At 45.4% G+C, this 144,179-nt stretch overlaps 1 protein-coding gene across 2 annotated transcripts; it reads right to left on the bottom strand.

The window, feature by feature from the left end:
- Positions 1-48,418: 48,418 nt before the first annotated feature.
- On the bottom strand, positions 48,419-118,220 carry RUNX2 (RUNX family transcription factor 2). 2 transcript variants are annotated; one of them, XM_083178689.1, is made up of 6 exons: positions 115,668-118,220; positions 102,460-102,616; positions 91,790-91,894; positions 71,802-71,975; positions 62,092-62,253; positions 48,419-52,829 (listed from the first exon to the last, which is right to left on the bottom strand). In XM_083178689.1, exons 1-6 carry the CDS (start codon positions 115,959-115,961, stop codon positions 52,354-52,356), a joined length of 1,368 nt encoding a protein of 455 aa, XP_083034815.1. In that variant the 5' UTR covers positions 115,962-118,220; the 3' UTR covers positions 48,419-52,353. The 2 variants fall into 2 exon arrangements, with proteins under 2 accessions (XP_083034815.1, XP_083034816.1); XM_083178690.1 differs by lacking the exon at positions 71,802-71,975 and having other exon boundaries at positions 48,420-52,829.
- Between the last annotated feature and the right edge of the window lie 25,959 nt (positions 118,221-144,179).

Raw genomic sequence — 144,179 nt, forward strand, 5'->3', positions numbered from 1 at the left:
CTCAAACTCACCCCCCATGGACGACAAACATATACAGTAAGTATGGACTGTAGCCATCCAGAAAGGGGGGGGGGGGGGGAGTTAAAAAAGCAGTATAAAGACATAAATGGGCATTTCTGTAGCAAATGCCATTTATAATTAACTGTACATTTATGTAACAATGAGATGAATTATGAACAAATTTCCCACAATGCACTATTCTCAATCAGTCAACGGTCTGAATTTGCACATGTTCCAGATTGCTAATCCAACGATGCTAAAAATAATTATAAAGTGCTCAATAAAAAATAAACCAACATCCTAAACTGTGAAGCACATAGCACACATAATGAGAGCCAGATCATTAGCCTTATGAGAAAACAAATACACTTGTTTAGATGCCAACAAAACAAAGAGAAAACAGCTTTTTTCCAAAGCGTCAGAACGAGGGTGGTATTGTTACATAATACTCTGAAATATTAACCACATCTAATATCCCAAATATCAGTTCCACATTAAGACTGATGCCTGGATAGGCAACTGAGAACTCAAATGAAATACTTCTAGCACTTCAGAGACTCCCCGACTTCTTACAGCCATTGAACTATTTAAAATGTCGTTTAGTTCTGACTGATGTGTTCTCCTTGATCTAAGGCTTTGGTATTAAAAGTAAAATGGAATGAGGCTCTCATCTCTCGGAGCAGTATCTTGGCAAACTATCTAGTCATCGGTCTCTAGAAAGTAAGGCAGCAGTCACTTCCATCTTAAAGGAGAATACGCGGGAGCTCTAGGGGTAAAAGAAAAAAAAACAGATATATAACGGGGTTGCTGTAGCAAAGAGAGGCAGGGGGTGTTCTGTAGTGTAGCGTGTGCTCTGGTATATAATAACAATACAGCTCTTTTGATTAATACAAATACACAGATTTGACTCTTTCAGTTTGCTTGCTATTTCATGCAATACTTGGGATGATATAAGTGATATAAGTGTACACTTGAAGGCAGAGACTACTTTAGCTTGGACTAGCACCTCTCCCACCTGCCCTTGGTGGCACCTCTCCCACTTGCCCTTGGAGGCCTCTTCACAGCTTGTCTCTCTACATATCCAGGAAGTTTGAAGCAGATCATTCTGTTAAGGAGTTATTTGGTCTATCGAGTGGCCTCTAGTGCTCACTGGCTGAGTATTCAGCCTTTTATATAAATGTCAGTATTAGGCACTGGTTTGGGTTTGTGGGGCCCCCGGGTTGATGTGGCCGGGTTGCTTTGAGGTATTGTAACAATTAATCTAAAGCCCCCCACACACTAGTCGATCGATTTTGGTGGCGGGGACCCGGCAGAAGGTGCATCATCGGCAACTGTATGCACACTTAGGAGATGCCGCGGGGGGAAAGGAAGCAACGGCAAGAGGGAGCAACGGTTATGTTGCAGCTGTAGCATGACCATTGGTAACGAGGACCTCCTTCCCCTGAACATGAAGGAGGAGTCATTAACAATGCGTGGTAGCGTGCATCATTAACGATATGGAGTGTACACACTAGGCTATAGTGTCCCCCACTCCGAGTCTGCAAGCTCAACCTGTGACCAGGAGACCTGGTAGTGACATCAACAGGACACAAAAATACACGTCCTAACACTGTGGGAAGATTGTTTGCCTAATCAACTCTTTAAATAAAGTATCCTGGAGCAGGAGCACCGGTAGTTGCCAGGCCGCTGGATCTCCAGTCATGGACTCTGCCGCTTCTACGAGATTGAAGGGGGAGATTTAATTCCTTTAATCTACTGCAACAACACAAACCAACACTCATTGCTGGATTATCATGGATGGATGTTTTTGACATCCAAAACATTTGTTGGGAAGACACGTATGAAAAACAATAGGTTGCCATCCATTTATATCACTAACGGGGAAGATATAGTAAAAAATATATATTTTTTAAGGTAATAATTCTACTATCAGTTACAACTTTAAGAGTAATATAGGAAGAAGAATTAGGCCTGTCCATATTATTAAGCTATATATAGCACAACAGTGTACACGGGTCTTCTAACACTGGGCCCAATTTACGTTTGTACACTAATGTTATTGCATGTTTTTGCACATACCAGCTCACATCCGCCAGCAGATACACAACCAGACACACTTGCTCTTCCCCAACCACTTCCCCTAAAAAAAAGTTTCTCCTGTCAGGAGCGGATTGGGATGGAAAACCAGCCCATGAAAGTTCTGGAAGCAGCCCTCGTGGAGGCGGGGTCTGTTGAGTGGATGCGGCCTGTTGAAGGAGCGGGATCCCTCCTCATAGGGATTTATTCTGAGTTGATCATAGTTGCATCCGTCCTTGTGTCTCTTCCTGCAGTGGTGTCTACGACTTTATGCAATTACCCTACAATGCCATTTCCGGGCATGCATCGACTGAACAATTAGTGCCCCTTGAAAAAGTTCCAAAAGTTGACCCCCTTACACGCCCACATCACCAGCCAGAGACCTACCCCTTAACACATCCACACCACCAATCTGCCACCTTCTACCCTCACCTGGCCACAGGTGGCTTGGCCCACTGGGAAATTTCCCTACGGGCCAGATTTCCAATCTGCCCCTTCTTCCTGTCAATCGTTTTCCATTTAATCCTCATTGTGAATGAGATCACAGAGGCCTTTAACGTGTGCGTATTGAGATCACAGTCTGCCGATAATTGCCTATGGCCCCTTGTGCGGGGGCAGCACTGCGATTTAAGTTGGGCCACATTAGGACAAATGATAAAGGTTACTGGGCAGACTTGCTCACTGAGTTGTTAGCCAGATGGCGTCAGGCTGGGGATCTCTCCATATGATTGGCGCTTCCTCGAGAGACTTAATAGGGATAAGCATCTCCCTTATTGCAACCTTCCCTGCCAATCATCTCATTCCTCCGTCTCATGCACCGCGGCATCCTGAGACCCCTTTGCCCGCCCTTACGCATTCTTCCTTAAGTCTATGTCTTTATTTTTCCAGCACTAAAATAATAATGATGTTATCTGTTGAGTTTTTAATACGCCCAATATATATTTACCAACCCCCTCCCCCTCCTCCGCTGGACTCCCAAGTGCACCAGGAAACTGTTGAGCAAACGGTGAAGGTCGGGTAATTCTGCGTCCTTGGGAAAAGCATGTATTAAAACATTTTGGAAGGAACAGGGATTAAACTAATAGCACATCAAGACTGTGCTCATGTGTAGGTTTTATTTTCTCAGCGTTGCCAGAGGATTTACTCAAATCAAGTACACGCTCTCCATTTGTACCTCGTTTGTGCTGAAATTACATCGTTTCCAAAATATTAAAGGAAGAAATTGAGATGATGACATTTCAGAATAAGAGACCTGGGAGGGAAAACAGACAATTTTCTATCAATAATGGCAAGAAACATATGAATTTAAGGGAAAGATCTATAGCATGTTGGAGTATCTATCCTACATCTATGGGCATCAAGAGGAATCCAACAGTCTGGGTGGGTTTATGTCCAATAGTAGTGGTGTTACAACAAATTTTGCACCCTTCCCACCGCCCCTCCTGGCTCCTTACGAAAAATTTCCCTCACAAAATTTTGCATCTTATTCGTAGACCCAACAAAATACCACTCATAGGGGGTTATTCTGGTTCATTCGCAAGGCTGCAAATCCGCAGCCCTGCGAGTCCACCAAAGCCCGCCCGGCGAACGACCGCCCGACACCCCCCCCCCCGCTGCCCCCTCAAAGTGCGGCTTCGCCAGAACAGCTGTGAATGGATGTTTTGCATAAACATCCATTCGCATGGCTCGGGTAACCGCCCACATCTTTCGATGGTCACCGACCATCGAATGATGTTTAGCATACAGGCATATATAAGTGACTTTTCAGTCACTTACATTTGCGTGCACACTGGTGTGGATATGGGCGATGTCATATATATCTGGGGTGATGTCAGCTACTCGCCCCCCACACCCGCGTCACTGCCTCATTACCATGAGAATGCCCAGCATTCTCATGGCAACGCCCATGGAATGCTGGGTGTTCCCATATGGTAATGGGGCATCCCGGCACCCCCCGCCCATCTCCGCCCCCCCCCCCCCACGCCGCCATGGGTGAAAGGTCGCTGTGGGTGCACGCACCATACGCCTGCACACCGCAGATCTGAATAAGGCCCATAGTTTGCTGGAGATACTGAGGAGTGGCGTCACTAGGGGGGTGTGGGCCACACCTGGGTGCCACCCTCCAAGAGGTGACACCAAAATGTCAGCTCCTCAGTGACCGGCCGTTGGGGTTCCTGGGATCCATATCAGCTCTTCCCATGGCCGCCACAAGGCAATCTATTGGTTGCTAGATTTCACTGTAGGAAAAGGAGATGGCACCAGTAACCAATCACAGCTTTAGTTGCTTAAATCAACTCTATCATAATTGGGCTCTATAGTAATTTTAGATCTTCCTGCCCATTGGTTATGAGATAGCATGAGTACCTCAACTTGGTTATGGAGGGTGATGGACAATTGCAGATGGTCAGCAAATTATAGGGCATATTGATTATCAGGTTTAGACCCAATAATTAATTTTAACAGGAAATTATGTTCCGTCTGGATATATTAGCTACCTAGGCAAATTACGGTAGTGCCTATACAAATCTATGGAGACTGGTTTTGCCAAAATTGGGGAACTGGAGCCATAATCTTCTAGAGGATGCTTATATTTTGTGGGTATTCCCTGGAAATGTCAGTTTACCAGAAACTGAGTGTAATAAACATGCCCCTATAGCCGTTAATGGCCACATCATTTGAAATAGGGGCACTCCTCTCTATCCCCTCGTGTCCATGTACCATTATGGAAGTGTAAGGACTAGTGATACGTAATGTGATGTCATTGGGTATCAGTACCATTGCCGGTGGTAAGCAGGGGCATTGTAAGAGAGGACCAATCCTCTCCGACAGTGAGTAGACCCAGGTTTCATGCCAGAGTCTACCTAGCTCTGTTGCAGGGACGTGCAGTCAGAGGAGGCATATAATGATGAAAATAATAAAAAGAAGATATTTATATATCTTCTTTTATTATTTTCATCATTTCTACCTCTCCGGCTGCCTCCCACCTTCTTACACTGCTGCATGTGAGGGTGGGAGGCAGCGGGAGAGGTGCCTCCCGCTGTTAACATTAAAACTCCAGGCAGCGGGGGGCGGGTAGGGGTGGGCAGGGGGCAGGGGGCAGGGTGCAGCAATGGGCTGTAAAAGCCCATTGAAAATGAATGGGGAAGCGGCACTTATACTGATGCCGCAATGACAGGGGCACCAGTATAAACGCACGCCCCCAGATGTGATTGGGCCAGCAGATCCAGTGCTGGATCCGCTGTCCAATCACATACATGCAGGGCCCTGGAGAGGATGCAGCAGTGCAGGCAGCGGGGAGTTCGGCGCCTGCAGGGAGAAAGCAGATGTCACTCACCCGTCTCACCGCCGAGAGGACTGGCCACCGCCACCGCCGAGGACAGGTGAGTCCGCCGGGTGGTGGGAGGGGAGGGGGGGCGCATGTACCGGCGGCCGCTGCATATGTAGCACCGCCATGTCCGGGGGGGGGGGGGGGTGGTGAGGTCAGTGCCTCCCCAGGCAATGACCTCACCGCACGTCACTGCTCTGTTGAGCCACAATGCCTACTGTATGTTCCCAGTGATGTCTGTATCTTCAGCATCGGCTGCCAAGGGGTAAATATACTTAAATGGATGCAGTGTGTGTGCTGGGAGCCCCCTGGGACCTACAGTATTATAGATTCTTGTGGATGGTAAGGTTTTTTACCTATTTATGTGCGGACATTTCGCCTGATTCATTGATGTACTGTACAGATATCACACAGTCGCTGTGTCTTTGTATGCAGCAGCTGTACAATAATATGCTAATCCAGGAGGAGGAGTCTTGTTAAATAGACACCTCCTGCTGGATTTTCTGATCCGCTGCTGTATCCCAGGACTCAGCATCAGACCATCTGCGTCAACATCGGATGGCTGAGAAATTCACGCTGATTAATCCACTGAAGTTTCATCCACCGGATACAGTCCGCATGGAAAATGAGGCTGACCTGACCCCCATTTCCTGTAACCCTGCATTCTGCTGTCCCCAATCCACCACCAAACGACCATAGCCTGTCAGGCTGTGGAGTCCAGGGCACTGCGAGCGATCTTGCAGTGTGATAGATGCACATGCGCAGTGTAACATCTGCACAGATCTCGCATCATCAAAGCGGTGTACGTAAAACTGAGACCTCGTGGGTGGGACTTGCTTTGATAGTGATTAACAACCAGCCAATCAGCTACTACTTGTCATTTTTCAAACCCAGCCTGTAACATTACAGGTCTGAGCTGATTGTCTGGCTGTTTTTCCCTCTCCACTTTATCACTTTTGAATCTTGATACATCTGGCTTTTTATTTTCCCACTGGATCGGGTCTTATATTGCATTTAAAATGTAAAAAAAAAAAATTCTAAGAATAACAAATTCTGTAAAAGGGAAAATGATCCTCTCTGATTTCGCAAGCCATACAATTCCGAGGGCCTTTCCAAACAGCCTAGTAAATAAGCCTTCCCAATTATCCCTCGCCTCTCCTAAGCGCTACCGTCAATAAACGGATTACGGTTCACGGCAAAGTTAACGTCTTCCTTACGCCGCGTGGAGTTTCTATCATGCGGTCGACTCTAGAACGCTGTTTAGGTTTGACAGCTCTTAAAACACTGAGATGTTACGATGTTTGACACCCGTCCGTTGTACAACACGTCCGACGGCACCGGTGGCTTTCACCTGACGGGATATCTATATCACATGTGACAGAACATGTTTATCTCATAAAGACAGCTCAGCGAGAAAGTATTAAGTTTATTAGATGGCATAAAATATTACTACGCCGTATACAGTTAGTAAAATAGATTCATATGACAGGGCTTCCAGTAACCCAGAGCTTGGTTTCGATGTGCAAACCACATGTTTTTCATTGGGTAATATTTACTGTGACACGCTCGTCTCTGTAGTCACTTAGAGAGCCAGAATCCCTGCCGTATCCTTTTAATAAAGCCCGATCCCTCATTTCTTATGGCTTTCATAGCCGCGAATAAAACTCTTTCAAAGGAGAAGTAGTAATGATAGATTCTTCCATAAAGTTTTTTTTTTTCTTTTATAATCGTTTTCTGGCGCTGAAACTTCTCTCTTCTATTTTGAAGCTCGGTGGGGTTCAGAGAACTGTAAATCCCGCAAGATATATTTCCCATCTGAAGTTGATCATCGGTGCTTTGCAATGTTACAGTCAGCCTAATTGGAAGGGACGCAGATGACAGATTGATGGGGAGAGCGACATGTGCAGGTAGCAGGAAATAATTGGGGGGGTTTTGCCTTTGTCGCCGAGAATGGATTTTGTTGTCGATAAAAGTTACTTACAGTGTGAATTGTAAATGTGCGGGAGTACAGGTCAAGTGGGATGTTGCGCACCTAGGTTGTGTGCAGGTGCGACTGGTGTTGCCATGGATACAGTGGTCAAGGCAGTAGCCTGTGCGGGGGGGGGATGTTGGGTAAATCATCAGTATTCATTGCCGAATGCGGATAAATATATGAACATAAGTCGGCTGTTGTTACATAAGTCGGCTGTAGCATGAGGTCGCACACAGCGTTTCCTGGGCATCCCCATGGGAACGCAGGCGTGTTGAAGCCTTCACGGGGCGGGCGGTTGGCGTCAAGTGACGTCATCGCTCCTCCCGATTTCTGCATATATCTGAGGCAAATAAAAGTCAGCCTGAACTGAATTTTACTTGCAAACGGGTAGAAAATCATTCGATGGTTGGCACCATCGAATTATTTTTTGCCTGTACACCAGCATGCAAATGCATATGCCATAGCACACACCCATTAGCATGCAGGTGTGGACATTCGCTCGGCTGGGTGGCGGGCATTTTTGCGTGCCCGGTGGACGTTTACCCACTCGCTAAGCATTGAAAGAACGCTGTTTAGAGAGCAGGTCTGAATAAGGCCCATGGTGTCTGATTCAGCTTTCTTAGCAAAGCAAAAAAAAGTGTGCAAACAAGCAAAACCATGCTGCGCTGCAGATGGGGCAGATGTGATTTCCGCGCAGAATGATATTACAGATGAAATGCTCCACAGACAATGGGGCACAATAAAAGCAGGGACCAGCGCATTTTGCCGCTGCACTGCATGTTTGACAATAGATGAGGACCCGAAACATGTTGACGTGTCTAAGACCTGCCCCCATTACGACAAATGCTGGGATTTGTAGGTCTATGAGGAGGGGTCGAAAAAAGGCACAGGCGCAGTTTGCGTCATGTTAGCACTGCCCCGTCCCTGAAGGGCCACAAATTGCATTTGTATTTAACTAGCAGAGGGGTTGAGGGGGGAATGTGTGGGGTCCAGGGGCCTGCTGGGGGCTTTCACACCTTTCTGGGGGGCCAGACCGGGCCATTAGATTTTCAGGAGTGCCCCAGCCATCCCGGGAGGGTGCACAAGTATGCCCCGAAAGCTCAATCCAGCCCTGTGATATGAAATAAGTAAGGTGTTTTATGCTCCGTAAAGGACCGTTCCTTGGCAATGGTTCAGTTTTTCACCTCATGCGTCGCAGGGGACAGATGCTTTACGGAGCAGCTGTTCCTGTACCAAAGCTATACTGATTTGCACTTGTTATTAAGTGTTCACAGCAGCAACTTGGATACGCTGGCATAATTGGTGCAAGGTGGGCCCCTGGTCCAGAGGTGCCCACACACTGTACACTCTGCAACCATTTAACTATACTCACTTCTCCGCCCACCTCTCTGTGTCGGCAGCGCAGTGGCAATAAAAACTGGGGAAATTATCTGTGCATACACAATAGAAGTCCCCGGGAAGTGGGAACGTGGTGCTGGCACTATGTTCCCTGAAACGTGCGAATGTGCAGTCGATTCTGGCACAATGTCAGGGTCTACTGCACCGCCGAAGCGCGGGTGGGGCAATCAGAGCCTGCATACTGAGCCCCTTCTCTCTTAAAGTGCCTCTGGTTGGATACTTAGTTATTGGGGGATGGATGGTCCCCCAAAGATGAGTAAGCCTCTAGGCCCATGCATATTACAACGTACCCATATGATTTGCTGAATATTTGTGCAAAGTAGGGATGGCCATTGGTGCTATCGCCATCAATGGCGATAGTGCAAGCGGTCGTAGATGATTGCATACTATGTGATGTATGACCATTGATGGTTTTACCTATCGATGGCCGTCCTTTTTTTTTTACTGACTGGCTTGTGGCCCAATCAAAACCTAAGGGTGTGGCCTCATGCGTGTGGGGGGTGGAGCTATTTTCCATGTCCCGGCACCTTGTGGAAAATTTAAATAAAGCTATTCAGTTATGCTGAGTCATCGATGGCGGGAAACCATCTGGCGGGAAATCTGATTCTCCACCATCAATGGCATAACTATTCTACATCGCTCATAAACCATCGATGAATATGAATCACCGTTGGTCGATGGCCATCCCTAGTGCAAAGCACAAATAGGTATTAGCAATAATTCGTGCTCAGGCTTGCGCCTGTGTTACTGTTAGAAAATGCGTCTCCTCCAAACTAATATACAAGAACTCTGTCTTCTGTTTCTTCACCGCAGGCCTGGAAATCGACATCCATATTTAGAATGCGAGGAGCTGAATTCAGTGGAAAGTATGATGCAGCATCGCCCGGGGACAGGAATTTTTGAATGAAGATCCACTAAGTCTGTTTACTTTATATCACTTATAATTCCTTGTGTCATCTTTGGCCGGTGTCCCCTGTGAAAGTGCGAGGTGGTCTCCTCAGCAGCATTACTGGTAATTCAACCAGGCGGCGCTGATGTCATCACCTGCTTTCCATATTCAATGAGCCGGGGCTGAACACTAGAGTGTGAATGAGAGTTATTACCAGGCTGAGTGGGGGATTTTCCTGGACTTTCCACTCCAGCCAAAGTGTCTCCAACAAATATATTGCCTGACTGTGCGCAAACCATAGATGTACAGTAGCTATAGTGTGTCAGTGTGTGCAGATGGGCCCGCACTACACCCACATTTAATAACACACCTCTCCGGAGTCACGTGTCAGCGCTGCTGCAGAGATCACTTGAAAAATGGTGGACATTTTCTTGGAGATCTGCGCATGTACACATTGGAGTAGATGGCAGGCGCCATGTTTCCAGGCACCTGGCATATGTAGTAGAGATTTGGGTACTCTTTACCTAGAAGGGCGCCCATCGCGGCCATCGCATGCGATGCGACCGACGTGATGCCCGCGATTTCTCATAGGGAACAATGTTAAATGTCCCAATTGACCCGATTTTCCTGTTCAATGTCTCAATTGACCCGATTTTTCCATAGGAAACAATGTTAAATGGCCCACAGAGGCCAAATAGGCACCCTGAAGTGTGAAATGGCCCCCACTATCCACGTCGGCGTGGAGTTGAGAATAGAAAGTGTGGCGAGCCCGAAGGGGACGCGGACACCTTCACAGGTATACGCGTCCCTCGCGGGCTTCACAGCTGTCCGTGTCCCCTCGCGGGGCTCGCTTCGCTCGCCACACTTTCTATTCTCAACTCCACGCCGACGTGGATAGTGGGGGTATGAAAAGGTCGTAGGACGCGTACCGCCGCCCCCCTGTGGGCTCGCTGCGCTCGCCACGCTTCGGGTTCACGTTGATCGTGGGGTGGCGTTAACAATTGTGGGGGCCATTTCACACTTCAGGGTGCCTATTTGGCCTCTGTGGCCCATTTAACATTGTTTCCTATGGAAAATCGGGTCAATTGAGACATTGAACAGGAAAATCGGGTCAATTGGGACATTTAACCCCTTCACGACATTGCCTTTTAAGGTAATTTTTTTTTTTTTCCTCCTTGCGTTCAAATAAGCGTAACTTTTTTAATTTTCCGGCTATATAGACACATGAGGGCTTTTTTTTTGCGGGACAAGTTGTACTTTTTAATGGTACCATTTACTATACCGTATAATATTCTGGGGAATCAGGAAATAATTCAATGTGGGGTAAAAAGAAAAAAAAACGCAATTCCACAATTTTGCGCTGGTTACGGTTTTTTTGGAGTTCATAGTTCGTTTAAAATGATGGGTTATCTTTATTCTATGGGTCGTTACGATTCCGGTGATACCAAACTTATATAGTTTTCGTTACGTTTTACGACTAAAAAAAAAATAGAATATGTTACGGTTTTTCGAATTTGCGTCGCGTCGCCATGTTCTGCGGCTTATAACTTTTTTATTTTTCCACCTACGGACCTGGGTGAGGGCTCATTTTTTGCGGGCTGAAGTGTACTTTTTAATTAATACCATTATGGGATATGGGCCACTTTCTGATCTCTTTTAGCTATTTTTTTTTGGGTAGGCGATGCGACCAAAAAACGTAGTTTTGGCGTTGGGGATTATTTTCCGTTTACGCCTTTAACCGTGCGGGATAACTAATGTTATATTTTAATAGATCGGACTTTTAGGAACGCGGCGATACCAAATATGTTTATTTTTTTTATTTTTTATTTATTTTTATTTGGGAAATGGGGAAAGGGGGGTGATTTGAACTTTTAATATTTTTTTATTTTTTTTTTATTTTTAAACTTTATTTTTTTTTTTTTTTTACTTTTACTACAAGGCCCCCTAGTGTACTTGACCACTAGGGGGCGCGATCGCCTGTACTAGGTTCAGCCATAGAGCTCTATGGCTGAACGTAGTGATTTTATGCACTTCCTATTACATCCTGCCTGAGGCAGGATGTAATAGGTATGCATACACGGCCAGCACAGGGGTCTACATTAGACCCCTGGCTACCATGGCAACCGATCGGCACCCTCCGATCTCGCTGCGGGGGGCCCCGATCGGCGCCGGAGGGGGGCGCCCCCCCTCCGATCAGCTATTTAAGCACTGCGGGCGCTTTGCCCGCGGTGCTTAAAGGGTTAAACGGCCACGATCGGCGAACTCGCCGCTCGTGGCCGTGAGAGCAGGGACCTGGCTGTAATATACAGCCATTACCTGCTCTCTTTCAAGCCAGCTCACTCCGTGAGCTGGCTTGATTCCCCCGCAACCGACATATGACGTATATATACGTCATATGTCGTGAAGGGGTTAACATTGTTCCCTATGGGAAATCACGGGCATCGCGTCGGTCGCATCGCATGCGATTTTTTGGTCGCATGCGATGCGACCGACGCAATTTTTTTTTACTAACGATGCCCACGCCCTTCTAGGTAAAGAGTACCGAGATTTGTCACTGGGAACATGGCTGGATGTTGATAATAGATCGTTCTGCACCGATCCGCTTCTTTGTAAGAAGCGGCTGGTCATTATAATGCCGCTGACAGGCGCCTTGATACAAATCCAAAGCTGCCGCAACATTTGCGTAGCGTCGCACATAAACCACGTTGCGAATTTTCAAGCTGCAAATAAATTTGCTTATATCTCTGAATCAGGCACATACTGTGTGTTCGTAGAGTCTTATTGCATGTTAACAGGATATTATCTAAGATTACATGAAGACACGGGACTGCGCTGAATACCAAATAGGTATTTTGGATTCTGGCTGAACTTGAGTTTCTTTAATAAATATTCCAGTTGTTTTTAATTTTCAATTTTCTTTTTGGCAGGAGCCCCCATTTGGGCCTACGCTGTCTGCCAGCGTTTTGTATGTACTATATAACAGACATACCTGCCGGTCCCAACTGCCCGGCTAACGGACACTTTGTGGTTACAGCTCACTCATTCCTGTTATCCTACTCCTATATTATCGATCACCTGTGACATTACCCCACAACCTCCCCATGATGTTTATTATATAGATTGTGTGTTGATAGGGCTAAGGAGAAACTACGGATAAATGTAGAAAAGTTATAGATACACCATGCCACACTGTGCGTTGGACCTCCCAAGGCGCACGGATACAGGATCGCCCCCGGACACCCAGGAGCGGTATATCTATCTTATACAATGGCGAGTGGAGGATTTAGTAACAGGTGGAAGCAGTGCAGTCATGCAGTAATGCTGGGAGGTGGGCGGCCATTGGGAAATAATGCACGGTCATGTGATGTAATGTGTCCAATCGTGTTACAGGGATTTCAGTAACATTTTTTAACACACCATTTTATTTTTTTTATATATATAGTATCCTAATAATATAAAAAAATATGGTAAATATTAACTATATGAAGAGCACTCCGCTCATTGGAGTAATTTTTCGCAGCGATACATTGCACGTTCTAGATGTTCTAGATCTATAAAAGATCTAGTGGATCCCATCTCAGTTCAGCTGCTGGACCTCATTCAGAGTTGGACATACAGTAAACACAAGTTGCAGATTTTTGTGACACATGTTGCTGCGTTTATTAGGGGTTCAGTATGATTTACCGACAGTCAAAATACAGACGTCAAAATACCGGCCACTATTGCCCGATAGTCAGAATACTGACCCGTTCAAAATGTCAACATGCATTATGCTGACATGGCCAAAATGCTGACACAATCAAAATGACGACATGTACATTGTCGAGGTGTCAAAACGTCTACATGACTTTATCTAGTTTTTGGTGTGTTGATGTCGACATAGGTCGACATGGACACGCTGTGCAGTGCTCGGCACACTATTATAATCTAAAGGCCCATATACGATATGTGATTTTGAGCTCGAAATCACATATCCCACATCATCGCTGGCCACCGCCATCCCTCGCCAGGCCGAGTAACACCCCCCCTCCCCCATGAAAATCGCTGGTCCAGGTGAAAGTATCACGCTGGTACACCTGTGCAGAGGTGGGCAGCGGCGGGGTCCGGGATGCGCTGAGCGCCCTGGGGGTGTGGGTGACCATGCAGGGTTGCAGCGGGACAGGCAGTCCGCAATGTCCGGCAAGCGGTGAGCGGACCTGCGGACAGCAGCACAGACAAATTCAAAAGACAGGCCTCGTCACTGATTGGCTGAGAGAGAGCACTCTCAGCCAATCAACAGCAGGCCTGTCTTTTTATTTTTTATTTTTTTTCTGCCGCCGCTGGCCGCAGGTCCGCTCACAGACACTGCGGACTCAGAGGAAATTGCGACTGATTTGTCCTCAGGCCAAGTCGGACTAGTCTATGGGGCCTTTGGGGTGAAAGCCGCCTTATCCAGAGGGGAATCTAGAAATTGTATCCCTATTCCGTTCTGTGATTCTGTGTATAGCATCCTCTGTGTATAGAATGTTTTGCAATTCTATTTTGATCACATCAAGCGATTATGTTGGGTAGATTTTTACGTGGTCCCTAGTTTCTAGTATCGGGAGTTTCTTTTGAATATAAAAAGAGTTTCTCTTTTTTTTTTACAGTAGTGCCCATTTATATTATTAAGACAAGATGTTCCTTGGTGTCTTTTCGAGATCGTATATCCGTATGTTATTGAGGGGTAAAAAAAGAAAACAGTAAAAGCTCAGCCTGGACCAACCTGTTCCCTCAACCTCGGTCGTCCTGGCAAAGCCTTCTCCCAGCTGTGAGCCGTGAAGCCCATACGTCCGTATTAGAGGATCCTGAAACATGCTCATTTTCATGTGGGGGTTCAGAGGCTCGAACGACTGCGTTAAAGCCCCAGCAATATTTTGTCGCTTTTTACAGTACAGCAATCCTCCTGTATTCCTTTGAGGCTCCTGGTTTCAAACCACATCTCTGTTCCCCTGCCAACTCCTTAGAAGTGTTTAGTGACTGGGAGACTGCTGCCTGCTCTCTTCAGAATCTCACACTTCATTTTTCTAGATCCTTTGCGAGCAGCAGCAAATATTTCACCAGCCGAGCTTGCCGGCTACCGCCATAAATCAGACTTAGGACCCAAAATAATATCCAGGCCTGTCAAGGTATTAAGCTTTTATTCTCGGACTGGATCCACTGGTAAATGAGGGCTTGTATTATTCCTTAAGAAGCGTAAGGAGAGTAGAAGGATTATGTTTGGCCCTTGGCCAGAAGGAGAAAGATAAAATGCCGAATGTATAGTCACTGGTTTGAAGGGATTTGAAAAGGACTTAAGCATGAAAAGTGGCTTTCCTTATAGAGGTTTCAATGAAATATGAAGCCGGTATGAATCTCATAAAGGGGTTGACATGGACCGTTCACGACAAAAAAAGCATTAGAAAAATGAGAGAGGAGGGGGCGGCGGGAGGGTGGGGCCGAGATGCATGAAGGACGGCAGCCTTGCTGGAAATAACCATTGTAGAGATCGTTAGAATTGGGGCTGGAGAAATGCACAAAAGATGAGCGTGCAGAAAAAGTGTTTGAGATGTTGGAGTGGAGGGATAATACAATAGGGACGCCTGCTTGCTGAATTGCGAACAGCCAAAAGCTGTGAAAAACTGCAGTCTCCTTCAAACAATGGTGACACCCCCCCCCCCCATGTCCAATTTATTAACGGGTTAAGGCCTGATGAAATCAGTGGTCTTGCTGGCCTTAACCCAGGCAGGACTACCATTGGTGCAGCAGGGGAAGTGCGAACTAAGGGGCCCTTGTCACCCTCTCCCTGTCACACTGACTCTCCCTGTCACCCTCTGCCTCCCCCTTCCTCTCCCTGTCACCCTATGACTCTCCCTGTCACCCTCTGACTCTCCCTGTCACCCTCTGCCTCCCCCTTCCTCTCCCTGTCACCCTCTGACGCTCCCTGTCACCCTCTAACCCTCCCTGTCACCCTCTGCCTCCCCCTTCCACTCCCTGTCACCCTCTGACTCTCCATGTCACCCTCTGACTCTCCCTGTCACCCTCGGCCTCCCCCTTCCTCTCCCTGTCACCCTCTGACTCTCCCTGTCACCTTCTGCCTCCCCCTTCCTCTCCCTGTCATCCCCTTCCTCTCCTTGTCACCCTCTGACTCTTCCCGTCACCCTCTGACCCGTCCGCCTGACCTTTTCATACCCCCACTATCCACGTCGGAGTATATAGTGTGGCGAGTGCAGCGAGCCACCGAGACCGAAGCGTGGTGAGGGGACGCGCAATACATGTAACATAATACGCGTCCACTCGCCACGCTTCTGGCTCGGTGGCTCGCTGTGCTCGCCACACGCATAAAATCAACTCCACGCCGACGTGGATAGTGGGGGTATGAAAAGGTCGGCCGGACACGTTCCACCACCCCTCGCGGGTTCGCTGCGCTCCCCACGCTTGGGGATGACGTGGATAGTGGGGGGGGGGGCCTAAATAAATGACATCATTTAATTGTATAGTACATTAAATGACATTATTATATGTAATATCAGATCCGATATCTGATCGCATCGCATGCCATACAATAATGGCATGCGATGCGATGTGATGCGATTTTTTATCGGACCTGATTTTTGTAATGTATTCACTGACAGAGAGCAGTAAATGCATTACATAGGAAAATCGCATCACATCCCATACAATAATGGCATGCAATGCAATTTCTCTACCCTGAATAGCCCACTACACAAATGCCATAGTGGGCACCGTGCTAGGAAACAAGTACCTTTAATTCTGTGTACCCTGTATTGTTGTAATGTGTGCTCTATGTTCGGCACTGTAAAAAACTTGTGGTGTATTATAAATAATATTTATGGCTAACCTTAATCTCTATGAGGGGAAGTACCGCCACAGACCACTAGAGGCCACTCGAAGGACCAAATGACGCCTTTGTGTGCTAAAAGATGTCATAACAGAAAGTGAAAGCAATTTTTTGCAGGCACACTAGTCTATTACACATTTGCTGCATATGGATAGTGTTACCGCTAGGCTGTTTTAGCGGGGCGCTGCGCCCTGCCCAATTTTTAAAGGGCAAAATGCGCCCTGCCCCTCTCGCAGCGCCCCGCTAAAACAGCCTCACGGGGAAGCCCAGCGTCGCCATAGACGGCGATGCCTGGTGCTTCCCCGGCAGCACAGTGGCTTCAGACGGGCCAGGCCCGCCCCCTTTGATGACGGTGGCGGCCGGGCCCGCCCCCTTTGATGACAATAGCGGCCCAAGCACGCCTCTTTCATGATGGCGGCGGCCCGGGCACGCCCCCTTTCATGACGTCGGTGGCCAGGGCACGCCCCTTTCATGACGTCGGCGGCCCGGGCACGCCCCCAGCTGTGACGTCGGCGTGCCCGGTCCGCCCCCCAGTGCCCTGCCCGCTGTCACTCCTAGAGTGAACACTATATGGAGGGAGGGAGCTGTGAAGAAAGAGATTGAAGTTAGGAACAAATAGGGACTGGGGGGAAGGGTGGAGAGTTTGTGGGCTAAAAACTGTCACGGCTCAAAAAGAAAGTAAAAACGGTCACAGCTGAAAGTGAAAGTAAATTGCAGAATCCGTCATTTTGAATTGCTTTTAACTAGTGTAATAATAACAAGATAATAAATACAAAATGTGACCAGTGGCTGGCAATGTGATATCTTCCATGACATGTACGCCTTGAGGTGTATATTTATTATGCTAATTATCTAAAATCTGCCTCGTAGTGGGTACCACAGCAGAAAACAAGGCTGACGTCCCCCCATTTGCGATCCACCATCTGTGGTAGATCTAGCCGTCAGTAGCAAACGGGCTAACGATAACAAAATTTAGCAGGAGCGGGATCCGTACTTGCTGGTCACGCATGTGCAATATCTTACCACGATTTAAAGCAGATCACCTCATCCACTTGCCCTAAATGATTTTAACTAGAAAAAGAAGCAGAACAATCTTGGGCGCTAGCAAGCAGCTGATAGCCTATCTGATCATTGGAAGTATTCACCAAACTTCATAAACATAATGTACAAGGTAGACAACAAGCGCTGGAAGTGGAAATGTACACAGGGTTTCAATCAGATCCTCTTGATGGTATTACAGAAGGGTAAGACATGTAAAACAATGGTAAAACAGGAAAAAAAACAATGTGTAGTCAATTCTGTAGCATTATGATATTTAGAAAGTCCCCAAGTGGTTTATTTTAAGAAGGGAGTGAATCAGGTGATGCATGAGAACCTCCACCACTAGGGATCAATAGATGAATGTTTGAGTCACATTTCTCAGAAGAATTAGGATGTCTTACATACCCAAACTCACAATTAGATAGACTGAATTAATCACATCAAGGTTTCTTTTAAAATGGTATCCAGTAATGCGTACCCACACTCACAGGGAAAGATATGAAAATACACACAAGGGTTTCTTTGACTTTCACCACTTAGCAAGGAAGTGAATGTACTGTACTTTGATAGGAGGAAGGCGTACCACTACTCACGGTCTACAATCACATCATGGTGTCTTTTCCTCAAGAATAGGATGACTGCACAATCTCACAGTAAAAAAAACTATTTTAAACCAAAGTTATCAAAATACATATAAAAATGGAAACGTTATGGGGGGTATTCAATGTTGGGTCACGACTGTCGGGCTGGCCCGAGAGCCGTGACCCTGTCCCGTTCTCTGTCTGCTCATCCGAGAATTTGCAGGCGGGATTCAATGTCCCGCCTGCCGCGGGTTGAAAAGGGGGCGTGGCCGTAAAAAGTGTCCGGGAATAGGCAAGTTGTGGCCGGGAGCTTGTCAATTCCCGGGCGTTCTCGGCAGAACGAGACTGACTGCTTGTGAAGTCGGGCTCGTTCTGCCGAGATCCCCGAGACAGCATTGAATAGGGCCCCACAGCCATCTTCCCCGTCGGGAATGGCTGCGGGAGATTGAATATCTCCCTACGTGTCCAAAAAGTTACAACAAAAATAACAATAAAAATTACATTGTGGCATTGAAATAAAAAATGGAGGGAGCACAATTAAGGCCAGAGTTGGATGAAATAGAGAATGGGGAAAAAAAGATAAGTAAGGTCCGGAACTCCTTAATCAGTCCCTTTGGTGGTCAGTCTAGGTTTTCCAAAAACTGGTTTCTTGTATTTACAGACTCCATATGAAAATTAAAGGCACAATGAGGGTAATGGAGCCCACACACGCACCAATCCCGGCGTGCGTTGTGGGCTTAACTAGCACACATAGCATCGCATCGTATGCCTTGTGCATACGATGTGCATGCGATGCGATGCTATGCTAGAAAAAGCTAGTACAAAAAGTAAGTGCAGCACATACTTTTTGTACTGTACGATGAGGTGCCGCGGGAGCGCGCACCCCATCGTACAGCATCGCACCGCCGGCAACGGTGCGTGTGTGGGCTCCTTTAGTCCTACAAATTTGTACAATTTTTCTGTTTTAGGGATGGGTTTGGTTTGGTACGCCGGTTCCCCCTGGGTTGGTGTGGCTGGATTGCCTTGGGTTGAAACACTATATTTTTTAAGCATTTTTTAACTCGAAAAAATAATTTTTCTATTAATAATTTGAGTGCTAACATCTCTGTAAGCAATGTGCAAAATATCTACTTAAAATGCTCACATGTATTAAATAAATTCAAATAAAAAATGTTGGGTACTTGTGAGTTATCTGGACTGCCGATTTTTTGATTGTATGCCTTAAGTTAAGGCATACAATCAGATGCGATGCGATGCGATATCGCATCGCATCGCATCGCATGCGATCATCGGATGCGATGACCCGATTTTTCCATAGGAATCAATGTTAAAATGGACTGAGTCCATTTTAACATGGAATTCAATGGGAAAAAGGGGTCCTTTTCATACCCCTACTATCCAAGTGGGCATGGAGTTGGATATAAACCTGTGGCGAGCGTAGCGAGCCACCGAGCCCGAAGCGTGGCGAGCGAAGCGAGCCCCGCGAGGGGACGGTATTCTGTGTCCCCTCGCGGGGCTCGCTACGCTCGCCACGCTTCGGGCTCGGTGGCTCGCTACGCTCGCCACAGGTTTATATCCAACTCCATGCCCACTTGGATAGTAGGGGTATGAAAAGGACCCCTTTTTCCCATTGAATTCCATGTTAAAATGGACTCAGTCCATTTTAACATTGATTCCTATGGAAAAATCGGGTCATCGCATCGCATCCGATGGTCGCATGCGATGCGATGCGATGCGCCCGATCCGATTTAGAAATCGGCAGCCCGGATAACTCACAAGTACCAAATGTTGTGTAAAAAAAAGATTATATTTCTTATATACGTTAAACATTACAGGTCGTGATGATGAATATACATTTTTATTTGTCAATTATCACATCTATTTTGACAAATTCACTTGGCACTCAGGCAGGAGCTGATTGGTTGGTTGTTTGCCACTCTCCATTTTATCACTTTTGAAGCTTAGTGTATCTGTCCCTGAATCATTTAATTAACACCCGTCATCTGTTTAACACTTTTAAACCCGTAACTTTTGCTTCTCTTTTATTAACTCACCAACACTATAGGTTTTCACTAATGTGATGCCCTGGGTTGACTGGCTTTCTATGGCTTTTTTGGGGTTCAGCTCCATTCAATCTTAGTATTAAGGACCCACCCAAGGCCGGCGCCACCACTAGGCAGGACTAGGCATTTGCCTAGGGCGCCGGCCACTGGAGGGCGGTACTGAGCCGCCGAGGCACCATAGAGAGGTACCAGAAAGCAGGGAGCAGGTGAGTCTGTAATCCTCCCTCTCCCCGCCCCCCATCCCTCCCGTTAATCAACGCTGCCACCCCGCACCCTCCCCCCCCGTGCCGCATCGCACCCCCGCCCCCCCCCCTACAGCATTACCGTCCGCACCCCCCCCCCCCCCGGACGGGCGGTGTGGGGGGCTTTTGCCTGGGGCGGGGAGCTTGCACCGGCCCTGGACCCACCAAAGACGAGGTCTCCTAGATGCTGGTTGGTGGGCCAGTATTTTTTGGCCAATAAAAACACCAAAAACCTCAATATTGCTCTATCTGCAAATCCATACGCAACTTGCTCACTGTTAATATATAAAATTTTGTACAAACAGATATAAGTCAGAAAATGCCAGGAACAGCACAAATATTTTAAGTTGAATTATGTTTTACAATGGGTGTTGTCAATCATGATTAATTGTTCCTTACTGCAAGGGTGTAGTGAGCAATCCATATAGACAGGAGGCCAAATGCTTAATACATTATACATGAAGCTGATCCAGTGGCGGAACTTGTGAGTGGCGGGCCCAGGTGCAAAATAACAATTTAGGCCCCACACCAGTGGGTGACAGGGGTACAAGCTGCTGGCCTAGACAGCAATGGGCCCCTTAGTCCTCAGGGGCCCCGGTGCAATGCACCTGCTGCACCAATGGTATTTCTGCCTCTGAGCTGATCAATCCCATGTTTTATTAATTGAGTAAGCAAAATCATATAGACACCATGGGCCTGACTCCAGCACCTAGATAGCCACTTGGTCACCAATATTGCTTCATACCTAGAGGATGTCAGATAGCTGATTTATCATCCAAGTTATATTGCAGGACAGGACACAACTGTGTATGTTGACACAGTAGGAAGAATAGACTGGGTACACAGGAAAAGCCCATTAACAGAAATGCGGAATAAGCAGGAAACCCCGGCCCCATTGGCATTGGGAAATTCAATATTCTCATGGGAACAGACAACTTCAATCCGTGTATTTGTGATATAAGGAGAGAGATAGAGTAGACATTCACTCACAGACACACACAGACAGTCAGCAAGAAACCCATTCAGTGAGTCAGGAGCAGAGATGTGAGCCACGAGCAGGAGAGAGAACGGAACCACAGTAACAAGCAATGGGCTGGAGTGAGAGGCTGTCAGTAAACATGGTAGATATGAATGTTCAATTGTTGGTATAGTTATGGAATACTTAAGTCTACAATTTATGTTAGTTTTGTAGCAGTCTAAGTCTGTCAATTGTTTAATGTCGTTTTATGTAATATAAGCAAGGAGGCGTATATAAATATATATATATATAATAGCATATACATCAATTACTGTGTTAAAATTATTCTGTAATGGTTTGTTTTGCCTATAAATAAAATCCTCCAATTGGAGCTAAAATTACAAGTCTTGAACTCTTATATTTTGGGAATCAAATTATGACAAGTACTCTGCTTATTGTATTGTAGTCTATTAGAATATAACTGCAGATGTCAAATATATATGTTATTATATCAATACAAGATATAATAAATATATTTTATATAATATTTCAATCTCAATAACTATTATTGGGATAAGAGAGATATATGATTCCTAAAACTCCACATCACCATCAAATTATTTTCCTAGTCTGTGCAAGTTATGTAACTCTGACCCTTCCACATCTCTGCGACAGAGGTAGCAAGGCCTCCCTGAAAAAGCTTAGGCACTCCTGATGTTTTTCTGACACACCCAGAAAATGGCCGATTTTCATCCAGAAACGCCGACTTCCTGTCAGTCAAATTTTGAGAGGATTACGATTAGATCTATTCACTATTTTTGTCAATATTTGGGCTCACGCATGTGTGATATCATCCATACTCATGCACATTTTTTCGACAATTGAACGGATTGCAAGTCATACAACATCGATCGGGTCTGAATAATCCCCATTGTGTGAAAACTCCACCCATGGAAACCGATCCATCTAGTCATAATGTCATGAGGGCATGTATAGCTGGAGAATGGTCTCCAGATCCTGCTTTACCCTTTCTGTCTGTCTATTGGACTGTAGATTAAAAAGTTCATCTTGACTTAAAGGGATTGGCAGAGAGATCCCTAGCTTAGCAATGAATTTCATTCCTCCGTCCAAAACAATCCTCTGGGCAACCATAAAATTTTAAGATCTCCCGAACAAATACTGTAGTTAAGCCAAAACTGGAGCTGAGCAGTATAAACCCTTTGAGAAAGATAAAGGGGTCTATTTACAAATCCATAGAGAGTGAGAGAGAAAGTGGAAAGATAAAGTACTGGCCAATCACCTCCTAACTGCTATGTCCATGTCATGTCATGCTGTGTCCAAGTGATGTCACAATGTAACGTGGCAGTCGCGCAATGCTCCTCTGGGATCATTTTGGACAGCTTCATTGAACCTTCTGGCAAGCACCTAGCTTGCCTAACAGAAAATCCGTCTCTGGTTGGTTGGTATTTTATCTCCACCCATGTCGTTTCTCCAAGGCTTATTAAATAGACCTCAAAGTGGAAAAGCTGGTCTTAGCAAGAGAAGTAAGCAAGTGGAGAATTTGCCCATAACATCCAATAAGGTTTGATGTAGCATTTCTCAAGTACATTTTATAAAATAACAGTTGGAAGCTAATTGGATGCTGTGGGACAATACTCCATTCTATTTCTTTTAAAGGTTTGATATATCTCCCTTGTGAGAGTTACGATGAAATGCCACACCTATTCTTCATTCTAGCACCCTGCTCCTTGAAAAATCCATGCAGTTCCTCCTCACTGCCTGGGGTGTCGCTGTCTGCTGTGGCGTTTGTACAACAGTCTGGTTTGTAGCTCAACATTGAGATAGAAACCAAACTGTTCTTGAAGTGCCACAGCAGACAGCGACACCCCAGGCAGGGAGGAGGAACTGCACACCTGAAATATTAATGCGACTACCGAACCTTTTAAAGTGATATAATCTATTTATAGCTCCAAGAAAAAAAAAAGCTTTATTTGATTTTTCCCGTGGTGCTTTTACTGTATTACAGGATTTACACATTTTATTACTATTGCTATATTTTCCGCACATGTAAGTAATATTCACAGTAAGACAAATCTACTTAGGTTTTGTTTTTATAAAAGTTTATTCAAACTATACGAGGAAAAAAAACAACCTAAGAGTGACTTTTGGGAACTCGCTCCCAAGACAGAACAGAGGAATTAAGATTCTATCTCCAATACACAAAAACTGTTATTTCAGGAGTTATTTACATGTTGATGAGATTCCTCTGTACATGCAGTTGACAAGACCTTGATCTACATCCATCAATTTACTGGCAGCCAATATAAACCCTGCAGCGTCGTTCTGGCTGGCCCATTCCAGCTAATTCTCATTCACAGTATGTTATCCAAGCAGGCAGCTTAAAATGGGCTTTCAAAAGAGGCTCTATCTGTACGGAGCATTACCATAATCTAGTCTCTCGTCTCAACGATGACTGCATACTACTTTGGAAACGAGTCGGCTGAAGTGTCCACTTAGCTATGAAGAGTCCCACGTCAGTGGTAAAATGGAGAGTGACAAACAGCCAGCCATTCAGCTGCCATTTTTCAGTTTGAAAAAATAACAGGTAGGAGCTGATTGGCTGTTTTTTTATCACTCTCCACTTTACCATAGTGTTCATTCTAGCACCCGCCATATTTGAAAACCCATGCAGTTCCTCTTCCCTGCCTGGGGTGTCGCTGTCTGCTGTAGTGCTTCTAGCACAGTGGTCTGTATATCAGCACTGATATGCAAACCAGACCTGTGCTAGAAACACCAGAGCAGACAGTGACACCCCAGGCAGGGAAGAGGAACTGCATGGGTTTTCAAATATAGCGGGTGCTAGAATGAACACTACTTTATCGTTTTTTGAAGCTTGATACATCTGACTCAGTATGAGACAGAGGTTTCCATGGCAGACATGTTCCCATTTCCAATGGCAAATGGCTTTATCCCACTTTACCTAAATTCAATATTTGGCAAATATTTAGATATTAATTCTGAATTTTGGAAGTTGGCTTTGTGTGAACAGCTAGTCCATACACCTATGTCGACAGTCTCATTCTGAAGCAGGTTTCTTTGAAACTCAGGGCACAAGATCCCTGGAGGCTAGATGGAAAATAGGAGACTATGGGGTCTGTTTACTGAGTCTTGGGGAGAGAAAGAAGTAGATGCAGTCAATGAGCATCTGACAATCTTTCAAACATTGCCGCTAGGAGCTGATTGGCTGGTCTACTTTACCTATGTCCACTTTATTGTTGTCTTAGCCTTTTAGTGATTTCATGTTGAATCAAAAGCACTTAACTCTTTTTTTTTTATATATATATACAATACAAAATAATGTGAATATATGAATTTTTCGGTAATGTTTTGAGTTTTAGGATTATTCTAAGAGCCCTTGGACCATTTACAGTTCTGTTGGTTGTGGTTAAGGAACTGTTAAAAAGGATTAGGGAAGAGACCAAGGAAGTAAAAGAAAAATGTGGGAGATAATAATAATAATAATAATAATGATAATAATGTTATTTATATTGCACGTTTCTCCTAATAGGACGCAAAGCGATATATTACCAACATCTCTATGAGAGATTTTCAAAAAATGCCGGCGTTGCTCACATTTGTTATATAAATTCAAATAAAAAATGTTGTGTAAAAAAAAGTTTATATTTCCTATATAAGGTAAACATTACAGGTCATTATGATTAATAACACTGTTTGCTGGCCTATCTTTACACATATTTTGACAAATTCACTTGGCACTCAAAGGGGTAATAAAAATTAATTTTGAGTCTATTAAAAAACGACCAGAATAGAACCAGCATCCCGATAAAATCGACTATAGCGTTTCTATAAAAGCTTTCCTATTGGCCAAGGTTACGCGCACTGTATTATTTACAAACACCTTCATTTTAGGTCAAATTTGCATATCCCCAATTTGTTACTCCCATTGCTGTGCCTTTATAAGCCATGATTTATGCAGCCAGAGCGCCCCACATGGTTCTCTCTCATGTGTCTTCCATCATATTGAAATTTCGGACAATTCCACATAAATAAACATCAAACAGAACTGCTTCTGAAGGTTCTATTGAAAATGGTGATTTTTGGTCGCTTTTTGGTACTATTGAAGTTCTGTTTTCAAATCGACTGTTAGTAAATGAAATGTTCATATTGATGTCTATGGGGACGTACCAATGGTCTATTTCAGGGGACCTGTGATCTATTTGAAGTCTTATTTGTTTATAAAGTCAAATTTCTGGTGATTTCGAGGAGTTTTGAAGTCGGATTTGCCTTTATCTAATTGCCAAATGCATCACCAATTCACCTTAAAAAAATCACCTCAGAATAGACTAAAACTGAAAATCAATCTTTAGTAAATATACCCCAAAGGGCTTTACATTTACCTCTACAAATCAAAATGCAAAACAAGCGTAACAGTGGATATTACTAAATGCTACAAGATGGGGACCCAGGGGACCTCTCGCACTCTGCGGGGAAAACAGTTCCATAGAATCGGAGCCACAAAGCTGAAAGCGGGGCCTTCTGATGCATTCAGGTAGACTTTAGGCGGGAAATTTACCAAGATGGGAGTTCTACTTCACGTGGGCAACCAATAAGAATCTACTTGATACTTATTTAGCACCTTCTACAAGATAATAGATAGCATCTGATTGGTTGCCCATAGCGACATCCCATACTCATAAAAACTTCCATCTTAGGAAATTTCCCCCTATGGGTTTATTTATTAAGATGGGAGTTCTACTGAAGATGGAATGTTGCCCATTGCAAAGATGAAAATCGACTTATTTATTTAGAACCTTCTAGAAGAGAATAGAAAGTTTATGATTGTTGCCCATAGAAACATCCTATCGTCAATAGAACACCTATCTTAGTAAATAAACCCTTAGGTACTGCTAACAGTCCTTCATCTACAGATTGCAGTAATGGAGGACAATAGGAATCAGAAGCTGCGTCACGTACCTTTGGCTGCGGTCATGTAGGGCTTTGAAAGTGAGCAAGCCAATCTTGACAATGATTCGCCATCTTCTAGGCAGCCAGTGGAGGGAGTAGAGAATGGGAGTTATGTGACTGGAATGGGGCTGGTTGGGTAACAGCCTGGCAGCTGTGTTTTGCACCAGCTGCAAGTGGTACAATTGTTTTGCTGGGAGATCAAGGTTGTGGGCATTGTAGTAGTCTAGGCTTGATGATCAAATGCATGTAAGACAGTAAGCAGATCTTCTGGGGGAATAACGTGCATGGTTCCAGGTCTGTTCCTCAGATGAAAGAATGAGGATTTGATTGTGGCTAGTACCTGATGATTAAATGTCAAGCCACCATCCAGGACAACACCAAGATTCCGCACATGTTCCGTATTTTGAAGTTCTTCACCCCCAAGCGGAAGTCCTGTTGGTTGGCTCTTCTGCAGTCTTCTCCTGTGATCTATCATAAGCACCTCTGTTTTATCATGGTTCAGTCACAGTCAACTGGCACTCATCCACTCCTGGAGCTCAGCTAGACAGCCATTTAGGGTTGTTATTGGGTTCTCAGTGTCCGGAGCAAAGGACAAGTACAGTTGTGTATCATCTGCATAGCAGTGGTAGACCAGGTCATGGTGTCTGATTATTTCACCCAGTGGTAGCATATATACTGCAAAAAGCATGGGAGATAGTATAGAACCCCGTGGGACACCAGGGAGCAGTTGCCTTGGTGATGATGAGTAAATTCCAGAAAAAAACTCTCCATGACCTGCCAATGATAAATGATATTAAACAGCTAAGGAATGTGCCACCGAAACTCTTCACATGCTCAATTAGGATCCCATGGTCCATGGTGTCAAACACTGCTGAGAGATCCAAAAGGAAGATTACATTTGAACAGTCACCTCTGTCTGTTGCCATTAGAACATCACTATGTCTTCTGCTGAATCTTGACTGGGATGGATTATAAATATCTCGGGTTGACAAGGGGGTTCCTAGTTGAGTTGTAACGTGAAAGAAATTACATTATGTGATCAGGTAATGAGGTGGAACAAGTCAGAGGGGGGCAGTAAAATCAGGGGTATACCATCCCTAGGGTTGCAGACATAAAAAGGGCCATCTCTTACGTGGCTAGGCAAGAATTATTTTCTAATCTGACTTCAGTTTGACAACAATTAGTGATCTGATGTGCTGGGATAAAGATCTCTATTACAAGCATATTCAGGAGACCCTCTATTGCAGGGGTAGCCAACTCCAGTCCTCGATCATTTTATAATGGTACCGGAACCTTTTTATGTGGAATGAATTGCACTGTATATAGGAGAATGTAACAAGATCCTACGTGCAGTCCTATGTGTATATACTAATGGCTCCATCTAAAAATAAACCAAAAAAATCAAGGTGTATGGTTTTTACGACGACAGGCATCAGCCAAAATGCATCATGTCAAATGGTAGCAATGTCTTCGCAGCATGTCAACATTAATCATGCCTACATGGGTGCAATGCCATCATAGTAGAATGTCATCCTACTGTTTCTAGTAGTTATTTTACAGTACCCGGTCCCGGTGGCTGCAACAGCTCCAAAGACTTCTTTCAGGTCCCGGTGGCCACATGACCATCACTACCAGTGGCAACCTGTAAAGCTGCAGTTCAGGTGAGTTTATTTTCCCCTTTCCTAACCCTAATTCTTCCCCCTAGTGCCTAACCCCAAGTCGTGTCTCCACAACCCCCTGCATACTGACGACAAATCTCCCATCCGTGCTTAACTTTAACCAACGCCATTCTAAGCATGTTGATAAAATCGCTTGGCACCCGCTATACATCCTTGCCTGGTGCACAGGTGGCCCCTGAGGAACCAAGACCAGAGACCTGAGGTAGTAGCTGCTGGAGGAGAAATAGAAGGAGCAGAAAAAGTTAGGCCACAGAGAGAAGCTAGCTGGGTCTAGTGTGCATGAACATCTCCCCCAGGCACCCCATTGGAAGAGCCCCACCTCCAGATCCCCTGGTAGCTTGAGATTCCAGGACAGGTGTTCAAGCCCCAAACACAGACCCAGCAACCACCCCCTGATCCAAAAGGGCCACAGGTACAGCAGCAGGAGCACCTTATATGCCAGCCGCAGCATGACCACTCTCCACCAAAGCCCTGGTTGCTCAGGTATGGTGGTGGTGGCACAAGTGATATGATCAGGATGACCTCCAATGCAGCAAACCCCTCAGCCACCCTCCATGATATGCCCATTCAGCCTCAATTCTTAAAATGGATCCAGCATTCTAGCACGACTGGATAACCCTTCCAAGTCCACGGCGGTCTGGACAGCCCTCAAGCATCTTCCGAGCCTGTGGTTGATGAAACCTACCTTTGGCTGCCACCAGAGCGGTCATGACCTCAAGGCCCACTGAGTAGACACAAAAACTGGGCTCATTAATGCAGGGACGATCAGGCTTTCCAATGGCAATGGAAGGTCACCATTGACTGCAGCAATCCCGAAGGACACATGGTCATTTCATCACACAGCCCCAGCCAATCTCCCCCCCCCCCACCCCATGTTTCGCACAATGCCTTCCTTCAAAATCCTATGTAGAACATTACACACCCGTTCTCTTAGACTGTGGTAAATGCCACCTGCTAGATATCACAGATTTTTGCCACGTAAAGGCCACTCGTATAACAAATCGAAGACAACTCTACAAAGTTAGGTTGCCTAAGCAGTAACTAGAGAAGGCCTTATACAGACTCCATGTACACTCAGAGCATTCCCACAAAGTCCCTCATGTTAATATTCCTCGGTATTCTGTGTGAGGTTAAGTGGCTAACGAGTGCTGTTTACACTACGCTGGAATAGTGGTGACCATAGGACTTAGTGTGGAGACACCGAAGACTTCCCATTGTCCGCGCCAATCTGCATGCAGACAGGCTAATGAGTAGTTTGTGCGTCCTCTGGGCTGCTGGTAAATATTTACACATTCCATCGTCATTGAGCATGACCTAGTGCTTGGGAACTCACCACTTGTAATCTTATAAATCCCATTATACTCTACATCCCCCGCAAACAGTATAGAAGATGCTCCGATGTAAGGACAGCAACCCCCACACTGAGGGCATTCACAATACATATATACACACAGGGCACAGTCATCCCTGGCAAAGTATCTGCTAAACAAAGGCAACATCACTCACATTTGTTATATAAATTCAAATAAAAAATGTTGTGTAAAAAAAAGATTATATGGTACTTGTGAGTTATCCGGGCGTCCGATTTTTTGATTGTATGCCTTAAGTTAAGGCATACAATCAGATGCGATGCGATGCGATATCGCATCGCATCGCATCGCATCGCATGCGACCATCGGATGCGATGACCCGATTTTTCCATAGGAATCAATGTTAAAATGATTCCTATGGAAAAAGGGGTCCTTTTCATACCCCTACTATCCAAGTGGGCATGGAGTTGGATATAAACCTGTGGCGAGCGTAGCGAGCCACCGAGCCCGAAGCGTGGCGAGCGAAGCGAGCCCCGCGAGGGGACGGTATTCCGTGTCCCCTCGCGGGGCTCGCTACGCTCGCCACGCTTCGGGCTCGGTGGCTCGCTACGCTCGCCACAGGTTTATATCCAACTCCATGCCCACTTGGATAGTAGGGGTATGAAAAGGACCCCTTTTTCCCATTGAATTCCATGTTAAAATGGACTCAGTCCATTTTAACATTGATTCCTATGGAAAAATCGGGTCATCGCATCGCATCGCATCGCATCGCATCCGATGGTCGCATGCGATGCGATGCGATGTCCCGATCCGACCCGATTTAAAAATCGGACGCCCGGATAACTCACAAGTACCGATTATATTTCCTATTACAGGTCATTATGATGGAAAAATTGTTTTCTTGGAAATTTTCACACTTTTTTGTCAAAGGCACCCAAAGGGTTAACCAGGGCTTATGATGTCCACATAAAAATGTAAACGGGTAATAAGGTCGACGTGTTTATGTTAATTGAATTAAATAATTTGTGAAAGAAGTAGTGAGAGGCCGATGCCAACAGAAAGTGTGACGCTGCCATCCAAACTAAATATGAATGATAAATAAAATGTGTTACACAAAGGTGATTAAATCCCAAAATCGGAATATCCCTCCCAAAACACAAACAAATCATGTAGCATCCATGGAGTATTGGGATTTACAAGTGTATCCCAAATGTAATGATGCACAGACACAACTTAAAAACCATTAGTTAAATGGGGATAGAGCCTGGTAAGTGACATGGATGAAGGTTGTCCTGGCTATTCGCAAAGCTAGAAAAGGGGAGAGGGGTCTAAGGACATCACTCAGGTCCGGTCGTTCGGACCTCTTCGTTTGCAAGGGGTCCGATGGTGTGTGTCTGCACATGCGCAGACGCATTTCTGCGAATGTGCAGATGCACGGCGCGTGCGGCAATGGCAAACAGATTGTTCGCCGGGAGCACTGACCCAACATTATGGGCTGTAGGTGCGGGGGGGGTGGCGGCTTGGGGGTGGCGGTCCGGGGCACTTGCCCATCGGGTCCGGGTACTTGCCCAATGCTGGGCGTCCCCATGGAAGTCACCAGGTGATGCGGGTGCCGGGAGCGGGCAGGTGACATCTTCGGGTGTCAACTGCCCGCCCAGTTCCTCCAGAATGTGCACTCATATATAAGTGGATTGGGAGGCACTGGGAGGTCGAAAGATGTGGGAGGTTTCCCCTGGCCTGGGAATGGATGTTTATGTAAAACATCCATTCGCATGCCTTGCACACAAACCCACGGTGCGATGGGGGGCGGGCAGAATAACCCCCTAATTGTGGCAAGTGGTGGATTGGCAAGACCAGCATGTAAAGAAGCACACCACCCCACCTCCTTCAAAATTAAGGTGACCAACTGTTTTACAATAAAAATGACACAAATAAATAGAAGAAAAAAAATATCATAAATAAAAGAAACACTTTGCAAAAATAACGTGCTATAATATGATAAATGCATAATAAAAAACATTTGTAACATTTTAGATTGTAATTATGCTTACATGCCTATCAATTATCATTTTAATGAGTACTTTTCCATTGAATGAATATTTTTTGTCAATGTATCATCTTCTAACAATATATTGGAAAATTTTGAACAAGAAATATCCTTCATATTGAATTTTACGGCAAGTGCTGCAGATAGAGTATCAACATTCAATGTCGATTTCTCACTTGTCCAAAAATCATGAGATGAGTACCCAGCAGTAGGGATGGCCATCAGTGCCTAAGCTATCGATGGTTGCCATCAATGGCAAAAGTGCAACTGGCCATTGTTTTATATATTGATGGTCCTCTATTGGCCCAGGTCTGTGGGCCAATCAAAACATGTGGGCGGGGCTTCATGGATTTTGGGGGCAGTGCTGTGCTCCGTGTCCCGGCACTTAAAAAAAAAAAAAAAAAGGAAAACATTGGTTTGCTGTGCCATCGATGTAGGGGAACCGTCTAGTTCACCCCCATCGATGGCAAAAGTATTCAACATCGGCCATAAACCATCGATGATTTTGAAACATCAATGGTCGATGGCCATCCCTACCCAGCAGCTGACAGGCAGGGAGGAAGGAGGGGGAAATGAGCACCCAGTGGCAGGGTGGGATGGAGGTGTGTGAGTATAGGGAAAGGTATGTGGGAGGTGGCACATAACAGGCAGGGCCGGTGCAAGGTCTCTCAGCACCCTAGCAAGTGGGTACCCTTCTCGTCCCGAATACGTCTTGACCCATGCACTTTTCACCCCTTGTCCTTCTCCCTCACAATTCCCACCTTGTTTGTGCACACTGGTATCCCGTATCTGTATGGGTCCAAGTCCTTTCTCCTGCCAACACCTTGCGCAGCTCCTCCTCTTCTCATTTACACAACCAGCGGCACTTGAAGGCAGGAATGAGGGGAATTTTAATATGCATTGCTCACAGCGGGAGCAGATGGGTGCGGCAACGCTATATATACAGATTTTGGCGGCTGGGCTGTTCCAAACTGGAATTGCGATCACTTTAACAATTTTGCCGCTTCATGGTCCCTGCATGGAGCGGAAGATGTAATGTGTGGTATTTTACCTGACCGCACATGGCTCCTCCTCTCCTGTACAGCAGCAACCTTCTTTCATTTTGGGGTGGGGGCAGGTGAGCTGCTCTCTTGACAATTCTGACCCGTTGCCTCAGGCCCTGTTTCTGTGTCAGAAGGACCTGCTCAGCTCCTGCTGCTGCTGGACTTCTGCACCATGGCGCCCCTTCCTTTCTGCTGTAATGTATCTGTACAGTCCGGTGCTGAAGGCTGAACAACTAACCTGCATGCCACAATCCCGGAGTGGAGAGACTGACCTTGCACTGTCTTCCTTGGTGGGGAAGGGACGGTCAAGAAAATTACATTCTTCATTTTTTCACCAGGTCCCGGCGCCCATAGGCAGCTGCCTAAAGCTGCCTAATGGAAGCTCCGGCCCTGATAACAGGTGAAATATAAAAGCCAATCCCATGTACATCCCCATTTATTAGATTTTTACACATATATCAGCACTGACATCTCTCTCCCCCTCCCCCATTCTCTGCTACCCCCATCTCGAATATATGTTTACTGAGCCCTGAGCTGTCTCCTACCTCCTCCTCCGAGGCCTGGGCTGGGTGTGCTGTGCAGCTAGCTGGAGTCGGGAAGCCCGAGAAAGGAACAGCACAGCGCGATCAGAGAGGTCAGATCATGGACGCCACCACTGCAGCAATGTTATTAAGGGCAAAAAAGAGGACATAAAGGAGGTCACTTTTCGAGGGAGGACAGAACTTACAAAAAAAGGACTGTCCTCCCTAAAGGAGGACTGTTGGTCACTTTCCCATAATACCATATTCCACTCTCTCTATAACAACTGGGTATAGCGTCTACAGACTGTATCCCAACACCGGGACACCCAAGTCATATGCTAACATTGTCACAGTCAGCCACCTCATTTTCTTGCAGGCCTACTTAAGGCTAATATGAAGAAGCAGCAATTAGTAGGCCGTGGCTATACACAGTCATACCTCCCAACTTCTTTGTTGGGGAAATAGGGACACTCGCACGGTGAAGCCGCGCGAGCGCCCAAAAAGGGGGCGGGCGTATGCAAATGAGGGTGCGGCTTATGCTAATTAGCCGAAACCTCATTTTCATACGAGAATAGACGCTGGGCGCATGCGCCCAGCGTCTATTCTATTAGATCGGGGGGTCTCCCAACTGCCACCCCCCGCAGCGGGACAATGCCTGTCGCGGGTGGGACAGCGGGACAGGACCCGAAAATCGGGACTGTCCCGCTGTAATCGTGACAGTTGGGAGGTATGCACAGTTAAAGGCAATGGCGGCTCGTACCTTTTGGCAGGAGGGGGGCTGCTGCTGGCCATGATGGAGGCCCCCCATGCAGCCCTGCAGCCCATAGGTAAAAACCGCCACTGGTTAAAAGGGTGAAGCAGACACTGCTTAAAAAATATGTTGGGGAGTAGCGACAGGTTGTGACTTGGGACTGGGAGCAGCTGATTTACTTTAAAAAGGAGGAGGGACTGTAAGAAGACGATAAATGCGCATTTATAAATATGCAGGGCCATTTTTCAGGGCAGGGCGAGCTGTGTAACCGCAGGGAATATTGCTGGATAAATGTTTACTGTGACCAATACATGTAATACTTCCTAACATGGAAGCTTCACCAGACAATAGACAAAAGTACACTTTCACATAAAGAAAGACTAAACCATGATAACTTATGACACAGCGCCACCTACTGGCTCATCAATGTAGTCAGTCTTTTACATTTCCGGGTCAATCCTATTAGGTCTGAAGGGTGCAAGGTGCCATTCAGATGCTGCTTTCATGTGTTTAAACTCTGAAATCAGCAACCAAATGAAGCCGATCTTGCACCCTTCGCTGGGCCGATTTTCCTTCAAATTCCTCGCACCCCTATGGAGGGGCGAACGCTTTTAAGTGAATTCAGCCCGCCGTAAAGTGCGCCCGGTGCTGTGAAGATTCGCACTGGCAAATCATCCGCATGGAATAGGATCGACACCTTAGCATGTAAGCTATACTCCAGCATGTTTAACATATACAGTAAGTATATAAGTATAGAATCTGATGGCAGAGAAAAACCACTTGGCCCATCTAGTTTGCACATGTAAACGCACAAAATGACACACTAGGTTTAATTTTTTGAGGGAGCTAATTAACCTACCAGTATATTTTTGAAGTGTACCCACAAGTATGATGAGAATATACAAACTCCACACAGTTAGAGCCATGGGGGGAACCGAACACTGAAAGCTACATAGTGCCACGCCCCTGTTCTCTCCAAAAGTAGCTCAGGTGCAGAACCAGACCGGTCATCTGACACTTCTGGTAAATGACGATGACGATGGCCTGATGGGACGGGCAGACACACAGAGAGATTGGAAAATAGTGATGTGGGAAAGGTAGTCCAGTATGGTGCCTGAGGCAGTGCAGGCGTAGCTGGACCTCTTACCAGGCTCCACACCCTCTCACCATCAGGCATTGGCAAACCACATGTCCTGGTAACTCGCCTGCACCAACACACGAGGATCTAGGAGGAAGTACATTCCTTCCTAAGTGCAGGCCAATGCGCCCTCCATCCCACGATGTACCTTCAATTGGATCTTCAGGCATAAGTGATCATCCTTGGCACTCTTGTCCTCAGAGCCGAAATTACCACCTATTGGCACTTACGCACTACTCATTGTGCAAAGGTCCATGGTCGGATCTGAAGGAAGGGAGATAGTCAGAGACAGATTGTGTCCGAACGCCTGCCCTTACGCTCTGGCTACGCCCTTCTGGTCCTCAGATAGTGGTTCCTGGTCTCACGCGACCTGACCAATAGGGGATTCCCTGTTACCGCCAGTAACCTGCCTGTTACTGACTCCGCCCACTACGCAGTGGGCGGAGATATCGCTGCCACCACCAGACTCCTCCTACGTGGCGCCTGGAACCTCGAATACCTCCTCAGGCCCAAACACTGGCACCTGAATACTACCTTACTGGAGTGTGTGCGTCAACCCGCTGCTGACACCCCCCCGACTGGCGTCGGTTGGTTCCCCACTGGTCACGGACCTCTGCTTCGGTAGCTGGCAGAGCGGAACTTCGAAGGACACTGGGCAATATACTCAATTATTGCAGTAATTCTGTTGGTCGCAAGATGGAGAGGGTCGTGGCAGAAAGGTGTTTTTTTTCCAATAAATCTTGAAAGATCTCTTCTCCTGTCATAGGAGGCACAGCATACAGATAATGTTACAGCGTTCAGATCAGGTAGATGTACAAAAACCAGGGCTCACAGGCCCTTTTTTTATGCTACTCCAATACACGTTACCACAGGGGATAAGCCCACCCTGTGGTCTTCAACCAATCAGCTTAAGTGCATGAGACATGCATGGGCTGGGCACATGCACATTCAGCATTGTCCTTATGGACAGAGGGGAGTGGTTACTCCCCTGAGTCACAGCCCACAGCCCTGCAGCCCAGGAAAGCCATCCTGGCTGCAGGGGAAAAAGCTGCTGTCTGCAGCGAAACGCGTTGGCCCAGGCTGCAATTTGGCCCCTGGAATACGCTGCTCCTCACCACCACAATCCACTATCCACCACCAACTGGAGATCCTAAAGCTGCGAAAACATCATCGGCATACCTGACCTGGAGTGAGGCACTCTCCTTCTGAAGGCAAGCCGCCTATCTAATACCCACCCAGTGTCACCCAGCGGACGTCTCGACCTAACTTTCCAATTGGGAGGCTCGCTACCCCCACACTACATCTGGATAAAGTTTTACAGAGCACCGCTGTGGCCAAGCACTACAGGATCGAACCAGCATTTGGTTCCCATCGAACTGTGGACTTACAAAAAGGTGATATAAACCATTCAGTGGATGCAGCTTATTCCATTTCTCCCCCCCCCCCCTTCCCCTTTTCATTTTATTGTGAATTTATATTGTATTTTATACATGCTATCGTAGTATTAAAATATACTCTGTTTTAAATATCCTCATTCTGTCATCAATGAGCGCAGTCTATCTTCCTTTTTTCTATTTTCTATAGGGACTGACAATCCCTTTTTTGACAGCTGCTGGTAGAGACCACTCATACAGGCGCCCCTCCAGTTACTTCGGTAACTGACCCCCTCTCTTTTTCTTGGCTGCAGGGGATCCTCGACAATCCTCCCCAGTGCCCAGAGGCAGCGTGGCACCACTGCCGTCTCCTGCCCCCCGACACGCCAGGGGTTAACTCTGCTGCTTCGCTGCAGCCGCAGGGGCTGCAGCTCAACAGTCTCCCTGCTCTCCCCACTGGTGCCACATGCCAGGAGCCGGAGGATCCGGACTCCCAGCCTCCTGCACCTGGGGGTGAGCACACAGGGTGGCCATGGCTGCTGGATGGGGACCGGAGCCGTGGTGCCCACAACAAATACAACAGACAGGATTATGTTTTACACCATCGGCGCCTAGCATTTGAAGATCTAAAATTGGGACCTGCCGTGCCGAAGATGAGCCCAGGCCAAAAAAGGGGGTGGAGCTACTGGATGTGTGGGTGTGGCTTCGAGAAAAGGGCCACAACCCCCCTTTACTTTATTTTCGGGGGCGTGCCCAGCACTGCCCTAGAAGCTTGACAGCTCGGCTCTCTCCCTGCCCTCACTCCTTCCTCCCTTCCTCTTCTTGCAAAACAGACCCATAGACGACACAACTAGTCTAAAGCCACTGCGACAATTTCCTATATTTGAGATTCCCTGACAGTCTCTGTAACAAAGTGCAAAACGATCACAAAAAGAAAATTGCATTTCGGAGACAGATGTTTGTTTCCATAACAGACTCATTTAATAAAATCTGCGGCGTCAGTGCCGTTGGCGTATAATGAATTCATGCTTCTGCACATTCTCTTACATATTGCTGCTTTCATGTTGGCCAGAAGCGATTGCCGTTCTCCCTCTATGCTAGATACTGAGATCCTAGGCCGCACTCCCACCCAGCCATGAATAGAAAATCAAACAGCGAAACAACAATAACGTTTATGAGGTGAGGAAATGTCTATACCTCAGGAATCCGCGTGCTTGGAAGTCCCTGGGGGGCTATTAGTGTGTTTGTGGGGGATTTATGAGTTACAATACAACCCTATGGAAATGCAGGCCCCCCCACTGCTTTTTTGTAGGCTGCTCCTTGTTTAATTAGTAAGAAGTGCTGGGTCAAATTTTGGGTAGATTTGTCTGAGTTAAAAATAGTTTAAGCCATGTAGCCTAGAACGGGCATAATGGTGACATTAATACCGATTTCTGGACACAGAAGCATGGTGACATTTAGGGGGGGTGGGGGTTGTTTTTAAGTGCACGGGTTAGTATGAAGTATTCGGAGAATATACTTTAACACTGTGACCTGCTGAGACAATGGGGCAATTCAGGCCTGATTGATTCTGAGCGAATTAGCAGCGGACAGCGATGGGGTAGAGGCCGCCTTGATGAAGTGAAATCTTGCGTTGTGAATTCATGTGCCCGCCATGCGAATATGTCCAAATCCCATTCTAACAGACTCACCCTCTAAAAAACAGCCAATCAGCTTCCAACTGTCAAGTTTCAGGCTGGGTTTGAAAAATGGCAATTGAAAGCTGATTGGCTGGTTGCTTATCACTCTTCACTTTATCCCTTTTTGAAGCTTGATACATCTGGCCCTAGATATGGAAATCTATACCCCTTTCCTTTAATATGTTGTTTGTCTAATATCAGTCCTCTTCCTGGAAATATAGCTCTGTCTGGTGGGTTTTATTCCAGCACAGGGCCCTTCATCATATCCTCCCAGGGTACGTACTACCACTGCCCTCATTTACATATGATCTAAGCCCCCACAATTGATCAGCTCGGACTGGATTAATGACAGACACTCTCCCAGAGTCCCGTTCTTTTCATTTCATGATCTGCCAGCATTCGTCCTGGGCCCTGATTATTCACCAGAGCGGGCGTTGTTGGATGAGGCCCACGTCGTACGGCCTCACCACAGTCTTTATTTTGACTCTACACCGACATCGCTGTCTAAAACTCAAGGGTATGGAATCCATCGCTATCATTAACTTAATGGGCTGTATGGATCAGGGTGGAAACAGAGCGTGTTTTTCCACACTTTGTGGTGGCACGATCATGTTGTTTTCATTCTCTTAGGTTACCGTACGCTGAGCGGCACCTTTAGATGCTCCGATGATAGGGCACACGTCCGTCTGAGGTTCTCTGTGAGACCAGCCACTGACAGCGAGAGACTCAGCTGCCATAACAATTGTTGTTTTAGTGAAACATTAAACCCTCTTATGATTTCTGAAGGAGAAATCTTCTGCAGGGAACCTGGCTTCTTGTGTATTAGATGGATATTAGGCGAAATGTCTTATGGAAGCAATAAGTGTCTTAGATCTGGAATGAATCTCGAAGCCTGATCAAGGCCGTGGCTGGAAGGGAACTGGCATGTAGGTTATGGCTTTACACCACCAGACAAGGCGCTTATTGTCTATTCATATGTACTGTATGTACAGTGGCTGACAGGACTCAGGCAATAACAATTGTCATAAGGATACATTAGGGAGGAGAAGTGATGATCATTAAATTGTTCATTTGCTCGTTTGTAAACAGAAACCACTCTGTATCTCTGTATTACCGGGATACTTATGAAGAACCGGTAGTTAGGATGCCGCCGGTCAGATTACCGATGCCGGCATTACAAAGGAGGGAATTAATATAGGGGTCAGGTAAGCATAATTACCTCTCCTTGCCCCCCCTATCCCTCCCCACATCGTGACCCTAATGATCCTCCCGCAGCCTAACCTAACCCCCATACCCCACTACCTAAACATAATCCCCCTGCAGTCCAATGGAATGTGGTCGGCAGGTCGACAGTAATACGTTCAACAGTCAATAGGTCGACCACTGTTGGTCGACAGGCCATAGTTTGTCACATAGAAAAGGTCGACTTAGCAGGTCGATACTTACGTCGACTGTCAGCAGGTTGACACAAGCAAAAGGTTGACATGGAAAAGGTTAACATGAAAAAACATGAGTTTTTCACGTTTTATTTAAAAAAAAAAAAACAGGTGTTTTTTTTTTTTTTTATACTATCCAAGTGGTATGAAAGAGTTAGATCATAATAGTGTGCCAAGCGTAGCGAGACTCCGCCCAAAGCATGGCGAGTGCAGCGAGCCATACCAGGGGACGCCATGGTGTCTATGTCAACCTATGTCAACACAGACACCCAAACAAATTTAAAAACTTATGTCAACCTATTGCTTTGTCGACCTTTTGACCTAAGGTATGTCATCCTTTTTCATGTGACGGGCTGCTGCGCTATATAAGACGCTGTAACGCAATCTGCTGCGCTATATAAGACGCTGTAACGGAATCTGCTGCGCTATATAAGACATTGTAACGGAATCTGCTGCGCTATATAAGAAACTGTAACGGAATCTGCTGCGCTATATAAGACACTGTAATGGAATCTGCTGCGCTATATAAGACACTGTAACGAAACCTGCTGTGCTATATAAGACACTGTAACGGAATCTGCTGCGCTTTATAAGACGCTGTAACGGAATCTGCTGCGCTATATAAGACACTGTAACGGAATCTGCTGCGCTTTATAAGACACTGTAACGGACTCTGCTGCGCTATATAAGTCACTGTAACAGAATCTGCTGCGCTATATAAGACACTGTAACGGAATCTGCTGCGCTATATAAAACATTGTAATGGAATCTGCTGCTCTATATAAGACACTGTAACGGAATCTGCTGCGCTATATAAGACACTGTAACGGAATCTGCTGCGCTATATAAGACACTGTAACGAATCTGCTGTGCTATATAAGACACTGTAACGGAATCTGCTGCGCTATATAAGACACTGTAATGGAATCTGCTGCGCTATATAAGACACTGTAACAGAATCTGCTGCACTATATAAGACACTGTAACGGAATCTGCTGCGCTATATAAGACGCTGTAACAGAATCTGCTGCACTATATAAGACACTGTAACGGAATCTGCTGCGCAATATAAGACACTGTAACGGAATCTGCTGCGCTATATAAGACACTGTAACAGAATCTGCTGCACTATATAAGACACTGTAACGGAATCTGCTGCGCTATATAAGACACTGTAACAGAATCTGCTGCACTATATAAGACACTGTAACGGAATCTGCTGCGCTATATAAGACACTGTAACGGAATCTGCTGCGCTATATAAGACACTGTAACGGAATCTGCTGCGCTATATAAGACACTGTAACGGAATCTGCTGCGCTATATAAGACACTGTAACGGAATCTGCTGCGCTATATAAGACACTGTAACGGAATCTGCTGCGCTATATAAAAAACTGTAACGGAATCTGCTGCGCTATCTAAGACACTGTAACGGAATCTGCTGCGCTATATAAGACGTTGTAACGGAATCTGCTGCGCTATATAAGACGCTGTAACGGAATCTGCTGCGCTATATAAGACACTGTAACGGAATCTGCTGCGCTATATAAGACACTGTAACAGAATCTGCTGCGCTATATAAGACACTGTAACGGAATCTGCTGCGATATATAAGACGCTGTAACGGAATCTGCTGCGCTATATAAGACACTGTAACGGAATCTGCTGCGCTATATAAGACACTGTAACAGAATCTGCTGCGCTATATAAGACCCTGTAACGGAATCTGCTGCGCTATAAATGACACTGTAAATAAAATAAATAAGAAGGTGTTCACTAGGGGGAGCGAATTTGGACCACACCAAGCAGGGCCTCATTTGTCTACTTTACCATTGTCATCACAGGAAACCTGCATTGGACCCGGTGAATTTTGTGCCGAGAGGTTGGTCTAACATTTGAGATGCCCAATATTTGTCTCCCCAGGTTTGCAGCTCTGTTGTGTCCACGCAGTTCCCATATTGTAGGCAGCAAAGAATAAAAACGCGGGGGCCCGCGGCATCACTGAAGTCCGGTTTCATCTCTGTCTACATGTAATTGCTTGTTTTTATTTGTAAGGTCTTATTTATTTATTTCTCAGCAGACTGCGCCTCTCCTTGATGTCAGAGAAATACGCCGTTAAACACAGAGACATTGAGTGCCGTTGTATGTCGCAATAGGTTAATAGCTCTGGGAAAAGGAACTACATAAACAATATAAGCGTACTCCAATTGTACGAGAGGCCAAAAATAACTCCTGATGCTGGAGATGAGATGATAAACCCAAGTCAGGCTGAAGCCATTCTAGTGTTTGGGGGTCACGCCATCAGACGCACCTAGGAGGCTTTAATACAAAGCCTAGGGTTCCCGTTTTCTACATATTTTTACGGTGTAACTGAGAGTTCTGAATTTCTGACATTTCCAGAGAAATTTTAAGACCTGAAAATGCTGCACTCTGCGTTGTGGCTATTGCTACACACCCACCTGGACCTGTAGATACTTGTCTGCGGGCCTAACAAGCCTGCCCCCATTGAAAATGTCCCTCCCTAAATGGCGGTGGCCTCCTTCTAGCATCCTTAAAAACTGTCTGCAGTATGGGGGCAGCCATTTTCTAAGTGTCACTTTTCATTATAGCAGCAGGAGCCGGCGCCGGGAGAGACGAGACCGTGACCGCAGACAGCTGCGGCAGGCCAGGTACGGGCATAATGTGCGGGGGGGGGGGGGGGCATAGGCAAAACATTTGCCACTGTATCTATCTATCTGTATTGGTATTAAAATATATTAAAGCTGTGCTAGAAAAAAAATGACAGGAGCTGATTGGCTGGTGCTGTATCTCTCTTCAAGATTTGAGAATTCTCCCCCATAGTAAACTATGAGGCCGAGTCAGACCCACCCATACGAAGCCGATTATAGTCCTGGCCTTGATGGTCGGGATTTGGGTATGGGCAAATATGCGCAACGGCAAACATTTTTGGCAAGTTTCACATTCGCCCGGCGGTTCGTTCCAGGAGGGCTGGGCAGGGGGCAGAAAGGGGGTGGGTGCAGCGGTACACCCAGTGTTTCAGGGGCGTGCCAACAAAAACGATGGGTGCACCCATGAAAATGCCAGGTGTACCCCTGCAAACGCAGGTGGTGGTGCGGGCGGGCGATCGTCGGGGCAGTGTTTATCTGTTCGCTAGGTGAACAGGTCTCAATGATGCACCATGCTCTTGTGGAAGCACTTTTGGTGTGAATGACCCATCACTCTGTGGCTGTGGGGACAGAGTACGGGGTCTTGTCTTATGTGTAGGACCCCCCCTTGGTGTGTCTGGTACGTTGCTGGAAAAACAAAGTGTTGGTAGTTGGATAAATTTCCCTTTTAATAAGGTGCAGTCCCAGTTCCAGCGGAGGATAAACACACGGCTTAGCATAGGATTTCGCTCTGTGACCAGCGTGAGACATTCTGTTAGCAAATAGTCATAACATATTAGTCACCTAATACGATGACTGGAACCAGCTCGGGAAGACATCTCCGCACATTACAGCCACTTATATCATTAACCTCCCAGCGCTGTAAACAAGAGCAAGTACAACTGAAATGTCACCGGCGGCCACCGCTCCATCCTACAGGCTGCATCAGATGCCACCGCTGCCATTGTCTGATACACCAGGCCCAATGTAAACAGAGATCGCTCCCTCTTTCCCTACTCAAAATGCCCTTTGATGTGTTGTGAGGACAACTCAACGTAGAATGTGGTGACACCACCGCCGGATGATCTTCATCAGGGTCAGGTCTGGCTAGAAGCAGCCTGAACAGACGGCCTGAATTATTTTACCTTTTTTTTTTAATCCAGTTGCTAAAAACGTGAGTGACGGCAAAAAGCAGGAAAACCATCAGAATGGAAAATGATTGTTTATGTAAAGTGCTATTAGAGACAAAACACAGGCGCTGCTACTTCTGGGCTTTGCCACTGAAACAAGAGCCGAATTGTTTTAGGAAGCTGCCTTCGATTAAAGCAGAACACTGGCTTTTGATATGTTGTCCAAAAGAGTTAACTTGCTAATGCGTCAATGTCATAACAGCCCTGTTTGCTTAGAAACCTAAGGACAGGTTGCTCACTGCGCGTTGCAATATTGGCGTGAGTGTCTGTCCACTATCCGGAGCTTCTCACCTGTGGGAGAGATAGAGAGGGATAATGTGGGGAGGTTGCCCGTTTCAATGGGCAACCTATCAGCTATCAGCTTCTGACTCTCATTTCAAAGGATGTGCCAGATACATGACAGAAGTTCATTGGATATTTGGGGCAACGTCTCCACATTATCACCGTCCAAGGCTTCATAACTGTGCATCAGAAAATGACTGGATGTTCCTGGTAAATGTTCAATGCCAGGCCCCATAGAGAAACGAGGGTAGGGGCATGACTTCTTGGAATGGTGGGATTCACAGAGGAGCCTGGTTATTGCCAAAGGTAGTCGCATGGTCAATTGTTAAAAATCAAGGGGGGATTTCTCCAAGCTTGGGAGCGATTATGTCTAAAGGTGCATACACACTGTTCCATTTTTTTTGGCCAATTTCGTTGAAAGACATTGATGACCAATTTCCCTTGAACCCATTGTCCTGGATGAAAGATGTTGACAAAAGACGAAAGATCTGGATACAGTGTAAAGGCTCTTTTTGAAAGATATCCAAAATTGAGCTGCATGCACAGTTGACGAAAACGTTTGATGAACAACTGGCGGGTATGCGCATCATCATTCGTCGTTCGTTGCATACACACCGAAAGATATTTTGACCAATTTCATTCAGAATGGCCAAAATGAAGGAAATTGTACAAAAAAAATTGTACAGTGTGTATGCACCTTAAGACTAAAATACTAACCAACCTTCCATTCAGGTGCATGACACACGCCTGCAGTTGTTATACAGAACTATCATAAGTCGCATTTCATGTGTGTCAGGTTCACCCAACGCGTTTGAGGGCCAGGGAGTCATTATCTGCCCAATCGGTTGATTACAACTACAAAACTGAACTCAGTGCAAGAAACTACACAGCTAAGCCGGGGGCCTGGGTGTTTGTGGTGGGAATTAGCTCTACATATACATTACTGAAGGGTGGTGGTTTCTTCTTCCTGGTGAACCTTTTATATGGGAGCATGGCTTAGGGGGTCAGTATAATTATAGCAAAGAACAAAATTAGGAAGGATAATCATAATAAATAGAAGTCAATCACCATCTGTGTTATTCTACGGCACCTATTCACTATTCATGCATGAAATCCCCCTTTAGTGGATAACATGGGAAGTGGAGACATGGTTCTGTCTGGAAATAAGTCTCTAATGTATCAATGTTTAGAAAAAATCTCCAATATATTACAAAACTCGCCTGTTAAAAGGGAAACTGAGGTTTTAGACACTGAATATATTACTTATTTTTTTTTTTCCAGAGGACTATTCTTCGTCTGAGACTGTGGAACTACTAGTACCAGCAGGAAAAAAAGGCTTTCAATGTTACATTACAAACAGCATCTAAAGACATTCATAAATTAGATGCTGGAGGCCTAAATTATAAATATAAAGGATGAGTTTGCAACCCAGCTAACAAGTTGTTATTTCAGGGTTGCCTACCCTCCAGGAATGGCAGGGAGGGTCCCGAAAATTCTGGGGAACCCCCCCGTTTGTGGCTTCCTCCACCCCCTTGACCGCAGCGTTTAGATATCCTAATTTGCCGATCTCCGGAGAGGGGCGGGGCAATAGTGTCAATCGCGTCATTTAGCCCCACCCCCTCCACGGAGATAGGCAAACCAGGTAATTTCCCAATGTGGTGCCGGGGCTTAATGATGTCACACTCAAGTAACGCCCCCCCGAACGCTTGCTGAAGGTCGGCAACCCTGTGTTATTTACCCCTGAGTAAACACTAGGCCATATTGTGAGCAATATAGCCAAGCGACCTGCATGTTTAGCGGGTCCTGATGATGTCACTAAACGATATCGGCGACTGATGTCATTCAGTGTGTACAAGCAATATCAACTGCCCGTGGCTTATATGGTTAACTATTTCGGCCGTGGCCCCCATTGGCTAATGTGTATGGGGCTTAAGCAGCGACGGACTGGGCTCCCGAATCGGCCCTGGCATTTGTGCATGTGTGTGACCGTTGATGCGCGCGTGCACACGCCAGACATGTGCATGTGCACGCATGCATGCACTGCACATGTGTGAGCTGCCTCTCCCAGCTTGCAGGAGAGAGGAGAACAGTAACAGGACCCGTGTGACGCACAGAGAGAGTCGCCAGACCCACCACAAGTCCAGCGGCTCTCTCTGTGTGCGCCGATCTGGAGGTGGAGCCTCCACCTTGCAGAAATAAATCAGCCCACTTGGCAGTCGGCCCCTCTGGCATTTGCCAGAAGTGCCAGATGGCCAGTCCGGCCCTGGGCTTAAGTCACACAGATGGATAGATAGATAGATAGATCTCTTATGAATAAATACTTCAAAGAAGACTTATCAAAAAGAAGTTTATTGGAAATAAAATTCAAACATCCACTTATTATAATAATAATAATAATAACAATAATAATAATATAAATCAGGTGCGGAGCAACAAAATTAAATTTACAGACGCCAAATAAAATAAAAAAAGTCCCTTTCAAATGATAGTAAACATTTACATTGCGGAATAAAGCAGATATCTGGGGAAACAACAAGTTGTGCATATTAAGCCAATACAGTAATTCTCTGTAACAGAAGCTTCTATTTACAAAACAATGATAGGAGTATTTGGTTAGGAAAATAATCGGCGTATAAATCTTTCTTACAAAACGATGGTCACTTCAGTACCTCACTCATTTCAAAAAAAAATTATAAATCTAAAAATTTTTTCAAAAAATTGGTAATTTTTGGACTGTTACTGCACGGACTGATGTACAATTTTCGAAAAACAAAACAGACCTTTGTAAACAGGACATATTACCAAACTTGTGCATAGATAGAGTGCAAGATGTACCATATTATAGGTTATGTACCTCATAACAGTTTTATCATTTTTTATTGAGTTTTTTATTGCAAATATGTCATGGCTTGTTTTGGAGTTTTTGGTGGTTAACCTGTGAATAAATATCGTTTCAGGTCACGCTACCATTTTTGGAATGTTATGTTGACACAGTGCTAAAGGCTGTATTATTCCTGGTTTCCTGAGAACTGGTACAGTAAGAGCAATGCCACAAACAAACATTAAGCCTTGGCACTAGGATATTTTAGATCCTTTTTCTGTGGTAAAAAAAATATGTGGGCAATGATGAAAATGGACAAATTTAACATAGAAAACATGACATCGTAAAGCAAAACAAATGGCAGTCAAAGACGTTTTCAAAGTGCACCTGCCACCTGGGATTGGAGGCGGCCATTTTGTGAGCTGTGTGACCCAATTTGGGGGATGCAACCTATCAAGTCGCTAGGAACCATTTTGTGCCAATGTCACTAGGGGTTTCATAATCCGTATATCCGTATGAATATTGATAGACTGTATGTAGATATTTTCTCTAAGACTGTTCTTCAAAAAAATAAAAAATGTGGTTGTTATGGCGTAGCAGACATATTTCAAAGTTATGCCACGTTACTAAAGAGCCCTGAGCACAGAGCTGGCAGCCATTTTGTGGGTGAAGTCAATATAACAGACTTGCTGAGTCACAAGGAATCATTTGTACTCATGAAAAGAGCCCATGCCTCATAAATGTGGTCATAAAGTGCCTCAGTGACATTACTGATCCCTAATGAGTTTCGAGCCTGTATTCTTATTCAAAAGTGATCCGATCCACAAAATGGCTGCCAGCGGTAGTGCATAGGCGGCATTTTTCTGAAAAATGCAGCTGGCCATCGTGCCCTGCATGCAAAGAAAACCGCCCCTCCCCTCAAAATTTAGCATTTGCCCAATTTGCATTGTAAACGGCATAGCCCACCTGTAAGACCTGCTTCTAAATCAACCAAAAATCTAAAAAAAAAAAAATAACAGTATAATCTGAAGCAGGTCTGTTTAACTTCTCAAACTTAAACCATTGGCTCAAACCTCATTATTATGCCAATAAAAATGGACACAACCATGTGGTACAGTCTAGATAAGGTGATCATGGCAATTCAATGCTCGGCAATGCTGTGCACTTTCCTGTGGTATGCAAATCAACCCCTGGATGAAAGGCGGTTGTAGGTCTTAATGTGCATGTAACATGTATTGGCCAATAGGAGAGCAGCAGGAAACCGTCGATTTGAGTCAGTCTCTAACGTTTGCTTAACAAAAAAACGACTACATTTAGAATTTTAAAACCACTTCACAACTGATCTTTAAAATGAACAAAAAAAACCCTGACTTCTAGTAGATACCCACAGTAAATCACGGGTGAAAAATAATGCGATTTAGATCGGCTTTAAAGTAGATGAAAAAAATGACATTTAGTAAATTTCCCCCCAAGTGCATAACAAATTGCTTTGTTTTAGGTCACAATTGGCTGCTGCTTATTGTGAGTAGGTGATGATCAGATCGGATCCAGAGGTGGGGCTGCAACGCTGTTCAAAATTCAAACATGGGAGCCACACCAACTGCCAGTGAGTCAGTTTGGAACGGAAAGTTAGTGGCAGTTGGTGTGCGCCCCTACTTGAATTTTGGACTGTGCTGAGCCCCCCCCCTCTGGAGCCGCCAATGTAGATGGGTACTAAGAAGTGCTGTTAACAATGAAAATAAAAACAGTCAACGAATGGAATGCTTACAGCTACCAGGAAAAGAAGTCTAAATCACCACAAATCTAACTGCCTCCACAGATTATATATATATATATATAAAACCAATCTTGTCCCCGGCAATCTGTATCCCCAGAATGGGGTGTCTTGCCCTGGTGCCCTCCGGATGTGGTGGCTGCCACTGTATATGCTCTTGGATGCTGGCGGCACTCAGGGACCCATAACACCAGTTTAGTATAGGTGAAACATATTATTCAACGTTTCAGGGTACATAACCCCTTCATCAGGATGATCCTGACGAAGGGGTTACGTACCCTGAAACGTTGAATAAAATGTTTCACCTATACTAAACTGGTTTTATGGGTCCCTGAGTGCCGCCAGCATCCAAGAGTATATAAGTATATATATATATATATATATATATATATATATATATATATATATGTATGTAAGACAGACGGTACCAGAGGGTGCACAATGAGTAACTTGTATCACTTTCAGCTGTGTAGTTTTACTTCTGCTAACCGGCTGCAGAACGGTTGATGTATCAGCTGCACCTGCCTAATAATGATAAAGTACGTGGCTTTCATATACTGGAATGGACATTAGTGCATAGTACACGTAGAATACCAGGGACAAATGCAGGATATCTGGATGGAGGTTTCCCAGTTGCCTGCCAGCCCCTACACACAGCAGACTTGGTAGGAAATTCTGCTGACACTGAGTACCTCAGATCTCTAATCCCACACTCTAACTGATGTGCTGAGGGCGCGACTGTCTCTTACTTGCCAGACAAAGACTACGGGCCAGATGCACTAAGCTTCAAAAGTGATCAAATGGAGAGTGATAAACCACCAGCCAATCAGCTGCTACCTGCCATGTCACAGACTGTGTTTTGAAAAATGTCAGGCAGGATCTGATTGGCTGGCTGTATATCACTCTCCATTTGATCACTTTTAAAGCTTAATGCATCTGGCCCTACATGAGGGAGTAGTCACTATTGTTACCTCTTCAGATGCCTGCAATGGCTTAATAGGCTGACTAGAAGAGGTTATTAAACATGAGTGAATGTAATTAGCACTGGCAATAGTAAATTAAGCGAGAAGATTAGAGGGAGAGAAAATATATCATAAAATGCAACCACTGGAGCTGATACCGGTTTGCATGTCCCGTGAACACAACTTTTATATAGAGATGCTAATTATAGGCCTGTATTCTTCTCTGGGTAGGTGGACTTTAAGGTTCTGAAATATTATCCGTTATTTTCCTGAATACTTTTGCTGGATCTCCCAACAGGGGCCCGTGCACTGAGGGGGTGTGGTCAAACCTGGGAGGCGTGGCAATGGCACTTTTGGAAAAAAAAATCATGCAAAACACTACGCACACTGCAAATTGGTACATTTGCCCTCTAAAGCAACTGCCTCCAAACATTCAGGATTTACTGAACCAGGCCAAAATAAGCCCCACCCTGTTCTTCTCCACTTGCCCAAATTGTTTGTTCATCCTGATCTGTCCAATCTGATCAGTCCATATGAGAACCACGGCCATTTTGAGGATGTAAATCTGTACTTATACTGTGGTTGAGATACCCCAGTAACCGTGGCAACCAGAAAATGTCTGCTGACCTCATGTTGCTAGGGTCATCAAAACATAATCAGTTGCTCAAAAACACAACATACATAAGAATTAGCAATGTTTTTTCATAAATAAGAATACATTTAAGAGCGAGCAATCTGCAGCCGCACACACAGGAGGGTATTAAGGCAAAGTTCCGGAGTAATTCTGTTAAATACTATTTTGCGGCAGCAGTTACTATTCCGCACAGGAGAGGAACAATTATAATTGCAGTATCAGTACTGGAAAAGGGGCTTCCACTTGCAAAAACGAACCAGGGCATTTGCAAAAATAACATATTCCACTTTATTGCTAAAAATTATGGTCTTATGGTCCAAGGGCAAGTAACTCATTAGACTACAAAAAAAAATGGTGGAAGGCAAGAAAATGACAGAGCCCGCTCCGCCATCTCAGTCCCCTGAGGGCAGGACGGTAAGTACTGTTGTTAACCCCAGCCGCAGTTGGTTGTGTTACCTTAATATGGTTCGGACTGGAGACCCCTATGCTGCTCGTACGCTAGGCAGCTGTCTAATACTAAAGGGGAAATGTATCAAATGGAGCCATAGACCAAAATACTCAAGCTGTAACTTGGCAGTTAGGAGCTGCTTGGCTAACGCACAGGGGAACGATTTTTCAGGCATGCGTGTAGTCAGTTATGCGCATTGGCAGCCACTGTGTGCGAGCAGCCACGACGAATAGATTATTTGCGGGGCGCTTGCACACAACAGTGCGGGTGGGGGCATTCCCATGAAATTGCTGGGCGTTCCCATGGTAATTCCCCCAATGGCGTGGGAGCGGCGGGGGGGCAGTTGACCTCAGCGGATGTCAGTTGCCCGCCTGCTTCCCGCACAGGGCACCCGCAGATCTGAGACAACAGAGAGGTGTCTCAGATCTCCGAGAGCTTGCAAAATCATTCGATGGTCGTGACCATCAAATGATTTTGTCCCCGCACGCAAGGCTGCAAATGGATGTTTATGCAAATCAACCAGAATAAGGACCTAAATCTTCTAGGCCAAAAAATAGCCATATGTTGCTGCATCAGTGCTAACACATACTAACATTAAGTGCATATAGGTTTTATTTGGAGCTGCCCCATCAACATGTTAGTTCAATTCCATATATCTCAGCTTACAAGAGAAGGACTATTCAGAACAGAGAAGTGCAAGGCTAAAGTCGTAGCAATTGACGGCAGTGCATTTAAAACAAAAATTAAATTAAAAAAATGAATATATGACTAAGAAAACAATAGTGCTTATGGCTTTAAAGTTGCATTAACAAAAGAAAAACAAAAAAAACTTTATCTAATTTAATTGCATATCTCTACATAACCTTTTGTTTTTACATCCAAAGTTAAAACATTTACATGTACCCTGTCATTTGATGACGTTCCAGCACATTATATAGGATATCTCAAGCAAGAGAATATTATAGTGTCCTACAGTAATAACCATAGGATCTATCAAGGCACAAATAAACAAGGCACATTATAATACTACAGTTCTTGGAACACAAGCATTATTAGGTGACACCAGTTACCTACACCTGATGGAGGCGGCCATTTTGCGGTCTGAACCAACATGACTGAGATAGCAGTATATTAACGTCATGCTTTACTTATATGGTGCCACTAAGGGTCCCCATCGCTGTATAGATCAATTACAAAGTCTTATTGGTGACTCTTCTGCCCTGAAAACTGATTGGCTGGCCCGTCAAGATGGCCACCTCCGTTGCATGCAAGCAATAAGTGCATTCTCAGTTTCTTAACCTTTGTGGATGAGATTATAGATATAGGACATTAAGAAGAAAAAATAAAACATATTTAGGGACCTGTCAGCACATTTTTTTGACATAAACAAACACTTAAGGGTCCAAATATTATTAAATAATTATAAATTAAAATCGTTAAGATAAATCCCCACCCAAAAAATGGATCAAAAAAAAATATTATAAAACGACAAAAAAGCAAACTCCCCTCCACAACACAAAGTCTATACATAATGATAATTTAAAAAAATGGACACAAAAACATAAAATTCATACCTTTTTGAGCTAATATTATTACGTTTGTGTTGGCATAGGCAATGTTTTAGTCATATTATGTATGTTTTTGAAATTTTTTATGTTTAAAGGCATAAAACTGCAAAACAGAGAAAGAAGCTATTGAGAGAAGTGCATGTTGCATTGTTCCGAGTCCGTACCATAATGATAAAAAAAGTTTGAATAAAAGTAGGGACGTTATTTGTGCAGTTTTCTGTTGCGTTTGAGGTCATCCCTTTTTTTTCCTGTAAATAAGGCACTTTTTGTTTCGTTTTTTTACACCACTTTTTTGGTATTGGAATGAATAAGTCTCTTTAAATTCCTACAATTATCTGCGTTCTCTTTTCCCATTCAGTCACAATTATATCTGACAGAGCGTAAACTAGGAAAAGCCATAATTCTCTTTGGAATAACTTTAGTTCAATATAAATATATAGTTTAAGGCAAATGTGTGCTTTCAGATTTGTATCACAACGGCATAATTATTGATCAGTAAGTCTATTGCATTTGTTTTTTCAACGTCTTTTTGAGTCGCACTCAGGATATGACATCATATATATAAAAAGGCATTTTCTTGTTTTTGTTTTTTAAAAGGCACTTCCATATTTTTCTGAATAAAGTCTCACAAACTAGACGGCATCAGCGAAGGAGCTATGATCAATATGGCCTCCACACAGACTCATCCATTCGGCCACTAGAATTTAACACCGTTGGGGAGCTACTGTGACTTCCGTCTGCATCCACGACATCGTTCTGGCTGCCCAGGTTTGGGTTTAGCAATGTGGTGCCGTTGGCTGTTGTACAGGGCGGAAGCATTCTGGAAGGAGAACGGTCACCTCCCGGTACCATGGGGAACTGGTAGGATCCAGATGACGTACCATAGTAAAGGTAAGGAGTACTGCTGGTTTGGAAGGGTCCACTTTGGTTCTGAGAGGAGCCAGGGTAAGGGGGTGGCAGATAAGTGTGATAGTGAGTGGTTGCGGACATACCCAAAGACATCCCTGAGGTCACTGGAGGAGTGTAAGTAAAAGTTGCAGGGTAGTGCATTCGCGGGTTAGAGAAGCGACTCTCCGTCAGGGAGGAAATACTCGTAAACTGCCTGGGATCAGGAAACGGGCCCAACTCTGAGGTACCTGAGAAAACACAAAGAAAATAATATATAATACATCATGTTGGATTTATGTTACTTATAATCCTTAGAATTTTGCAAATTTGCTAAAAAAATAAGAACTGGCGGACTTTATGAACTTGTTTTCTTATGTTGATGTTGGTGCACATTTCAGCCGGCCACAAACGTTTCAGGGGGTGAGAGTGTGACACCCCACACTGATCACTGCTTCAATTATGATATGTGCAGTTAGTCATACTCAGACTATTGCCAGTAATTTGAGTCATTTACATCAATGCGATCAAACTGAACCACTCATCTGTTCACATGAGCAGCTGTCCCCACTTTACACCTACCCTGTTTGGGTGCAGCAGAGCCGTCAGAATGTGCATTCACACTCAGAACATCAAATAGCACACCTCCATACTCCCTCAAAGGGTTTCTTATGTGCATGGTCGCACCCGCTCAATTGCCACCAAGCAATGCCTACTAAGCAGCTGCAGAGCTTCACGCACCCTCAGTAAAAAAAAAAAAACATTTTCCATGAACATCGGTTTTCCCGCAGCTGGCAATAAGGCCCTAAGGGGGAGTTTTATTGAAAATGGGATGTTGCCCAAAGCAACCAATAAGATTCTATCTACTAACTTCTAGAACTGGGCTGGCCAAAAGCTCATCAATGTCTACCAACATTTCACGGTTTACAGGTGCAGTCATTACTTAATGTCACATTTCTCAAACCACCTAGCTGGTGCACAGGTGCAGTCATTACTAACTGTCACATTTCTCAAACCACTTAGCTTGTGCCCAGCTGTAGTCATTACTAACTGTCACATTTCCCAGACCACCTAGCTGGTGCACAGGTGCAGTCATTACTAACTGTCACATTTCTTAAACGACCTAGCTGGTGCCCAGCTGTAGTCATTACTAACTGTCACATTTCCAAGACCACCTAGCTGGTGCACAGGTGCAGTCATTACTAATGGTCACATTTCTCAAAACACCTAGCTGCTGCACAGGTGCAGTCATTCCTAACTGTCACATTTCCCAGACCACCTAGCTCCTGCACAGGTGCAGTCGTTACTAACTGTCACATTTTCAAACATGTGCTGCATTCATTCCTAACTGACACATTGGGAGTCATTCAGACCTGCACGCTGGGCTGCAAATTTTTAGCCCAAGCGATCAGACTAGCCTTCGCTTGCTGCTCGCAGGGTGATTGACAGCCTGCGGGCATTTCGGGCGTGGCGCTGGCATTTTCTGGGTGGCCTCCTCCCCGCAGCCTCCGCAGCACTGAGTGAGTTCTGTTTCTGTCAGATGGTGTTTGGCAGGGTGGCCTACCTGCTCACTAGGCTTTTAAATGGTGTTAAATAAATAAACAGTAGAATCTGATTGGTTGCTATGGGCAACAGTCCACCTTCAATAGAACTCCCATCTTAGTACATTTACCCCTTACTATGTCCTTTTCATGGTTTATAAGAGGCGACTGGGAGCTGTCTCCCTCTTAAATCCCTCCGATAAATGGCCCAGGTGGAATTATTTTGTGCCAGCCTGCGGGGGGGGGGGGGGGGGGGGGGGGGGCGGAGTACGACACAATAAGGGAATCCCTGGGACCAATCTGTAAACAGTAAATTGCACATATTTACATTTTCCATGCTCACTTGTAACCGAAAAAAAAAAAATCAATTGAAAAAGCCGTAAATAAGTAAATTAAAAACCGAAGTCTTCAAGCCGCAGCTAAAACACCTCTCTACAAAATATATTGCGCTGCTAGGTAACTAGGAACAATTAAATGCCATGTGTTTCCAGTTATATTGTTGCAGAAGTCTCATTAAAAAGTTCAGGTTTGGCTTCGCTCCAGCCAGGGGCTGTCTGCTTCTCAATGGCCTAATTCTTCTCATGCCCCCCCTCCCCCCCCCCCCCTTTACCTGCTGTAGTCTAGAGAGCGGCGCGGCCCAAGCCCCGTGTCATGACCGCTTTCCTCACATGCTTGCTCGCGCCAGCTAATGTCACTTGCCATTCATGTAATAATTACTAGCCCAAAGATGTGGTTTGCGAGGAGTAATGAACAGCAAATTTTTCCCTGCCCAGCAAAGCTTTGGTCTTTCATTCTCAATTACAATAGCTGCAGTGAAGCCGCCTCCTCGTCAGCATGTCACCCTAATTGCCTAATAATGGTTACAATAATTTCAGGACTTGTGCACGGACATTAATACATCAGGCTGCATTACATTATATATCGGCGGAGCGGTGTATTCCTATAGGGCACCGTGTCTGCATGGAGACAGGCAAATGCATTTGTGTGCGGTAATGGTTTTATTTAAGGCAGCGGAGACGGAACAACTAAAAGAATATTAGGAATCGCTCGACGATACTATTATTTATTTGGCTTAACCGGTGCTGGCTTTTTTCGTAGCAGGGTCATTACATTCAACCTCCCTGTCCCTGCCGGATAGGCAGTAAGTCTAATAAAGGGCCTAATTCAGACCTAGGCAGCGTATGTTCTCTGCCTAGTATATTCTATGCCCACCATCAACCAGAGTAGTGAATTCGGCCTGAACCATAGACTACAACATCTAAGACATGAGCGAGGTCTCGCTGCATGGTTTCCTTGCACATGACGCTGGAAGCCATTTTGTAAGAATTGTTACTTAGCTGCTTCCGCGGCCCACTGGATGGGAGCATTTATAGACTGTAGGATGGGTTGGTGGGGGGGGAGCTGGGTGGCTGAGTATTGCTGAATCTCCCCTATCACTAGTATTAACCAGGGCTGATATCTCTACTAGCCAACGTATTCGCTCATTCGGTTGACACTGTCTAGGTTCCAGGCGCACTAAGCTTGAAAAGTGTTAAAATGGAGAGTGATAAACCACCAGCCAATCAGCGCCTACCTGCCATGTCACAGACTGTGTTTGAAAAATGACAGGTAGGCGCTGATTGGCTTTTCAAGCTTAGAACATCTCATCCAGAGGGAGAATAAAATAGTGTGCCGTACACAGCGAGGCACCGTGGCCGAAGCATGGCGATTCCCGCGTGGAGGAGCGGTACACTTATTCGGTATATCCATGTTGATCTATAGACACCCAAAAATGTGAAAAACCCACATTGACCTAATGCATGTCGAGCTTTTTCATGTGTCAACGCTGTTAATGACTGTAGACCAACAGTGGTTGAAGTAATGACTGCCGACCTAGACAGTGTCTAAAAAATACCCTTGGCCAAAACCTACAGATGTCCCCACATACACCGGATCCTGATGCTCAGAAGATACAGGGGTAGATGTATAAAGCAGTGATAAGGGAGGAGAAGTGAGCCAGAGGAGAAGTGGCCCATGGCAACCAATCAGCACTGAAGTAACAGCTATAATTTGCATAATATAGAACTATACAGTGCAGCTGACATATACAGCGGTATACGTTTTGAACTGATTACACTAATTCTGTTTCCATTGAATAGTTGTTGGAAAGGTCAGACCGGTCCAAGCAGAGTGAGACAAAGACTCCGAAGCTATTTGTTCCAGCCAGGCGTAGGATAATATTTACGGTTCTGCCCTGGGGGAATGAAGCACTGGTTGTTTTAGGATGCAGGGTGCATTGATAAATTCAACCCACGGAGAGATGGGAGCCGCAGAATGTGAACAGAATAGTATTGCAGGCATCTGCAGATCAAATATTTGTTTTACGTAATGGTTTACATCGCGCGCAGTCACAAGACGCGGTTCTCACAGATGGAATGTGTTTCCAAAAACAAAAAAGGACCAGAGTGGGAGAGTCATGTACCTGTCCTGGTGTGTGGGAACGGTGCAAAAATACGCAGAAATTCCATCGATGGATAAGGCTGGAACCATACAGCAGTTGTGTGGGGGGGGGGGGGGGGGGGGGGGGGTTTGCAGGGGTTCTTAATGCTATAGTATGTGAGAGCTGGTGGGGGGGTACTAAAGTTATGGGGGTAAAGATACACACGCCCCACTAAGACGATAAGTTCAGCTCATTGTGGGCAAGATGTAATAAGCCCTGAAAAGTGATAAAACAAAGAATATTGAACAACAAGCCAATCAGCTCCTAACTGTCATTTATCAAACACAGCCTGTAACATGGCTGTAAGGAGATGATTGGCTGGTTGTTTATCCCTAGTTCTCATCCCGCCATGTCAGCACTTGAATTGCTTTTTTCGGGGGCCATCTAGTGGCCATTGGTGTGCAAAACACTTGGACCCCCCATAGAGGTGAGGAGCCTTTTAGTATATATGATATTTATTAGGTGACACCTTCCATGATAAAGACAGTTTACTCTTAAATTAGCGTTGCCCTTTGTAGCCTTGCTCAGACCCATCACTACTATGTCTGTGGCAGGAATCTCATTGGCTGCTGTGATTACAAGGTCACTGTCACAGATCCCGAGCTACCGATCACCAATACAAGGCACATGTCAAACCAGTGCTTCCTAGTGATTAGGGTAACAGGTGCAGATAGCACACAATGACACAGATGTTTCAAACCTTGGAGAGAGATAAAGTGGAGAGATAAAGTGCCAGTCAATCAGCTCCAAATGCCACGTTAGAGGCTGTATTGGAAAAATAACAGTTGGGGGCTGACTGGCTGGTACTGAACAAATGTACTACGTCTTGGAGTGTGACAAAGTGGGAGTGTGACAAAGTGGAAAGAGATAAAGTAACAGCTGGCCTATTTGCTCCTAATTGTCATTTTTAAACACAGCCTGTAACGTGGTAGGATAAGGTTAAAATGCAAAGCTGTCAGACACCTATTGGTGGTGATTCTGATTTAATCAGTCCCCGAGCGTTCGCACGGGGGACCGGTTTTTGGCTGCTGTGTCACAGCGAACGCACACAGAAGTCCGGACGGGTGGGTGTGGGGTGGCGGGCCGGGGGATTCGTCCATGGGAATGCCCAGCATTTCATTGGCGTTCCCATGAAAATGCTGGGTGTTCTCAAGCATATTCCCCGATGACGCGGGAACAGGGGGAGGGCAGCCTCTCTGTGAAATTCGCAGCCTTGCGAGTCAACCAGAATAAGATCCATTGTGTACAGAGCTCTGATTGGATGATTACTCCGTCAACTGTTCACCACACCAGGAAGCCATGAGGTGTTAAAATGCATGAGTTTTAGACTTCCTTATCTCTCTCCTGTCCTCACATAGGGCAGGATTCCCGGACATCACACATAGCTGTTGGCAGGGGAGCCAATAGGGAGAGAGAGGGGGTACTAATGACCAACTGTAGGCCGTGGTCTAATAAGGGTTCCAGTAGGGGCCCTGGTCCTCCCCCCATAACCTGGAAGTAGGAGCTGCAGCAGCTCAACGTAGCACATTCTGCTGTGCGGCCATTGAGGTGCTTAAAGTATTATTTTTTATGTTTTCTATTTTATAGGTGCATGGCCATGATTAGAACACTCCCCTAGAGAAATACCTGGGTCTGACCAGGCTCTCTACTGCCCTGGCTGCCGGTGGACAAATGGAAGTGCTGCAAGTAGCATTCAGTCACACCTTAGCGATCATTTTATAGACTGCACAAAATAAATAATAGCGACAATCTTATTGGTTGCTAAGAACAACACCTCTGCTCGTCCTCTTTAGAAGGTCCTATAAATCTTCTTTAAGCCAGTGAACATAAAATCTGCTCTGCATTCCACTTTACGTTGTCACGGAATGGGACACTTTTGAGGGCCATAAAATAAATTATTGGAAAGCCACATCCGGCTCCTGGGCTACCAGCTAGACCGCCAGGCCGCAGGACTTTTTAGACGGTTCTAGCACACTTGCCGTAACATCAGATACCACTGACAAGTGAAGTGTAAGGAGTAGGCTGAGAACAGGCCCATGAGATTTTTTTTTCCCATTCATGCCTCAAGATAAAGTCTTCCTCCAGCAGGACAATGCTCATTGGGCGGAAACCAGCGGTAGTCCCGGACAGATTGATTTGGAACTACAGTATGAAAACTTGGGGAAAGAAACAGAGTAAAGGGGAGGAAAGGGGAAGGGGGGCTTTAACTTTGAAACCAGATACACTGTAGAACAAAAGCCAGTCTTTGGGCAGCTGCCTGCTCCAAGGGCCCACACACAGTGCCACAAAATCCACGTGACCGCCCTGTCACATCCTGCAGTCATTTCCACCCAGTGTGCGTGCGTTCCTATTGCGCTCAGAGAAAGGGAGAAAAAAAGGATGAGATATATTAGGAAGGAACATATGGAAACACTTTCAGCAAATCCGCTGCCATGAAATTTATAACGAGCGAGAGGCTTCAGATGTGGTCAGGAGCCTGAGATAAGGCCCCGAAAACTAGGACAGACGACAAGCCTCCCCTCGCTGTCTGCTTTTTTCTATTTATTTTTTTTTTACAGAAAAAGAAAAAAAAATCCAGGGCGGAGGGGTTGAAACCGGAACGAAATTCTAAATACAAAAACATGAGTAATGGTCAAGTGGACGGGTACTAAGCACCTGCCACTCACGGGCCGATCGTCTGGGACAACAAAGGCTGCTCCTTTCACAACACGTGCATGGAATCCGATGTCTTATGGGTATCATTTATAACGCTGATGGAGCCTCTGAAAAGTTAATCTGGAAGATAAGCTGAGCGGGACCGGAGCGTTTAATCTGGTCTTTGAAAAAAATGGTTTTTAGAGGGCTGCGGTGTCGGGTTGGGGTGATTTATCGCCTGCTGGGAACGCAGAGAAGCGGCATTTGTTACCCAGGATCAAGGGGGATTTCAGAGCGTCAAGGTATGGACTTCTCTGGGAGACAAGGCAAGTGTTGTTAATCTGCATCATCAGAGCGCAGAGGGGAGATCATGGGAGAGCCCACGTCAGACTGAGCACCTCACACTGACTGATAACAGTCTCACTCGGTAATGGGGAGCTGCTGGCATGTGGAGGGCTCAGTGGGGCTTATTGAAGAGCATGGTGCAGGGAGTGCTGTCACCCCCCATCGCTATCGGATGCCAGATTTATCAGTAAGACTAATGGGTGCGGGTTACAGCGCTCTTGCACTGCATTATGGAATAAAGCCTGATGTCTGTTGTACATAGGAATACTGGATTAGTAAGGCGAGACTGACTAGGCCGAGTGCACATGTCAGATCTATTACCCATTATGCTGGGTACTTGGAGTTGTCTTCTTTGAAGAATCAAGTCTAGTTATTCATACAGCGCACACAGATCCTGCAGCGCTTTCAGAGAAGGGAACGCATCCCTGCTGCGCGAATTAGCACAGTAGCCGATTATCGATAGATTACACAGGTGTAGGGGCGGCAAAGGTGTGTGACGTCATCTCCAGGCCCGATCAGCCTGATTTCATCACAGTCTCTGGCTACTCTGACGCAAGTATGGGGAGAACGTACAAACTCCACACAGTGGTGGGAATCGAACCCATGACCTCAGTGCTGTGAGGCAGTTACACTAACCATTACACATCTGTGCTGCCCTTGTTGAGGTTCGAGCAGATGGTCCATGTTTTTCAACTGTGCATGAATCTTAGCTGCTGAAATATGGCCCAGTGGACTCTTCCCACAGTGTGTACACACAGAGGCGACATTGCGGGGTCTGAAGTGTCTTGAAAATGTTCCGGCCGCACCTAGGAGGTGGCTAATCAGATTAGCGGAGATTGGCTGTTTTATGGGCATGCTATGGAATGTCACAGGCGTGCTGCTGAACAGGCGTGTCATTGCTCACCTAGGAGGCTGTACTCTGACATGGACGCTGCACCTAGCCTGGGGCTGGTGCAAGTTTCCATGGTGCATGGTTGTGGGGAAGCGGCCATTTTGCCCACACAGTAGGAAAATGGCTGTCGCACCACTTCCACCAGAGACATGGGCAGCAGACTCCGGCACAGTCTACTAGCGCTCAGCGTGAGAGGACGGATACTAACATCTGTATAACTGAAGAGTAATGGTGCTGTTAGTTATTAACCCCTTCAGTGGCATCCTTTTTTTAAGGGATCGCTCCCCACTGGTCAAGTTTTTTTGGGGGGGAGTGCTCCCTAAAAAAAAAAACCCTTGCTGTGTATCCAGGGGCTGGTCAGCACTGCGCACTAGAACAGCCGCTGCCCGGCCCTGCCCCAGGCAGTGTGCGGCGTGATGTTACGTGATGTTACGTGAAGGTCACGCCGCACACAGTCGGGGGGCAGCAGGATCCGGGCAGTGGCTGAAGCTGATCTCAGCGGCACTGCCCAGCAAGAAGAAGCGCAGACCGTATCACTCCCAAGGATTTCCCAGGCTTGCCAGTCTAGGCACTGGCGCATACCTGGAAAATTCTCTGGAGTGCCAGCGAAGGGGTTAATGACTGAGAGGTATAAGCTTACTAGAAGTCACCCTGAGGTCCTGCGTCTGTAGCCTCATACCACTGAGCAGTATAATAGCATTATATTCATATACAGCACTTGTACTGTACTGTATAATCCTCTGTATCTAGGATATATACAGTATAGTCAGTACTACTGATATCCATTGACTAATACAGATTTACACGCTCACCATCAAAATAGGGCCTGAGAGTTGATTCCAAATGCAAAATCTGTCTCAAATGGGCAAAACCATGCTGCACTGCAGGGGGGCAGATGTAACATGTGCAGAGAGAGTTTGATTTGGGCGAGTTATTTTGTTTCTGTGCAGGGTAAATCCTGACTGCTTTATTTTTACACTGCAATTTAGATTGAAGTTTGAACACAACCCATACAAATCTAACTCTCTCTGCACACGTTACATCTGCCTGATCTGCAGTGCAGCATGGTTTTTTTTTTGCACATTTGACAAAGATTGGGCTTTTGTGAACAACCCTGAATCAGGAACATAGTTCTGTGAATGATATGGATATTGGAAGTCACCCAGGAGCAAAGAGAGGAAACATAGTAATGTGGGCAAGTGTTGGGTGTGACCATCTAAATTCCTTTTGAGAACACCAACGTAACATTGTAATTAGTCCTGTACAACAATGAACAATATGTCTCTTTAATTTGCTAATGTTGTCCCATCATGTGTAATTGTAATGTGACACGGAACATTGATACCTTATAGACAATTTTCCCAAAGCACATTACACCACTTATGGTAATAACGTTACTGTTCTGTAGGCGAAGTCACAGTGGCCGGGTCTACACGTGGCACAGTGGTCAGTTCTAAACAACCGGATTACAGTGCAAGCTGACCAAGCAGGTGGCTGGCAGAAATAAATGTGAGCCCGTCGCCTGGCGCATACGCCAAGCATCACTGTGTTGCTATGACATCAGCACAGGCTGATGTCAGTCCCTATCTGTGAACGCAAGGATGAGTTACAAAGGTATGTACCTGAGAGGCGTCTGGGCACATCTGTGATAGCCGGGAGCCCTGTGCCGCGGCTGGAGGACAAGGGAGTTGTGGAATGGATGGACGGAGAGGTCATCTGGCTCAGGTACGATGGATACGACTGATCGTAGGACCACGGAGGCGACGACTGCGTTTGTCTAGGGTCTAAAAAGAATAAAAACAATTATTGTAAATGGAATATCCGCATTCTAAAAAAATAATAATTAAAAGTCTAATAACATTATGTAATGTATGTAATTTGTAAGTAAGATATTACATTTGCACTCGCTTCACATTTATTAAAAGAGATTTGCACCCTTAAACATCTTAAAGGTATTTGCTATCCATGCACAGTTTGTTTTGTTGCCCTTAATTACTGCTCAGAATTGCTCTGCATATACAGTGAAATGCAGTGGGCAGAGCTGGTCTGTGCCGTATCCAAGAGACAAGTTTGGGACATATAGCTATAAGTTTAGCTAAAGCTACAAGAGGGCGTGTACAATATATCAAAGTTGTCTAAGTATTGGAAATCTCCGTTATATGGAGCACAAATTTTATCCTAGAATTGCTTATACACCCCCTTATTACATAACCTGTGTAAGATTGAACAGATCTGGATGGATGAATGAATGCTCCCTGCTTGAACACAGGTATGTAAGAGGCTTGAGTATTTTGCATGACATGCGCTCAGGTACATCCAAAATAGCTTAATAATAATAACGGAATATTTCACTTTTTATTTTCAGAATGGATTTGGCCTTTTGCATCGTCTGGTTTTCAGAAAGACCACATAAAAAAAAAAAATCAGATAGAACTAAGAACTTACACGGGGTACGCCTGTCTTGCAAGGTTTGCCAAAACGCATCATTATCCAATTTCAACATTAACCAGAAGCACTTTGAGAAAGTCTAAATCTTTCCAAGAGGAAAACTACCTATAATCCCATTAACAACTGTCCAAGAAATGTCACAGTTTGGACGCGATCCTGGTAGCAACCTCCGACCTCCCAGGTTCTGCCGTGCGTCCAGTCGCTTGCTGGGTAACGGCTTACAGATCAATTACTACACCAGATCTCATTAGCCTGACCTACAAAGGGCTGGATCGGCTCGCTAACCTCTCACATAAATTGGCCGCGCAGCCGACTGTGCAGTTTGGATTTCCTCTGGTTAAAAATTTTAGGAAATAAAACCGAATGAAGTAAACAATGTGACTTATGGAAACTACACGGATATCCACGCTGCCAAATCTGCAGTCTTGCCTCACCCTCGTAGCCCTGAAATAACAGGGAGAGAGGAAATTTGTTCTCATCAATGTAAACTCTGCTGCGTTCCGGGACTGACTGGCACCTCATGAAAGGGACCTATCTTCAGAGTGACAATTCTCACCGAGGCATTGGCATTTTATGGACATGTGGCAAAATTCGGCACAGCGAATGTTGCTTCGATAACATGCAAAAATACAAACTTTGGATGTTGGACCCATTAGGCCAGGCTTATACCCCTAACCTAATACTTATGGCTTGTTTTCCTGCCAAACTGTGGCCCTCCAGCTGCTGTGAAACTACACATCCCAGCATGCCTTGCCATAGTTTTAGCATTCACTAATAGCAATACTGTGGCAAGGCATGATGGGAACTGTAGTTTCACAACAGCTGGAGGGCCAAAGTTTGGCCAGGCCTGTCTTAATGTAAATAAAACAGAATAAAATTAAATGAACACAGCTTACAATATAATAGGTTTCATAATCCGATATCTATCTACATATATAATATAGAGAAAACCTTCCAGCATTCTGAAGGGTAAATTCAGGCCTCTATAGGCTCTCCCTGAAAATAGGGGTGTGGTCTTATGCAAAGGGGAGTGGTCTCATTATTGGGCAACTCCCTCCACCCTCCATCCCCTTCGGTACACTATGGCAGGCCATTTTGGGGCATCGGTTCCACATGAGGCAGCCATCTTGGGTGTGCTACATAGGTTACACTAGGTGGAATAGAAAAGATGTCAAATAATGGGAACCACTAGAGAATACCATAGCAAGATACATGATCGTTACAAAATCTTAAGATTGATGCATTGTTTATCCTGCACATGGGGATACCAGCCTGGTGAGGCAGCCATCTTCGGTTGCAATGTGCAAGATAAGAAATATAGATAACTGGCAGCCATCTTGAGTGCACTACATAGGTTACCGTGAGCGAATTTGTAAAAGTGTAACGTAAACTGAGTAATTACAGAACTGATAAAGAGAATAAATATCAGAACACAGGGAAGCACACAGATCTGGTCAGGGAAGCGATGGCATTACAGGAGAGGGAGGGACCGCGATGGCATAGTATGAAGGGAGAGATGCGGTAAGCAGCCAGCATATCTCAGGTAGAGGCACATGGTAACAACAAATTAGTATCAAAGTTGACATAATGCAAAATGAAGCTTAATAATATAATTGAATTCATTATAATATTACTATTATTTATGATGCTATTATTACCATAGACGTGCGCAAGAGAGGACAATTGGGAATGCCTCTCTGGGACTTCCGCCACGTCACGGGCTAACCTGCTACACCCCTTGCTCTGAGACATTGACTGCTCACCTGGGCCATCCAGGTGCCCAGGAGGGTGAGGGGGGTGCAGCCCATAATACAACTCGCTTTTCTTTTTTTTATCTCTATACCTCATGGAAATCAATTTTTAGTGTATTTAATTATTATTTTTATTATTATTATAATTATTATTATCCTTTATTCATAAAGCGCCAACAGTTCATGTTAATGATCGTACAAGAACCTTTGGTAAAGAGGGCACTTAATGTTGCTTCCAGGAAAGTATGCCAGGGGAAACGGACGTCAGCACAACGTACACTTGCTATGCACTGCAGTTCTGCAGGTGCGTGAGAGAGAAGTCACAGATCGCAGACCTGCTATGTGTGCATTGCTCGGCTTCCTGTATACACCAACCAACGCGCGCTTGCAAGAGAGCGAGGCCTCCTTCCTGTCTGTGCAGCAAAACTGGGGCTTCAAACATCCACAGTACAAGTTATCTCATTTCAAATAAATTGACTTGTGACTTTGAAGCTCAGCCCTTGTCTGTGCGCTGCACATGCTAATAATCTGAGGTTCCTTTTATCTCGTTGCTGACAATTTTCAGCAAAGGAAATAAAACGGAAAAACAAGGCAGATTAACTCTTCTGCTGCCAGGGATGCCAACGCAACGTCAATACAGAAACGTCTGTTAGGGCATGCTAAAGAACCGTGCCGGCCTGGGTCGGACTAAGTGTTCCAGCAACAAACCGCACTGAAGCATTCTCCCGAAATAGCCGGTGTGTTCATCAAACAGACGAGGTGCACAGTTTCCAGACACCGCAGGTGCCTCAGTGTTTGTCCAGGCACCTAGAACATGCCTCAGATGAAATCTATCAGGCCTGACACCAAACATTTTTCTCTTCTTTGTGGCAGAGCTCAGTCATTCCACACAGCCCTATCTATGACACTGTGTCAACACATGGCGAATGTCGGAGCCAATGCAAATGAGTGCAAAGCTTCATCCTTGCAAATCAAACCACTATGTGTCATAACTGTATGTCAAAGGCTGGGTATCACCGCGCTGAGACATTACCCACTCAAATACAGTGTGTAGACGAAGTAATGGGGCATACACACGGGGCGAGTTTCTCCCCATTTCTAAGTGATCTGACAAGATCGTTAGAAATGGAGCATTGATCGCTCAGTGTGTATAGCCCCGGGCGATGGCGATGCACGGTCCTGCACGTCGCCATCGCCCGCAGGGAAACACAGGGCTTGTACTTTCTTTTCTGCTAGAGGAGTGCCCTTTATATACATTGGTGTTTATGTTATTTCTCTATATGTCTGATATAGTGCACCTTAATAGTTTCTTATATAGGTGACCATGGTTAGCCTCCTGCTGAATTCTCTATATGCAGCCTTCTGATTATCCCTGTCAGCTCTTATTGTATCCCTGTCAGTTCTTACTGTATCCCTGTCAGTTCTTACTGTATCCCTGTCAGTTCTTACTGTATCCCGGTCAGTTCTTATTGTGTCAGTTCTTACTGTATCCCTGTCAGTTCTTACTGTATTCCGGTCAGTTCTTATTGTGTCAGTTCTTACTGTATACCTGTCAGTTCTTATTGTGTCCCTGTCAGTTCTTATTGTGTCAGTTCTTACTGTATCCCGGTCAGTTCTTACTGTATCCCTGTCAGTTCTTACTGTATCCCGGTCAGTTCTTATTGTGTCAGTTCTTACTGTATACCTGTCAGTTCTTATTGTGTCCCTGTCAGTTCTTATTGTGTCAGTTCTTACTGTATCCCGGTCAGTTCTTACTGTATCCCTGTCAGTTCTTACTGTATCCCGGTCAGTTCTTACTGTATCCCTGTCAGTTCTTATTGTGTCAGTTCTTATTGTGTCAGTTCTTATTGTGTCAGTTCTTATTGTATCCCTGTCAGTTCTTATTTTGTCAGTTCTTACTGTATCCCTGTCAGTTCTTACTGTGTCAGTTCTGACTGTATCCCTGTCAGTTCTTATTTTGTCAGTTCTTATTGTGTCAGTTCTTATTGTATCCCTGTCAGTTCTTGTGTGTCAGGTATTTTCACTCTCTGTCAATGAGTGTGACTCTTATGTGTATGTTTGTATATTTTTTCGCTATGCTAAACAACATAAAATATGTGCTACTTATCCCCTGCGGCCTGAACTGTCGGTAAGTAGCGGCTGCTTAGTAAATATACACCTCTGTCTATTGAAGTTCCGGTCTGGCTTGTAAGATTACAGGTGCCCAATACCTTCCGAAGAAATACTGTCCAAGTAAAAACCCAACTACAAATCAAGTATAAGAGAACTAGTTAAAAGCTTCTGCAACTTACTTTTTACTTTGAGCTGTGACCGTTTTTTTTACTTTCACTTTGAGCTGTGACAGTTTTTAGCCCACAAACTCTCCACCCCACCCCAGTCCCTATCTGCTCCTACCACCAATCTCTGGCTTCACAGCTCCCTAACCCCATATCCAGCAAGTTTAAAACATATCTGTTTTCCTGCGAAAATTGCTTTCACTTTCTGTTATGACATCTTTTTAGCACACAAAGGAGTGATTTGGTCTATTGAGAGGCCTCTAGTGGTCATAGAGGTGAGGAGTAGTTAGTTTTTATGTATATTGATTATAATATACTTTATGGCCACTAGATGGCGATACCATGCTATCTAGATGTTTATTGTAAAAGGCAGCTGTACTTTGGGACTATTCTAAGGAAGAAAGTATAGGCTCATCTCTGTCCCCACACACTGGCTCACCCCACAGCCGCGGCCCCAACCGAGGCCCCAGGACACACTGGCCACCCCTCAGCTTCTCAGAAGGTCAGGACTCGGTCATATAACATGTTGATAAGAAAAATGGCCTGCTAGGCCCCGCTGCTGCAGCACCGGATCAGCTGTGACCAAGATGGCGCCACTCATGGCTGCCTAGGAGCTGTGCAACTACTTCTCATATGGGGGGAGATTCTGGTTGACCGCTTACCATTGAATGATTTTTCTGCTGTCCGTAGATAAACGTAAACCTGAAATGACTTTTTTTTTGGCTGTCAATCACCAAATTGGGGGTGGGTGCTGATGTCATGTGATGTCAGCTGAGCCGGCAATGCCACGCCCTCGATTCCAGGGGAATGCCCAGCATTTTCATGGGGATGTCCATAAAATACTGGGTGTTCCCCTGATGCCGCTCCCCTGCCCATTCACACATGAGTCCTGTATATACGGGCATGCGCATATCCCCCACCATCAAAAACGGGGCCAAACTGGCCCCATTGTGTATGACATGGACGCTATGACTGTATGACATGGACACTATGACTGTGTGACATGGACACTATGACTGTATGACATGGACACTATGACTGTATGACATGGACACTATGACTGTGGCCCTTATTCTGATCGGTGCGGATTTCTCCGCATGCGGTCGTACCGCCGATGGTTATCGTCTGCGCATGTGCAGAGGTCACTCTGCGCATGTGCAGGCGGTTTCGCCGCACGTATTCTTTATACGCCGCACAGGGGGCGTAGAGGGGCGTGAAGGGCTACTTAGCCTCATTACCCTATGCATACGCCCCGCGTTTCATGGGCGTTCCCATGCAAACGCGGGGCGTATGCATGGTAATGAAGCCATGACGCATGTGTAGGGGGCGGGCATCTGACATCGCCGGATGTCAGCTGCCAGCCCCCATACATGATTTCATACGGACAAGTGTCCGTGTGGTCTAGGGTGGCGGGAGCTGGTGGAGCGTGCGGCCCTGCATTCGATGTTCGGCGACCATCGAATGCAGGGGCTGCTCCCAAGATGGAGGAGGCGTATCCCCGTCCACTTTCATGCGGACCGCCACATATCCGCGTACGGACGGAGGTGGCGATCCGTATGGAAAGCGGGGATTCGCCTGCACGGTCCTGGCCGCATATTTATGATCTGGCCGCACCGATCAGAATAAGGGCCTGTATGACATGGACACTATGACTGTATGTCATGGACACTATGACTGTATGACATGGACACTATGACTGTATGACATGGACGGTATGACTGTATGACATGGACAGTATGACTGTATGTCATGGACACTATGACTGTATGACATGGACACTATGACTGTATGTCATGGACACTATGACTGTATGACATGGACACTATGACTGTATGACATGGACACTATGACTGTATGACATGGAAGGTATGACTGTATGACATGGACAGTATGACTGTATGTCATGGACACTATGACTGTATGACATGGACACTATGACTGTATGACATGGACACTATGACTGTATGTCATGGACACTATGACTGTATGACATGGACAGTATGACTGTATGTCATGGACACTATGACTGTATGACATGGACAGTATGACTGTATGTCATGGACACTATGGAAAAAAGGTAATGTGTGGTGCGCTATCAACAGCTGCTGGCACTAGGTTTGTCGGACCCAAATACAAGGAAGAACAGAAATGGTGTGCCAGCGCTGGCTGTTTTAAGAAAACAATACGCGGTTCATAATACAAATATACAAATTTATTAATAACAACACTTTAAAAACACTAAAGGTGAATCGCTCTAGATGGTGCTAAAAGCACTATATTTGGGGCATCATTTGTGCAAGAACAAATAGATAGAAAGTCGGCTGTATATTACCATCCCTTTTTGTGCCTGGTGGTTTTTTGGAGCCAGGATATGGTGACAAATGTCCGTGGTATGTCCTATAATTTCAAGGACTCAGGCTTCCTATAGATTGGATGTCCTCTGGTTGTCGTCTGGACAGGATTAGGGACAAAGCAGATATCCCAAATGTGGTTTTGTAATCCAGGAATTCTTGAGGGTCATCTAGGGATGGATGGACTCGTCACTTGTAGAGGGATGGATATCAATCATACAGCAGGTATTTGGTAGTGCTCAACGCGTTTCCCCGGTATCACCGGCTTCATCAGGAGCAAGGAGTAATATACAGCCGACTTTCTATCTATTTGTTCTTGCACAAATGATGCCCCAAATATAGTGCTTTTAGCACCATCTAGAGCGATTCACCTTTAGTGTTTTTAAAGTGTTGTTATTAATAAATTTGTATATTTGTATTATGAACCGCGTATTGTTTTCTTAAAACAGCCAGCGCTGGCACACCATTTCTGTCATGGACACTATGACTGTATGACATGGACACTATGACTGTATGTCATGGACACTATGACTGTATGACATGGACACTATGACTGTATGTCATGGACACTATGACTGTATGACATGGACACTATGACTGTATGTCATGGACACTATGACTGTATGACATGGACACTATGACTGTATGTCATGGACACTATGACTGTATGACATGGACACTATTACTGTATGACATGGACACTATGACTGTATAACATGGACACTATGACTGTATGACATGGACACAATAACTGTATGACATGGACGCTATGACTGTATGACATGGACGCTATGACTGTATGACATGGACACTATGACTGTATGACATGGACGCTATGACTGTATGACATAGACACTATGACTGTATGACATGGACGCTATGACTGTATGACATGGACACTATGACTGTATGACATGGACGGTAAGACTATATGACATGGACGCTATGACTGTATGACATGTATGGTCTGACTGTATGACATGAACACTATAACTGTATGTCATGGACGCTATGACTGTATGTCATGGACGCTATGACTGTATGTCATGGTTTCTATGACTGTATGACATGGACGCTATGACTGAATGAAATGGATGCTAGGACTGTATGGCATGTCTGTATGACATGGACGGTAAGACTGTATGACATGTATGGTCTGACTGTATGACAGTGACACTATGGCATGTACACTATGACTGTATGACATGGACGCTATGACTGTATGACATGCACGCTATGACTGTATGACATGGACGCTGTGACTTTATGACATGGATGCTATGACTGTATGATATGCACGCTATGACTGTATGACATGCACGCTATGACTGTATGACATGGACGCTGTGACTGTATGACATGTATGCTATGACTGTATGACATGGATGCTATGACTGTATGACATGGATGCTATGACTGTATGACATGGACACTATGACTGTATGACATGGACGCTATGACCAGAACCTCTTCTGCATGAATATATAACGCACAGCAACACCTCCTGTTTCCTGCAGCTTGTACGTAAGCCTAACGGTTTAATAAAACAATGACAAAGGTGTACACAGGCGGAGACCTTAGTCTAACTGTCTATCAATGCAGCAATTGATGTTCCCTGGAGACAATACCACGCCCTGAGAAGAAGCGAATACGAGTTCCCACGCGCTGCCAGTATGACAGGGAAGTATGCAGCCTGCTCCTGCCAAAATATACTATTACATTCCATTGTACGGCAGCATAGCACAATGCCACTCACACAGGCCGGTTACACATGTATACAGCGGAGACCAATAGATTCCAATACACACAGTATTAGATCTAAAAAAATAATGTGATATCTTCACATTGGGATCTTGTTAGTGGGATCTGTAGCACTATCTATAAGAGATCCGTGGATTGGATACTTCTATACTCACTATTAAGGATGCGGGTGGTGGAGGTGTGCACGCACACACACATATATATATATATATATATATATATATATATATATGTATGTGTACGGCAGCAGGAGCTATTGTGGGAACTGGACCAATATCTATGACACCAGTAAATCAATTCACAAGAATTAGGTGGCATTACCAGGTACATCGTGCCTCACTTATGCCCAGATAGCTGAGATAACACTTTGCCGATACACAATGAATTATTATTATTGATATATATAACAAGGAAGGAAATAACTAAGAAATATGAGAGCAAGTTGTATACACATCCTGTACATCCAGCCATTGTTATGTAGCACCCACTATCTCTATGACATCACGTTCTTTGTGACTTACTAAATAGTGCTAGCAATTACTCTCCTTTGTAATAGCATTATCACATTTGCATAACCCCGCCCCTTTTGTCCCATGGGAACCCCCACTTCCCCCATTAGCGCCTCACAACCACTCAGTGAGAAGGCCTAGGGGCTGTCCCGCCTGCAGTGTAAATGACTAGGATATTGGCTCGGCCTAGTATTGGCTATCAGGATAAAACAATGTACTGTATGTCTGCCCCTTACCTGCAATCTGACTCTGTCCTTGTGGATTAAAAGGACTTGGTGCAGAGTTCAGGGAGGGCCGCGGACTCTGGGTTGGGACACCCACTCTCATACTGGGATGAGGAATGCGCCCCAAATCACTGAGGCGCTCAGAGAACAAACTAGGCTTAGAGTCATCAAGCTTCTGTCTGTGCCCTGGAAATAGCAAATCATAAAATCAGAGTTATTATTGGTGTCAGTGAGAACGGTCCACACAATACATCCCACCAGGCCAGGGTCACAATCTAACATGGCAGTGGTCATTGCGTCGACCAATATTAGGACAACATGCATTGAGTCAACCAGCGAAGGTCGACATGGTTGGAATATTCCACACAATCATAAGGTTGACAATGGCTAGGTCGACGTAGGTTTTTCGCTTTTTTTTTGGTCCCATGTCAACATGGTCGGCATGGACACAGTCAATGTGCACCACATCCCCTCGCCTGGCTCACTATTCTGTTTTATGGATGGTATGGCATGAAGTACCGCCCGTCGGCACATGTCAGCTCACAAAATAAGTGAAAAACCCATGTAGACTTTTTGACTGTCGACATAATTCTTGTGTCGACATTCCAACCATGTCGACCTTAGCCATGTCGGCATTCAGTGGTCAACCCAATGCATGTTGACCTTATATGTGTTGACATCTAACACAGCAGGGCAGAAACATGTCAGGGACCCCCAACTACTAATCATGGCTAAAAAAATAGCATTATCGTATTCCATTTCAAATAAAATATCCTCGTTTTCTATTTTCAATTATTTAATACATTTTTTACAGCAGCGATTTTATATCGGAACAGGGAAAAACACTGCTAGGTCCGATGGATATCGATAGATATCGGACCCCAGGGCAAATTATGAGTATATGCCATATCACCTGCTGTATCTCCATCACCTGAGTATCTGTCATATCACCTGCTGTATCTCCATCACCTGAGTATCTGTCATATCACCTGCTATATCTCCATCCCCTGAGTATCTGTCATATCACCTGCTGTATCTCCATCTCCTGAGTATCTGTCATATCACCTGTTGTACCTCCATCACCTGAGTATCTGTCATATCACCTGCTGTATCTCCATCACCTGAGTATCTGTCATATCAACTGCTGTATCTCCATCCCCTGAGTATCTGCCATATCACCTGCTGTATCTCCATCACCTGAGTATCTGTCATATCACCTGCTGTATCTCCATCTCCTGAGTATCTGTCATATCACCTGTTGTACCTCCATCACCTGAGTATCTGTCATATCACCTGCTGTATCTCCATCACCTGAGTATCTGTCATATCAACTGCTGTATCTCCATCCCCTGAGTATCTGCCATATCACCTGCTGTATCTCCATCACCTGAGTATCTGTCATATCACCTGCTGTATCTCCATCACCTGAGTATCTGTCATATCACCTGCTGTATCTCCATCACCTGAGTATCTGTCATATCACCTGCTGTATCTCCATCCCCTGAGTATCTGCCATATCACCTGCTGTATCTCCATCACCTGAGTATCTGCCACATCACCTGCTGTATCTCCATCACCTGAGTATCTGTCATATCACCTGCTATATCTCCATCCCCTGAGTATCTGTCATATCACCTGCTGTATCTCCATCACCTGAGTATCTGTCATATCACCTGTTGTACCTCCATCACCTGAGTATCTGTCATATCACCTGCTGTATCTCCATCACCTGAGTATCTGTCATATCAACTGCTGTATCTCCATCACCTAAGTATCTGTCATATCACCTGCTGTATCTCCATCACCTGAGTATCTGTCATATCACCTGCTGTATCTCCATCACCTGAGTATCTGTCATATCACCTGCTGTATCTCCATCCCCTGAGTATCTGTCATATCACCTGCTGTATCTCCATCACCTGAGTATCTGTCATATCACCTGCTGTATCTCCATCACCTGAGTATCTGTCATATCACCTGCTGTATCTCCATCACCTGAGTATCTGTCATATCACCTGCTGTATCTCCATCCCCTGAGTATCTGTCATATCACCTGCTGTATCTCCATCCCCTGAGTATCTGTCATATCACCTGCTGTATCTCCATCACCTGAGTATCTGTCATATCACCTGCTGTATCTCCATCCCCTGAGTATCTGTCATATCACCTGCTGTATCTCCATCACCTGAGTATCTGTCATATCACCTGCTGTATCTCCATCACCTGAGTATCTGTCATATCACCTGCTGTATCTCCATCACCTGAGTATCTGTCATATCACCTGCTGTATCTCCATCCCCTGAGTATCTGTCATATCACCTGCTGTATCTCCATCACCTGAGTATCTGTCATATCACCTGCTGTATCTCTATCACCTGAGTATCTGTCATATCACCTGCTGTATCTCCATCACCTGAGTATCTGTCATATCACCTGCTGTATCTCCATCATCTGAGTATCTGTCATATCACCTGCTGTATCTCCATCACCTGAGTATCTGTCATATCACCTGCTGTATCTCCATCGCCTGAGTATCTGTCATATCACCTGCTGTATCTCCATCACCTGAGTATCTGTCATATCACCTGCTGTATCTCCATCCCCTGAGTATCTGTCATATCACCTGCTGTATCTCCATCCCCTGAGTATCTGTCATATCACCTGCTGTATCTCCATCACCTGAGTATCTGTCATATCACCTGCTGTACCTCCATCACCTGAGTATCTGTCATATCACCTGCTGTATCTCCATCACCTGAGTATCTGTCATATCAACTGCTGTATCTCCATCACCTAAGTATCTGTCATATCACCTGCTGTATCTCCATCACCTGAGTATCTGTCATATCACCTGCTGTATCTCCATCACCTGAGTATCTGTCATATCACCTGCTGTACCTCCATCCCCTGAGTATCTGTCATATCAACTGCTGTATCTCCATCACCTGAGTATCTGTCATATCACCTGCTGTATCTCCATCACCTGCTGTATCTATCATATCACCTGCTGTATCTCCATCACCTGGGTATCTATCATATCACCTGCTGTATCTCCATCATCTGAGTATCTGTCATATCACCTGCTGTATCTCCATCACCTGAGTATCTGTCATATCACCTGTCCCCTCCATCCCCTGAGTATCTGTCATATCACCCCAACCCAGTCACCCAAGTCTCTGCCATGTCACCAGGAATTAACATCAACCAAGTTTTCACCATTTCCTTAGCCCTCACCCAAACATTTGCTGTGTACCCAGACCTCTCATCACACAAGTCCCTGAGACCTCTATATCACCAAAGTCTTCACCATGTCCCATTTGTCACCCAAGTCTCCAGACCTCTCCATCATACAAGTCTCCGAAACCTCTATGTCACCAAAGTCTTCACCATGTTCCATTTGTCACCCAAGTCTCCAGACCTCTCCATCACACAAGTCTCCAGCCCTCTCCATCACACAGCCCTTGGCATATGCGTAGCCCTCACACTTAGGCACACCTTTCCGGGGAAATGGCTGCATGCATGGGGCAGCCCCTAGAGCTTCGCCAGGGACAAGGGACACCTTAATATGTCCTTTGATAGGTGGTAGTTATTTTAAGGAACATTAAATATAAATAGAATGTTTTTGTTTGAAGGGGCTTTTCTTGGGAAGAAATACTATATTGATTAAGAATTATTATTGTTTCCTTTATCTAAGAAAAAGGATAATAAACAGAGGCTGGTTAATTGTGCACACTTCTCCGCCATCTTTATCACCAGTACAGATAATGCAACGTTTTAAGCTGCTGTGGTTGATAGTGATACTGTCAGTGTGAGCGGCCAGGAACGGCTACATCTGCAGCTTCCATAGTATCCAAGGTGGAAGTTAGATAAACGCTACCGGCTGTACACATTCCCCGGTCTCCCCACACATCGGCGCACTAGGGGAACTGAACATGATATAAGGAGGCAGCATGGTCCTCTGTGGTTTACAAACAGGAAGTGTGCAAGGCACAGATGAAACGGGTCTCAGAACAAGCAAGTAACTAAGTTCCACCACATTCCTCCTCACTTTAACCCCTGGATATCCGCCATCAATGGCAAAAACATAAACCTTCTTTGTCAAACCATCTATGTGTGTATTTTGGGATATTTCAACCATGAATGGTCATTGGCCATCCCTACAATATTGGTCTAGTTCCAGGATTGGGTACTGTATATCTGCAGCTCTTCAGATGTGCGGAAATACAAGAACATACATTGGGTCTTGCAGCCCAACAAATGATTACGTCTACTCTGTACTAACCACAGCACCAACCCACCATCTAGCCTCACCCAGCAGGGTATGGGCAATGTCAGCACAGTCGCCAGCATGAAAAATGTCAACCAACAACTGCACTAGCAGCATTTGGTGGAACATGTGTACTCTGGCAGAGCTCCTGAGGCTGCAAATCATTTTGTTAGGACCCAGCAAAGACCCAAGTCCATGTTCCCATCACACAATGAGATTCCACCAATGGATAAGAACTGCAGTTTTCTAGTCCAACTAAAATAATCATTGAGACAATGTGGACTGATTGCCCTCAAAGGAGCTAACCTGTGTGGTCCACATGTGTACACCGAGACCACGGGGATACACAGAACCATTCTTGTACGTGTGTAATTAATGTGCAGCCCGGGATGAAGATGAATGGGCGGTAAGATTATCACCCATCACATTAAATATGCCATCACCTAAAGCACTGGCCCAGTCATTGCTGAGGAATAAGGCTGGAGGATATCTCAACAACGTTTAATGGCTGCTGTGGAGACTGGTGTAAGATGAGGAGTTTCCTAGGGATAATAAATTCCACTAGCTTGACCCCCCCCCCCCCCCAATTAGGAACTTCAATATCACTAATCCTGTTATAAGGGACCATTCCAGGTTCTTTATTTACTCTTGACTTATACGCCGTCAAATCCTGGGAGTTTCCCAAAATGGAGGCGCATTGCAGGACAGTTAGTGGGTTAGCGGCGGCCATTTTTTTTATGAGCTGAACCTATTTTCAGAAAGAGGCTCTCTGCCTTAGGAACCTAGTAAGCTGCATTCTCATGAATGGTATTCAGACCACAAATTGCCTGGCTCAATTATGTTCTTGGCTTCCAAATTATGTAAACACTGATCCAGCCCACAAAATGGCTGTCTTAGTGCAATCTATGGTTCCCACAAAATGGCTGTATTAATGGAATCTATGGTCCACAGAAAATGGCTGTCTTAGTGCAATCTATGGTTCCCACAAAATGGCTGTGTTAATGGAATCTATGGTCCACAGAAAATGGCTGTCTTAATGGAATCTATGCACAAAGAGGCCCTGATTCCCAGCCATGGCTGGTTTCACACCCGGTTGTGGATGCATATATACTACTTTATACTACTGCAAGTATCAGACCATCCCTTATGATCCTGTTTATGCCAGTATTGGGCAATCTATGACAATATGACCTCTATGAAAGTATTGACCCATCTATGCCAGTATTGGCTACCCTGACCTCCCACCTCAGGGTCAATAACAATAAAAATGAATGGAAATTTGCTATATAAATAAGGAGGGGGGAATGGAGTGGATTGCGCTGCTGATATAAATAAGCTTACACATCATATACACACTTACGGCCTACTTACATTAATTCTCTGTGCTTACGCTCATAAAAGTATATTATGCACTAAAGAGTACTTCATGAGTAAATACTTGAGTTCTAGAGTCAATTAAAATGTTTTCTAACTGATCTATCATTTCAATGACTGATTATCGAATTGCCACGAAAAAACAGTGCTTCCATATTTTTAAAGGGAGTAATTCATTGCACTTAATATTAAAAAAGAAGTAAAATAAAGTTTATTTTACCAATAATGCATATCTGAACCAACAGGATGAAAAGCAGCCTGTACAAACAGATCGATTACTGTATATATATATATATATATATATATATATATATATATATATATATTGTAGTGTAAGCAGATCCAATGAACCACTAATCAATTTCTATAACTATGAGCCCTGTTTTGGCCGGCTGAACTCATTTTTGGCTATGTATCTTACACGTCAGTGGTGGATGGTGGGTGAATTCCCTGCGGTGGTTTTGAGGTTTTGAGTACTAAGAAACTGCGCGACGTGGTATACAGTAATTGACATGATCTGCTCCAAAACACGTCCGATTTCCCATGTCTACAAGAACTGATTTTAACCCGTTCACCCAGAAACCCTGGCACAGATGTGACTGATATAAGTGCTTTTACGTGTGATTAATGCGCATCACATAAGGATAAAGACAAAGACCACATTTCATCAGTGTCTACAGGAAGAATTTTGACATGGTCAACATGACCGTGTCGACCATATCAACATATTCATGTCGAAATTAAAACTGTAGCATGTCATCCCTAATACCTAACCCCCGTACTAGTAAACATGAGAACACTACAGTAAAACCACTGCCCAATGGCATGACGCAGGCAGTCGGTCACAGACAGGAATGGCAGGGGGCCAGGGTACGGTAACTCGTCAATAAGCCTGTGCCCAGCATATGGGCAAAGACACAGTAGCAGAGTCACTGAGTGGGTACATGGACGTAGACACTGGAAACACTGGTGCCACAGGTACTGCATGGAGGAGAACAAGTGGGAAGATTGCCCTGCATAAGACAGCTTAGATATACAGCCCCTGATGACTCCTACACTACAGCCATATAATGTCACCATGCACAGCAGCACTGGCCAAACCGGTCCTCCAGATCTACCAACGGTCCACTTATTCTAATCACCTAGCTGGTGCGGGATACGGTAACTAGGTCTACAAGCATTAGGTCGACACCACTAGGTCGACATGACTGAAGGTCGACATGCAGGAAGGTCGACATGGGTTAGGTCGGCAGGATCAGTAGGGTGACACAAGCATTAGATCGACATGGGGAAGGTTAACAGTCAAAAGGTCGACATGGGCTTTTTCACTTTTCTTTTTTGAGCCGACATGTGCCGACAGGCGGTGTTTCATGCCCAACCATCCACTAGGGCGTGGTGGGAGAATAAAATAGTGTGCCCGGCGCATGGCGAGTGCAGCGAGACATGCAAGGGGAAGTGGTTCTATGTTTCCATGTCGAAAAAACGACAAAGTGAAAAACCCCATGTCGACATTTTGACTGTCGATCTTCCTCATGTCAACCTAATGCTTGTGTTGACCTAATGACCTCGTCAACATACCCCATGTCGACCTTCAGACATGTCTACCTTCCTGCATGTCTACCTTCCTGCATGTCGACATTCAGTCATGTCGACCTTCATGTATGTCAACCTAATGCTTGTAGACCTAGTTGCTGTCTATCCAATGATCCATACCCGCTGGTGCACAGGTGTAGTCATTACTAACTGTCACATTCCCTAGACCACCTAGCTGGTGCACAGCTGTAGTCATGACTAACTGTCACATTCCCCAGGTCACCTAGCTGGTGCACAGCTGTAGTCATTACTAACTGTCACATTCCCCAGGTCACCTAGCTGGTGCACAGCTGTAGTCATTACTAACTGTCACATTCCTCAGGTCACCTAGCTGGTGCACAGCTGTGGTCATTACTAACTGTGACATTCCCCAGGTCACCTAGCTGCTGCACAGCTGTAGTCATTACTAACTGTCACATTCCCCAGGTCACCTAGCTGGTGCACAGCTGTAGTCATTACTAACTGTCACATTCCTCAGGTCACCTAGCTGGTGCACAGCTGTGGTCATTACTAACTGTGACATTCCCCAGGTCACCTAGCTGCTGCACAGCTGTAGTCATTACTAACAGTCACATTCCCCAGATCACCTAGCTGGTGCACAGCTGTAGTCATTACTAACTGTCACATTCCCCAGATCACCTAGCTGGTGCACAGCTGTAGTCATGACTAACTGTCACATTCCCCAGGTCACCTAGCTGGTGCACAGCTGTAGTCATTACTAACTGTCACATTCCCCAGGTCACCTAGCTGGTGCACAGCTGTAGTCATTACTAACTGTCACATTCCTCAGGTCACCTAGCTGGTGCACAGCTGTAGTCATTACTAACTGTGACATTCCCCAGGTCACCTAGCTGCTGCACAGCTGTAGTCATTACTAACTGTCACATTCCCCAGGTCACCTATCTGGTGCACAGCTGTAGTCATTACTAACTGTGACATTCCCCAGATCACCTAGCTGGTGTACAGCTGTAGCCATTACTAACTGTCACATTCCCCAGGTCACCTAGCTGGTGCACAGCTGTAGTCATAACTAACTGTCACATTCCCCAGGTCACCTAGCTGGTGCACAGCTGTAGCCATTACTAACTGTCACATTTTCAAACCTGCTGCATTCATTCCTACTATAGATCCACAGGTTGCCTGAGACACATGAATGCTGCTTTCAGACCGCAAAACTGACTTTGACCCGGTATTTTAAAATGTTTGTAAAAACGGGTCTGCCAGCTAAAACCCCTTTCACACCGCATGTCTTTAAACGGTATTTTAATGTTCCTTCACAACACTGAACCCGTTTTAACCCATAGAAAACAGTGGATTAAAAAAAACGTGTCTGTAACGGGTAGGACCCTGCTTCATTACCGTTTAGAAATACCAGTTCAATAGAACTGGTAAATTCACTCTGTACCTTTCAGACTGCACAAATTACCGTTTTAAAACGGTAAAAAAAACGGCAGAATAACGGGTAAAAAGTGCAGTCCGTGTGTGCGTCTTATGTCGATGTCGCGTGTGCGACTTTATGCCCTTCCCTTGGTGTACAGCCGCACCCCTGATTGTGTCAGGACTGAGGATCCCTCTCTCAGCGTCCTTGTACACCGAAATACCGCTGGGTGCGACTTTAATCCCAACCATTGGTCACACGGACACCATCGAAACTTTCACCAGCCAGGAGCTGGGCGCTGTTTTTCCATCAAGAGTATGGCGTCCAACGTGAGAGACTCAATTGTCGCCGAGCCTCTATGAGCACACACAATGGGACGCATGCAGCATGTAAGTTTAGCGCGAGCCCCAGAGAAAGATGATCACTCAGGGCAAAGCATCATGGGACCGAACTGAGGGAGGCGGCAGAAGCGGGACTATCCAATAAGCCCATAAAAAGCCAAAACCGGCTTTTAATTTGGTTTTCAACCCCAAGGTTGCTGAAAAATGAATAGAATTGTTTTCATGTATTTTTATTATGAGCTGGAGGAAATGGATTTAAACAAAAATGTCAGTCTGCGTCCTCTGCCAGACAACTATCATGTCCCGTGTCTAACAAGACTATAGGAACTGGCTGGTTACCCCTTCCTAGCATCCAGGGGTGTTAATGGTCAGGTAACTGTTCACAAACTAACCACAGACTCACTTCCATATCGAGACCTAAGACCACACTAAAATATAATCAGGGGTCTTAGCTTGCACAATACAGAGATTTATGTGTGGTATTGATTTCCAGCCTGGTATTTCTGCAGAACAATTACGACTTTAGACATTTTTCTTTAAAACCATATTATCAAAATAGTAATTTTTTCTGAAATGAGATATCCGTTCAAATTGCTACTTGGCGATGCAAAAGACCCTCCAGTCCATCTCTGGGCCCCGCACATCCCCTCCAGTTATTCATTCGGGCTGTCCCAGCAGCCTGAGCGTGCCAAGCTCAACAGAACCGGCGTGCCAAAAATCCTTTGCAAAATAATTTCCAGTGCAGACAGTGCACCGTGCAAAGGCCCAACAGCCAGGGCGGCTCGGTGTACCGTTTCCTGCGCGGGTGCGGAGTCTGATACGGTCCTGGTGACTAGGAGTCGCCATGTCCAATCAATCCACAGAAACGGTTCTAGGTAAACAACAGGATGATTTGAATTTGGAAGCTGCCAACTTTGTTTCTGAGAATCTATTTTCGTACCCTGTTATTAAAGTGGAAATTTGTCAGTCTAGGGAAGGGCTGGGGCACTGTCGCTAAGTCCTGCTCCTTTCCAACTGCAGTCTTTGGCTTTTAGGTTGCAGCAAATTTTGGGCACTGAGGGGGAGATTTATCAAGGCTTGGAGAGAGATTAAGGTCTTGATTCTTGTTGACTCCGCCAAATGCCGCCAGGCTCCTGCACGGCCAGGAGGGCGTTCCCATTAGTGCATCCTCCGGCCCACCGCCCCACGCCGGCACTGTTGCGCGCAAGCGCCCAATAAATAATATATTTGCCGTGGCCGCCTGCGCACAGCGGCTGCACGTGCACATAAATGACTATGCGCAGTCGCGAAAAATCGGTCCCCCGTGCGAACGCCGGGGAACAATTTAATCAGACTAACCGCCGAAGTGGGAAGTTGCCCAAGGCAACCAGTCGCTGGTGATATAATCAGACTTTACTGATGACAGCGGGCATCGTTAAAGACCCGAGAGAGTATGCGTCGTCAATGATATCGTCGGTACACAATCTAAACAATATTCATGATAATATAGTTATCATTGGCTAAAATCGCATAGTGTGTACCCAGCTTTAAACACTCATTTGCTAACATTTAAAAATAAATGTCAGTAAACGCGTGCTTTAGAACCAGAAGTTAGTACTGTAAATGTGTGTTTTAGAAGCTGAAACACAACATCGATTATCATTTCAATGAATTAACAAACACTGACCTTTAGATATGCACATATTTACAGCATGATGCTGAGAGAGAGATTCCACCTAGAGAAATCCTGTTTCACTCCTGCATGGATTGTGGCCATTTTTCTGGCATTTTCCACAGCACTGCTGTTGCTGGACTACAGAGGGTAAGGAGTAATGTGCACCAACAGCGCACACTGTACCTATTATAAATATGCCGCTACTCGGGGGAGGACTTTGGTACTCATAGAGCAGGGGTGTACACACCCACATAGCTGGCCACACCCACACCACACTGACTAAGCCTATACAGCACTGGCCACACCTCCTCCCCTTCTCACTACAGGCAATTACGTTTCCATGGCTACGTACACAACCTGCATTTGTGTTATCTGTTGCAAATTAAAATGTCATTTTCTGCAAATGTTGGAAATGTAGAACTTCACTAAATTTTAAATTTTCTCCTATTCCACTCTACTTTTTACAGTTTTTTTAATTGTTAGTCCTCTTTGTAGGGGTTTGTATTTGCTACCTCTTTCCCTTCTTTCTGCCATATTTTCGGTCCTTGCTGGACCTGGACACGTTCCCGAGGAGACCTCTGGGAGCAGGATAAAGGGATTCTGGGGAAGAGAAGGCAAACAATGGAACTGTATGAAATGGTGAGCTCTGCAAGCAGACGTACTCTAGCACCAACATAAAAACTCCATATAGGATATAAAGTATAGAACTATAATACATAGGCTGGGGGTGCTCAGGATGGTCTCCGTATGACGGAGCCAATGATCAGGATAACGCCGCCCTGCTGAACGCACGCCCCCACGGCCTTACCCGCCCTTGTGCAAGGATACGAACGGATGTGTACAGGTGGCGAATTTGAACTTGTGCGAGCAGGCCTGAATAGGCCCATTGGTCTCGTATACTGCACACAATTAATGGTGCTGTTCTCTCACGTCCCGTGTCATAATCTGCTGTTTCCTAGTAACTTCTGCTACTAGGGTTAATAAGGAAGCAACCCGCATGTATCTAAGTCACATGACTGGAAGACGGAGGTGCGGCGGGACTGCCAGAACTCACCATGTGTGTCCTGTAACTGAATGCTTTTTGTTTTGGTGACGGCGGGAGCTATTTTCGTCTGTGTCCTCCCTTATACAAAGCTCTTTTTATATTCAAATCTGCCTGAATTACCTCTCACTATGCTGAGGCCAGACCTCTCGCTCCAGTCATAACAAAAGTTTAGATACGGAAAATGCCAAGACCCCCCCACAGCGGGATATTGTTATTCTCACATAAATATTGCTCTGTGTGGTGTTAGTATTACAGTCTCATTGCAGTGTGAATTCAGTGTTTCCTGCCCCAGAGATAATAATACACATTATGCAGTCACTCACTACGCAAGCTCGATTCTTACACCAAGGACCTTATTCCGGTCTGTTCCCAAGTTCCCCTCGTTCGCACGGGGACCGATGTTTTTTTATTGCGCAGAGTGGGCGGGGGCGGAGACGGGCAGCGGGCAGCTGGCGAACAATCTACGCAACAAGTGCATGCACAGGCGCAGTAATGCACGTGCGCAATAGAAAAACATTGGTCCCCGTCTGGGCGTTCTCATGCTAATGAGGCCTGACGGACAGGCGGGATGTGCGCAGCTGACAAAAAAAAAACAAGTAACTTTGCACCTGGGCAACATCATGCTGTGCTGCAGGTGGGGCAGATGTAACATGTGCAGAGAGATTAGATTTGGGGGGAAGGGGTACAGCTGGTGGTGGACTGGGAGGGAAAGGGTCAATAGGGAGGAGGGGGGCACGTGGCACAGAACGGTTCCGGCGTGTGATGTCATGAAGTGGCGGAAGTCATGATGTCAGCCCGCCCACACGGCTCCTCTTCTCCTTCCCAGCTTGCAGCCACCATTGCCGCCGGGTCAGTCATTCGCTACTGACTGCCTGGCGGCATTAAAGGTTTGCATCATGCCCTGCCCACCTAATAAAAGTGGGCGGGGTCAATAATCACGGGGTCTACCAGGAAACCCCCAGGTCCCTGCTGAGTCAGTCCGAGCCTGGGTACAGCCGCCATGTGGTGCAGGGAGGGGCTAGGGGTATATCCAAACTGACATTACTATTGCAGTTTAAAAATAAAGCTGTCTAACGTGTGAGCTACATGCAAAAGCAGCCAGTATTTACCCTGCACAGAAACAATATAAATGTACAGTATGTGTTCCCCTTCCATGGCAACATGGTATGTTCTAGATGCTGAACAGAGTTACTATGCGATGAGGGAATACGAGATGCTGGGGTCAGAGGCTGCAGAGAGACCGTACCCTGCACACAGCCCTAGTCCCTGACTGCCGGCAGCAGCTCCCACTGGTGTCACTGACAGAGCCAGAAGGAATCCTGACTTCCAGCAGCTGTTTCCTCTGGTACTCACTGCCTCTTGTGCTCCATCCCCTCCCTGTATGAACAACTCAGAGTGACTGTCCCGTCAGAGGTGACAATGGGCCCGATTCAGACATTTGCACACGCTGAGAATTTTGTACATGCGCCTCCAAGGCTAGCGAACGTAGGTGGCTGCTTTTACCCTTCGCTAGCCGTTCGCAAGATGATTGACATTAGTAGGGGTGGTGGTGACCGGCCGTTCACTGGGAGTGTCACGGAAAATGCTGGGGGGCTGTGAAAACACACTGGGTGAGCCTCAGAGAACCCAGACGTGCTCAAGCATTTAAGGGAAGGGTGTGTGACGTCAGTAGCGGCCTGGTCCGGATATGACTGTAGTCATCGTAGCCGTCGAGTAAGTGAAATACTCATGTCGAACTTTTGACTGTCGATCTAACCATTGTCGACCGAATGCTTGTGGAAAAGAATAACTCCTCCCCTCATCAGATGGTCCTCCCACTGCCGCCTCTGTATGAGCAATGTCTACTACCCAACACCTTAGATCTTGTGTCAAGAGCAAGGGTTAGGTGGGCACCGTGTGGGAGTGTCCACCAGAGGGCGCAAGGTATGAGTTGAGGGATAGTTGTACTCGTGTCAAGAGCGCTAATGCAGCCGTCCAATCAGCTCTCTTCAGCCGCTGCTGACTGGACTGAGAGGCTACGATAATGGAACCTTGCCAACAGCATCACATTGCACTTATTTTACAGGATGTATATTACCGATAACAACATTAATATTATTATTTTTATTATTATTATTATTATCCTTTGCTTATTTGGTGCCACAAGGGATCCGCAGCACCCAATCACAGGGATCCAAATGTGAATAAGCAAAACAGTGACTTCCAGTGGAATACAATAGCGGACAAGTACAGGATACACAGACCTAGCCGTACACAGGACAACGTGCGCATGATTCCCAAAGCAGGATTGCACTACATCGGGGCGGCGTCTATCCGTTTGCTGGCCCTGTACATTCGTGGCTGTGCGATCAGATCTGAATTACCCCCATAGCCATATGCAGGAATGACTCGGCCATGCTGCATGCAAGCCTAGGAATGTGTAAACAGCCCGCGTATCCCTGCATCAGTTCCACAGAAGGTTGCACAACGCGACTGGCTCTCTGTCATTTCCTGCCTGGCCGCTGGCCCAGCTTCTGACACTCACACAGAATAAAGTAACAGAAAATAACACACTGACTGATTACAGAATGGACGTTGTGCTCCGTCTGCCACCGCTGCCCCCTCTCGCTGCACACGCTGACGGACAGATATTTGTTATATTACTTTCCCTCTAGTAGCTCAGTATCCGCACTGCCACTGTGCGGGATATATTACGCCGCCACATGTACAGATAATGGGCCAGATGCACTAAGCTTCAAAAGTGATAAAATGGAGAGTGATAAACAACAAGCCAATCAGCTCCTGTCTGACATTTTTCAAACACAGTCTATGACATGGCAGGCAGGAGCTGATTGGCTGGCTGTTTATCACTCTCCATTTGAAGCTTAGTGCATCTGGCCCAATGAGTTAGTCCTCCGTCACATGACGTTACTGGAATGCCAAGTCCCAGATGTTAGGGGTCTGAAATTCCTGGTGCTTTCAGTCATGTGTTTATAGCATCAGGTCATTTTTTGTATTGATTTATTGATCTGTTATGGCCTTGTGTATGACACAGCCCCACTGACACAGCTGTATCCAGAGGGTAGCTTTGTGCTGTCTCCTGGGGCAAAAAGAATCCCCAAAACCGGGTGATGATAGAAAGAGATGGCTGAAAAGCACTGAATTGGAACCTGCGCTATGTGCCGCACCACCGCAGAGGCTCTGTGTGTGTGTGTGTGTGTGGGGGGGGGGGGGGGGGTGTAGTAAGCATGTAGTAACCGACCTTCAAGCAGGTACGGGTCATTGTGTTGACCACTGAAGGTCGATAGGTCGAAATTAGTCAACATGGGAAAGGTGGACAGGGGTCGGAAAGTCGACACGAGCATTAGATCAACAATGGTTGACAGTGAAAAGGGTTGACGAGTATTTTGTCCCAATGTCAACATAGTCGACACAGACACTGTCTAAGTGTACCGCGTCCCCTCACATGGCTCGTGCTTTGGACACACTATTTTATTTTCCCACCACACATGAAATACCGCCTGTCGGCACATGTCAACTTAAAAAAATAGTGAAGAACGCATGTCGACCTTTTGACCATCGACCTCCACATTATCGACCTAATGCTTGTGTCGTCCTTCTGCCCCTGTCGACCTTACCCATGTTGACCTATTTCATGTGTCGATATTAGGCATGTCGACATTCAGTGGTTGACCCAATGCATGTCGACCTTAATATGGTCGACGTTAAGACGGTATACCCCCCCAAGTTGCACGCTATACGCTAGTGATTGCATTTACCATTTAGCAGTCTCCTACCTCTATAGATTGTAAGCGTGCGAGCAGGGCCCTCCTACCTTTGGACTGTATGTAAATACCCAGTTTGTTGTATCACTGTCTCCTTTTGTAAAGCGCAACGACACATGCTGCACTATGGCCCTTATTCTGATCGGTGCGGCCGGAGCCGATTATGCGGCCAGGACCGTGCGTGCGAAACCTCGCCTTCCATACGGATCGCCAACTCCGTCCGTACGCGGTAAGAAGCTGGCCGAACGGTCCGCACGTGTATTTTACACGGAATACGCCTCCTCCATCTCAGGGAACCTCCCCCATCATTCGATGGTCGCAGACCATCGAATGCAGGACCGAGTGGTCCACCAGCTCCCGCAACCTCAGACCACACGGACATTTTTCCGTGCAAATGCAGGGATCTGGGCGGGCAGCTGACATCCGGCGATGTCATATGTCCGCCCCCTACACGTGCGTCACGGCCGCATTACCATACGTACGCCCAGCGTTTGCATGGGAACGCCCATGAAACACGGGGCGTATTCATATGGTAATGAGGCCAAATAGCCCTTCACGCCCCTCTCCACCCCCTGTTCGGAGTGTTCACATTTCATGCGGGATTTGGCCGTACGCCCCGCTCGCACATGCACAGAGACGCCTCTGCACATGCGCAGACACAAAACATCGGCGGCACGAACGCACGCGGATATTACCGCACCGATCAGAATAAGGGCCTATATAAGAAACTGTTAGTAAATAATAAATAATAGCCCCCACACTTCATGTAGTAAGGGTGCGTTAAACATCCCACTCTCAGAAAATCTATCTCCCGAAGTTTTTGGAATGGTTTTGGAAAGCAGTCTGAAATCCGTGCAGTTCTCTATCTCATCCAAGATGTATACAGTACGTCCGGGGAATTGAGCTTTGTGTCTCTTTCTCGTATGTCAGGATAAAAATAGCTCACAATGCAATATACTAATGAAATACTTCTGTTCCGGGGGTCGTCTTGTCTCTAGGATGACACCATGTGATTCAGTGACACACAAATGGTGCGTGAGCCAGTTCTGTTGTTTCTTTTTTAGAACTGTCTTTATGTCTCTATCCCCTTTCTGGTTTGCTGATGTCCTTCTGTAAAGCAGACAGATTCAGCAGCGTTCTACTAGATTAAAAATATATATCCACAGCCACTGCAAAAGCCGAAGGTCACTTAATCTGCCCGCATCCGCTGTATTGCAAGAGCTAAAACTTTATTATTCCCTGGCTTCGAGCATTCAGAAGTGTTACTTTCTCTCCCTATTATCTATTTCACATAAATCATTTTGTATTCAAATATTTTCCCATCTTATCATCAGAATATAAATATTTATTCCTAAATCTGATCATGAGACCTGAGCGGGTCACCGTGACACTCTCTAATCTGCTCACACAGAAGCCGTATCATCATGTCAGGCCGGGAAGAGCGCAGCTTCCAGTGAAATATCTGACATAACCAGACAAACGTTAGGAAACCTGCTTCATTTAGCCGAATCCATCCGTGGTAATTACTGTTAATCAGACAATTATTTCCGCCACGGATAATTGCAGTTTCTACAAGTATTTCTGAATAACATAACTCGGGGTGAGGAGATAACAGAAACCATATTTGGGATATGTCCACAAGTCTGCAGCCATATTATTACTGATTTACATAGTATATTACAGATGTAATGTTTTTGTTGTGAAGCCTATTGCTCTCTCTGAACCGCTCATTAGCCCAAATCAGGACACTGCACCACGCCACTGACGCTACCAGGCCGTGCTCCGACCTTACCCACAACACACCACAAAACGAATATAGCATCTGCCCATTTCCCAGATGGTTAGCATAAGGCAGGAGACCTGGATCCAACACTTCCACATGCTCTGCGTCTGTCGGAATGATGCAGTCTGTGCAGGTACACTTGGAAGACGCTGCCCGGAGTGTAGCAGACAGCTGCCCCTAGGTCAGGGATGGCCAAACTGGTCCTTGGGATCTACCAACAGGTCACGTTTTCTACACCTAGATGGTGCACAGGTGCAGTTATTACTGTCACATTTCCCAGACCCCTTAGCTGGTGTACAGGTGCAGTCATTACTAACTGTCAAATTTCCCAGACCACCTAGCTGGTGCACAGGAGTAGTCATTACTAACTGTCACATTCCCCAGATCACCTAGCTGGCGCACAGCTGTAGTCATTACTAACTGTCACATTCCCCAGATCACCTAGCTGGCGCACAGCTGTAGTCATTACTAACTGTCACATTTCCCAGACCACCTAGATGGTGCACAGGAGTAGTCATTACTAACTGTCACATTTCCCAGACCACCTAGCTGGTTCACAGGTGCAGTTATTACTAACTGTCACATTTCCCAGACCCCTTAGCTGGTGTACAGGTGAAGTTATTATTTACTGTCACATTTCTCAGATCACCTAGCTGGTGCACAGCTGTAGTCATTACTAACTCACATTTCCCACATCACCTATCTGGTACACAGGTGCAGTTATTACTAAATGTCACATTTCCCAGACCCCTTACCTGGTTTACAGGTGAAGTCATTACTAACTTTCACATTTCCCAGACCACCTAGCTGGTGCACAGGCGCTGTCATTACTAACTGTCACAATCCCCAGATCACCTAGCTGGTGCTCAGGTGCAATCATTACTGGCTGTCATATTTCCCAGACCACCTAGCTGGTGCACAGGTGCAGTCATTAGTTACGGACACACTTCCCAGACCACCTAGCTGGTGAACAGGTGCAGTTATTACTAACTGTCACATTTTCCAGACCCCTTAGCTGGTGTACAGGTGCAGTCATTACTAACTGTCACATTTCCCAGATTACCTAGCTGGTGTACAGCTGTAGTCATTACTAACTGTCACATTTCCAGATCACCTAGCTAGTGCACAGCTGTAGTCATTACTAACTGTCACATTCACCTGATCCCCTAGCTGGGGCACAGGTGTAGTCATTACTAACTGTCAAATTCCCCAGGCCATGTAGCTGGTGCACATGAGCAGTCATTACTAACGGTCACATTTTCAGACCACCTCGCTGGTGCACAGGTGCAGCCATTATTAACTATCACATTGTTAAACCTGTGCTGCATTCATTCCTAACCGACACATTCTACAGATCCATAGGCGGCCTGGAAAACATGGACCGTTGATAGATATCGAGGACCAGTTTGGCCACCCTTGCCCTAGTGCACAGGTTCTCAAACTTGGTCCTCAGGACCCCACACAGTGCATGTTTTCCAGGTATTCTCACAGAATCGCAAGTAAAAAAAATTAGCTCCAGCTGTGGGTCTTCTAAAATGTGTCAATGAGTAATGAATGCACCTGTGCACCTGCGGGGCGACCTGGAAAACGTGAACTGTGTCGGCTCCTGAGGACTGAGTTTGAGAACCCCAGCCCTAGGGCATCCATTAGCTGCGTACTGATATTGGTTCTTGCTATGTAGCATCTGACAGTGGGCAATGAGGGCATTTTAACCTCAGATCTTCCAACACCGGTGCAATGGCGCCAACAAGTCACATTACACAAAGAGTCACTAAACTGAAATACAGGAGGACACAATAAGAACAATGAACCGATATATCATGCCCAGAAACTGAGCAGAATTTAACATATTCTAATGTGTTCATCACTTGGGTGATAGATGAATGAGGTGGGCAGAGAAACACAAATACCCTGACCCTTTATTAAAAAGTTCTTCTGTTAAAATGCTAATTACAAAGGAGTGTTTACCGCCATGATGTATCAAAGCTTGGACAGAACTAAAGCACCAGCCCATCTGTCATTTTTCAAGGAGCTGATTGGTTAGTACTTTATCTCTCTCCAAACTTTAGATAAATCTGCCCCATAGTATGATACACCATAGGATATCAGGGCTGGGGAACATTTGGCCCTCCAGCTGTTGTTGAACTACACATCCCAGCATGCCACAACAGTTTTAGCATGACCAAATAGCAAAACTATAGCAGTGCATGCTGGGATGTGTAGTTCAACAACAGCTGCAGGGACAATGGTTTCCCATCCCTGGGATAATCCTACGTTGTTATATAACTCACAAATGCACACCTGTCATATATTACTATCTTCATGTGTTTTAAGCTGGGAGGTGATGCTTTATATATATATAATAGGACACAAAAATGTGGGCAGAGGCCCCCTTTATAGAGGGCATATATATGTGTCATATGCAATGTCAGAGAGACTGTGATGTCACCATTGTCCCGGAACATCTTGAAATAGGATCTGGCCACTGACAGGCGGTTCTCGTCAAAGGCAGTCACAAATTAATTATTTTATCAAGGATACATTTACGTACTACTCATTGGGTGCTGTATATATAAAATTATCATTATTATTATTATTTTGGTAATTTTTATTTTTAAACCTAATATGCATACACGGAAAATACCATTATCCACCACCAAACCTGGTAGAATATTGTTGCATTTATATGTGGAACCTGTGGGAAAGGTCAAATATTTCTTGAGCAAGATTATGTGGATAATGTTGACATCATCCATATTTCTGACATTGTGCGGACTGGTGGAAATCAGTGTGGTACTTACGTCTCGGCTCCCTCGGCCCGTCCACGGTCACTTTTATGGCTCTGTGGTAGGTTGCAACTTGTGGCGGGTTAGTGAACACCGTTATTGTCAACGTAAAGCTCTTTCCTGCAAGTTAGAAGGCAGAGGTGGGTGTAAAACTGATGGTTCTAATACAGCAAATCTCATAAATGGCCAAACGTATGTTTGTATATTGATTTAGAATACATTTGGTACTCGTTTCCTACCACGGCCACAATCAGGAGTAATCGTGTACCTTAACTTAAGGTACACGATTAACGCGATGGACCCGATTTCCTTTGAAATCAGGTCCATTTTGCCGGCAAAGGCAAAATCGGGTCCATCGCGTCGGTCGCGTGCATTAACATGGCACGCGACACGACCGACGCGATGGACCCGATTTTGCCATAGGGTTCAATGTTAAAATATTTTTAACATTGTAATCGCGTTCATCGCGTCGGTCTTGTGCCATTATAATGGCACAAGATGCGATGGACGCGATTAAGCACATTTTACATAGCTAACAATGGGAAATGGGCCAATATGGGCCATTTCTCATTGTATATGCTCCCGTCATGCCTATAAATTAAAGCCCCCCCCCCCCCCCCCATTGTGAGCGTCACCCCACGATTGACGCCAACCCGAAGCGTGGCGAGCGTAGCGAGCCCACGAGGGGCGGCGGTACGCGTCCTCCGACCTTTTCATACCCCTACTATCCACGTCGGCGTGGAGTTGAGAATATAAAGTGCCCGAGCCCGAAGCGTGGCGAGCGCAGCGAGCCCCTCGAGGGGACGCGTATACCTGTGAAGTAATGCGCGCTCGCCACACTTTATATTCTCAACTCCACGCCGACGTGGATAGTAGGGGTATGAAAAGGTCGGAGGACGCGTACCGACGCCCCTCGCGGGCTCGCTACGCTCGCCACGCTTCGGGTTGGCGTCAATTGTGGGGTGCCGTTCCCAATGGGGCCATTTGGGGTCTGGGGACAATTTTATATTGAATCCAATATAAAATAGGGTCCCAGGGACCCTATTCACATTTGATTCAATGTAAAAATCGGGTCCATCGCGTCGGTCGCATCGCATGCGATTTGGTCGCATGTGATGCGACCGACGCAATTTTTCCGACCCGATCAAAATCGGTGTGGCCGTTCTAGGAAACAAGTACCATACATTTATATCACAGGTACATTGCAGATGAAATAGATATTAAATAGTATCTCCATTCAAATAAAAATAAAAAAATCTCATTAAAATCACTTTGCTGAGTATTTGGCAGATAATGCTTGAAATAAGGCTAGTGCCTGCAATTGCCTATTCATACCTCAGAAACACAATGTGAATGCAGTGTGTTTCTGAGTTATTAATAGGCAATTTCAGACAGTAGCCTTATATTGAATATCTATACCCACAGATTGTTGCTGCCGATCTGATCTGTGGTTATTGGATCGGTACAAACCAGTATGTCTATCTCAGTGTGTACTTTCTTCAGATGTTTTACAAACAATCAACAGATTCAACACTGCTGAACACATTGGGGATTCGGTGGCTCTGTCCTGCTTCCTCATTGGGATGGTTTTGTTCTGACCCGGCCAGGCGGCTGGGAGGTATCGCCCATTTTACTGATGTTATTAACACTGCATGGAAGGGGTGCTTTTAGGGGGATGGGGGGACTGGTGTCTTCCCAGCGAATCAGACAAATAGATCAGCTGGAGTCTAATGATTAATTTTAACTCGATGAGTGCCAAGGGAATTTGTCAATAAAGGTGTGAAAATTGCCAAGCAAACCTTTTTATTAACATGTTGATGCGAGGGATCCTCAAAATGCCCGTTAAAAATGCCAGCAGTATTTAGCTAAACTTTAATTGATTGACTCGACTGTATTTGCATTTATTTATACTAAAGAATCAGTCGCTGTAAGCGGCGCTGGCATTTATCGTGGATATTTTAACAGCACCCAAAGGGTTAAAATGCGCAAGTTAATAAATGGCGGCAAGCTTTTCATAACCTTTTTTCCTACTGACGGATGAAAAGGTCCACAGCAATCGTTCTTACTGATTGTCAGGACAGTTTGGCAGCGCCGAGTCTCACAGATACAGTATTATACATTTACTGGCATTGTGCAAACTGGTGAGAAACATCCTGACACAGAGCTGGAGATGCTTAGCAGCCAGACAATGACCACTTGGCCGCATGTGACTGACTGCAGGCCAGACTCACTGACAGTTGTAATCTCCTAGATATATGATGGTTATTCCTGTCACACAGAGACTTCTGCAAACTGTTCTAAGACAGGAAGGTGTGGGCGGGAAGCCCTGACTCAACAAACAGCCGGCAGTCCCAGGGCGATGTGATGTACGGAGAGGCTTCTGTTCCTGGTTACAAGAACCGCTACATACTCCTTACGGGTGTGGATCATTGGTTAGACTGCAATCAGGTCGACAAACATTAGGTCGACATCACTACGTCGACATGCATGAAGGTCGATGTGACTGAAGGTCGACATGCAGGAAGGTCGATGTGACTGAAGGTCGACATGCAGGACGGTCGACATGACTGAAGGTCGACATGGGTTAGGTCGACAGGGTGATTGGGTTGACACACGCATTAGGTCGACATGTGTAAGATCGACAGTAAAAAAAAATGGTTTTTTTTCACAGGTTTTTGGCCCAAATGTCAGAATGGACACGCAGCACCGGGTCCCATCGTATGGCTCACTGTGCATGCCATGCTTCGGGCTCGGTGTCTCGCTGCGCTCGTCACACTATTTTAGTCTTCCACCATGCCCCTAGGTCAGGGGTGGCCAACCCATCTGAGACAAAGAGCCCCAAAATTTGTTCTGTTAAGACAAAGAGCAGCGACCATTCAAAAATGGACGTGGCCTAGCTCCCAGAAGGTCACGCCCCATTTATAAATGGGTTGTGGCCTATATACAGGTCGAGCCAGAATCATCTATCCAGCCAGAGCAGCATATCCTTCTGTCTTTCTGCGCCGATCAATGAGAATGGGACGTGTGTGCATGTGAGACAATCGCGCGTCCCCGTCTCTGCAATCGGCGCACCAAGATGGAAAGATGTGGTATGTATTGTACCCGCTCAATATAAAAAATAAAAAAAACATTTTACAAAGGGCTCTGCTTGCCAGGGACCGTGGTGGGCAGCCAGAGATCAGGATGGCAGGCGGAGCGGGAGCTGGAGCCGAACACACAAGTATTAATGAACTGGTGGTGGAGACGCTGCTGCTGTCGCCAGTGTCCTAATAGCGCGAGAGCGCATGCGCCGGATCAGCGCTGCCGGGCTGCGGCTGCATAAGGAGTGACCCGGTGCATGCGCTCTCACGCTAGGAGGACGCTGGCAGCAGCAGCATCTCCAGCGCCAGTTCAATGATACTCAGTGTGTTCGGGTCACTTCCTATGCGGCCGCGGCCCTGTGCACGCCCGAGCCGCAAAACAGGGGAAGAAGAGCCGCATGTGGCTCGCGAGCCGCGGTTGGCCACTCCTGCCCTAGCGCATGGTAGGGAATGAAATACCGCCTGTCGGCACAGGTTCCAATAAAAACGCGAAAACCGCCATGTCGACCTTTTGACTGTTGACCTTCTCCATGTCGACCTAATGATTGTGTCGACCTAGCGATCCTGTCGACCTTGACCCATGTCGACCTTCAGTCATGTTGACCTTCATGCATGTCAACCTAGTGGTGTCGACATAATGCTTGTAGACCTATGCTGTGTACACACTAGTACAATCTGCATAAGATCCAGATTCGATTACAATTTAGACTATCTGCATACAATTTACACTATCTGCATTCAATTTAGACTATATAGTGCAGATCTGCACTATATAGACAGGGCAGCCAAGACTTTCTGGTTAAGATATGGGAGCGCGCATCTTGAACGCATCTGGATCGCTTGGGATAAAACCCATACAATCTGCATGAGATCCAAATAAGATTTTGACTATATAGTCAAAATCTTATCTGGATCTTATGCAGATTGTATCAGTGTGTACACAGCATTAGTGACCGTATCCCCTCCTTACTCGCCTACATTTGAAAACTAGTTTCAGGGAGATTATAGTCTGACCAAAGGGCGTGTCTAGCACCAGAAATGGGCGTGTCTTATCTTAATCAGATATTTCTATAGGAGATCATATAGGGAATATATTTTGGGGAGTTTTGCAGTTATTGGTACTAACATTGCAGCCTACAATATTGGTCTGATATGATATGAAAAACGAGTCATGTTAAAATATTTTTAATGGGGGGGGGGACATGTACTAATCCTTGAGAGAAATAAAGTGGATAAACGAATTTATGTTGACTCGCTAAGCAGCGGCAATTGGCTACTTAGCGAGCCTTCTAATGGTGCCCTCTGGGCGAGCGAATGCCCACCCTCCGCCGTGGTACAAACATCCCCGCAGCATTTTGAATGGATGTTTAGGAGTGTACGGGGGCGATATCATGCGATGGTCATTGAATGATTTTCCCCCTGTTTGCAAAAATCAGTCAGTCTTGACAGACCTGTATTTGCGGCGTGCGGCTCCGAGAACGTGGCAGGCAGCTGACATCCTGGCATTGCCAGCGTGTGACCATAGCAACCAATCAATCATTTTCTTACTGTCATTTTATAGATGAGCTATATACACTAAGGGCCTAATTCTAGATCACTCTTTCTGACAGAATCCTTCTAAAGGTGGCCATACATCAGAAAGACATTGTACCCAATCATACAATCTCAATTGATTGTAAGATGGATTGTATGCAGATTGTGTGCACATCTTGTGTACACAATCATACAATCAATCAGCAGATGGATTGTATGACTGATTGTATGATGGATTGTATGCAGATTGTGTGCACATCTTGTGTACACAGTCATGCAGCAGATGGATTGTATGACTGATCATATGATCGATTGTGTGTAGATTGTGTGTCCAAAAACTGCCGGGGATTTCAAGGGAAATTGTACACAATCATGAGCGCAATCGATCTTAAGATCGATCTTTCTGATGTATGGCCAGCTTTAGATGGACAAAACCATGTGCGCTGCAGGTGGGGCAGATGTTACTTGTGCAGAGAGAATTAGGTTTGGGTGGGGTTTTACTTCAAAGTGAGATCTATATTGCAGTGTAAAAATAAAGCAGTCAGTATTTACCCTGCACAGAAACAAAATAACTCACCCCAATCTAATGCCCCTTTCCCACTGCAGTTAAAAAACGGTAAATTGCCGATTTTCAGTGCAATTTACCGTTTAAGGCTGCAGTGGGAAAGTGCCAGAGTTGAAATACCGTTTAAAGTTAAATGGTATTTCAACCCGTTTTTAAAGCAGAGTCCTACACGTTAAAATAACGTTTAAGAGGCAGTGGGAATGCCTCTTAAACGTTATTTAGCCTCCAGGCAGTCCCAGTGCCTGATGAGAACTAGTAGTTCTCACTTTGTGCATGTGTAATGAGTGCACGTGCATAATAATGAGCTGCTCATTACATATGCTCATATGAGAACTACTAGTTCTCATCAGGCACTGGGACTGCCTGTACCCTGCATGGACCCCCACTGCCCTGCATCCCCGTGCAGGTAAGTACAAGGGGAGGGGAGGTGGGGGCACAGGGCAGGTACGGGGGTTAGGCAGTCTTTACACTTGGGGGGGGGGGGGGATTAGGCACTCTTTACACTGGGGGGGGGTTAGGCACTCTACATTTTACACGGTTCACTGCAATGGGAATGGTACTTAAATGGTATTTAAAACGGTAATCTGCTGCAGTGGGAATGCTAATACCGTTTTAAATACCATTTAAGATTACCAGTACTTTAAACTGGTCTGCAGTGGGAAAGCAGCATGATTCTCTCTCTGCACATGTTGAATCTGCCCCCCTGCAGTGCACATGGTTTTGTCCATCTAAGAAGGATTTTATCAGAAAGAGTGAACTAGAATAAGGCGCTAAATGACAGAAGCAGATTTGATGGTCTGATACATCTCCCCCTAAAGGTGGCCATACACACGCAGATTTATCTGAAATCTGTCTGGTTGGAACAAACACATGGTTATGGATGAGAGCAAATGACAGTTGACCATTTGCTTGGAAATGCTGGAAAACTGACAAACTGTCACTCATCCATAACCATATTTTTGTTCCAACCAGTCAGATCTGAAGATAAATCTTACTAGTGTATGGGCACCTTTAAAAAGAAGCTCATAGCTCAATATATGTAGAACTACGGCGGAAGACTGTGTAAACCTAGAGGCGGTATTACCGCGTCTTACCGCGTCTGCTGCTAGGAGCCACTGTCAGGAGAGCGGGACTGGGGTCAGGTTAGCGGGCCCCTGATTGCAGTTCCCAGCAGTGGCTTACTTCCCATGTTCTGTGTCTCTGCCATGTAATACCCCTTTTACACCAAGGAATAACCCAGGTTGGACCCAGGTCTGACCCAGGTCAGTGTTGGTGTAAAAGGGGTCAACCCAGGTTCAGTAACACTGGTCTCCTACCCAGGTCCTGACCAGGGTTGAACACTGGTTGGACCTGAGTCGTGGGCGGTGTAAATGGTCCCAACCCAGGTTGGGACATCTGGGTAGTGCTGAAAGGATACCAGAAGTGCTGGACGCCTTTCCACAGTGCGCTGCAGTGGCAAAAGACAGCAGCCAGGAAGGATACGGGCAGTGCACACAGAAAACATACTTGGATAATTGGATGCAGTATCATTTATATTATTTTTTTTTTTGGGGGGGGGGGGGGGCACATGGGAGATTCGGTCTGCTGCTGCAGGGGAAGGGGCTGGGGGGAGCACATGGATGATGCTGCACTTTTATACCGCTATGTGTGCTTGAGCACTGAATAAAACTTTTTGAAAAATATTTTACTAAATAAACAACCAACATTTTTCAGTGCTAACTTGTCAAGTCTTTTCATTTTTATTTTAAATCATTGAGGGAAGGTTTGATGGCAGTTTATCCTAAATGGACATTTTTAATGTCATCCATAGGGAAAAGCAGTGCTGACCCAGGTTCAGTGTAAACGGCGCAGACCTGGGTCCGACCTGGGTCACAGTGCTGTGTAAATGGGGTATGAAGCTGGGTCCAACCCTGGAAACTCCCATGTTCAAAGACCAGGGTCCGACCAGGGATTTTGGTGTAAAAGGGGTATAAGAAGTGCTCTGATGGATAAGAAAAGCAAGTACGGGCCTATATCTCCATCAGACGGGGAAGGATCTTCCTGCCTGCTTCAAAGAGAAGGGACAGGATCCCTCTTTTTCCTACATTAAGATCATAAGAATCAAAGAGGGGGGGTCAGTTCTGTTTGGACATAATTACCCTCCATCAAAAGAGGCTTTCTTCATCTCCCATGCGTGAAAAGCCTGCGAGCGTTGATGTCTGCCCCCTTTTCCCTCCTTTTTAAATATTCAAAATTGCTAGTCGGGAAGCCAGCCAAAGCCTGGAGCCGACACAGTAAGAAGGAGAATATCCTTTGTTTTTCCTGTTTTTTTTCGCCCTTTTTTTAAGATAAAATGGGCTCACGGCATCTCGCACAGATCACATGCTCTGCGGCACATGATCATTAACAGGTCACCTGTTGGCCTGGCCAGTGACACAACAGGACGCGGATGAATCAATGTTATGGTTAATCACAACTGTCTGGATTAGGAGAGGCATCCACACATTAAAGCTGATTTATCAAAAAGTTTTATCATACGCAAAAAGTTGTAAAACTTGATGTGTGTGATAAATGGCGCTTCAGCCAATCAACTCCCAACTCTCATTTGTCAAATACATGTTGGAAGCTGATTGGCTGGTTCATCATTTGTCATAGGCAATGAGTTCTTTATTTATTGTTTAAACTTTATTAACAATCTAACAATGCTGCAAGGTGTAAAAGTGCTGCAGCAGATATGATAAGACTCTGATGATGCACAGATGTAGCCACCGCCAGTACAGGTTAGATAACTTCTATAGGGAAAAGTCATCCTAAAACTCACATTATCTATACATGGCGGATACATAGCAGAGAAGTAGAGACACCCAGTGGCTCTGTGGCTGACATAGAAAAATAATTTCCAGCAATCTATGGCAATCAGTAATCAGGACTACTCAGACAGGGTGAATGCTTGGACCAATTTATCGGCAAGCTACAGTGAAATTCTCTTACTGTGCATGTGAATCAGAATTGCCACAAATATCTTTAAATAATCCCCTAAAGTGTACTGCCCTAGGCATATGCCCAGTTTGCCTATATAGTAAATAGTACAGCACTGCGGCATCCACATTACCACAATTAGGAAGAACTGATCCATATAAACCAACCACACACTCTGCCATCTGGTTGTTTGGACAAACTATACAGATGATATTACGGCAACTGGACAGAACAGGACAACGCGGGTGTCTAGTACAGGAAGTATAACCGATTTTGACCTGTCAGGGTTCCACCAACGAACATGGGCCCTTAATCAGACCTGATCGCAGTACAAATTTGTTCTCAAAATGGGCAAAACCATGTGCACTGCAGGTGGGGCAGATGTAACATGTGCAGAGAGGGTTACATTTGGGTGGGGCGTGTTGAAACTGAAATCTAAATTGCAGTGTAAAAATAATGCAGCCAGTATTTACCCTGCACAGAAACAAAATAACTCACACACATCTAACTCTGCACATGTTACATCTGCCCCACCTGCAGTGCACATGGTTTTTGACCATTTTGAGAACAAATTTGTGCTGCGATCAGATCTGAATATGGGCCATTGTACTCTGAACAAAGACTGATAAAGTTTTCTGAATACATAAAACAATTGAATACAAATATTATTTTGTTTTTATCTCGTAAAACCCACACATGGGAAAATACTATATATGTCCGCACTGCAGACAACAAGGGGCAGACCCATGTCATGGCACCCAAGTGAAACACGCTCATTTCCAAGTGTGCAAGAGACAACAAAACAATAAGGGGAAAAAATATATAATGCATCAAACAAAAAAAAGAATTTAACATTTGGGCAAAATTCATTTCAAAGAGTAAAAATCAAACAGAGAAAAATTATTCAGTTTCCGTCTTTGAAACATGCTATTAACCTTATTGGTGTTTGTGTGTTTTTTGTTGTGGTTGATGACAACGTGGTTTTGGACTTTGATTTGTCGGTTTGTACTCCCCACTCAGCTACTTACGCCTGGTTTCACTTTTTAGCAATGATTTCGTACACACAAGGGGCAGATGCACTGAGCTTCAAAAGTGATAAAGTGGAGAGTGATAAACAGCCAGCTAATCAGCTTCCAACTGTCATGCTACAGGGTTGGTTTGGAAAATGACAGTTAGGGGCTGGGTGTTTATCACTTTCCACTGTATCACTTTTTGAAGCTTGATACATCTGGCCTGGTATGTATGAATATAGAAATTATAGTTGTTCAACTCTTTAAAAAGAGGCGCCCTTTTCTTGAACTAGACCTCTAATTTGCAGTCAAAGGGGCTGATTCTTAGCTTACAAATGTGGCCAAACCTGTGAAATTTCCATATGTACTAAGCTCACTTGGACTCGGTGGGTGACACTGTCTTTTTAATTTTGATGTACATACTGGCATTATTAACGGCGGTTTGTACCAAAAGTGTGAGCAGCACTCTTAAATGTCTTTATCAAATTTAAATTATGATGAATGCTTGGTAATCTGACGATGGAAGTGCTGGTCAATTGGCATCAATTTAATTTAACCTTTTATTGGACACAAATTCTAGAAGTTGCAGGACAGAGAGGGACAGAGATGAGCAATCTTTTTAGTGAGTTACAGGAAAAAAAGTTTAAAAATCTAGAGGCTGTCTGCAAACTCCAGTAATAGTGGGGCAGATTTATCAACTAGCGTTATGTGCATTTCTGCACTTAACGCTACTTAACTGGGGGGGGGGATTAAGTTTTTTTTCATATGTATAAACAGCGCACCTAACGTGTGCTAGGGACAGGAGTAACACTTGGCGGGGCTGTCCCCTGAAATCTTCCCCCCCTCCCAGTAATTAGCGACCGGGGCGATGTATTAACAGCCTTCAAGGCGTTAAATCGCCCCGGCCGCGTCGCCAGCCCAGGGTTCGCGTTGTCCTATCCCCACTGCAGGGACAATTCGAGCCCTGCTGCTGGCTCGGGGCTGCGCTGGAGATCTTGCAATAATAGCGAGATCTTGCACATGCCCAGAGAGCCGGACAGAGGGGGGGAGGGTTATTTAAAATGTGCATGCACAGGACCGCCGGGGGCGCCGATAAGGAGAGCCGCTGAGACAAGAAATAACGGCTCTCCTGCCCCCTGCATAATACATTGCAGCGATAGGGGTGCCCACTTCTCCAGGTTATGCAGGAGGGAAATTCAAGTGTTGTGCACGTTGGTGGTCTCTAGATGGTGCCCAAGTGTTGCCCCACCAGGCATTATGTAGTGGCTGCTGTTGCCGTGCGAAACACGTGTATTCCCATCACTGGAGTGAGGAGCAGCATTAGCCTTCTATTACATAGGATATCCATGTAACTATTGATTGTTATGGATAGTGCTTTAAATCAGGTGAAACACAGGAAACGATAAGTGGAACGTTTGGTGAAGTAAGGTGCGTTATATTTTGGAGAAAAAAGTTCCTCTGATCATGCTGGTTTTAAGCCCCGCAGAGAAGCTGTCTACAAGTCCCAAAAACAGAGAAAGGGGTTAGCGAGGGGCCTACCTCTTCCGCTCCTGCCCACAAATCTTAGGTCGTTAAATCTTGCCACTTGGTTTTTCATGACAGCAGAGGCATTCCTGAGTTCCGCAGAATAATTTTCATCGTTCCCTGCCATCACTGTGACCACAGAGCCATCCGGAACCTCTCCTAGAGCGACCACCTGCACAAATAAAATGCGGGAAAAGGGGTTAATGTCACGCGGCTTTAGAACAATATTAGCAGGTAGTGCATGCTGGGACACAAAGTTCCATAGCAGCTGTGGTCGTACACAAGTGGTCGTAGCTTGGTCTCCATGTATATTGTGATGCTGGACCAAATATACACCTATGGTAGATTCAGACATCAGGGGGTACATATTATTCTGTCACACAAACAAATTCGCTAGAAGTTTTGCATTTAAAGAAGAAATCAATGGCAAGACCAGGCCAACCAGCAACTTTCCAGCTGTTGTGAAACTACAAGTCCCAGCATGCCCGCCCACAGTTTTGCTATTAGGGTTGAGATGTGGCCTCACTAGAGCGCCATTGTTTTATTTCCCTGACAATACATGCAGCATAATAACAGTCTTATTAAATCCACCTGCTACCTACATTCAGAGATTCAGCCATTTTGGACAGAAAAATATTCAACCAATCAAATCACATTATGTCTCACATTCAGCACTGCACTAAGCCAGACCTGATTGGTTAAGAGTTGGCTACTTATTGGCAAAGAGTGACAGTAAGCCCAAAGTGCTCTATAGTCACCTACAGCTCACTGCCACTCCGGCTGTGCAACCCCCCTCCATCCCAACTACGGAAGGTTAGATGTATCAAAGAGAGACCAAGTGGGGAAGTTGACCAGATTCCAGTTATCATTTATCTAGCTCAGTCTATGAAATTATCTTATCTCAGTCTTAATTATATATATATATATATATATATATATATATATATATATATATATATATATATATATATATATATATATATACCTTACCTTACTGTACCCTGTCACAATATATATATATATTGTGACAGGGTCACTGGTACAGTAAGGTAAGGCAGGTATATTTCCCCCAGATATCTGAAATATGTGTTTTAAAACCCCAGGAGATTTGCTGGTTCTGCTGTGAGCTATTGGGCTCTGGATGGTTGAAGAGAGAGAGGGTTCATCATCCATTACGCCCAGTTCAGGTATTTGACACAGAAAGCTAGTCAGTGCCTCTACCTGTGCGAGTTTTGTACAAATGCTGCCAGACTGAAAGTTAGGGGGTCTCTGCCTGGGTAAAGGAGACACTATGCAGTTCTCTATGTGGGAGACAACCTGGTACAAACTCTGGCTGGTATGATTCAGCTATTGTCTTTTTAGGGGCCCATTTATCATTGATGGCATTTACAATGTGATCTGGGTGGAATATTACCGCCGAGGATCGCATTGTAAAACGTGATCCTAGCGGTGGGATGTATTATCCCGCGCTCATAGGGACGGGCTCTGAAAGGAGCCCGCCCCTGTGATGCGCTCAGCCAGAAGCTGGGGGTTCTGCCAAAGTGCAGTTAGCGCTGACCCCCCACTGACCCCACTGACCGCACTGCCCCGGTCGCAGTGCTATCAGTAGCCCATAGACTACAATGGGCTATCGCCATCTCAGAATGGCGATAGCCCAGGAATGCGAAGCCGGGTTGCCGGATGTTGATACATTAGGCAGCTTTGCACCCCCCCCATAGAAACCTATGGGGGATGCAGCTGGCGGCGCTGCAGGGGGGATCGCAGCAGGGATCGGAGATTCTACATGCATTTGGGGGATATTTAATATTTGCGGCTTTTCAGGGATTTAGCGAAAATACTGGACTGATTTATGACCTCTCAGCTGCTGCTTCTTACCATACCATGTACCCCGGGGAATCGGGACATCTGTCAGAATGAACTTAGGTCTACAGTCATTAGGTCGACCCCACTAGGTTGACTGGCAGGAAGGTCGACCTGACTTAAGGTCGACATGGGCCAAGGTCGACATGACTTAAGGTCGAATTTGCATAAAGGTCGACATGAGGAAGGTCGACTGGTCATAAGGTCGACATGGGTTTTTCACTGTTTTTTATCCGAATGTCGACACAGTCGACATGGACAGAGTTGGCAATGAGAATCGGACCCTCGCATTGCTCGCTTCGCTCGCAATGCTTCGGGCACGGTGCCTCGCTGCGCTCGGCACACTATTTTATTCTCCCACCACGCCCTAGTGGATGGTAGGGCATGAAATACCGCCTGCCGGCACATGTCGGCTCAAAAAACAGTGAAAAACCCCATGTCGACCTTATGACCAGTCGACCTTCCTCATGTCGACCTTTATGCAAATTCGACCTTAAGTCATGTCGACCTTGGCCCATGTCGACCTTAAGTCAGGTCGACCTTCCTGCCAGTCGACCTAGTGGGGTCGACCTAATGACTGTAGACCTAAGTTCATTCTAATAGATGACCGCTTCCCGTACCCCGGGAGGTGGTACCTGTTCCCTCACCCCCTTACAGTGTATATATATATATATATATATATATATATATATATATATATATATATATATACTTTTTTAACAATGTGAGATATAGTCAGAACATATGAAAATTAATACAACCTGGTCTAAAAGTTTAACGTTCCCATAAAAATGTGCAAGCAATTTGCTTATCCCACTATAAACCTCACATATGTAAAGTGCTATATTGTAATAAATGCGCTGTTAGTAGAATCTGCGCTATTCGGGAACAGTTACACATGACATAGCCAAGACTTTTCCCCCAAATTGGTTCGGTTTTGAAAATGATTATATTTTCTTATTAATTTTATTGTTCGTTAACTTGACATGACCTCACCTTATTAGCTAGAATAAGCTAATGTTCCCTGCTGTATTTTAAACTTAGCTGTTTTTATTATGTTTTATTATTAAGGCCAAATGTATGAAAAATCCATTAAGCATTTAATACAGTATAAGAACTTAATATTGTGTATGTACTGTATATTGTAAAACATATTTTTTTCCCCCCACATTTGGACTATTAACTAATACACAAAGGGGTTTTCTCAATGACACTTTAACTGTACATTGTGTATGTTTATATAATCTTGAATTATTTTAATATAATAAGAAGTAGATTCTGATTGGTTGCCCGTAGCAACATCACATTATGAATCAGGGTCCAATATAGTGAGACCAATCTAGGGGTCCCAATTTTGTTGATGACTCTCGTCACACAACTGAGGTGGGTTGGGAGAGTAGTTGGTCTAATGGGAATTTTTTTCCCCTACGCAAACAAGAATGAGAGGCTGATGTATTAAGTCTTGGAGAGAGATACGGATAACAGAGATAAAGTATGAGCTAATCAGCCCCTAACTGCCATGTTACAGACGTTTTTTGGGGAAAAAAATGACAGGAGCTGATTGGTTGGTAGTTTATCTCTCTCCACTTTATCACTCAAGGCTCAGTACATCTGCCCTTGAGTGAGATGACATGTGCATTGTCAGTAATGCGAACATGCAGGCTCCGACTGTGAGCTCCTTTGACCAATTTCTCCCTTGGCAAGATTGATAGGCGGGGGGGTTGGGGGGTAGGGTGGGGGGTGGGCCCTGCACAGAAACAAAATAACTCACTAGAATCTAATTCTCTCTGCACATTTTACATCTGCCCCACCTGCAGTAAACATGGTTTTGTCCATCTAAGAAGGATTTTGTCAGAAAGAGTGAACTAGAATAAGGCCCACAGTCACAAAGTGGGAAATCCTTTTTTATATTTTTTAAAAAGGAAACATTTCTCACAGGGGAGGGGGGGGGGGGGCAGGTTCCATCAATAACAAAAAGCAGATTAGACATTTTTGGAGTAGATCCCCCAACCTACTGTCATACACTTTAAATGAGTAATAAATCCCATCTGTATAAAACACACTGGGGGGAATTTACTAAGATATGTATTCTACTCATATGTGATGTTGCTATGGGCAACCAATCAGATCCTGTCTACTGTCTTCTGCTAAATAAATAAGTAGATTCTGATTGGTTGCCCAGAGCTACATCCCATGTGAAGCAGAATTCCCCCCACTGGCTTTGCAGTTATTGTTGTATGTACTGATAAGCTGCACAGGTTACAGTGTCACAGGCCTGAGCGCCGATTCCCAGCTGCATGTACAGAGTGAGTCACAGTGGTGAACAAGGTGAGAATGTGGCCCAGGGCGATATGTAATGTGCTACGGTATATCCTCAGCTAAGGAGCTGCCTCTTCCATTACTCCGATGATCCTAATGGTTGTACTAAGAGGTAATCTGGTAATTACATCCGTCTCCCAGACAAGGGAATGTCAGCTGCTAGACTGTATATATGTCATTAAGCCGTAGCAGCCAAATGAGGAACTATAAGTCCCAGAATGTCTTGCAAAGATGTACTAAGCATTGAAAAGTGATAAAGTGGAGAGAGAGATAAACTACCAAGGAACCAAATCTACAGGGTGAATTTACTAAAATGAGCGATATCTGTCATTTTATCACCCAGTGTGTATGCATTTTATCGCCCAGTGTGTATGCATCTGCTGATGTGATTGGCAGAATCTGATTGGTTGCTATGGGCAACATCACCCATTTTCATTTTAAGTAGCTTTAGTACATTTGCCCCCAACTGTCATTTTTCAAACCTGATCTGTAACATGGCAGTTAGGAGCTGGTTGTTTATCGCTCTCCGTTTTATCACTTTGGAAGCTTGATACATCTGGTCCTTAGTAGCTTTAGTAAATGTACAACATGGAAGCTAGGAGCTGATTGGTTTTGTACTTTATCTCTCTCCCAGGGTTAGTACATCTGGCCTGTGTACATATTAGCACTCCAGCTGCGGATGTGCCATTTGACCACAGATGGAAGCCATAGGCTGGATCCCCTTCTGCCTATTGCACTGATTCCCTCGCTCGCTCCCTGCAGACTTTCCCCTGATCCATCTCTTATTTCACTCACTCCCACGCACCAGACACACAGTCTCACAGACCGCAACTACTTCAGCCATAACCGACAGAGAGCAGGGGAACCCCACACACGTCGCTGTCACCCACCGGGCTCCTGGGCACAGCTTGGACCTATTTCTTGCACCGATCCAGTATTCAGACTATCAATTCACTAGAACAAGGCACGGATTGCCTCACGCCTCAGTGAGGTACCGACCCTTAGATTAGGCTAGTAGGCCTCATCTTCATGTTTATTACTTTAGCCTCTGTTGTATGTAAGCAAAGACTCCACTTGTTTATTATGAATAATCCTGAGAGGATGAGACTGCCGGAACAACAAGAGGTTAAGGGCCAGATGTATTAAGCTTCAAAAAGAGATAAAGTGGAGAGTGATAAACAACCAGCCAATCAGCTCCTACCTATCATTTTTCAAACCTAGTCTATAACATGGCAGGTAGTAGCTGATTGGCTGGTTGTTTATCACTCTCCGTTTTTAGCACTTTTTGAACTTTGATTCATCTGGCCCTAAACGTTTTATCCCTAGCGACGCGTTGTTATCAAACAAAGGGGGCATCCTATTACTCCAATGCTGGTATACATGGGGGCTAGCCTGTTAGCCAGCATCTTTCCCCTATTACCCGCTGTTATCAGGTATTCCCCGATAAGCAAACGCTGTGACCCACCATGACACATGGGATCTGAGACTTATCCCGGATCCCATGTGTTTTTCAACAGATAAAAATGGCTGCTAATTGGATATCGCCATAACGACCATCGGTCATTAATTACGATATCTGTCCGTTTTTATTGGCTGAAGCGGCATCTGGGCTAATAGTATATCGCCCCAAATCAACAAATGGAATGACTTCTTGACTGGGGGTGCAGTTATAATGGCGGCGTGTATGAGCCCGCAATGGTGTCAGATATTAGAGGCCCTTTCTTCAGCCGTGCAAGCTGCAGGGAGACTTCCACAGGACTCCCAGTAAACGCGCAATGTCTGCTCTATAAATCGGAGCATGTGGAAGTAGGACTGCTCGGGGCTGCGGAACACACATGACAGCTTTTATGCTTCCTGCTACGCTAAGTGCAGGCAACCTTTTCATGTTAGGCCTCACATCTCGCTGCAGGCCTGTCACACTGACACGCAGACGGCGGATGTCTTCCAAACAGGAAGGAGAAAAGCTGAACCGAGAAGGGGGCCACACAAAATGCACTTCTCCTGTGTGTGTACAGCGTGACGTGGGCAGTCGCCATCAGAAATATAAACTCAGTCACTCAGTGTCACTAAGCAGGCAATGGCCATGAGTGTGGTCTCAGGTAACCACTAGTGGTGGAGGTATTGCCATGGCAACCAGGATTTGGCGATTATTTTATGTACTGTACTAGATAAATGACAACATATAATAAGATGGGAGTTCTATTGAAGATAGGATGTTTCCCATAGCAACCATCATATTCTATCCATCATCTTCTAGAAGGTGCAGAAAAAATAAGAAGTCAAATCTGATTGGTTGCTAGAACTCACATCTTCAGTTCCATAATCATTACAGTCATAATAATAATCCAGTGATATGTACTAGACCCTTGAAGGCTAACCTTGGCACTCCAGTCGTTGTTGAACTACACATCCCAGCATGCTCTACATCAGATTTAGCATGGCCAAATAGGAAAATTGAAGCAGAGCATGCTGGGATGTGTAGTTCAAAAACAGCTGGAGTGTCAAGGTTAGCCGTCACTGTACTAGACGGCACAGAATTGTAGAATGAAAGGCCTACTTGATTTCAGGACTAAATTATTTGATCCTCAGGCAGGCAACCTGCAGTTCCTGCATCGTTTCAGCATGCGTTTGCTGTGGGACTACAAGTGCCAGAGTGACCTTTCAGCCAGACTGGTTACACATCAGCCGTAGTGCGACGAGGAGATTTTCTGTGGTTATAATAATCGTGACTAAAGTGTATTTTATTTCCTGTCACGGATCTTAGGAATGACCTGCACTCAGTAAATGACCCCTGGGGCAGATGTGCTGCATGGTGAGTCTGTAGAGATGTCCTGTGGACTGGTTAGTGACTGATGCTGGGATTCCACCATGTATAAAGTCCTAGGCTCCTAAGCTGCTGATTCAGCTGAAGTTACTCAGCTCTGGAAGAACATTTCTATCGGAGAGTCTGCAACAATGCATATATTCCGGAAGGTGCGCTCCAGTTCTGCCCTCACTAGTGGTCCTCCGGGTGTCTATCCCGGGGTATCCTCTCCATGTCACCATAATGAGACAGAAATGTATCTGCTAGGCAGGGAAATAATCTGTCCGCATCTCATTCCCCATAGTGCAATCTATAGTACAGTAATTATAGCACATGTAATACAGAACTCCCACATAGCTGCAATCCACTGCATGGAGGCTGTTTGTAGATGCAAGGGGTTTGTGTGTGCATGTATGTGAGTGTGAGTGTGTGTGTGTGTGTGTGTGTGTGTGTGTGTGTGTGTGTGTGTGTGCGAGTGTGTAAAATATATGTGTGTGCGTGTATGTGTGTGTGTGTAAAATATATATATGTGTGTGTGTGTGTGTGTGTGTGTATGTATGTGAGTGTGAGTGTGTGTGTGTAAAATATATGTGTGTGTGTGTGTATATATATGTGTGTGTGCGTGTATGTGTGTGTGTGTGTAAAATTTATAATTTGTGTGTGTGTGTATAAGTAAAATATGTATAAATTTGTGTGTGTATGTATGTATGTAAAATATGTATACAAATGTGTGTGTGATAAATGGGTGTGTGTGTGTAATAAATGCATGCACTTGTATGTAAGTGCATGAAATAAGTGCATGTGTGTGTGTGTGTGTGTGTGTGTGTGTGTGTGTGTGTAATACATGCATATGTGTGTGTAAAGTATGTATAACTATGTGTGTGTATGTTTGTGTCTGTGTGCTTGAATGCATTGGTGTATATGTGTGTGTGTGTGTGTGTGTGTGTGTGTGTGTGTGTGTGTGTGTGTGTGTGTGTGTGCGCGTATATATATATTACAAAAATAAATATATCCTGTTAGTGTATGTATACATAGCCAAAGATATGCAAAGTACATACTTAGAAACACACACACACACACACACACACACACACACACACACATACAAATCAGTGTAGGGCCACATGAGTCACCTATCACCCTGTTCACTTCAGCAGGGAATTAATTACAGTGATTAAGTCCGGTTCTGCCTTGTATTGTACCATGTTGTATACAATTGTATACACAAATACCCTCACACTGCGATTGTGCGACCCCATACGGCGTACTAATAAATGCACAGCGTGCTCAGACGTACCTAACCTCTGGGATTATTCTTTTACAACAGTTTTACCTGTTACTTTTCCAACCTCTCCCTGACCAGCCGCAGACTATCGCACCTCCTGGAACATGAAAGTTCATTTCAAAACAGCATAAAGTTTTATCACCGACTGTGCAGCCGACCTGCGTCTTTTATGTACCTGCAAAGCGGAACGCTGCTCGGTGCTAGCTGTTTAATGGGAAGCAAGAAGCCAGGCACTGCTTATGTTACTGGCCCGGGTGGAAATGAAATCCGGATTTATCTACAGCGAATAATAAAATCATGCATCCTGTCATAGGCCGCTGATGGTGAATATCTAGAATTAATGCATTCACGGTTAATTCTGCATTGCCTGCAGTAGCATAGATCCGACCATAAGCTCTGCACTGTACTAAAATATTTCAGAAATATTTAAATTTGATCACCAGATAAACTCAGGATTTATATCATTACAGTGTAAATCTGGGGGCCAAAAACAGCCTCTGATCCACCAACTGGACAGCCACGGCCAAACCTCTGTAAACATCCCAATTTATATGCCCTTAAACCTTTAAACGCCAACATCTCTGTGACAGATGTGCAAAATATTCGCTAAAAATGCCGGCGTCGCTCACATTTGTTGTATCAATTCAAATCCAAAAATGTTGTGTTAAAAAAAAAAAGATTCTATTTCCTATATAACGTAAACATTACAGGTCGTTACGAGGAATACAAAAAAATTTTTCACACCTATTTTGACAAATTCACTTGGCACTCAAAGGGTTAATCTACAGACAGCAACCCCATTTTTTGTATCAGCGGATTGATATCGTATAATGCAAAACCATTTCCGTAGCTGTTGACATACGCAGGTAAGAGCTGAAAGACGCCCAACCACAAAGGCGCATTTGCCACGAAAAAAAGCAAAAGCGCACACAGAAAATACACAGGCACGTGATAAACCTCCTCTCCGCAATGGCTTATTATCTAAACGATTACTGTTTATCGACCAGCAGCCGAACAGGCCTGACGTTGGTTTATCAAGGAAAAAAAAACTAGAGAACGCTTAATAATTGTTAAAGTGACCTTACGCCAAGCCGTACTGCTGACACTCTAATCTTTAGCATTTGGTGCAGTTTTATTTACCTGGAATTTTTGTAAAAAAACAAACAAAAACAGCCCAGTCCAAAACAGGTGCAATAAAGATCTTGCATGTAGGAAAAATAAGATAATTCACGTCTAAGAAATTGATGAACTCTCATTACGATTTTAATGGATCTGGTCTTAGCGTAGAACTTGGGAAATGACAAAATAACATCTTGTGATGTAACAAAATGAACCGCTGCGCGATTTCGGTGTTCTATTTGTTGTGATTTGCAGTCTATACCGCATAGACTATACAATAAATGTTTAAACTCGATAATAGATAACAGCCTATGAAAGATATGCAGGTGGTTCCCTCGAGGAACATTTTAGGATTGTCTCAAAGTTGGCTTTGCCTATAATGTTAGCAGTTTGGCCCAGCATTGATGCTTAATGCATACCGATAGGTCTAAACGGATGAATACGTAACTGCACTCGTTTTGTTATGGTGTCATGGACAATTTCATTCAGAATTTAGAAGCCAGTCAGTCAAACGGAGGAACCAACCCTCAGGCATTCACTGAGTCATTTGACAACTGTTACAATAGCCATAAAATGTTAGATACTACAAATAAAACAGCATAGTAAGTGCAATAAGGAGTACTGGATCACAAGCAATGTACTGCACAGGTCAATAAGTCATTTAAAAGTAAAGTGCAAAATAATTTCTCTTTTCTCATATGTTGCACTCATTCAAAAAGTTTTATGACATAGGATTAAGGGACTAGTTTGCAAACATAAAACTTAAAAAGGTGATGGAATCAGTGAATGAAGAGATAATAAATGAATGAATAAATAAATAAAAAAATAGTAGCACTCGACAAAAAAAATCGCCAAAAAATACAAACATGTATTCAATAACATTTCTAAAATTCTAGACTACAATCTGTGCTTAAAAAAATTATATATATATGTGTGTGTGTGTGTGTGTGGTGTATGTATATATATATATATATATATATATAATTGTATATATAGATGTAGATATATATATATATAGAGAGAGATATATCTCTCTCTCTCTCTCTCTCTCTCTATATAGATATATAGATATATCTATATATCTATAAATATATAAAAAGATATAAAATACACCATGTTTGGGGACATGTCATCAGCAAATAGTTAAAAACAATTTAAACTATCACCAGATATAAGCTCATCAAACTATCCAGTGAGATGAGGCCATGTCATAAAATGGCAAAAAGACAACAAACACTACTTTAATATTATATATGTATATATATGTATATATATATATATATATATATATATATATATATATATAATTTTGTTGGTGTGTGATCAGTAGATGTGCAATAATGATAATAATAATAAAAATATGTCAAATAGAATATAATTTTAGACTGTATGAATCATTAGGGTCAATGTATTAATCTTCTATTTAACAAAAAAAATATATATAAATGATGCAGACTAGTAAACTAAATAAAATCGAATTTTAGGCAATTATTGTAATTTAGGCCAAAAATGTTGCCTGATATTGAGAAAAGATGGTAAATTAGAAGTTTACAAACCAAAACAAATAAAACAAAAGATATATGTATTTTTTTTTATATGTTATACATTTTTTTGTCCCGAAAATTGTGACTCATAAAATTTTGGGAACACTCAGTGAGTCTGCTTATAAGAGAGTCATTGTTTTACAAACCAGCAGAATAATGCCACCGCTACAGTAGCCAGCCCATAATACTGTATATAATTCATCTTTAACCGCTGCCCACAACACCCTTTCCATTGAATATTTAGTATAAGACATCTGGTTGTAAAATGACTGTACTATTCCTTCCTGTCTAATTACAGGACAGCGTTTTTTATGTTTCTTACTGAATTAAAGTATATTTAACAGTGCTGATGCTGATGCTATGTCTCACATGTTGTGCGTTTCCACTTCTACAAATAAATGGCAGGCAGGAAATGAATGAGGATGAAATAGCACAACTGTCACTAAGCTATTTTGCATAAATAAATATACAAATAAATGTAACTAATAAACCAGGCGATAAATACATAAACTGCACTTTCAGGCAAACTGATCATAATTACAGCTAATTAACTCTGTGTGCAGTGACAATTCACATTTTTAACTTGTTTAAGAATGCAAAATGCAGAAAAAGCAAATAACTTAAGGCAGACAGCACTATTATTATCATAGGGTAACTCACTGGGGGTCCTCGTTTTTTAAGGGACCACGTTTTATTTTAGACATGTTTAACCCTTTGAGTGCTAATTGAATAGGCGTAAGAAAAATTTGCCCAAGCATTGGGTTTATCATAATGACCTGAAATGTTACATTATATAGGAAATAGAATCCATTTTTTTTACGCAACTTTTTTTTAATTTGAATATATATAACAAATGCGAAGCGACGCCGGTGTTTTTTAGCGGATATTTTGAACATCTCTCACAGCGGTGCTGGCACTCAAAGGGTTAAATGGTTTAAGTACTACAGCCTGAAAGTCGTATCTGCACAATTTCAAAAGTGCACCAAGAATTTCCAATAATAAATTAGGAAAAAAACATGAAGTTGTTTGTGGATTTGGGACAACAAATGTGTTTTAATGGCTGGATTTGCCAACTAACGCTGTACAATTTAAAATGAATATCCTTGCAGTGAAAATGCACTGAGGGTAACGGCCTGTTCCACCAATCAATGAAGGCAAGCTTCTGCAACAAATAAATGACAGACAGGTGCTGTTTTTCCAGTTTTCTATTGGAAAGACTTGGCATAAAATACTAGTGAACATTATATATATGGTCGCCAATTAATTTACAGCCAAATATTGTAATGTGATCAAATAATAATAATAATAATAATAATAATAATAATAATAATAATAATAATAAATATAATACAAATAATAATAATAATAATAATAATAATAATAATAATAATAATAAAATAATAAATATAATACAAATAATAATATTTAATTATTATTATTTTCGTAACCACATACACTAATGATATATAATATAATAACAGATTTCAGGGACTGTATAGCCAGTGCATACTAGTGAATACAGCAGTCTGGGAACAGAAGCCTGAATGTATTTATCAATAGATTTCATCCTCTCATATTTTTTGCTGGTTTTTGGTTGTAGATTTGTCCCCTGGAGGAAAAGAAAATCTGCTCCATTGCTGAGTTAATGCAGGAGCGCCCCTGGGGATATCCACTGTAAATTAAAATACTTGGCACCAATCTTGCTGCAGGAAGACACAGACAAGACGATTAACTATTCTCTTGCCAAAATAAATAGGGTAGGTTTTTTTTTTCTTTTTTTATAAATATGCATCTGAGAAATAGCAGGCACTGTTTTATTAAATCCCAATTATATAACGATGCCACTTTTCCAGCAAATACCCCCCCACTAGTTAAAGATGAAGCATTGAGTAGTTCTGATGGTCAATCATGGGTTAATGTATGAGTACCCAAAACACAGAGATAATAAAGATTTATCTTCAAATGGCAAAACTGTAGGAGGCTCCTGATGACCCATCCGGATCATGCAGAACAATGTAACATAATAATGAGGCTGGGAAGAGTTGATTCATTTTTTACATCTGAAAGTGGCACAGTTGGTACTAGATGTCACAAATAGGTGGCATCACTCAAACCTGACTTTATGGATAAAGTTACAAAGTTGCTGCATTAATTTGGATGACAGCTTTCTGCTACTTTGTATCAGTATGTACGTGCCCCCACTGTGGGGTGCCCTTTCCTGCGGTCACACTGTCCATTTGCCCCTTTGAACAATCCTAATCCCCACTTCCCCAGTGTCCCCTATTGCACTCACCTTGAACGCCACCGGCAGGGTCTTGTTGCAGCGCCAGTGCGAGGGCAGCACTGAGCAGAGGAAGTTGGGGCTGTCTGTGCGGACCAGCTCCGCAGGGTGATCCGCGATGATCTCCACCATGGTCCGGTTGTCGTGCGCCCGCAGCCTGGGTACCGGCAGCGCCGCTTCCTGCTGCTGTGGCTGGGGCTGCTGCGGGGCGGGCACCGGGCTCACGTCGCTCATCTTGCCGGGCTGCAGGCTGCTGGAGGGCGGGCTGAACCTCCGGCTGGTGCTGGGATCTACGGGAATACGCATCACAACAGCCACGGGTTATTGTCTGTCAAGACTGGGGAGGGGGGGATGGAGAGTGAGGAGTGCGGGCAGAGAGGGCACAGGGAGCAGGGAGAGTGCCCCCCTAGGTGTGTGTGCAGGTTAGCAGTCACTCAGTGATGATGGCACAGGGCATTGGGGTATATGCGGCTGGAGGTGCCAGACTGGTGGTGGCACAGAGGGTACTAAATGGAAGTCTCTGGCTGGTTGTAAAGTCGGTATGTAGGTTGGCACAGAGGGTGCTGACTGGAAGTGTCTCTGTATGATGGTGAGTTGGATGTATAATGGGCAGGTTGGCACAGTGGCTACTGGCTGGCAGAGGCTCTGGCTGGTGGAGAACTCTGTGTATTGGTGTAAGGCTGGTACAGAGGGTGCAGGATAAAACAGGCTCTGGCTGGTGGTAAATTCGGTGTATTTGGGTACAGGCTGGCACAGAGGGTGCTGGTTGGTAGAAACTGGCTGGTGGTGAGCTTGGTGTATTGGGGTGAAGGCTGGCACAGAGTGATGGTTGGTAGAGGCTCTGTCTGATGGAGAACTCTGTATTCTGATAAGGCTGGCACAGAGGGTGCAGGTTGGCAGAGGCTCTGGCTGATGGAGAACTCTGTACTAGGGTAAGGCTGGCACGGTTGGTGCTGGTTAGCAAAGGCACTGGCTGGTGGCGAGCTCCGTGTATTGGAGTTCAGGCTGGCAAAGGATGTGCTGGTTACAAGCTGGCACAGAGGGTGCTGGTTACAGACTGGCAGAGGGTGCTGGATACAGGCTGGCACAGAGGGTGCTGGATACAGGCTGGCACAGAGGGTGCTGGATACAGGCTGGCACACTGGGTGCTGGATACAGGCTGGCACAGAGGGTGCTGGATACAGGCTGGCACAGAGGGTGCTGGATACAGGCTGGCACAGAGGGTGCTGGATGGAAGAGGAGCTGCGCCTGGAGTCTGTGCGTAAAGCTGGTCCAGTCCCGGGGATTATGCTGCGCTGTAGCCGGGCAGGGAACGCACAGCTCCCGCACACTCCTGATCTCTGTAGGCGCTGGAGGCACTTGGTTCCCCCGGTAGAGTCTGGCAGGGATCCGGGACAAGGCGCCGAGCCGTGCGCAATGCCTGTGCGCCCCCGCTGGCTGTGCTGCTGGCTGCCCGGCTGGGAGGCGCTGCTGCTGCGGTCTGGTTCCTTCCCCTGCTCCCGGTACAGTGTATGGGATGCTGCTGCCTATGTGCGTGCAGCAAGTCCCTTCTTAATGTGAATGGAAGTGTTGCCCAACACCCAGGAAGCGAGCTAGACTCCCAAATAAACTCCCCCAATGCATAGGAGACTGCTGGTACCGTGCAGTGTGTGCTGGATGCTCTGTCTATGGAGTTATGGGGTATATATAGTATACATGAGAAGTGCTGGCCCCATAGATGCCCCTCTGCAGTCTGAGCCTTGGCACAGGGGGTGCTATCTGCAGATCAGCAGCTGCTTTGCCCCTGAGTGCTGAGTGCAGGGCAGTCCGGGCATCTCCTGGGAGAGAGAGATGCTTCCTAGCAGTCCTACTTGGCGCAGTGACAGCTCAGCCGGAGAGAGGTGGTGGTACTGGTGGTGGAGATGGTGGTGGAGTTGGTGGTGGTGGTTGCACCCACCACTCTGCAGCCAGGAACCTCCACAAAGTCCCCCAAATTCTTCCTTTTTATTTTAAATCCCCTTTGCAAAAATGCAGAGCCCAGAGGTGGGGGGTGCAGCACTTTCCTTCTCTGGAGATCTGTCAGGACCAAGGCAGCAAACCCCAAAAACCCCAGAGCTGCGGTTGGCAGAGGTGTCCTGTCCTGAGCTGTGCCTCTTTTTCCTGCAGTAGGCTGGATTTGCAATGATTAGGGGTTTTTGTGGTTTATATAGTAGTGAGTCCTCTGCAGCCAGCATATGAGAAGATACACAGACACGTGGTGGTGCCCTGGCACAGGATCAGACTCATTTGCATGTGCCAGCTGCTGCCCCCCATCCACACAGCTCACCAGCAGCAGCTCCTGTCCTGTGCCCCCAGCCCCACACACCAGCACAGGGGAAGGGGGGTGGGTGGGGGGTGGAGATGGTAAGGCAGCTGGAAGAGAAGACACAAGGAGAAGTTGAGCTGTTTCCCTAAATGCAATGGATGAGGCTGCACCCCTGTGTGTGCACAGCCAGGCTGTTTGTGTGTCTGTGTGTTACGGCAGGCAGGGGGGAAAAAAGGGCAGATCTTATTAAGAGCATTCTCTGTACCCAATAGTAGTGGTGCACAGCGCCTCCCACTGCAGATAAGGGCCTATGAGAACCCTGCTATGTGATTTGGGGAAATCCACACTGTGCCATGTCCTGTTCCACCTTCCCAGCTGCTTCTCTGGTGCTGCTGCTACTGGGTGATGATGGTTTGGGGTGGAGGGGGGTGACTGCAGCCGGACCTTGCATCACACCGTGGGATAATAAACTGTGTGCACTGAGCTTCTGCCATTACTCTGACTGCTGCTAACACACAAGGCGAGGGCTGCTGCCTGCTCTGCTGTACGTGTGCTGACCGGCGCTGCACGGGTTAATGAGTGTGTGATGTCATTCTACAGATCTGTGCAGGTGCTAGGTGACGTCACTCTATGATTGACCCCTTCCATTATATAGAGCTATCCTACAAAGTGTCAGCAACAGAGGTGGGATTGCGATACTGGGAGGTACTGGTATTATATAGCACTATACTGGGAGGTACTGGTATTATATCGAGCTATATGGACAGCTACACAATTTAGGTTGGCATGCATTGAGTCGATTACTGAAGGGCGACAGAGTTTAGGTCGACACCTGAAATAGGTCGACATGGCCAAGGTCGACACAATCCTTAGGTCGACAATGGGAAAGTCAACAGTCAAAAGGTAGACATGAGTTTTTACACGGTTTTTATCCTGTATGTCGACTTAGTCAACATGGACACATCTAAGTGTACCGCGTCCCCTCGCCATGCTGTGCTTGGCATGCTGTAGTGGATGGAAGGGCATGAAATACCACCTGTCAGCACATGTCGGCTCCCCAAAAAAATGTGAAAAACACATGTCGACCTTTTGACTGTCGACCCTGCCATTGTCGACCTAATGCTTGTGTCGACCTATTTCAGGTGTCAACCTAAGCTCTGTCGACCTTCAGTGGTGGACCCAATGAATGTTGACCTAAATTGGGTCGACTTAGTGACCATATTCCAGCTATACACAGGTAACCCAGGTCTCTCCAAGCATGGCCTCCTCCTCTGCCCCCCCCCCCCCCCCATGATGCACCTCCACTCCTCCCTGTCCCATGTGACGTCCATAAACTGGGTCGTTGTGGCAGCTTTCAGTCCGCAAATGTCAGGTCGCTCCCGGGTCGGACCTGTGTCCCCATCCCGGATGCGACCCGGCATTTGGTATCTGATAGGGGTACAAGTCAACAACAAAAGTCAACATACAATAAGTCGACACAGACAAAAGGTTGACATGCAGTAGGTCGATATGTCCAAAAGGTAAAAATGGAAAATGTCGACACATAAAAAGGTCAACATGAGATGTTTTTTAACCTTTTTTGTGTCATTGTTGACACGGGCCCCCAATTTGTGTAAAATGTTCCCTCATATGGCTCGCTTCGCTTGGGCCACTTTACCATTCCCAATGGTAGTCCATGTGAATGGTGACATATGAAAAATCCCACCGCCCCCCAAAAATTGTGAAAAAATGCCTGTCGACCTTTTTATAATTCAACCTTTTTTTCATGTAGATATTTTTCTTGTGATAACTTTTTGGGCACCTATTGCATATCTACCTTTTTTTTGCAATTTTGATCTAGTACATGTCAACCTTTTATCGGTGTCAACGTATTGCATGTCGACGTATTGTCATGTCGACCTATTGGCTTTATACCTTGACACTTTCCACCGCTTTATCTGGATTGGTGTACTCTGTATTTCCCATGTACTGGTTATACCGCTGTGTGATGTCGTTGTAATAACAATTGTGGTATGGTGTGTAAACATGAATAGTGGTATATTATTGTGTAACAATTGTGAATAGTGGTATAGTATGTAACATTGCGGTGTAGACTAACAACAGTGGTGGATTCCTAACAATTTTTTAGTGTAGATATTGTGTAACAATTGTGTAGAGGATTAATAACACATAGTGGTATACAGTACTATGATACAATTGTCATGTAGCGTGTTGGTTTGTATAACATGTTACACGTAGAAATGACATACATTGGACCAACTCTTAAACCCCGGCTCGGTCATGTATCATCAGAGGGGTGTACCGACCATAGAGGGATTTCCTATGTGTACCTTGGTCTCCACAAAGGGCCGTTCATCTATGTCTGAAGATATTGGTAATTACAATTTAATGGATATGTCGTTTAAATAGTCATCAAGGGTGGGCGGGCATACTGTATGTTAAGGGGGGTCCAGACATGGGCGACCTACGCTGTTGGCAAGTTCCATAGTTCAGGAACGAGGGACCTAAATTTTATTCTTTTGCTTTGGTCTGGGGGTTTCCTATTTTATATTTATTTATGTTTTGTTTGTTTATTTATTTATTCTTTTTTGTTTTATTTTTTTTTTTGTTTTATGTTTTATTTATTTATTCTTTTTTTGTTTTAGGTTTTTTTTTGTTTTATGTTTTATTTATTTATTCTTTTTTTGTTTTAGGTTTTTTTTTTTTATGTTTTATTTATTTATTCATTTTTTGTTTAAAACTTGTCTCAGGCCAGGTTTTCAGATCTGGGAGATGAAATCTAATAGGGCCCTACACACAGACCGATATTAAGGCATTTTCTAAGCGACTTTGCTTAGTGTGGCAAAGCTGCTTAGAAAATGCCCCAATATCGGCATCGCCAGTGTTGCCTCACCGGAGAACGCTGGCGGTGTCAGCTCGCTTACCACAGACAGCTCACGCTGTGTGTGTGGGCTTTCAGCGCTGTGTGCTGAGCGACAGCGGCTCAGCACTGTCCGAGCTAGTGCAGCTACAGTAGGTCACCCTTCGCGCATCGCTATGTGTGTAGGGCCCATAATGGTGGTTTCATCTGACATTACCCTGATGTTTTGGGTCTATACTGTACATCTATGGGGCCCATTTATCATTTAATATTTGTGGCTATTGCTTTCAGGGGCTTGCAGCAAATATTAAGCATCTCCAGAATGTAAGTAGGAGGGACCACAGCGGGATCTCTGATACCTCCCTCCTGTCCCGCTCACAGTTGCATCCTCCATAGGTTTCTATGGGGGATGCAATGCTTTCTGATGTACCCGTATCGGGCAGCATCCGATCCAGCAGGTACCTCCATTCTGAGATGACGGTAGCCCATTGTATCCTATGGGCTAGTTACCGCATTGCCGGCGGGTGGGGCAGTGTGGTCAGCGCTAACCCCCCAGCCAATCAGATCGCAGGTACCGGCTCCTATCCGAGCATTTGTCTCTGCACCTGCAGTAAGATCCATCGGATAGGATCCCATACTGCAGTGCGATCCTGGGCGGTAAGATCCTGTATATGCGGCGGTCCTTAGTAAATGGGCACCTATGACTTATGGTCTACAAAAACAAGCCACAGAGACAGATAAAGGATCATTTTGTCTACAGTAATTAGGCCGGCGGTCGACACATGAAAAAGTCAACATGCATTAGGGCGACATAGTCAAAAGGTAGACACAAGCAAAAGGTTGACATGGGTAAAGGTCGACATGAGTCTTCGATGTCTATGTCGAGAGATGTCGACACAGACACCGTATTAGTGTACCGCGTCCCCTCACATGGCTCTCTGCTCTCGGATCACTATTATACCTCTCCCCCTATGCCCACTGGGGTGGTAACGTACGGCGAGTCGGTTTTTGAAATAAAAAAAAAACATGAAAAACTCATGTTGACCTTTTTCAATGTCGACCTTTTGGTTGTGCTGACCTTTTGAACGCGTCAAACAAATGCATGTCAACCTTTTTCACGTGTTGACCTTTGGCCTGTCAACCAATAGTAATAGTGTGTTCACTGTACCGCGGGCCAGGGAAAGGCATGGTCCATCCTGTTATATGGACACCATCTGGAACTTGTAGCGCGTCCCCATCCGGCACATACAAATGGATTATTAGGTCGACCAAATGAAGGTCGACATACATTGGTCGACCACTGAAGGTCGACAAGCCATAGGCCGACACAGACAAAAGGCCAACATGTCTAAGGTTGGTATGGACAAAGGTCGACACATGCATTAGGTCGAGAGTTGAAGGGTTGACATGGGTTTTTCACGGCCTTGTCCTGAATGTCGACATAGTCGACATGGACACCGTGTGCATCGAATGTTGGTTTAAAAAAAAAACATGAAAAAAAAAACCCCATGTCAACCATTTGACTGCTGAACTTCCCAATGTTAATCTAATGCATGTGTTGACCATTTGACCCTTGTTGACCTTAGGTGTGTCAACCTTTTGACTGTGTCGACCCAAGGCCTGTCGACCTAATCTGTGTCAACACTAATGGTGTAGACCTAATGACTGTTTCCCCAAATGCCAACTCAATGATTTTAAGTGCAGTTGATTAAAGTATTAACCAATCAGCTTCTATCTGTCATTTTACAGGATGTGCTAGAAGAATGACAGAAGCTGATGGGTAGGTACTGTAACTGATGGGTAGGTATTGTAACTGATGGGTAGGTACTGTATATGATGGGTAGGTACTGTAACTGATGGGTAGGTACTGTAACTGATGGGTAGGTACTGTAAATGATGGGTAGGTACTGTAAATCATGGGTAGGTACTGTAACTGATGGGTAGGTATTGTAACTGATGGGTAGGTACTGTAAATCATGGGTAGGTACTGTAAATGATGGGTAGGTACTGTAACTGATGGGTAGGTACTGTAAATGATGGGTAGGTACTGTAACTGATGGGTAGGTACTGTAAATGATGGGTAGGTACTGTAACTGATGGGTAGGTACTGTAAATGATGGGTAGGTACTGTAACTGATGGGTAGGTACTGTAAATGATGGGTAGGTACTGTAAATCATGGGTAGGTACTGTAACTGATGGGTAGGTACTGTAACTGATGGGTAGGTATTGTAACTGATGGGTAGGTACTGTAACTGATGGGTAGGTACTGTATCTCTTTTCCCTTTATCTCTCACCCAGGCACAATACATACTATACTTGTATGTCAGAATACATGTATAAAAAAAAAACACTAAAAAATGACGTGTCACACTGTGACACGTCATAACAAAAACATATAAGCTCGTGGTTAAATGGGGCAGAAGGAGCAAGAAAAAGGAATGAGTTAGTAAAGCTGCAGGAGGGCGTGTACAACAGAATACATCCATCTGTAGGTGGAAGACCCCTCTCGTCCTCCTCTTATGCTATGCGAAGTGGATAGGGACACCCGCTATTACTAACCACAATACCCAAATGGCCAGATCCATGACAAATCGCATCCACACCAATTGCCGAATATTACTAGAGAACCCTATGGGCCATCTCTATATATCAGCACCATTGTCCTCACACTGAACAGAGACTGTACATCCAGACGTTCCTGTTATTCTTTTAGTCTAGAAATGATTTTTTGGGGCCCATTTCTTAAAATATCATTTGTGCATTGTTCCCCCCAAAAACACCGATATAAATCACCTAAATGTAGGACGATAGCTCAGAAAACCTTAGGGCCTGATTCTGGTTCACTTGCAAAAGCAAATTAATTCTCTAATGGACAAAACCATGCTGCACTGCAGGGGAACCCGGACTCATGATAGATTGACTATAGGTCGTGTCATATGGTCGACCACTATTGGTCGACAGTCAAAAGGTTGACAGGGTCCAAAGGTCGACAGTCAATAGGTTGTCAGGGTCAATAGATTGACAGCCAAAAGGGCTGCATGTTCAAAAAGTCGACATGGAAAAGGTCGACATGCATTTTTAAACAAAATTTTGAGCCGACATGTGCCGACAGGCGGTATTTCATACCCTACAATCCATTACGGCGTGGAGGGAGACAATAATAGTGTGCCGGGCGCAGCGAGGCACCGAGCCCAAAGCATGGCGGGCGTAGCTAGCCAATGCGAGGGGACACGGTACACTTAGACAGTGTCCATGTTGACCTCCATGTCGACCTATGTCGACATAGACACAAAAAAAACATGAAAACTTCATGTCAACCTTTAGAATGTTGACCTTTTGATCTCTCTGCTCATGTTACATCAGCTCCCCCCCCCTGCATTGCGCATGGTTTTGTCCATTAGGGGGAGAATTTGCTTCTGCGAGTGAACCAGAATTAGGCACCCAGTACATAGACCGCTTTAACTTGCTTCAACTACTGGAAGACACTTAGGGGCCCATTTATATACAAGTGATAAAACTCCTTGTGGATGATGAAACTAATCGTGTATGGTAAATTATGATCGGGCCAATCAACTCCCAACTGTCATTTTTTGAACAGATGACAGGTACTGAACACAACAGTTGGGAGCTGATTGGCTGGAGCACCATTTATCATATGCAGCAGATGATGAGCCTGAAATCGCCCCGCTGTACCTGGGCAGTCGTGGACGAGTACAGGCCATGCAGAGTGGTAAGTATTGCAGGCACATGTGCTCCTAAACAAAGTGAGATGAGTGCATGTCAATGGAACTGCGGACTGTGCTGCACTAGGGGTGGCCATCAATCAACGCTGGGCAACAGCCACCATTGTTTGCCACCGATCTGACGGTTCTCTGCCATCGATGGCAGTGGGCCCGGCGATGGTTTTTGTTTCTAGCCCCTAACGCCGGTGCACATAGCTTAGCTCTGCCCCCAGACGTAACCCACAAAGCCCACCTCCCTCTCCTGATTGGCTACATCCTGGTATGTCATGACCCATGAAGCCTTGCCCCCTCCCCTGATTGGCCTGTAAGTGAAAGAGCAGTGATGTCCATCGAGGGTGATACCAATTGTTTCCCTTCGATGGTTTTATGCCATCGATGTTAAGCATCTATCGATGGTAAAGCCTATGTCCTATGCAGTGTCAGACAGGGGAGTAAATACATCTGAAACCAAGTACAGAGTGGCACCATTGCCGATGGTGGATATAAAAACGTGTGTCGGCCATCTGTGTGTCTACCATTGCCATGTCGACCAAATGCATGTTGACCAGTCGGTCTGCCTAAATTCTATAGATCCTCTATACCACACCTGAGTACAGCTACATGAATTTAGGTCCTTATTCTGGTTCACTCGCAGAGACAAATTCCTTCACATATGGACAAAACCATGCTGCACTGCAGGGGGCAGATGTAACATGTGCAGAGAGATTTAGATTTGGGTGAGTTATTTTGTTTCTATGCAGGGTAAATACTGACTGCTTTATTTTTACACTGCAATATAGATCTCACTTTGAAGTAAAACCCCACCCAAATCTAATTCTCTCTGCGCAAGTAACATCTACCCCACCTGCAGTGCACATGGTTTTGTCCATTTGAGAAGGAATTTGTCTCTGCGAGTGGACCAAAATAAGGCCCTAAAGGTGCATACACACTGTAAAAAAAAATTTGACCAATTTCGTTGAAAGACATTTCCCTTGAACCCAGTGTCCTGGACGAAAGATGTTGACGAAAGATACTGACGACAGACGACAGACGAAAGATCTAGCTACAGTTTATAGGCTATTTTTGAAAGATATCCAAATTGAGATGCATGCACAGTTGGCGAACAACCTTGATGAACAACTGTCGGGTATGCGCATCATCATTCGTCGTTCCACGCACTCACGCTGAAAGAAATATTGACCAATTTCATTCAGAATGGCCGAAATGAACAAAATTGGTCCAAAAAATTGTACAGTGTGTATGCACATTTAGTGTAGGACTAATCACAGCACTCAGTTCTACTTCAGACCCTTAGGGGGGATGTACTGATGTGGGAGTTCTATTTCACATGGTATGTTGCTAGGGGCAACGAATTAGACCTATTATCTTCTAAAAGGTGCTAAATAAATAAATTCTGATTGGTTGCTATGGGCAACATCTTAGTAAATAAACCAAACTTACTAAGATGGGAGTTCTATTTCACATGGGATGTTGCTATGGGCAACCATTCAGATCCTGGGCCAGATGCACTAAGCTTCAAAAGTGATAAAATGGAGAGTGATAACCAGCCAGCCAATCAGCTCCTACCTGCCATGTCACAGGCTGGGTTTGAAAAATGTCAAGCAGGAACTGATTGGCTGGCTGTTCATCACACAGTTTAGTGCATCTGGCCCCCTCTCTCAGAGTCATCCTTAATAATTTGCCAGTCAGACTCAGGGGTGCCCCCTCAGATGCGGCAGCCCCTAGGCAGCAGCCTAATGGTAAAGCCGCCTCTGTTGGGATACCACGTACCAGCTCCGGCTTGTGTTCTCACAAAGGGCCTGTTTATTAGTGGATGGTTACTCATTTCCCTGACGGCTCTATAAACATCGCTGCTGCTGCTGCTGCTAGAATGGAGTTTAAAAGAAAAAAATTGTAAAAAAATAAATTAACTTTTCCGTCACAGGGGAGAGCTCGCGTCCAACTCAGACGACTGGAAGGAATGAATCCAGCTCTCACATGCCTGCGCTGCACCGCGCTGTGTCCTGACCAGGGAAAACCAGTAGTGAAGTCTATCCCAATGTGACTTGGATTTCTTATTAATCAGCGATTCATCTCCGCACGTGACGCACGCCCCCCCCCAGCGATGACTGTGCGGACCATGATGTACCTCTCTGGCACAAACATGCTGATATGACGGTGATGAGTCGGTATTGCAAGGCATAGGGAATGCCAGGAACAGACAAAGACTCATTCAGTGCAAAGGAAGGAAGAGAAAGACTCTCTCTTTGTTGGGGCACTCTTTAACAATGATTACAATTCAGTAATCAGAAACTTGTAGAAATATATCATAAGATATTGTCAGTAAGTCATGAGTAGCAACACAGGTTTGAGTGGGATGATATAGGTAGATATATCACGGAGCCAGTGTCACTGGGGTAGAGTAGACTAGTTAAGGATGCTAGTAACACTTCAAGGAGTGGGTTAGATTGGTCCAACCCAGAAAATGGTGTAGGCTAAAAATTAACTTTTATTAGGTTTTGTTAAAATAGACACTAGACAAGAACGTTTTTTAGGCGCTCACACACAAACATATAACATATAAATATATATATACAAGAATTGAATGATTCACACTAACTTGTGTGTGCCCTGTGGGCATAACATCCCCTGGTTCTGCAACACCCTGTATCTCGGCTCAAGAAGATACGTATGAGTCTAAAAGTATAAGGACTCTTAGAAAAAGTCTCAAAGATGAGCCTATGAGGTTGGACTAAATTAATGTAGCCCAGCCCCCAGTCCAGGTGGTAATGTTCCCCAACACAGGTAGTGGGTTAGAGGGGGTCACCTGCGTGTTGCTAAAGCGGGATGTAATCTGTTAACACTTACTAGGATTCACTTAGTCAGAACCATGGACTATCGATTGGAGAGTCGAGGTATAATGGATAGGTCAATACATGAAATTTCACCACAGTAAATAAAATGTTTCAAGTATTGCTAGAACAGTTACTATTTCAACATTGTATCGAAGGGGTAACAATCCCTCTGCAAAGTTTAGCTGTTCTTAAGAAGAGGTAGCGTGTAGGCTGACTAGTGACTCTCCTAGTTTGTTTGCCAAAAAGGGAAAATATACATTTAATTATAGTGAGATTCCGCAAACTTAGGAATCTACTTTTAAGAGAACACTTTCCAGTGCCTGATGTAAGGTGCCCGTTGTCAACAGTGTATTTGTCGGCAGGCCGACACTAGAGTATGTCTCATTCAATACAGACAGGCTCTAGTTCGGTTCATGGCCGGCATGTGAAGCATGAAATATAAGTTGTCACAGTCTACCTGCCACCATGTCGACAGTTACGCATATATTTGCAATGCAGATTGGTGTTAGTACAGATGGCAATTGGCACAAAGAGATGAGTTTATCTGTGCTGTGGCAATCTTGTGTTATTTCAGTTTAGCCGACAGCTGTAGTGTCAACATAGTATGCTTAAACTGTCAGTATTTTCTAATTTAATCCAAACCAATCTCTTAGATATAAGTTGTCACAATCTACCTGCCACCTTGTCGGCAGTTACACATATATTTGCAATACAGATTGGTGTTAGTACAGATAGCAGTTGGCACAAAGAGATGAGTTTATCTATGCTGTGGCAATCTTGTATTATTTCAGTTTGGCCGACAGCTGTAGTGTCAACATAGTATGCTTATACTGTCAGTATTTGCTAGTTAAATCCAAACCAATCTCTGACTATCAACAATATGCATGCTGTTGAATCGGCAGTCTAAATAAAAGAATTTTTTCTCTCTCAATGACAGTTAATATTTTAATCATTAGTGGCTCAGGTACTGTTTGTATGTACAGGTCTCTGAGTCACAACATGCAGGAGATAATACAGATGCACCCGCAGGGTAGGTGGATAGGGATTAGGGATATTGAGGTGGGGAATGGGGGAAGGGGTTTATGGACACAAGGAAAGAGGGGGAGGAAAATGACCAAGAAAAATGGAAAAAAGAGGGACCAGATGGAGATGAGAGTCTGACTGTATCCAAAAGGGTATGAGTGATCCCACCGACTTTATATACCCTTAACAGTGGTGGGGTAGTCTGGTTTGAGGATTAGAAAGTCTCCTTTCACCTCTGGCAGGCTACCCACTTCCGCTTGTCAGCTGCCACCTGATAGTAGTGGGCTCTTATGGGTATTGTGGGGGAGGAGCTCTGCCCAGTATGGAGTCAGGAAGAATGAAGAATGAAATTGGTGTTACCCTTGGTGCGAAAAGCGGCTGCTGCCCACCTAATATACCTATCACTAGGGGTGGAATACTGTATGGAACTGGGAGAGGTCACCCTTCTCCTGTCATACCTTCATACGCCCCAAGTAAGCTGCCATCATATGTTAGATGGGCTTTTTTTAGGTATGGTGGGTGAGCGGGCTTGTTATCACACTGTGGGGGATTTTATAACACCAATGAAGTGAGTGTAGGGGGAAAAGAAACGATTAGGAGGAGGACAGAAGGTAGCAGGTAAGAAGTGGAAGGAAGAACCAGGGAGGGAAGGAGGTAGAAGGAGTGCGGGTGAGCGGGTACCTGTAAGTGCACGCTATGCGCTGGGCGGCACTGTGACAGTCCTGTCAGAAAGACTGTGGCTGCTGCGACTGTATGCGTCTCCACGATGATCGCGTGGAGAGGGCTGCAGGAGCTGGGGCTGATGCGGCTGGTACCGCTGATGCGCTGAGCGGCACTGTAACAGTCCAGTCGGGCAGGCTGTAGCTGCTGCAGCTGTAAGCGTCTTCCACGATTAGCGCGTGGAGAGGGCTGCAGGAGCTGGGGCTGATACTGCTGGTACGGCCAAAAGTATCCGGAGCGCTGGATAGTGTTAAAGCCGGTCTGTGGCACGGCTGCTGCTGCGGCAAGTGCGGCAAGATTGGGAGGCGCACAGTGTCTGCGTCACTCCCACTGAAACCAACGATCGTTTCACCTCTCTGGCTTCTTCAGGGTTAAGGTGTGTGGTTTGGGCAGGTGCCTGTGCTGTCTATTTATCGCGTGAATACTGGTGCCTAATTGGTTCTCCCTGCTGTCAATCACATAGTGGTAGAGGACTCTGGCAATGCTGTCAAAAATGTATTTGATAGCTATGAGACTTAGGAGATCTTTATTTTACAGGGTATCTGTGTACCTATGAAATGTATCTTTATTTATAACTAGCTTAACTAGAGCAATTTCTATAATGATTGTTTATATAAATAATTAATCACAGGGCATGGGATTTATTCATGGGGGACTGTCAGTTCTGAACCTGATATAAGATAATGTTATTGGTCCCGTCGGTACGTTGGTATGGGCATAATAGAAAATATGAGAAAAAATATATGAGAAAAATGTATAGTTATGAGAAAGATTATTATACATAAGAAAAAATATATATGTATACGAAAAATTGTATATTTAAAGAAAAAGAAGAAAAGGAAGATGGAAAGAAAAGAGGGAACAAGTCGAAATGCGTAGAAATTAAAAATTAATAATTAAAAATGGGGCTCAGTTTCCCCTTGTATAATGAACTAAATGAACAATGCATTGGAATAATATGTGAGTGTGTGCCCAGGAGGTTCCAGGTTGCCATTACGCAGTCTGGATAACTCCTGATACGAGTATCAGGAGTTATCCAGACTGCGTAATGGCAACCTGGAACCTCCTGGGCACACACTCACATATTATTCCAATGCATTGTTCATTTAGTTCATTATACAAGGGGAAACTGAGCCCCATTTTTAATTATTAATTTTTAATTTCTACGCATTTCGACTTGTTCCCTCTTTTCTTTCCATCTTCCTTTTCTTCTTTTTCTTTAAATATACAATTTTTCGTATACATATATATTTTTTCTTATGTATAATAATCTTTCTCATAACTATACATTTTTCTCATATATTTTTTCTCATATTTTCTATTATGCCCATACCAACGTACCGACGGGACCAATAACATTATCTTATATCAGGTTCAGAACTGACAGTCCCCCATGAATAAATCCCATGCCCTGTGATTAATTATTTATATAAACAATCATTATAGAAATTGCTCTAGTTAAGCTAGTTATAAATAAAGATACATTTCATAGGTACACAGATACCCTGTAAAATAAAGATCTCCTAAGTCTCATAGCTATCAAATACATTTTTGACAGCATTGCCAGAGTCCTCTACCACTATGTGATTGACAGCAGGGAGAACCAATTAGGCACCAGTGTTCACGCGATAAATAGACAGCACAGGCACCTGCCCAAACCACACACCTTAACCCTGAAGAAGCCAGAGAGGTGAAACGATCGTTGGTTTCAGTGGGAGTGACGCAGACACTGTGCGCCTCCCAATCTTGCCGCACTTGCCGCAGCAGCAGCCGTGCCACAGACCGGCTTTAACACTATCCAGCGCTCCGGATACTTTTGGCCGTACCAGCAGTATCAGCCCCAGCTCCTGCAGCCCTCTCCACGCGCTAATCGTGGAAGACGCTTACAGCTGCAGCAGCTACAGCCTGCCCGACTGGACTGTTACAGTGCCGCTCAGCGCATCAGCGGTACCAGCCGCATCAGCCCCAGCTCCTGCAGCCCTCTCCACGCGATCATCGTGGAGACGCATACAGTCGCAGCAGCCACAGTCTTTCTGACAGGACTGTCACAGTGCCGCCCAGCGCATAGCGTGCACTTACAGGTACCCGCTCACCCGCACTCCTTCTACCTCCTTCCCTCCCTGGTTCTTCCTTCCACTTCTTACCTGCTACCTTCTGTCCTCCTCCTAATCGTTTCTTTTCCCCCTACACTCACTTCATTGGTGTTATAAAATCCCCCACAGTGTGATAACAAGCCCGCTCACCCACCATACCTAAAAAAAGCCCATCTAACATATGATGGCAGCTTACTTGGGGCGTATGAAGGTATGACAGGAGAAGGGTGACCTCTCCCAGTTCCATACAGTATTCCACCCCTAGTGATAGGTATATTAGGTGGGCAGCAGCCGCTTTTCGCACCAAGGGTAACACCAATTTCATTCTTCATTCTTCCTGACTCCATACTGGGCAGAGCTCCTCCCCCACAATACCCATAAGAGCCCACTACTATCAGGTGGCAGCTGACAAGCGGAAGTGGGTAGCCTGCCAGAGGTGAAAGGAGACTTTCTAATCCTCAAACCAGACTACCCCACCACTGTTAAGGGTATATAAAGTCGGTGGGATCACTCATACCCTTTTGGATACAGTCAGACTCTCATCTCCATCTGGTCCCTCTTTTTTCCATTTTTCTTGGTCATTTTCCTCCCCCTCTTTCCTTGTGTCCATAAACCCCTTCCCCCATTCCCCACCTCAATATCCCTAATCCCTATCCACCTACCCTGCGGGTGCATCTGTATTATCTCCTGCATGTTGTGACTCAGAGACCTGTACATACAAACAGTACCTGAGCCACTAATGATTAAAATATTAACTGTCATTGAGAGAGAAAAAATTCTTTTATTTAGACTGCCGATTCAACAGCATGCATATTGTTGATAGTCAGAGATTGGTTTGGATTTAACTAGCAAATACTGACAGTATAAGCATACTATGTTGACACTACAGCTGTCGGCCAAACTGAAATAATACAAGATTGCCACAGCATAGATAAACTCATCTCTTTGTGCCAACTGCTATCTGTACTAACACCAATCTGTATTGCAAATATATGTTTAACTGCCGACAAGGTGGCAGGTAGATTGTGACAACTTATATCTAAGAGATTGGTTTGGATTAAATTAGAAAATACTGACAGTTTAAGCATACTATGTTGACACTACAGCTGTCGGCTAAACTGAAATAACACAAGATTGCCACAGCACAGATAAACTCATCTCTTTGTGCCAATTGCCATCTGTACTAACACCAATCTGCATTGCAAATATATGCGTAACTGTCGACATGGTGGCAGGTAGACTGTGACAACTTATATTTCATGCTTCACATGCCGGCCATGAACCGAACTAGAGCCTGTCTGTATTGAATGAGACATACTCTAGTGTCGGCCTGCCGACAAATACACTGTTGACAACGGGCACCTTACATCAGGCACTGGAAAGTGTTCTCTTAAAAGTAGATTCCTAAGTTTGCGGAATCTCACTATAATTAAATGTATATTTTCCCTTTTTGGCAAACAAACTAGGAGAGTCACTAGTCAGCCTACACGCTACCTCTTCTTAAGAACAGCTAAACTTTGCAGAGGGATTGTTACCCCTTCGATACAATGTTGAAATAGTAACTGTTCTAGCAATACTTGAAACATTTTATTTACTGTGGTGAAATTTCATGTATTGACCTATCCATTATACCTCGACTCTCCAATCGATAGTCCATGGTTCTGACTAAGTGAATCCTAGTAAGTGTTAACAGATTACATCCCGCTTTAGCAACACGCAGGTGACCCCCTCTAACCCACTACCTGTGTTGGGGAACATTACCACCTGGACTGGGGGCTGGGCTACATTAATTTAGTCCAACCTCATAGGCTCATCTTTGAGACTTTTTCTAAGAGTCCTTATACTTTTAGACTCATACGTATCTTCTTGAGCCGAGATACAGGGTGTTGCAGAACCAGGGGATGTTATGCCCACAGGGCACACACAAGTTAGTGTGAATCATTCAATTCTTGTATATATATATTTATATGTTATATGTTTGTGTGTGAGCGCCTAAAAAACGTTCTTGTCTAGTGTCTATTTTAACAAAACCTAATAAAAGTTAATTTTTAGCCTACACCATTTTCTGGGTTGGACCAATCTAACCCACTCCTTGAAGTGTTACTAGCATCCTTAACTAGTCTACTCTACCCCAGTGACACTGGCTCCGTGATATATCTACCTATATCATCCCACTCAAACCTGTGTTGCTACTCATGACTTACTGACAATATCTTATGATATATTTCTACAAGTTTCTGATTACTGAATTGTAATCATTGTTAAAGAGTGCCCCAACAAAGAGAGAGTCTTTCTCTTCCTTCCTTTGCATATATAATCACTCTCTAGGGTGCACCTCCACGCTATCTACTTGAAGTGAGATCCCTCTAAACAGGCCTCCTATACCATTTTGAATTGTGGATTCATCGATACACACCCATACTTACTGTATTTACTAATCATTACCTGTGCTCTGATCCACCTTCCACTTCCCCCTTCCCTTACATTTCAAAGACTCATTCAGTATCAGATCATGTTCCCTGCTTTGAACGTGTTTTGCAGCGTACTGTAGCTGTGAACGCGTGTAATCGGCATTGGAAACTGAGCATAAGGGTCTCTGACCCCTCTTGCTCTTGCCTGGGGTACGACGGCCCACGCGCCAGAAAATTAGCATTTAAAAACTAAAATAAGTGAGGTGACTAAGTCCTCGGCTTCCCGGGGCCGATCACATGTGTTTTTCCTGGATTTAACAAATGGACGCGTCCCGGCTTATTCAACCCAGTGGAGCTGGCAGAATATTTGCTGTAACTCATAGCAACCATTGAGCAGCCGTTACTGGCTGACTGTAATATATTGCTAGAAGGTGATCATCTGGATTGTTGCTATGATTAGACCTGGACATTTGGGGCCAGGTGTATCCAGGGTCGACAAGAGGAAGATCAACATGCACTGAAGGTCGACATGGGTCAAGATTGACAGGGGGTTAGGTCAACAGGGTCATTATGTCGACACAAGCATTAGGTTAACCTGGACAAGGTCAACAGTCAAAAGGTCAACATGGGGTTTTTAATTTTTTGGCCCGAATGTTGACACCGTAACGTTGCAGCGCATCCCCTCGTTGCGCTCGGCACAGTGTTTTATTCTCCCACCGAACCCTAGTGGATGGTAGGGCATGAAATACCGCCTGTCGGCACATGTCGGCTACAAAAAAAGTGAAAAACCGCATGTTGACTGTTGACTGTCGACCATAGCCATGTTGACCTAATGACCATGTCGACCTTCAGTGGTCAACCCAATGTATGTTGACCTTCCTTTTATCGACCTAATGACCATATACCATATGACCATATCTCCTATACTAGATTGAGTTGACAGCTGAGAAGAGGTTGGACAGTTATCAAAGATTGGAGAGAGATAAAGTGGAGAGATATGTACAAAGCAATCATCTCCTAACTGCTGTTTTTCAAACATTGGGGCAGATGTATTAAGCCTGGAGAAAAGATAAACTGGAGATAAAGTGAAAGGAGATAAAGCACCATCCGTGTGGGGCAGATTTATTAAGCTTGGAGAAGAGATAAACTGGAGATAAAGCGGAGAAAAGGTAAAAGGAGATAAAGCACCAGCCAATCAGCTGTGTTTGAAAAAGACAGTTGGGAGTTGATTGGCTGGTTCAGTAGCGTAAGTTCGTTCTAGTTGCCCGGAGGCAAGATATATATTGGTGCCCCAAACACACACACAACCCTATGTAACCTTATAAAAAAATATATATTTATATTAATGAATATAGATAGAGAGATGGAGAACACATATTTATTTCAGAACTCAGCCACAGAAGCAAATTTGTTGGCTTTTAAATAACTGAGTCATTGGGTGGACTAATATTATGTCGACATACTTTGGGTCGACCACTGAAGTTAGGTCGACAACGGAAATAGGTCGGCATGGTTGGAAGGACAACACAAGCATTAGGTTGATAATTGCTAGGTCGACAGTCAAAAGGTTGACATGGCGGTTTCACTTTTTTTGGACTCGAATGTCGACATGGACACTGTATCTGTGTGCTGCGCTCACCATGCTTCGGGCTCGGTGCCTCATTACGCTAAGAACACTATTCTATTCTCCCTCCACGCCCTAGTGGATGGTAGGGCATGAAATACCGCCTGTCGGCACATGTCGGCTCCCCAAAAAAGTGAAAACATGTCAACCTAGCCATTGTCGACCTAATGCAAGTGTCGGCCTTCCAACCATGTCAACCTTAGGCATGTCGGCCTTCAGTGTTCGACCCAATGTATGTCGACATTATATGCGTCGACCGAACGACCGTATGCCCATTGGATCCCCCCCCCCCCCGTGTGTACAACAATTGTCAGGTGCAGACAGGGTAAAATCCTCTCCGGTTACCACGTTGCTCAGAGATCAGGCCGCCGGTGTTGTTATTAGTATTTGCATGGGAACCATGCGATGCACAGTGTTACATTTGCCTCGCGCTCCGCTTACGGATACAGTTCCGTTCATTAGCTGCCGATCGCTTTGCAAGGAAAAAAGTGACAGATAAGCAAAGTTCCCTTCCTTCTGCGTGCACAGAGGCGTGCAGATATACAAATCAGAGAGGGCTTACTGCTGTCCGGTGCCAGGGCGCAGCGCTCCGGAGATTTGTTTGACATATACATCTATTTGCAAAATCCAAAACTAATTCTAAAAGGAAGCAATTTAACCCTTTCACGTCTCTGAGAGTCACCAGGAGACTGATCAGGAGGTTTTGCTAATATACAACACATGAAGGTGAGAAGGTTTCAGTCCGTATAATGTATCCAGTCTTATAATACTTGTTACTATTCAAATATTGGGCCTGATTCAGGCTGGCGAGCAGGTTGACGCCGCCACGCGGAGGTTCCCTCCGGCATGCGAATGAATGTGCTCATGTACACGGCCATTCTCATGCGGGCGGACAGCGCAGCGAGCCCCGCGAGGAGACGCGTAATACGAGCCCGAATTGTGGCGAGGGGACGCGGAATACATGTAAAGTAATCCATGTCCCCTCGCCACGCTTCGGGCTCGCTGCACTCGCCACACTATCTGAAATCAACTCCACGCCGACGTGAATAGTGGGGGTATGAAAAGGTCGGAGGACGCGTACCACCGCCCCTCGCGGGCTCACTGCGCTCGCCACGCTTTGGGTTGGCATTGATAGTGAGGGTGCCATTGACAATGGGGTTGCATTTAACATTGTAAGCACCCATCAGGGTGCTTGTACAATTATAAATTGTATCGCATGCATCGCATGCCGCTATATTGCATGCAATGCGATTGCATAAGATGCACTACGATCAAAATCGTGGGCGCTGTGCTAGGAAACAAGTATCCAATTATTGTATACAATATCGCATCTCATCGCATCTCGGTTTTGCGATAAGATGAGATGAAATTTAGTACAAAATGTATGTGCAGCACATACTTCAGGGTTGCCTTCCTAATACTCTCCTTCAGGGAGAACATGCTCTGTTCCTGGCCTTCCCTGGTAATGTAGGATTGGCAGCACCTGTGGGGAGCTGGGTAACTGATAAGAAAGGTGTTTCACCACAGGTGCTGGCAATTATACATTACCAGGGAAGGCCAGGAGCAGAGCATTTTCTCCCTGAAGGAGAGGGTCAGGTAGGCAACCCTGACATACTTTTTGTACTAGATCTTATCGCAAAACCGCGATGCGATGCGATGCGATATTGTATACAATAATTGTAACGTGTATGGGCCCCTTTAGTGGGATATGAGTGACGTGTCCCTGCTTCCCAATGACAGTGGATAAAATATATATTTTTTTAAATATACGCGGTTGACGCCTGGGATATGGGGTACAATGGCGGACAAGTATACCTCAGGAACGTGTTTATGGGGGTATGGTTTTCTGTTGGCAGCACAGTGAAGCTTATGCTCGCAGGCGTTAATTAAATCCATTTGTCCTCTGTTCCATTTATAACAGTAAGCGGAGGAGCCGGAAGCTGACACAGAGATGGCTGATCTGCGTGGAAAGTATGGAGGCCTGCCAGGACACAGCACAACAGCACAACAGCATCCTGGCAAGGCGGGTGACAGAGCAGCAACAGGAACTCAATAGAACTCAATGCTACGTTCCGTCATCTGCCGCATGCTCTGCGCCCGCGTGTCGCTGTAGAGATCTACGAGCTGTCTCTGCTCCATTCAGCTGTTAAAAAGGGTATGGGTCATAGGGTCCACTGCATGAAGGTCGACACGGCTAAAGTTGACAGGGTCAGAAGGTGACCAACGTGTACCAATATCACATTGGGTCCCGCAGCTACCACCATTCTGAGATGGCGGTAGCTCATTGTAGGATTGCATACAATACATCATATGCAAAAGGGCCGCAAACAATCTCTCGCCTGCGGTCCAGCCGCCCCGGGGCTGTCGGCTGAGTTGGTTGGGGTATCGCATGCGATATCTCACGCTAGTGGATGGGGGTCTTATCACTGACCTTTTAATTGGGTGAGACTGCTGTAAAGATACATTAGTCTGTCATTGGTCAGCACCAATGTTATGACCATGCCATGCCATGAGGCAGGGACGTGCAGTCAGGGGAGGCAGAGCCTCACCTGTCATAACTGATTTAAAAAAAAATACAAAGATGATATTTATAACACATATGCCTTGTTATAAATATCTTATTTGATTTTTTTTTTAAATAGTCATGAGGTGGGAGGCTGGGCGGCAGCGGGAGCTGTGCCTCCCGCTGACAAATGAAGACTGTCGGGCAGCGGGGGGCGGGGATAACCCGCAGGGAGAAAATAGGATGAGAAGCCCATTGAGATTGTAAAGGGAAGCGGCATCTACTCCTCTGCCTCAGTGACAGGGACGCACGCCCCTGTCACTGAGACAGATGCGATAGGACAGCGGAGTAGGGTCAGCCGCAGCAGCGGTGCTGGCAGGAGTAGCGGGCAAAGGCAGTGAGTACCGCTACTGCCATTGCCACTACCAGCCGCCGCCAGGGCTGCAGCTGTAATACTCATTGAAGTGGTAGCGGCGAGTAATGTGCGCACCATGACGCGGGACTTGGCCGCCTGCAGCCCGGCTCTGAACTACAGGCATGGGGGGGGGGGGGGGGGGGCGGCAGCGGCTGTATCTCTGGACCCCGCCGGGAGGACTGGCTTTCCTCCACCTGCCGCTGAAGCCTGGGCCAGATGTATCCCCTTCTGTGGGTCAATGGACTGCAAATGCTACCGGTAGACTAAAAGAGTAAGTAATACTTCAGCCCCATATCCCCACTGTCACCCCCCCCCCCCATTCCCCACTGTCACTCTCCCCGCTATCACTCTCCCCCATCCCCCACTGTCACTCTCCCCCTCCCCCATTGTCACTCTCCCCCATTCTCCACTGTCACTCCCCCCATCCCCCACTGTCACTCCCCCCATCCCCCACTGTCACTCCCCCCCATCCCCCACTGTCACTCTCCCCCATCCCCCACTGTCACTCTCCCTGCTATTACTCTCCCCCATCCCCCACAGTCACTCTCTCCGATATCACTATCCTCACTGTCACTATCCCCCGCTGTCACTCTCCCCCAACCCCCACTGTCACTCCTCACTCACTATCCCCCATCCCCCACTGTCACTCCCCCCCATCCCCCACTGTCACTCCGCGCTGTCATTCTTCCCATCCCCCACTGTCACTCTCCTCCATTCCCCACTGTTACTCTCTCCCATCCCCCGCTGTTACTCTCCTCGCTGTCACTGTCCCCCATCCCCCGCTGTCAATCTCCCCCATCCCCTGCTGTTACTCTCCTCACTGTCACTGTCCTCGTTTTCTCACGGTCACTGTCCCAAATAGCACATGCCTCACCTGACACTAACCTCACCGCACGTCACTGCCATGAGGTAATTGAGCCGGTCCTTTGTCAGCACCAATTAGCTGATGTCAGTGCAGAATTTCCCATTAGGCACGTGAGGCACATGCCTAGGGGTGGCACATGTTTGGGGGCGGCACCTGGATGCATGTGATAGTACTGTCAGCCTGAAATGTACCAGTAACTGCAAAATATCCACTGTACTGTACTATATTCCATCCTGAATAGAGTGTAAATGAATAGGACATGCAGATACTGCCCCTGTAAGTGGTCCTACTTAGTAAATATGTATACATAATAAAAAAAAAGAGTACTCTTTACCTAGAACGGTGGCCAAGATTTGGATCTTGGGCATCGCAAAGTAAAAAATCGCGTCAGTCGCATCGCATGCGGCCGAAAAATCGCATGCGATGCGACCGACGCGATTACCGCGATTTTACATAGGGAACAATGTTAAATGGCCCAATTGACCCGATTTTACATAGGGAACAATGTTAAATGGCCCACAGACACCAAATAGCCACCCTCAAGTGTGAAATGGCCCCCCCAATTGTTAACGCCACCCCAAGATCAACGTCAACCCGAAGCATGGCGAGCGCAGCAAGCCCGCGAGTGGCGGCGGTACGCGTCCTCCGACCTTTTCATACCCCCACTATCCACGTTGGCTGGAGTTGAGAATAGAAAGTGCCCGAGCCCGAAGCGTGGCGAGGGGACGCGGATACCTTCACAGGTATCCGCGTCCCCTCGCGGGCTCCACAGGTATCCGCGTCCCCTCGCGGGGCTCGCTACGCTGGCCACCTTTCGGGCTCGGTGGCTCGCTGCGCTCGCCACACTTTCTATTCTCCACTCCATGCCGACGTGGATAGTGGATAGTGGGGGTATGAAAAGGTTGGAGGACGCGTACCGACGCACAACGCGGGCTCGCTGCGCTCGCCACGCTTCGGGTTAACGTTGATCGTGGGGTGGCGTTAACAATTGGGGGGGCCATTTCACACTTGAGGGTGGCTATTTGGGTTCTGTGGGTCATTTAACATTGTTCCCTATGTAAAATCGGGTCAATTGGGCCATTTAACATTGTTCCCTATGTAAAATCGCGATTTTTTTGGTCGCATATGATGCGACCAACGCTATTTACATTTTAACATGCATTTCTATGTGAAATCGCGGGCATCGCATCGCAATATACATGCCCGCAATGGGCGCCGTTCTAGGTAAAGAGTACCAAAAAAAGTTACAGTTGTTGGCTTTTTTTATTATCATATTAAATTTGCAATTAAATGAGGGCTTATAACTAATCAATAAAAATAATACAATTAGACAGGGGTGGCGGCCATTATTGTTGTGCCTACGGGCGCCCTCACCCCTAAATCTGCCCATGGCTGATGTGCTGTACAGGTAAATGAGATGCTGCAAACTGGATACACATTCCTCCTACACTGCTCACACCTGTCTGACCAGCACCAGGTCAGTAGGCCAATCAGGAGCAAGTATCTCAGCACTGGCCTATGAGATGATCTGCTTTATTTCATTGGCTGCTGGCTTTGCTTCAAACTGCTGCCCTGTAGCCTATCCAGCTCCTCCGCAGTGTGGCCGCAGTAGCTGGTCCTCAGCTTGCAGTTATGTAAATGCTTTGAATGTCGAAAAGTTAAAAGTAATATACCTGTATACATATGACCTGATTTATCGAGCTCCTCATAAAGCAAAATCCACCTCTCTGGGGTCTATGTACTAAGCCCTGGAATGATGTAAAGTGGCAGCCAATCAGCCCCCAACTGTCATTTTCAAACCTAGCCGGTAACCTGGCAGTTAGGAGCTGCTATGTTGCGGTCTGTATAATAAGTTATGGAGAGAGATAAAGTGGACGGAGGTCAAAGGCGGTATTCAATTCTGACAAAAACAAATTCACGGGAGTTTTTCGACAATCCGCGGCTGTTTTCGGTGTTCCGCCCAGTTTCCGACACTCGACAGCCGGAATGTTGAATTTCATCTGAATTACAGTCGAGCTGAGCGAAAACAGCCCAGGATTCAGACTGTCAGAATGTTCCAACAGTCAGAATCCCGTGTTAGATACCCCCCAAAGTACCAACCAATCAGCTTCTAAAGCCGGGTACACATTTAGAGGCGGTGCCACGGGAGAACAATAGTGCATACACGTTGACCGATATCATTCACGATTTAGGTAAGTGATGGCACACTTACCATACATACGGTCGCTGAAGACATACCTCCCAACTGTCACGATTTTAGAGGGACAGTCCCGATTTTCGGGTCTTGTCCCTCTGTCCCACCCGCGGCAGGCATTGTCCCGCTGCGGGGGGTGGCAGTTGGGAGACCCCCCAATCTAGTAGAATAGACGCTGTGCGCATGCGCACAGCGTCTATTCTCGTATGAAAATGAGGTCGCGGCTAATTAGCATAAGCCACGCCCTCATTTGCATACGCCCCACCCCCTTTCCGGGCGCTCGCGCGGCTTCGCCGCGCGAGTGTCCCTATTTCTTCAAGCCAAAAGTTGGGAGGTATGCTGAAGATAATGTCAGATCGAGCTGCATGTACAGACAAAGACGGGGGGGGGGGGGGGGGTCATTATCGATGTGTGGGAGAACACACCGTTAACTATATAATGGGTACACCATGTACTGTATTGTTAACGATATCATCCATATGGTTTATGATACTGTATATCGCCCAGTGTTTTCCAGGTTTTACTGTCATGTTACAAGCTGTAAAAATGATTGGTTAGTACAGGCACGGCCAAACTGGCCCTCCAACTGTTGTGGAATTACACATCCCAGCATGCCTTGCCACAGTTTTAGCATTCTCTAATAGCAAAACTGTGACAAGGCATGATGGGACTTGTAGTTTTACAAGAGCTGGAGGGCCATAGCTTGGCCATGCCTGGGTTAGTCCTTTATTTCTGTCTACATTATGACAGGCATTGTGCACGACCATCTGTTGTACATGCAGCACCGGACCCAGTCCGCGTAACGGCAGCCATTGTCTTGTGCACTAGACCTTACTTCCCTCTTGGATAGTTCCTGGTAATGAGCCACCTGAAAATGATAAATGTAGACGTACAATACAGATCCCACATTCCTTTATCATGTCTGATCTCCCTGCCAGCAAATTAAGTAAATTGAACACAGAGGCGTCCCATTATCTCTACATTCCTCATTCATTATTTCTCTGGATACGGAGCGCTGGATAGAAACAGGTTAACAAAGCGATCACAGATTAATGCTCCTTCTCAGGGGAAATCTTGAGTGGATCTTTCCTGAAACTAGCATTCTGCGTGTCCTAGGGCCGACATCAGAGTAGGCGTCACGTCGGGGTTATGCTTAGTCAGGTTTGCACAAGGGGGCTGGTTCATAGGGGTCCGAATTCACACCCTGTCGAGGCGTTCGCACAGTAAGGGGATAAAGGGGGCGGGCAGGAGGCGGTAGCCAGTTAAAACGCCCATCGTTTTATGGGTGTCCCATGACACTGCTGGGCGTTCCGCATGTGGTTGCCTGGTTGATGTCACATGACATCAGCGCTCGCCCCATATGTCGACATAAAGACCAAAACAACCTCAAAATATCACGTGGACCTTTCTCATATCGATCTTTTGCTTGTGTCGACCTTTTGCCCATTTTTGACCTAATGCATGTTGACATTTTTCATGTGTTGACCTACTGACTGTTGACCTGAAACTTGTCGACCTAACGATCCATACCTTTACCTAGGGGGCCGTACACCATTTAGTATCCGGATGACGGACAGACAATGTCAAAAGCTTACTGTTAGTCCCCATAGCCCCTTACTGTTAGTCCCCATAGCCCCTTACTGTTAGTCCGATAGCCCCTTACTGCTAGTCCCCATAGCCCCTTACTGTTAGTCCGATAGCCCCTTACTGCTAGTCCCCATAGCCCCTTACTGCTAGTCCCCATAGCCCCTTACTGTTAGTCCGATAGCCCCTTACTGCTAGTCCCCATAGCCCCTTACTGTTAGTCCGATAGCCCCTTACTGCTAGTCCCCATAGCCCCTTACTGTTAGTCCGATAGCCCCTTACTGCTAGTCCCCATAGCCCCTTACTGCTAGTCCCCATAGCCCCTTACTGTTAGTCCGATAGCCCCTTACTGCTAGTCCGATAGCCCCTTACTGTTAGTCCCCATAGCCCCTTACTGTTAGTCCGATAGCCCCTTACTGCTAGTCCCCATAGCCCCTTACTGCTAGTCCCCATAGCCCCTTACTGCTAGTCCCCATAGCCCCTTACTGCTAGTCCCCATAGCCCCTTACTGCTAGTCCCCATAGCCCCTTACTGTTAGTCCGATAGCCCCTTACTGCTAGTCCCCATAGCCCCTTACTGTTAGTCCCCATATCCCCTTACTGTTAGTCCCCATAGCCCCTTACTGCTAGTCCCCATAGACCCTTACTGTTAGTCCCCATAGCCCCTTACTGTTAGTCCGATAGCCCCTTACTGCTAGTCCCCATAGCCCCTTACTGTTAGTCCCCATAGCCCCTTACTGCTAGTCCCCATAGCCCCTTACTGCTAGTCCCCATAGCCCCTTACTGCTAGTCCCCATAGCCCCTTACTGTTAGTCCGATAGCCCCTTACTGCTAGTCCCCATAGCCCCTTACTGCTAGTCCCCATAGCCCCTTACTGCTAGTCCCCATAGCCCCTTACTGCTAGTCCCCATAGCCCCTTACTGCTAGTCCCCATAGCCCCTTACTGCTAGTCCCCATAGCCCCTTACTGTTAGTCCGATAGCCCCTTACTGCTAGTCCCCATAGCCCCTTACTGTTAGTCCCCATATCCCCTTACTGTTAGTCCCCATAGCCCCTTACTGCTAGTCCCCATAGACCCTTACTGTTAGTCCCCATAGCCCCTTACTGTTAGTCCGATAGCCCCTTACTGCTAGTCCCCATAGCCCCTTACTGTTAGTCCCCATAGCCCCTTACTGTTAGTCCCCATAGCCCCTTACTGCTAGTCCCCATAGCCCCTTACTGCTAGTCCCCATAGCCCCTTACTGCTAGTCCCCATAGCCCCTTACTGCTAGTCCCCATAGCCCCTTACTGTTAGTCCGATAGCCCCTTACTGCTAGTCCCCATAGCCCCTTACTGTTAGTCCGATAGCCCCTTACTGCTAGTCCCCATAGCC

The sequence above is a fragment of the Crinia signifera genome, chromosome 3 (genome assembly GCF_055691185.1).
Source record: "Crinia signifera chromosome 3, ASM5569118v1, whole genome shotgun sequence".
NCBI lineage: Eukaryota > Metazoa > Chordata > Amphibia > Anura > Myobatrachidae > Crinia > Crinia signifera.

What these genes read in the sequence shown, in the direction of transcription:
- RUNX2 (XM_083178689.1), bottom strand. Translation starts at nt 115,961, where the DNA reads ATGCGTATTCCCGTAGATCCCAGCACCAGCCGGAGGTTCAGCCCGCCC. An exon ending in TGTGGGCAGGAGCGGAAGAG is followed by an intron (nt 91,895 to 102,459) that starts GTAGGCCCCTCG and finishes TCTAACTTGCAG; the next exon opens with GAAAGAGCTTTACGTTGACA. An exon ending in TGTGCCCAGACGCCTCTCAG is followed by an intron (nt 52,830 to 62,091) that starts GTACATACCTTT and finishes GTGTTTTCTCAG; the next exon opens with GTACCTCAGAGTTGGGCCCG.